This window comes from Eumetopias jubatus, unplaced genomic scaffold (assembly GCF_037043125.1).
Source record: "Eumetopias jubatus isolate StellerSeaLion01/CBP00866 unplaced genomic scaffold, mEumJub1_p1.0 scaffold_10, whole genome shotgun sequence".
In the NCBI taxonomy this organism is placed as follows: Eukaryota; Metazoa; Chordata; class Mammalia; order Carnivora; family Otariidae; genus Eumetopias; species Eumetopias jubatus.
The window spans coordinates 69,810,831-69,935,546 of NW_028274816.1; the positions used below are offsets into that span (position 1 = coordinate 69,810,831).

The window sequence follows — 124,716 nt, forward strand, 5'->3', positions numbered from 1 at the left end:
CCCACCTCGGGTGTAGAGATTACTAAAACAAATAAATAAACTTAGAAGAAGAGGAAGAAGAGGAAGAAGAAGAGGAAGAAGAAGAGGAAGAAGAAGAGGAAGAAGAAGAGGAAGAAGAGGAAGAAGAAGAGGAAGAAGAGGAAGAAGAGGAAGAAGAAGAGGAGGAAGAAGAGGAAGAAGAAGAGGAAGAAGAAGAAGAAGGAGGAGGAGGAGGAGGAGAAGGAGGAGAAGAAGAAGAAGAAGAAGAAGAAGAAGAAGAAGAAGAAGAAGAAGAAGAAGAAGAAGAAGAAGAAGAAGAAGAAGAAAAGAAGAAGAAAGAAAAAACATCAGGCTGCTAAGGTGGGCCCAGAAACTAAGCTTTGAAATTCTTGTGAATACTTAGTATGCCTCTCTAAGGCTGAGTATTGGTTCTCCGGCTGGTCTTCTTTCTTTCCAAATCCACCTGCCCACTGTCAATCAGCATGTAGCTTCTCCAGCCCCACCCACACCCACTCATCTTCCCTCTTCACCCAAGAGGCGCTGTGTTGGGAATCTGGCCTCATCACTCAGATAGTAACTTGGGCCCAAGGCGGGGGGTGCTGAACCAGGTCCCATTACCCCGAGACCAAGGACCCCAGGGCTCTTCATCCCCTGGTAGGAGCTGAACAGGGGAACGGGGCCGAGGGCAGGGATGGGGTAGCCAGCCCAGAGGACCACAACCCTCCAAAAAACTCCTACAAACAACTCTCAAAACAAGTAGCAAATGGAGGCACAAACCATTCCCAGGCGCACTCATTTCCTTCCCCCAGCAATGGGCCAGCCATCCTGCCCTAGATCCTCTTCCTTCATCGTCTGGGAGTCTGGATCAGAGGGGGCTTAGGCTGGAGGCAAACCCCACGTGTCCTAGCTATGACTTTCCTGTCCTCCATGCTGTCTCACCTGGCTCTCTGGTTGTCGGATGTATGGTGGCTCTGGCCCTGCCCTTTCTTTGGGTGATGTGGGAGGCCATCTCCCTCCGAGCAGCCCTCTCCACTCTGGAAGTGGCAGAACATGGTCTGCAGCTAGCTGCTGGCTCACCTGGAGCAGAATCCCATCCTCCTGAACACATCAAACCCATTGGTCATGAGCTGCCCCATAAGCTTCCACCTTATCCAGCTCCTGGTCCACCTCTGGTTGGTAGGTCAAGGTCCATATGGTGAGCCCTTTATTCACGGGAGAGCGCATTGCGGAAGAACTGCTCCATTGTACCCAAAGACACCTGGTCTTCTCCTGGCCGTAGTCCCTCTGAAGCCATTCTCCATAGCCACCTGCAAGACCAGCCGGGGACCCTTGGTGCGCTGGCACATCTCCCCCGGGCCTGCCATCATCCGGCTGCAGACCCCACATACAAGTATCTTAATCCTGTACTTACAGTGCAAAATTGCAGGCTTGGAAGATTGTTTACCGGTTCTTACGGATGATGTGGCACTAACAGGAATAGCATCTAAAATCAAATCATATATTGAATTTGATGGTCAGTGCTCTGGAAAAATGGTTTCAATGAGAAATATGCATGTGAGAACTTCATTGGATGTTGCATGCATGGTGCCAGTGTAATGCTAGGGAGAAAGTCTAACGTTTCAAAGTTTTCGGAAAACTTTCAGATGTTTTCATGTGACGCTTAGTCACTGTGTTCAGCCATCACTGGATGATGCAAGACATTTGCAAATCAAGTAACGCACTTTAAGCTTCCCTTGATAAATGTTGTTTTTACTACCCTGTGTCAAATAAACAGCAGGGAGAAGGAAACAAAATATTTGAGAGCAGGTATTGAAATAATGACAGCTGGATGAAGACTTGGCTCTTGATAGACAGCCTGTTATCCTAGGATGACAAAGCAGTTAAAAAATTATATCAATTGGAGCACCTGGCTCAGTCTATAGAACGCAGGACTCTTAATCACGGGGTTGTGAGTTTGAGCCCCAAGCTGGCGGTAGAGATTACTTAAAAAAAAAAAATTCTATCAATCCTGCTCTATGGAGTTTAATAAAAACTATAAAATGGGAGTGGCTAAATAAATAATAAATACATGGAGAAGTTTGAGTTTGGGTTTAATAAGCGATATTACATATTATCAACTATCTATTATAATAGAAGAGTCAGCACTTTACAAGATATTGTTGAAGCTGAAGGATCAATTCAATGGTCCTCAAAATGTGGATTCCTGAAAACTCTAGCCCCTTTCAGGGTTCCGTGAGGTCAGATCATGATGCCTTCCTTGTATTTCCATAAAAATATGACTTGCTCTTTACGTTGTATTAATATTGGTAGTAGTGGTGCAAAAGCCACTTTTCTCACTAAATTTGTTTTGGAAAATATAGTTATTTTTTATTACAATATGTTATTTGTGTTCACTTATAATGGGCTTATTATTGTTTTTAAATAAAGAATAAATTTATTTTGCATTTCTTAGTTTTAATTTTAATTTTAATTTTTTAAAGATTTTTTATTTATTTGACAGAGAGAGACACAGCAAGAGAGGGAACACAAGCAGGGGGAGTGGGAGAGGGAGAAGCGGGCTTCCCGCCGAGGAGGGAGCCCGATGCGGGACTCGATTCCAGGACCCTGGGATCATGACCCGAGCCGAAGGCAGACGCCCAACGACTGAGCCACCCAGGCGCACTCTTAGTTTTAATTTTTAATACAGTAAATATATTGGGTCTTGAAGCTAAACAGTTTGAGGACTGCTGGAGTAATTAAGCCCATGATAAATGTGATTAAACATGTAAACCTAAGGACGGGAAACTATGACAAAGGAGTGGGTGAAAGAGAAATAAAGAAATATGGTATGCTATTAGAAATAAAACAGGGGCACCTGGGTGGCTCAGTCGGTTAAGTGTGTGACTCTTGATTTCAGCTCAGGTCATGATCTCAGGGTCATGAGATCGAGCCCCACGTCAGGCTCCGTGCTGGGCATGGATTCTCTCTCTCTCCCCCTCTAAAAAGAAAGAGAGAAAGAAAGAGAGAAAGAAAGAGAGAAAGAAAGAGAGAAAGAAAGAGAGAAAGAAAGAAAGAAAGAAAGAAAGAAAGAAAGAAAGAAAGAAAGAAAGAAAGAAAGAAAGAAAACAAAGTGTCAACTCCAAGGGGAAATCTTGGTTATTTAATTACATAATGAGGAAGTTATTTAATGACACAAGTGACAATTACAGTAAACTTTTAAAACTTTCCATTTATTAAATGCTGAAACTTGTTCAAATGATGTTTTGGCCTCATGGATTGAGGACGAACAAAAAGTCATACAGTTACATCAATTGATTCAATAAGACATGCCAATAATCTTATATATACTTGATATATATAAGATTATATATATATAGTATATATATATAAAAATATATTTTTTAAATCTCTGAGATTATTACAAGGATTAAGAAAGGATTCAGAGTCATGAGCAACATGGTTTATATATTTTTAAAGATTTTATAAAGATACATTTTTAAAGGTTTTATTTATTTATTTGACCGAGAGAGAGAGGGAGAGGGAGCACAAACAGGCGGAGAGGCAAGCAGTGGCAGAGGGAGAGGGAGAAGCAGGCTCCCTGCTGAGCAGAGACCCTGATGCAGGGCTTGATCCCAGGACATGAGCCGAAGGCAGATGCTTAACGACCGAGCCACCCAGGTGCCCCAACAACATAGTTCATACTAAGAGATATTTGCTACTTATTAAAAATATTGAAATTATTCTCAAATTAAGAATACTGAAATACCTTATGACTTTCAATTCGATGGAGAATTCACAAGGAGGGTTTGCTGTATTCCCTATGGTTAAATCATGATCCAGACAGAGCCCTCATTTAAATAGTGACAGCCAGCCACATCAGAGAAACGATCACCCAACAATTTCAAAACATGAACAGATCATTCATGAATTATCGAAGTAATTTAATAAATTATTTATGCTACACCGTATATGCGCTGGGAAGAAGCTTTGTGGTGTGTTGTTTAGCTTACTCAGATAATAAAATGGAATGTCTGATTTATTATTATACTTGTATATTAGCATATAACATTCTTTATATTAAATACTGTTAGATATTTTTAAAATCACCCAGGATACAAAAAGGATTGGGTCCCTGTCCTCAGTAGCCTCTCAAGGATGAATAAAAACTGTTTCAGTAATCTATTGGCACATTGTAACACTTAGTTCCTTAAAACAAGAAACCTTTTTTTTAATTGCTCACCATTCATTCCGTGGGTCAGGAATTTGGATGGGGCCCATCAGGCATAGCTCATCTCTACCCCACACGGTATTGGCTGTGTGGCTTCATTGGGGCTGGAGAATCCAAGACAGCTTCTCCTGGGTCATGGCTTGATCAGCTGGGACCTGCTGGAAGCCCCGAGACTCTTCTTGTTGGGTGTGCCGGATTCTTTCAGAGACCCCCTCCAAACCCCCTCCAGTCACCACTATCCCAACACGTGGATTGAGTTTATCTGCTTTGTGTATGGCATCTTGTGCTCTGCGTTATGTATCCGAGAATCATCCAAGTTGTCATTCGTTCATTCTTGTTGCTTTTCAATACTGCACCGTATGAAGACACCCCAACCTGTGTATCCATTCTGCTATGGATCAGCACTTAAGTAACGTCCAGTTTATGTCTATTACAAATAGTGCTGCTATGAGCACTCTAGGACATGAATTTTGGTGAATATAGGTATACATTTCTGGTGGGCATATACCTAGCAGTGGAGTGCCTAGGTCATAGCGCACATACTCAATGCTGATAGATGCTAAGAAAGTATATTCCAAAGTATATTCCAATGTACACCCCACCGGCCAAGTATGAGAGTTCTGGTTGCGCTCATTCTCACCAGGACCTAGTAATGTCAGTCTTTCTATCATCTGGAGGCTCTGACTTGACAGCCTTAACCTCCTCCTCTTGGAAGGTTGTGAGCTGCATTATATGACCCGAGGAAATCCCACGGGGCTGCTGTCAGGTGCAGAAAGAGCAACCACCTCACCTCACCCAGAGGGATCCAAGTTTCCTGCCAACTGGTTGGACAGATGATGATCTGAAAACCAGTGGGAGTGAATTTGGGGATGTGGGTGATGGTTTTGTTCTCTTGGTTCCTTCAGAGTCTTGTGGCATCCCCAGACCCTGAATCAGGAGACCAGAATCCACATCCTGGTTCCTTCCTGCTCTGTTTGCCCTCACGCTTGTCATCACACACCCCAAATTCAGCTCCGGACGCTCTGCAGGCTAGTCACGTCCCAAACGCATCAGCCCCTTCACACCTCTGAGATGTGGTTGCTGTTGTAATCCTTCTGCCTACTGTGACTCTATTCTCCACCCAAACCTCTCTCCTTCTTAAAGGCCCAACTCAAGTGTCACCTTTCTGGAAAGTTCTCCCACATTCCCCAGTCCTTTCTGGATCTCCTCATGGCAAGTTATCTGTGTCCTGCATCAGGGTCTTTGCATCTGCTGTTCCCTTAGCCTGGAACTCTTTTCCTTTCACATTTCCCCCTCACCTCCTTTTTGTCTGTTTTACGCCTTTGTCTCCCTAGTGTCTGCCTGCTCCCACTAGAAAGGAGGCCCTGTGGGGGCAAGGATTTGTGTCTGTTTTGCTTACTGCTCCAGCCCCTGTGCCTGGAAATGTGCCCAACGAAGAGGAAAGGCTCAGTTTGTTGAATGAATAGATTTTGTCTTTTGATTTACTTGTCATGCAGTGGCAGGGGGCTCCCACAAGCCAGAGCAATCTGCTGAAAGTTGAACTAGAATTAGAATTAGAAGCAGCTAATCCTATCTAGAAGGAGTCCAGTGAGGCTAAAATGGAGTTCCGGGTGAATCTGGAAAATGAGTCAGGCGTCCATGAGGAAGGAAGGCTCCTCAGACAAAGTTAGCAGCTTGTGCCCAGATCCAGCAACCGCATAAAGCCTTGTAGGGCTGGGGTGTAGGGATTGAGTAAGGGATGAAGAAGATGAAGCCAGAAGGTAAAGAGCAACACAGCCTTTCTTCACTCAACAAACACTTGTTTAATACCTGGACAAGAGAGAGGTTTGGGAGTCATGAGCGAACATGTATGAGACAAAGCAGCGAGAGGGATTGAGACAAAGAGGAGAGAGGAAGTGGGAGCCATTAAAGCATCTGGTGGGAGGGTACTAAGAAATCTTCCCTGGTCTTCTTGTTTAAAATATTATCTTTACTTATAACAAAAGCAATAGCAGTTCATTGTAGAAAATTATGAAAAGACATCCAGTCTGGGCATAGATACCCATAATTTCTTGCCCTATCTGCGTACAACTTTAGAAAACAGGAGGGATGGTGGTAGTGTGTCTATCTTAAGCTATTTTAAAGTTTATTGATATATTCACTTATGTAGACTTCCCCCCCAAAAGTATAGAGTATTGCCCCACACGCGCCGGCATTTTGTTTTCCTACTCTTTTTTTAAGTTTTCTTCTAATTTTGCTCACCTCCCTCTCCTTCCTCTTTCACGAGACCCATGTCAGCAACCTACTATAGATTTTCCCCAGGCAAGTACAACCACATAGAAACTTATTTAAACAGATGCTCATAAATACATATGTGGATAACACTCTTCCTGTATACGTCGGAGTTTGACAAACATGGAATCACGCAAGAGACACTTTTCCTGCTTTTTGCTATTCTTAGGTTATGACCTGATAGAATTCCTTTCAAGTTAACCAGAGCCAATCTAGGTACCTCCTTTTTCATGGTTGCATAATATTCCACGGTGTGTGATGAGGACAACAAAGGCAGGAAGAATGTAACCAAAAAAGGATCATCTTACAACATGTGGCCCCCTGATGGACATCTGAGCCATGCAGGACACGACATTCCTACAGGGTCTCACAACTAATGTTTTACTAGATAGTAAAGGGTAATCTTGTCTTGACAATAGCCAGACCCCCAAGGTCCTGCAAACTTCACTTTCAATGCACACAAATTCCCCAGAGATTTTCTTATCCCCAACCCCCGAACTAACTGACTGGTCCCTCCTCACAATCACAAGTGCACTTCTTTCTGCCCTTGGGTCTTGTTCCCGTGCTTTAATAAAAGTACTTTTTTGCCCTGTGAAACTTTCTCAAGAATTCTCTCTTGACCGTCACGCTCAATGACCCCGCATCAGCTTGGATGCACCAGAAAATATTCAATCACCCTCTGCTGTTGGACATTCACTGTTCCCTGTCGTGTGTGTGTGTATTTGCCACTATAAATTATGCTACATTACATCCATACTTTATGTATCAAGGCTTTTACCTCTTGGAATAGATTGCCAGGAATGTGATTGCTAGGTCTAAGGACATATGAACTTTTTTCGTTTTTAAAGACTTTATTAGAGAGAGAGAGAGAGTGCTCATAAAGGGAGAGGGAGAAGCAGACTCCCCGTGAGCAGGGAGCCCGATGTGGGGCGATCCTAGGACCCTGAAGGCAGATGCTTAACCAGCTGAGCCACCCAGGCGCCCCAGATATATGAATCTTTAACTGTAATGGATTTTTCCAGACTGCTTTCCTAAAATGCTACCACAGTTTCCATTTCTACCTCTTTAGTGTTTTCCACTCTCACGGCAATAAAATGATGTTTTGTTTTTCTCTAATGTGATTTTTCCTAGAACCTAAGGAGCCCGCACAACTTTTCGTGCACTTGTAGACCATTTGGATTTGCTTTTTTGGTGATTTAATATCTGGCAATGTGTCAGAGCTCTTCATGGAACTATATCACACACACACACACACACACACACACACACACACACACACAGACTTTGTCATTTGCCTTGAAAATATTGTTTTTCCAAATCTATAATTTATGTATTGGCTTAGTTTACGGTGTTCCTCAAAACACATTTTTAATTTTCAAACATGTGTTTCTTCCCCTACCTGCCCCCACCATCCTCTGGGTTTCCACTGTGAGTAGGGAAGTGGGGTTTTTTTTTGTTTTGTTTTTTACATTTGATTTTTTAATCCATCTGAAATTTATCTTTTCCTAAGGTAAAAAACAAAAATTTAACAACTTGCTCTTATTAAATAAGGCACCTCTGTTTTGTGATATCTCCATCATTCCTTCTGCTTCTATCTGCTGTGTTGGGCCCTAGGATGACCATGACGGAGGCGTGCATAACTGATGTTTTGTAGCATGGCTACATGGATAGAGGGTTGGCTCTGAGAGTCAGAGTTCAAAACCAGCACAATGGCTCACAGCAGAGTTCATGCAAGATGTCTTAGGGGCACCTGGCTGGCTCAGTGGGTGGAGCATGCGACTTTTGATTTTGGGGTTGTGAGTTCGAGCCCCACGTTGGGTGTGGAGATTACTTAAAAAAATAAAGTCTTAAAAAAAATGTCTTAGGGAAAAAATATGACTCCCAAGACCATAAAGTTGAGCATATCTGAAGAAATCCCGTTCCAATCAGAAAGGGGCTCGGAACCTTAGAAGAATAAAAAGGTGGAATCAAGGAGACAGTGGAGGAAGAGGAGATATTGGTTGAGATTTTAGTCGCCTTGATGTGGGTGACTGTCTCCAATGCCATTGCCCTGGATCAGCAGATGACCTGGGTTCCAATTATAGCTCACTCAGTATCCCTGGAGATCTGGCTTCCTATGTGGCTTTGTGGTGGCGAGGCATGTCATGATCTTCAGACACAGCATTCTAGCCCACATATTCATTCATTCATTCAACAAGGATTTATGAGTGAACCAAACTGACAAGGTGTCTACCCTCAGGAAGCTTACTCTCTGGTTGGGGATGTAGACCATAAATAGGATCAATAAAAGATGTTAGCTAGTGATAGGTACAAAGGAGAAAACAAAATCTAGGAAGGGAGGTAGGAAATATGGAGAGAGAGATACAATTTTTAAAAAGACGACCAGGAATGGCTCCACTGAGAAGGTGACATTTGAGTGAAGACCTGAAGGGAAGGAAGGTGTGATCCATGCAGGTATTTAGAGGGAGAGCATCCCAAGTGCAGAAGCCCTGAGGCAGGAACATGCCTTTAGCCCAGAGTGGCTGGAGCTGGTGAACCAGGGGGAGGGTGATTGAAGATGATGCCACAGAGTCAACAGGCCAGATTCTATAAGGGTCTCAGAGGTCATTATAAGGACTCTGGCTTTTCCCCTGGTCAGATCGGAAGCCTTTGTAAGGTTTTAAACAAAAGACCAACACCACTGCAGCAAAACTGAGCAGAAGGTTGTCCCTACCCTTAGAAGAACGTGTAATTAATGGCATAATCACACTGTAATATAAATGTATCAGATCGACACGCTGTGCCCCTTAAACTTACACAATGTTATATGCCAACTATATCTCAATTTAAAAAATGGAGCCGAGGGTCATCTGGGTGGCTCAGTCGGTTAAGCGTCTGCCTTCCGCTCAGGTTGTGATCCTAGGGTCCCGGGATCAAACCCCGCATTTGGCTCTCTGATCAGCCGGGAGCCTGCTTCTCTCTCTGCCCCTCCCCTGCCCGGGTCGCGCGCTCTCTCTCTTTCTCTTCTCTCTGAAATAAATAAATAAAATGTTAAAAAAATGGACCAGGAAGTACAGAGATTTTGCACATATATCCCGTCCCCACATGTGCACATCCTCCCCAACTGTCCATATCCAGCACCAGAGTAGGACATTTGGTACAACTAATAGGCCTTCGTCGCACACCATTATTCCTCAGAGCCCATAGTTTACATTAGGGTTCACTCCTGGTGTGGCACACTCCGTGGGTTTGCACAAACGTCAAGGTTGAGAAAAGTTCCCCTCTATTCCTGGTTTGCATGAATGGGTGTTGGATTTTGCCAAATGCTCTTTCCAGTTTCCTTTTTGACAGTTGAGCATTTTGTAATAAATCAATAAATCAGTCCTCTGGTGTATATCTCTGGGAACTGGGTTGATGCCACCTGTTCTTGAGAGAATCTCTCAGCCTGACCTCTGGATGCTCATGAAATCAGGGTTGTGTGAATTCTCTGGAGGAGGCTCCCCTAGTACATCTTTAGGGAGGACAGCGGGGCTGCCGGCTTCTCCTGATGTCCCTGCTCCTCGTCAAAGCAGTGCTGAGGTTTAACCTCAGGCCCACAGCCTCCACGAGCTTCCTTCCCGAGAAGCCTGGAGTCGCAGGGCTGTGGCTGAAACCTCAGGCAACACAGAAGGAAGAGATTGCTTTGGGCCCTGCGGTCAGGACAGAATGTTCACTTCCTCCTGAGTTGGGGGAAGACACCAGATCAGCAGTTCTCACCACAGTGGGGAGAGGAGAAGGAAAACTCCTTTTTCCAGTGCTGGCAATCACACAACCCCAGTAAATCCTCACCATCAGAGATGCCTCGAACGAGGAACCAAGGGCCTGCGTGACCTGCTGGATCTACACTACGGCCGCAGCTTCGGAAGTAAGAGTTTTGGAGAGGGTCTTTCTTTGTAATAATCTAAAGAAAACCAACTCTTCACCCTCTTCTTCGTAATATACCATCAGGACCTTTTGACTGCATTACCAAAGGTTTCTCGAATCGGTGGACTTCTTTCTCCCTCTGCCACCACCAGCTGCTGAAGAATCATTATCTTCATTTCTGCAGATGATGCAGAGGCCGAGAGAGGTTAGGGAAATGCTGGAGATCCCACAGCAAGGATGCAGCACGATATGGGATAGAACCTGTTTTCATGCCAACATGTTGCACAGTGCGGATAAGGTCTGGCCTCCTTAGTGTGGCTTTTTCTACCAGCCTGAGGTTTGGACAAGTGGGGTAGTTCTCAGACTTCTTCATTTCGGCAACCCTTCATGCTCTATTGGTGGATCTTGCGCTTTGGAAATGACTCTCTTACCTATGTGTGGTTTGGTGCATCGTACCTTGGTCATTTGGGAAATGTTGGTTCATTGGGTTATGCGGATCCTCCAAATGTTGACACATTTCATCACACGGTATCCCCCCCCCAAAAAAAATAGCCAAAAAGAATCATATCTGTTAATCCGCTCGCAACAGAAATGCCATTTAAGCATGGGAAGCTCTCCAGCTCACGGTGGCAAAGACCGGTTCTCCAAAATTCTAAATTTTGCCTGAAAACTCACATTTTTATCCTTGGCAATAAATGCTGTCAGTGTTTTCTTCTCAAAGCCATAGGCTTGCTTCGCTCATCTTCGAGAAAACATCTTTTAAAGAGCCAGGTCTGAATACCCAGTTAGTCAGCTGTTTGTTCTGTAGCCGATTCGGCTAACAACCCAAACAACTGCGTAAGTGCTTTTCCTGGAGGCCACCGTCATATTCGCTGTGCAGAAGCGTTTTACCCGTACTTCCCATTTTGTCCCCCGTGATATTAAAAAACACGTACTCGAGGGTTGAGATTTAATAAAATTAATAATTGTTTCTGCTTCACCAACGACACTCTTATGGGAAACAGTTTTTTTTTTTTTTTTTTTTTTTTTTTAGGACAGGTGCATGATAGTGAAGAATACAGACTGCTGGTCCAATTTGATGTCACTGTCCAGATTCCTGGAATGGTGCCGTAAGTTTCACCCACCATTGTGTTTGCCTTGTCGGTGTAAATATTCACATGGTGGAAAAGGTACTTAATGTCTTAGTGTTATTATGATACATAATTTTAGCGTGCAGACCTCCTGAAACGGTCTTAGGGCCGTCAGGCACTTGTGAATCAGACCTTAGGAATTGCTGGACTAGTATAAGAGAGTGACATCTCAACATCAGCCTCTTGCCAGGAGCAGGTAGCAGGGACCCACCCCTTCAGGCTGTAAGGTATAGGACGACTTAGTCCTGATTCTGGGTAGATGGGTCTGGAAGACCATTAGCTGGGCCTCATTTAAAGCAAGTTTTTTTTTTTTTTTTTTTTCCTTTCCTCCAGCATCTCCTGGGCCATGCTCTGTGGATCAACCCCAGCTCCTCCCTGGGAAGAGCTCACTCATATCTGGTGAAGCCGACTGGCCCAGAACCAACCCTCCATGACATGATATTGGAAGCTGTGTGAGAATGTGCTCCAGGGAACTCAGACAGACTGGGCACCAGGGAAGGTTTTTGGACAGAGAGGCAGAGAAGGAAGTGAGCCAGCTTTTAGAAGCGAGAAGGACTTCTTTAGGCAGGGTGTCGGGGAGGACATTTTAAAACTGTAGGCATTGCTTGAGCAAAGGCACAGGCTCAGAGGTGTGAAAGCCCACTGAAGAAAGGGTGCAAAGAAGTATGGCTTAAAGTCTAGTGTTCCAAGATCTAGGCAGCTAGATCAGTCAGGGTGTTAAATGCTACATAAGGAACTTGGAATTTATTCAGCGGCAACAGGGAGCTCATTAATGATATAGGTGACCTTGTATTATAAGGCAAATCCCTATTTTCCTAATGAAAACATTTTTATTTTTATTTTTTTATTTTTTTATTTTTTTTTAAAGATTTTATTTATTTAATTGACAGAGAGAGAGAGAGAGAGAGAGAGACAGCGAGAGGGGACACAAGCAGGCGGAGTGGGAGAGGGAGAAGCAGGCTTCCCGCCGAGCAGGGAGCCCGATGCGGGGCTCGATCCCAGGACCCTGGGATCATGACCTGAGCTGAAGGCAGTCGCTTAACCAACTGAGCCACCCAGGCGCCCCAATGAAAACATTTTTAAAAATTAAGGGATCAATCCGGATAAATTTAAACTCTTAGGAATGTCGATGAAATAGTCAGATGTCGAATTATAATATTTAATTTATTTAGTTACACATGCATATTTAAAATAACATTATATACAATAATACCTTAATACAAAATATTGCTTTCCCCCCCATTCTTACATGTCAAGTAACAATTTTATTCCATCTCTACATGCATCTTGGACATCAATATCTTCATCATATCCAGAGCCTCTTTCTTCAAATATATATCTTTCAATTGCATCTAAGTTGTCTGAGATGCAGCATTTAAGAATACTTGTCTGACATTGTCATTGGAAAGTTTGATCCAAGTCACCACAATAGGACAGTTCTCCCCCCCACCCTCAACTTATCATGTAGGTGCAAGTTTATAATCCTTACAACAAAAGTATTCACTTATTGCTTTTGAAGTTGCTCTTTGAAAGGCTGGTTTACAAAACCTAACTCTTGTAATAGTGAGGCACACTCCTGGAATGATTACGAAGGTTCTTCCCACCTCTCTTTTCACCCATTCCAGTAGGAGTCTATGACGTTTCTTGCATCGTTGGTGGTTATGGTGGGCTAAAATGTGAGGAGAGACCAACCAGAGGTAGTAGAGCAGTTGCAGGAGATGACAAGACCTAGTTACGGGTGAGACTGAAGAGTAAAATACGTTCTTGAGAACGAAGAAGGCCAAAGAGCTCTAAGCTGGGTTGCCAGGTGGATCATTATCATGGACAGTCAAGTGTCTTGGGGGTGGGAATGAAGCAGTGATGCATCAAGGACTTGGAGAAACATAGCTGGGAGTGTCCTGGAGCCAGGTAGGGGCACCTCCCCACATGGCAATGGAGGATGTGGAGCAAGGATATGGGAACAGCACTGGCCAGCAGGGGGCAGTCATGCCAATATGCCAATATGGAGTCCGGGTCCAGTTGTGGGGGGAAGGGGGTGTGTCGGGACTGGGAAGAAAGGGTATCTTGAGGCAAGAGATACATGCAGAATGGACACGCTCTGGAGGAAGACTGTGATGATCAGGAAGTCTGTGAATCACAAAGAGGGGTCCACCTAGACTGCCCCCAACAGGTTTCTCATGCTCTCCCGTAACACTCATCGCATGCATAGTCATTGTTTTCTAGACTGCAAGGAGGACAGGCAGTATGTGTGTTCTGGGGACTGCTGTACCCCAAGTAAGTAGAAGAGGCATATAACAAGTGCCCAGGAAATATGTGCTGAAGAAACGGGGAGGGAGATGAAGAGGGGCAGAAAGGAAGAACAAGGTACCAGTGTCCTGTGGGAGGGACTTAAAAAGGAGGACAGCAAGGGAGATAGGTCAGGAAAGGCATGGTCAAGACCTTAGAGGGCAGCTGGCATCAAGGAGCTGGGGGACACAGTGGAAAGAAATGGACCAGACAGGGATTGCACCCAAGATTCCATTGGGGCCTTGGGTGTGATCCCAACAGCCCGAAGTCTCAGCCCTGGAGGAACATGTCAGGAGCACTGCGCCGGCAAAGGCACGGGGCACAGGGTGGGCAGAAAGTGGGGAAGGAGACCGTGGGGCTGAGACTAGACTGTGGCTTCTTCTAAGTCTTACCCCAGCCGGAGACACTTGCCTCGATGGTCTCAGACCTGCTCAGTGACTGAGACAGTGGGGTGGCGTTTGGGTGTTTGTTCCTGGCGTTAACATCTGAATGCTAATAAAGGATACATGTGCTTGTTTTAGCGACTCACGAGTAATAAGCCTCAAATTCCATTTCTGTGTAGCATGGGCATTTCCAATAAAAGCAAATTAAAATATTCAGTTCCCAATTTACAGGAACGATTGGAAGGCAGTGATTCTCAAAAGTCTGGTCTCTGATTCTCTGGTCTGGTCTCAAAAGCAGCAGTAGCATCACCTGGAAATGTGTTAAAAATGCTAATTCTCAGCCCTTACCCCAGACCGATTAAATCAGAACTGGGGTTAGGCCCAGAAATCCATGGTTTAACAAGTTTCTCCAGGGCATCCTGATGCACGTGAAAGTTTAAGAACTGCTGCTTTAAAGCGATGGATGGAATGTTTCAAAGCCACGGTCCCCTTTTCTGGAAACCTTCAGCATCTGCTATACTAGTCTTTTATGAGTACCAACAAGCAGCACAATGAGAGAAGAGCCAAAGGCGACTTACGACAGAGCAGGGTGGTGGGGAAGAGAGCAGGTTCACTGCCTGGATTGGCTTCCTTGGCCTCTGGAGCCTCAGCCTCCCTCATACGAGGGGAAGAGTAGGTACTTACCTTTCCAGGGCCTGGCACAGTGTTAAGTACTCAGTTCTGCTGCTTGTTGTCATTATCATGAAAGCAACTCAGAAAGAGCTGATCACCTCATGGAATCAGCTCAGTTGCTAGCTAGGTTCTTCCAAGGCTGGGATTTTGTCTCACGTGCAGGTAGTAATTTTACACTACTAGCCTTCTTGTTTCTAAGAATTCACATTTCCCCAAGCTCTGCAGAGAGCCCCCAGGGGGCTGAGACTGATCCTTTGGCCTCCTCTTCGCCTCCCCCACTCAGAACTTGCCTGATGGCCTCAGACATCAGGTGCCGCCCCTTGTCGTCAGCCAGGTGCTCAACACCTGAGTTCTCATTTTGCAGGGAGTAAATGGAACGGCGGGGCAGCCAGTCCTCGAGGGGTGGGTGCTCTTGGAAGAGCAACCCCACCTTAGGCCCCTTCTACCCTGTGGGTCTCCTTTATGGGTCAGGAAAGCTTAGTGACCCCCTGCAGGGCTCTGTAAGGAAAGGGTGTTAAATCATAGGCTCAAAAGGCTATCTTGAGTCAAAAAGTACCAGCAATTATAGATGGAGCTCCAACTTCTATCTCCTCCTCAGTAGGATGGAAGCTCCAGGCGGCCCAGAAGTTTGTCTTATTTCCCGTGTCCCTGCACTGTAAACAGAGCCTGGCATAGTAGACATTAAAAGACTTCGGAATGGGCAAACATTTGCTAAACCAGTGGCTCTGTCATTAGAAGGAACAAAAGGTTGCTCTCTGTCAAGAGGAGGAAACCCAAGGTGTGGGTGGAGCCCACTGGGTTCTGGTGAGCACACCAGGCCGGCCGGGTGCTCAGAGCTACACAGGGTGGAAGCCCATGGCGCTGTTTAGCTAGGGCCTTTCCACGAGTTGCATCGTGGGCAGGACTCTTACTGTGACTAGGCAGAGGCCATCTAGGGGGTGAGCCTGAAGAAACATTCAAGATGGGGGACTCAGATACCTGAAGTCGGGGAAATGCCGGTCACCACAATCCCATCTGCTCCTTGGCAATTCCCAGCTTTCTCTGAGCTGAACTTAAGCCGGCTTTTTCTAGGCACCTTGCCTGCCCACCAAAGGCCCAGAGGGCCCAGCTGCCCCAGCCTGTGCTCACGAACACAGGGTACAACTAAGCAGCAATGGTGTACGTGTCTCAGCAGTGCCTGGGGTTGGGGGAGTGGGTGCACTACCACCCTTGGGCAAGGGGCTTAATTTTCCAGGTGAGTTCAGACACCCTCACTGTACCAGAGCAGGCGGTTTGAGGGGAACATACTGAGGAAATAATTTGGTTGCATACAGTTACTAAGGCAGAAATACTCACTACCCTGACAGGCAAGCAGATGAACTTCTTCCTCCCTGAGCATGAAGGTCTGGCTTTTGCTTATATGGATTCCTCCAACACTCGCTACGCCATGGCCATTTCCACCTGCCCCAAACCCATAGAATACCATACTTTTTACTCCCAGCCATTCCCAACCCTGCCCCAGCAGAGAGGCCTTTTTAGTACCCACAGTGCTTATCTATGAGGGGCCTCATGAGGTAATTATTAGTGTGCATCTTTAAGTTTGGAACCTTGAGGGTTTCGCTGAGATTTACTCCCACTTACAGTTCCAGCCAAAGGACAGAAGTCTTGCCTAGTCCATAGAAGTGGTCAGCATGTACCTATTTCATAATAATCACTGCCCTCCATCATTTAAAGCTTATTATCAGTTACTCATTGATAGAAATGCCCTCTATTTCTGGGTTTATTATAGTTGCTAAAAGCAGGGATGGTGTTTATCCTTTGGAAGGATGTTGGGAAGCATGAAAAGGCCCTGGTCCAGAAGGCCTGAGTAATTCCTCACTATAGAAACGAGGGAGTGTCTTTTAGCTCCATTAGTTGAGGATTCCATTTTGAGGGAATTCACAAAATGACCAAAGGTTTGCTAAAGAAAAATTCTCCCGGATGTAGGGGTATTTTGCAAACATGCTGAGGACGCATGATCATGAGTTAATTAGAACAGTCTGGTAGTACTTTCGTCAAGGTCCTTTTGGTTCATGTCATAAAAAGTCACTTCAGACTGATTTTGTAGGAATGAGGGCGGGGTCAGTGTGAGTCAGGCTGGCACCCCCAAAGAGTATCAGCAGAGAGAGAGAGGTCAGCTGCTTCAGCAGGTGCTTAGGTGCTGGTACTTAAAACAAGGTCGTCTGTAATTGTCTACAATTCAGAGTGACTTTCCCTCCAAATTCCTACCGAACTCGTCACAGCTCCAGAAGTGTGCATTACTTACCTTTCATAAAGCTCTACCGAATACTGAAAAACCCAAGTTGAAAAAGTTACAAAAAGTTGCTCCCTGTTTTATTGCTCTTCGCTGGACTTGGTTGACATTTGCTTTTTACTTTCCTCAAATCTTACAGGAGTGAAGACATGGCAAGTTACAAAAGGTACCCCTTTTGCACTAACATCTTTTCCAACAGTTTGCGTTGAGATCAGCAACGTGATAAAAATAGATGCTCAACGGATTCCTCGAGCCTATGAAAATCCTGCCGAGGCCTCATATTTTGTGGGCGCACTGCATAGAGCCTGGAACTCAGTGGTGCTCAAAGTCAGGCTGAATCCAATTCCAATTTTAATGTAAGTACAAGGATCATACTTCTGATCAAATATTAAATTCGCATACAGTATTTATGTATAAATCTGCTTCTGTGTCCCACAGCAGGTGGGGCAGAAGAAAGTAACCAAGTCTTCAACTTGCTATTCTTCTCTTTATAAGAACCTTACGACTACGGACATATCTAGCTCAGAAGCACAAAACGTATACAAAGAAATTACTACATATTAACTGAAAGCACGAGTTTAAACAGCCTAGAGTCTTACAGAAATTGTTATTGCAAAACATGCTCAGGCAGTAAGAGTCACCCAAAACCACATTTTATTCTATGACCTTTATATTGCTTTTCTGTTAAAGGTTGAAGCAAAGTGAAAGAATGGAAATATTTTGTTAAAAGAACAAAATGCGTTAATCACAGCAAATACACCTAATAAAACCTCAGGTCTATGCCGAACACTCCAAACACAAGGCTAAGTCCAGGAGTGGCTCATGTCTGGGTTTTTGTAAAGCAAATGGAAATATTTGGAAGAATCAACACATTTCAGTAGAAGGACCGTAAGTGCCCTGAAAGCAGAAAGTTGACACAATTTTAAATATAATTCTCATATATATATATTTTTAAAATCAAACACAATTAAATAGAATATGGTTTAAGTACATGAATACTTCGCTTTAGAAGAATAACAGAGGTGGTACATAGTACCAAAAACTAATACACAGCCTTTTTGCTTCTTCTGTCGATGAAACAGTGTCCCTCTATACAATCATATATTGCAATGAAATAAATTCTCTATTCATTCAAGACTTTCTCAAGGACAGAGGTGATTAATAATTATATATTTATATAGAGATCTTTTTTTTTTTTTTTTTGCAAAGTCTGAGCAAAAGCAGTAACATCTAAGAGAACGTTCTTCTCCCTCAGTCATGTGCAGTGAAGAGGCACTGGCCTCGCCTGGCCGGTGGAGTGTGCTTGCCAGTGGGGTGGCCCTGCTGATGGCAGCGAGGTCCACACCCACTAGCTGACTGAGTGGGAGTGCAGTGAGGGAGTCTCCTACTCTCCTGAAGACAGAACGAAAAAAGGCCACCAGCTGCACACTTCCCAGCTCACAGCAAAGAAAGGGGAGGCGGTCAAGGCTGAGTATTTTTCCTGCCTCCTCCCACCCCAACCCTTGCTTGCCAATCTTAAAAAAAAAAAAAAAAGAAAAAAAAGAAAAAACAAAACAAAAACCATACAATCTAGGTATAGACATTTGTCCAAGATATCACAGGGGGAAACTGGAGTGATTGTTACTCTTCCTTCTTTTCCACATGTATTCTGAAGGAAAAGTTAAGTAACTTGGAGCAGAGTATTCCAGAAGAGCAAGTCTTCACGCTCAATGTAAAGGAGACTCATCTTTTTGTTTAGCAGGGGAGATGGTTTTCAGTATACTGCATCTCAGGAGCAATTAAAACGTGAAAATTGCATACTGTCACCAAAGGGAAGGACAATGTCACGGAGACTTGACCTGTCGGCTAGCTTCCTTCCACATTAATGCCTCTGTGAAGGAAGACCGCCAGGGAGCCCTGGCCCCGTTCTACTGAAGGAGAACAACCCACTAGCACCGCACCACCGCTCGGAGCTGCCTGGCTCTCGGAGGGGCTGACTCACCTGTGTGTTTAGGAGGCCAAAGCAAAGCACTTCTGGTACCTGCTTTAGGATACTTGGAGGGCTGGGCCACCACTACAGAATGTGCATCAAATATCAGCTCTACGCTCATCTACCTCCCACAGTATGTGGTCCCTGTCTATTCCAGTGGACTAAAACTCTTTCATAAATGGGTTATTGCCATTGGAAAGCTATTAATTTTCTAGTAATGTAAACAATACCACTTTGTCTCTTTATGACTTTCACTGTGAGAGCATCATGTGCAGCAAATATGTCTGCATGTCACTCTGCTTATGATGGAAGTCTAGGATTGTCTGCCATTCTTTCTTGGGAACAACAGTGATATATCAGTGAAAAGAAATACAGTGCTTTGTTTTCATTGGCTGTGTTGAAGAATCCAACCAAAGGAAAAAAGTTCTCTTATTTTTCAAAAGCAGATTTCCTTTATCTCAGGTCTTGAGTCATAGCTGAAAAAAAGAAAAAGAAAAGGGTAAGGCACATTTTTATAACCAGTAACATATTATCATTACAGATTAAGAAGGGAACCAACACTCAGTGTTTACTACATACCAGCACTTATGACAGCCAGGCTCTGACTACAATCTTGAGGTAAAACGCTAGAATTATCTTCATTTACATATGAATGAACAGAAGCTTAAAAAGGTCAAGCAACTCACCCTAAGGTTACGTAACAGTAACAACGACTGGCACCCAGATCTGCTTTTATCTTTCCCTTTTGGCAACAGATACTAGAACAAAATAGCTACTCTTTGATAGAGTAATTCTGTTTCTAGGAATTAACCATAGAGCATAGAGTTATACACACACATTCATTCAAGTATTGTTTGTAACAGGGAAAACCCCAAAACAACTTAAATGACAAATCCACAGGGGATTCATTAAATCAGGAGAGCCGTAATACAAAATACTCCAACATCTTTAGAAAGAAAAAAAGAACTTTGATTTCTAGCCACCTAACACCAGGGTCCTGAGGCGGAGACCCTTTATTCACAGCACTGGGGAGGAAACAAACATCCCAGGAGACAAGGTCCTTGGGACCTATACACATGAAACAATTCAGAAATGCTGTGAGGTAGTTTATGTTAAATGCCCAAGTACACTGGTAGTTTATGTTAAATGCCCAAGTACATTTCACAGACAAGCGTAAAGTAGGACGTTCAAAGCAGAGAGGTTTCAACATGGGCTAGAGAGGCTGGGTATTCTTTCGTGGAAATAGGATGTCTTACGTTCATATAATCATGGAAAGAGAATCAGAAGGGGATCTTATGAGACTATCTTGTCCAATTTCTCCAATCTACTGATGAGGAAAATAAGACTTGGAAAAGGAAAGTAACTTGCAAAAGGTCACATATGTGCACTACAAGTGGAATGAACAAGTTCTGTTTAGCCTAGCACTTTTTCCACACCAATATGCAGCGGATCCCTGAGGTTGCGCGGGACAGAGATCTTAGGCAGCCAAAGAGAAGGGCCAGCAAAGCTTAAAAACAAAATACAGCAAAATATATCTGTGTATCCTAAAAATAAAAAGCACAGGGTAATAAAATCTGAACAATGAAAAGCCTTAATTTTATTTTAATTTTTTTAAAGAATTTTTTATTTATTCATTTGAGACAGAGAGAGTAGGAGCAGTGGGGAGGGGCAGAGGAAGAGGGAGAAGCAGACTCCCTGCTGAGCAGGGAGCCTGATGCGGGGCTCGATCCTAGGACCTGGAGATCATGACCTAAGCCGAAGGCAGACACTTAACCATGTGAGTCACCCAGGTGCCCAAGCCTTAATTTTAAATATCTGCTTTCTAAAATGGTGCCTAAAAGGACATTTTCATATTGTTAAACATTTGATCCTCAAAGATAATGGGGAATCACAAATTCATACACCTTTACCTTGCTCTTTGCTACTTTAGGTTTGCCTGAGCCAGTGAAGATAATTATAGATAAAAATTATCACCCTTACACAGAAAAGAGGATAGAATCTGCACAAGTGAACAGAACTTTGGTGTGAATCAGCTCAGTGCAAAGTTCAAAATTAAACCAAGCTCTGGTAATGACAATTCTGAGAAACAGCTGGCAAAGAAAGGGGGATGCTGGGCCTCAATCTAAATGCAAGCCCTCCGAACTACTGTGGGTTATGTGGGATGTCATCTGAACATATTTAATTCTGATTCCCAATTTCTGCTGATGTAAATAAGATATGAGTAGTTTAATGCCTTCATAAGGAACATGAGTTAGAGAAAGTTAAAACTGCTGAGGAAACTGGGAATGTCTGGCTTGAAGAGAGGATCTGTAGTGATGCCCCCTCTTTCAATCCTGGTATTGGTAATTCATCTGATCTCTTCTCCCCCGCCTCCCCCCGCCCCCAGTTAGTTGTGTTAGAGGTTTATCAATTTGTCTTTTTAAAGAGCCAGATTTTGATTTTTCGCTATTATCTATGTAATTGATATTCACCCCCCCTTTTTTTTTAAAAGCCCGCCCAACATAGGGCTTGAACTCATGACCCTGAGATCAAGACCTGAGCTGAGATCAAGAGTTGGATGCTTAACTGACTAAGCCCCAAGTACTCCGGATATTCACTTTTATCTTTAATATTTCCTTCTTTCTTTGAATTTAATTTACTCATTTCCTAGTTTAAGATAGAAGACTGAAAACTATTTTTTGTCTATTTAATATAAACATTTAATGCTATAAATTTCCTTCTAAGGACTGCTTTAGCAGTATTCCACAAATACTGTTGTATTTTCATTTTAATTCAGTCCAAAGTATTTTCTAACTTCCATTTTGATTTCTTCTTTGACCAATGGAAGACTAAGAAGTATGCTGCTTAATTTCCAAATACTTGGGGGATTTTCCACATATCCTTCTGTAATTGACTTCTTGTTTAATTCCTTTGTGGTGAGAAAACAGACTGTATGATTTCAATCCTTATAATTTATTGAAACTTGTTTTATGGCCCAGAATATGGTATATCTTGATAAGTGTTCTATGTGTAGGCCAAAAGAATATGTACTCTGCTGCTCCTGAATGCACTGTTCTATAAAGGTCCCTTAGGTCAAGCTGGTTGACAGTGTTGTTCTATCCGTTACTGAGACAGGGCTGAGGAAATCTTCAACAGTCATTATGGATTTGTATATTTTCCTTGTCGGTCTATCAGTTTTTGCTTTGTGCGTTTTCAAGCTGTTCTTGGATGCATACACATTTAGGATTCTTGATGTCTTCTTGATGAACTGACCTTTCATATAAAACGTCCTGTTTGCCTGGTAATGTTCCTTGTTTTGAAGTGAACTCTGACTTGTAATATAGGCAGGCCAAATTACTTTGATAATGTCTGCATGCTATATCTTTCCCATCCTTTTGCTTTTAGCCTATGTCTTTATATTTAAAGTGGGCTTCCTACAGATAGCAACTAAGTAGCTTCTGCCATTAGCTATCTAAGCAGACAATCTCTGTTTTTAATTAGACTATTTAGACCACTTACATTTAATGTGGTGATTAATATGATTTCATTTAAACCTACTATCTGGCTATTTGTCTTTCATTTGTCCCACAGGATTCTTTCTCCTCTTTCCCCCCTTTTCTTGAGTTCTTTTGTATTCAGTATTTTTTTTAGGGTGTGGTTTCTATAGATGGCATTTTCTCCTGATTGTGGGTTAAGTTTTCCTGCTTCCTTGCATACCCAGTAATGCAGTGGATGGCAGACACTGTTATTTTTATACTGTTGAGTGCTGAACTTCATTGTGTTCCTTTAAAGAGGGTTGGCCTCTGTTCTGACATGCAGTTGTTACTTAAAGAGCAGTCTGATCCTTTCCAAAAGTTGCTTTTAAGCTTGGTTAAGGTGCTTTACTCTAGGGCCAATTTAGCTCCGGTGGTAAGGCATAATGTTTCTGAGGACACTACCCACTGTCTTGTACATTACAAGATCTATTCCATACTGGTCAGTAGGGATGTGACCTATTCTTAACCCCATGTTTCAGGAATTGCTCAGCCTACTAATTTCAAGTACGTTTTTTCCTCCCCATGGGCATTTTCACCCAAAACACGTATAGATCAGTATTTGGCCAAGGACTTCAAGGGACCTCCATAAGGAGATAAACTCTAGAGCTTTCTTTCTGTGAAGCTCCTTTTCTGGTATCCTGCTCTGACTTCTAGACACCTTGGGCTATCCAACTTTGATTTCTGACTCCTTAATTCAGCAACACTATGAACTCTGTTAGGCTCTCCCCACCCTGAACTTTGAAAACTGCTTCTAGGCAGTGAGGCAGGGATCATGTCAATGTTACCCTTCTTTCAAGGATTACAGACCTCTACTTGCCTGTTGTCCACTATCTGGAAATAGTTGTTTCATTTAGTTTGTTAGTTACCTAGTTGTTCATGATGAGAGGTCAGTTTCTAGAGCAGCTAATCCTTCAAAAGCAGAGGAATATCCCTTATGTTCTTTTTTATTTTTATATATCTGGAATCTAATTCTTCTCAGTTTTATGCAAGCTAGATCAGAACACAAGTCATCCTTACCTTTGTAGACTTCTCTAAAGGTTGATCATATTGTGCCTGTTGCATAACATCACTGACTATCATTTTAGCAATCTTCCAAGCTAGCTCTTCTTGGGCCTAAAACAAAACAAAACAAAACAAAAAACCCAATTCAACTGTTGTTAATGGTCATTCATTAGAAAAACCAAGACTTATATTATCAGTGCTCTAACACAACTATATATGCATATCATGTCTACTTCTTTGGATAAGAAGCACATTCCATGTATGAACGGACCTGGACCACCCTCTGGCTACATTAATATGCTGTTCATGCTCTGTCTTCTAGGGTCAGCTACTGGGTACCCAACATCATGACTATTTTCATGTTAGATGATCAAAACAAAAATTTTTCTTTTTCCACTCACATCTCTCAATGTACTTAACTAACTAGTCAAAAAGCAAGTCTCTTCTGAAAACTGACAGTGAGGAAGATTTGAGCTTTTTGTTTCTACTGATGCCTGCTGGTTGATGAAAACTTGAAGGCATGGATATTTTTCAGTGGCCAGAGTCTCTGAACTAAAGATCCTGCACTGCCCCCATGAGGCAATTGTTAGATGCTAAAAAGGGCCCGTCCTTTCTTGTTACATCCTGGATAAAGGAGCAATGTGCCACACCATTTAAACATGGGAACTAAAGAAAGAGAAAACCTGAAACCTTACTTACACAAGGTGCCACTTATAAACAGGAATTTCTTTACACTAAAAGTAGACTTTACCTCGTCAGTATTTCCTTGCACCCATTTCTTCATAGCTTGTGAGAACATGAATCCTAGTAAACAAAACCAAAACTGAATGTAGATTTCTTGCACAATTTTACATTTAAAAAGTGCTCTCATTCAAAAGCTACTTCCGAAATGGATATTCTTTCTTTGTACAATCTCATCTAAAACATTAAGGAATATTACCATTAATCAAAACTGATTATCTCCATTAACAAGTATTTAACTTGCAAACACCATGGTTCAAAAGACTGAAAGGTTGTTTCAGAGTTATGGACTTTTCTTTCTTTTATTCTCCTCTATCATCTAGTGTTAGATTTTCAGCAAACATTAAGCAAGCAAAAGAAAACTGTGACCAGGATTTGGTCTTAGATAAGAATCCAGCAATACATCAGGAGACATCAATCTACTTGCTATATATCCAAACTTTTCACATCAGCTCCTATACAAAAGGGCTTCCAGTAGAGATTACATTGTTAATGCTCAACCTCTGGTCTGTATAAATTAGCTGGGTAAGAGCAGAGTTTTAAATAGCCATGTTGTGCCTGAGCCACAGCACACCTCAATCTCCTAGGAGATACACCAAAACCTATCCACATCTGTACTCAGGTGCTGAGGAATCACCAGGACATAGGCTAGTCCCTTTTTCCATGAAGGAAATACACAGCTTATCCTTTCATTAACACAAACAGGCTCCTGTCCTAACTCTGCTTTAAATCAAATGGTTGGTAGATTATTTCTTAGGCAAGGTCCTGATTAATTCAACGGCTGGATTAGAAGTAAAAATAGCATTCATGAAAAGTACAAAACCTGGATCCATTCCCTTACTAATTTTCAGTATTAGCTAAAAGTCTGAATACTGGTCTAGTTAAACTTTATGGCCAAGCAGTCAGCAGGGGCCACAACATCACATGTTCCGCCTAAAGTTGCAAATCGCTGTTGAATTGCCCACTTGCTGCTTCCCCTTCAGGCTCACCCTAAGAGTCACACTGTTGACAGTCTCCTACTTGCTTAACACTCTTTCTCTCCTTTTCTTTTTAATCCCTACATGTTTGACTCCTGTCTGTGCATTCCTTCCTCCTTTAATAGAGAACTTCTCCAGGACCCCATTCCCCAGCCTTCTTTCCTCCTTCAACATATATTTTTTTGGGTATCTCATCCCCTCCTGTGACTTTAACTTCCTTCCAAATGTAGATAATCAAAAAACCTGTCCTTGGTGTTGAATTCATACTTACAAATTACCCTAAGGTGTCTCAAACTCAGTGTGTTCCAAACTGAGCTTGTCTGTTTCCTACCTACTCTTTTTCTTATATCCTCTATCTCAGAAATTTAATCCTTTATTAAAAATTCACATCATAAATTTTCACCCAGAGAACCCATGTTAAAAAACTCAATCCACCTTCTTCATTTACTCTCTATATGAAATCTGTCACCAAATTCCACCTTGAATGCAATCTCGAATTCCCCTTTCGAAGTCTTAGAAACCTGACCTTTCTAATTCCTGCTAGCACTACCTACCTTCAAATCCTCTTCTTCAATCTATATTACTAGCTAATTCTACTACCTGACTGGTTTCTCTGATACCAATTCATTCCTGTACCCACTGCCAGAAAAATGCGTCTAGTTAGTACTCTGCTAATGCTGGGGGGCACCTGGCTGGCTCAGTGGGTGGAGTGTGTGACTCTTGATCTCTGGGCTGTAAGCTTGAGCCCCACATTGGGTATAAAGATTACTTAAAAATAAAATCTAGGGGCACCTGGGTGGCTCAGTAGGTGAAGCATCTGCCTTTGGATCAGGTCATGATCCCAGGGTCCTGGGACGGAGCCCTGCATGGTGGCTCCCTGCTCAGCGGGAAGTCTGCTTCTCCCTCTCCCCATCTGCCTCCACCCCTCCCCCCCATGCTCTCACTTGCAGGTTCTCTCTGTCTCAATAAATAAATAAATAAATAAATAAATAAATAAATAATCTTAAAAAAGGAAAAAGAAAAAGAATCCCTGGGGCACCTGGGTGGCTCAGTCATTAAGCGTCTGCCTTTGGCTCAGGTCATGATCCCAGGGTCCTGGAATCGAGCCCTTCATTGGGCTCCCTGCTCCACGGGAGGCCTGTTTCTCCCTCTCCCACTCCCCCTGCTGTGTTCCCTCTCTCGCTGTCTGTCAAAATAAATAAAATCTAAAAAGAATCCCTGATGCTTACACGACAGGAACCCAGGCTTCTTACTACAACACGCCAGGGCTTTCACAACGTACGTGCAATTTCGTCTCCCACCACTGTATCCAAGCACTAGGACTAGCCACTACACATGCTCACAACATCTTTTACAATTCCATGTTAGACTTTCTCCTAGAGGATTAGAACGCAACTTTTTTGTTTGGAAAAGATTTATTTTAGAGAGTGAGAGCATGCATGCACGTGCACAAGAGCAGCGGGGAGGGGGGAGAGGGAGAGAGAGAATCTCTAGCAGACTCTCAGCTGAGCATGGAGCCAGACCCAGGGCTTGATCTCATGACCCTGAGATCATGGCCTGAGCCGAAATCAAGAGTTGGAAGCTTAACCAACTGAGCCACCCAGGCACCCCTGAATGTAACTTTTAAAATTACTTTGTTTGCCCTGAAAGCGAAGTTCTCATACTCTCAGAAGCCTCTGAGATACACAGTCTCAAAACTCAACCCTTTCCTCTGTGTGCTATCAGTATTTCAAAACCCAAACTGAAACTATAGGCTAGTAAATGATGAACATTCTTGCAGCTATCCTCAGCAAGGGAGGAGAATGGGGGCTGAACTGTCACAAGAGTATTCTGAGCCAAAGCCCCGAGATTGCTATTAATCTGCTCTGTGATCCCTAACAAGTTATAATTTCCCGGATCCTCAACTGCTTCATTTGCAGAATAAGGAGGTAGTGTCCACAGAGGTTGCTAAGAAATCTCCGTTTACTTGGGGTCTGAGAAGGCTTGGGAATAGGGTTCTGTGAGTATCCTCAGAATAGTAAAGTAATCTGGATAAGAAAACTGAGTGTGTCAGTTCAAAAAATAATACTTTTCTTAAATTAAATAAATATGATCCATGATCTTACTACCTAGATAATCTCTGCAGAAATTCCTCTAGATTAATTAAGTAAATCAACAAATAATTAATGCCTATCATGTGGCAGGCATAATTTCAGAACCAGGGAATACAGTGACAAATAAGATAGACAAAATCCCTGCTCTCAGAGAGGTGATATACTCATGGAAGAGAAATAGATGATAAATTAAGTATGCAAATAAATGAGTAAGATATCAGACCGTGCTAAGAAAATAAAGAAGTAGTATGTTAGTGGTACAGATGAGCTGAGATCATGTGGGCTGGGAAGTCCTCTCTGAACAGAGCATACTTGCCATGAGAACGAGCTCATGAAAGCCATGGCAGGGGGAACAGCAAATGAAGAGGCCCTAACAGAGAAGGAGATTCTAGTTAGACCCTAGTCTGTGAAGCAGAGAGTGGTGCAAGGCAAAGTTGTAGAGGAAGGCAGGGAACATTCACAGGTCACAGCAAAGAGGCATCCAAAGCTATGGGAGAAAAGATAGGGGGGTAATGAAGCAGTAAAGCATGTAGGATAAGAAAAGTCAAAAAGCAGAGGAAAAGGTATAATGAAAAGTCGAAGGCGTCTCCCTCTACTCAGCCTTAAACTATGTTACATGCTTTGTGTATCCTTTCAGGAAATATATATATAGTCTTCTACAAATATCATACACAAGATCACCGACGATGTAGTCTAACCAAAAGGTGTAACTCAAATCGACTTTAGGTACAAATCCCAGTTTATAAGAAACACAGGTAAGAAAGGAATAAGCTGAATAGTATAACCAGGAAAATCCAGAAGGTTGGGCATTTTATAGAATAACTAGCATGACAGGCTTGTGAAGCAGGGTTATAAAAGAGGGACTAAGCTAGATTAAAATAAACTCAGAGTACACCTTCTTATTTGTATCCTTATCATTTAGCATCATCTCTGGCCTTCTGAGTAATGAATCGAATCTGCTGGCTCCTGTATGAGGTCATTTACTTACCACAAAAATACACGACTTACAGACACGTCTGGACAGCTAAAGGAAGCACTGGGGTATGTGGATGCAATTACTCAAACTGCAGAAATTACTACTAATTACTTTATGTAGGCATGTCTCAATTACATTAATAATGCAAGTAACCTGATGGATGAGCCTGCTGGTAGATTTATAATCCTGTTGCCTCTACCTTCGAACACAACCCAAGTGTGACCATTCTTCCGTGACCTAAATCACAACCACCACCATCATCCTTTCCTTAGACCATGGCAAGAATGTTGTTTCCCTGCTTCTCCTTTTAACCCCTACATTCTATTTTCCAAACAGCTGCCAAAGCCACACCTTTAAAACCTGAATCACATCCTGGTACTCCCCTGCTCCAACTTCTAACACTTTCAACATCCTACCATGGTCTGTGAGAACCCTCCCAACCTTACCTGCCTCCTCCACTCATCCCTCTGCTCACTCGTCTTCTGCCACACTGGTCTTGCTGCTGCTTGATCATGCTGGACTCTTAAGCTTCTTGTTCTTCTTCCTTCTGCCAAGAACCCCTTCCTGCAGATCTTGCCAGGGCTTACTCCCCCATTTTGCTCAGGTCTCTACTCAAAATGCAACTTCCTCGGTGAGGCCTTTCTTGACAACCATTTCTTTTTTTTTTTAAGTAGGCTTCATGCTCAGTGTGGAGCCCAATGTGGGGCTTGAACTCATGACCCTGAGATCAAGAGTTGGACGCCTAACTGACTGAGCCACTCAGGCACTCCTCCAGACAACCACTTTTATTTTTTTCTTGTAAAGATTTTATGAGTTTATTTATTTTAGGGAGAGAGAACGTGAGCAGGGGGAGGGGGAGAGGGAGAGAGAGAATCCCAAGCAGACTCCACATTGGGCACAGAGCCCGATGTGGGGCTTGATCTTTCAACCCTGAGATCATGACCTGAGTCAAAATCAAGAGTCAGATGCTCGGGGCGCTTGGGTGGCTCAGTTGCTGGGCCTTTGGCTCAGGTCATGATCCTGGGGTCCTGGGATCGAGCCCCACATCGGGCTCCCTGCTCCATGGGAAGCCTGCTTCTCCTTCTCCCCCTGCTTGTGTTCCCTCTCTCACTGTCAAATAAATAAATAAATCTTACCAAAAAAAAAAAAAAAAGGGAGACGCTTAACCAAATGAGCCATCCAGGTGCCCTTGACAACCACTCTTAAAACAGAACTCCCTACTATTCTGGTATGTGCACCCCGATATTTATAGCAGCAATGTCCACAATAGCCAAACTGTGGAAAGAGCCAAGATGTCCATCAACAGATGAATGGATAAAGAAGATGTGATACACACACACACACACACACACACACACACACACACACACACACACACACACACTGGAATATTATGCAGCCATCAAAAGGAATGAAATCTTGCTATTTGCAACGATGTGGATGGAACTGGAGAGTGTTGTGCTGAGCAAAATAAGTCAATTAGAGAAAGACATGTATCATATGACCTCACTGATATGAGGAATTCTTAATCTCAGGAAACAAACTGAGGGTTGCTAGAGTGGTTGGGGGTGGGAGGGATGGGGTGGCTGGGTGATAGACATTGAGGAGGGTATGTGCTATGGTGAGCGTTGTGAATTGTACAAGACTGTTGAATCACAGATCTGTACCTCTGAAACAAATAAAACATTATGTGTAAAAAAAAAAAAAAAAGAAGGAGAAGATAGCAGGAGGGGAAGAATGAAGGGGGGGGAAATCGGAGGGGGAGATGAACCATGAGAGATGATGGACTCTAAAACAAACTGAGGGTTCTAGAGGGGAGGGGGTGGGGGGATGGGTTAGCCTGGTGATGGGTATTAAAGAGGGCACGTTCTGCATGGAGCCCTGGGTGTTGTACACAAACAATGAATCATGGAACACTACATCAAAAACTAATGATGTAATGTATGGTGATTAACATAATAAAAAAAAAGAACTCCCGACTATTCTTATGTTTTTATATATAAACACACACACACACACACACAGAGTATTTATCTGTTTACTGTCCCTTCCACTATAATGTGAGCTCCACAAGGGCTAGAAATTTCATTTTCTTCTCAGAATTTAGAACCGTAGATGGATAGAGCAAGCACTCATATTTTAGAATAAATGAATAATATGAAGAGACTGAATAAACAATAAGCAGAGATAGTGTTTGGGGAAACAAGTTTCTTGTTTATCTTTAGCTACTAACTACATATCTTAATTCCTATATGTAAAAAAAAACAAAACCCTGCAAGAACCCACACCTATACTCTAGAGCAGCAGCACTTCTTCATGAGATGTCAGAGGAATAAGACCAGCTTTTTAAAAAACTAATGAGCTCAGAGGTTCTCTTAATACTGGAGATGTCACTGTCCCGACAGAAGCTACCTGAGGACGATGTAGAGCCCTTCCTGGCCAATCCCCCACAGAGCTTGTCTAGCACTTCCTCTGCTCCAAGGCTACCAGTAACCTCTTCCTCCTATTCATGTTTTACGCAATAAAAGACGCTATTAGACTCTAAGTTTCTTAATGGCAGGATCTGTATCTTCTAATCCACCCAGTGAATATGAGTGCACAGAGGCACTAAGAAATTATTTACTGAATGAACTGTGTAGACTTCTTTCAGTCTTTAAACTTTCCTGACCATGTACTTCAGACTTCTTTGACAAAACAGGAAATAAAATCAATTACTTAAATAAACTAATAAGGTGAAGTAGGTAAAAGGCCCTTTTTTGGTCTAAATTATTTCAACAATTGTTGCACTTTTTGCTTACTCTGTCAATGTATATCTGACCCAAAAACAGACTGCTCATCAACATAAAGTGGTGTGATTCATTACTCAAACAATAGTTGCATTAAAAAAATAAAAATAATATGAGGCACCTGGCTGGCTCAGTCAGTAGAGGAGCATGCAACTCCTGATCCTGGGGTCGTGAGTTTGAGCCCACGTACAGTTTACTTAAAAAAAAAACAAACCTTAAAAATACACATAATAGGAATGCAGTCCTACTAAATTTAGTAGGAAGATTAACAATAGCTCTTAATTTTAAACACACTTATCAAAACAGAACATTTTTTTCTCTAAAAAATTTTTTTAAAGATTTCATTTATTTGAGAGAGAGCAAGGGTGCATGCAGACAAGTTGGGGGGGAGGGGCAGAAGAAGAGGGAGAAGCAGACTCCCTGCCGAGCAGGGAACCTAACGTGAGGGTTGATGCCAGGACCCTGAGATCATGACCTGAGCCAAAGGCAGATGCTTAACCGACTGAGCCACCCAGGTGCCCCTGGAGCATTTTCTTCTTACAAAAGTTAGTATCTTTTACTCAAGACAATACTGTCAATCCAATCACACCGAAAAATTTCTAGATCCCAAATGAATAGATCCGCATTGGTTTCCAAAATCTTCCTGTGTAGACCAATTGTTTGGAAGTTGAGATCAGTCACAAATAACGTTCTTGTCAAAAAAGACTTATATGTTTAACTTTTGCAGTTGACTGAGCACTCTCCTGCTGATTAAACAAAGGATTTGAATTTCAAACTATTAATATTTTCCACAAATATTTCATAATAACTTTTAGCAAATTAGAGGAAATTTAATGAACTAAAGGGTTTCAAAATAAATGCTAAGTCCAACCTGGACTGGGTATTCATCATCTTTAACAGAAAGGTGACAAACATTCTTTCATAAAGATGTGCTTTCTGTAATGGTAAAGCAAGTTCACTAACTTTCATTCAGACAGACTGTATACAGATGCAACTACAAGTAGCCCTCGGACTCAGTTATGATATAAACACAAGTGAGAGATAAGGCAGTTATTTCATAAAATAAACTGTTTAAATCTTAAATGATCCTTCACTTACAGTCAATGACTAATGTGAGTGAAGGCTTAACATGGAGTATAAAACACCACAAACCTTTTGATTTCTTTACATCAGGTTCAGGCTCAGATTCTCGGATGAACTGCCCCAAGTCACTTACTCTTCCAAATGTCATCTTCCTAAATAAGTACAAAAAGAACATAATTTCTAACAACCAATTTTAAATTAAGGAAAGAAAAATACCCCCCACAAACAAGGAAAGAAAAATTCCATTCTTAAGCATCTCATCTAAATCTAGAAGCTAGAAATACAATGTATAGCTAGCTCATGTTATTCAAAGCAAGGCTTATTTCAAATAGAACTGTCCCCCAAAGAAGCAAAATAATCTTTAATTCAATGTAATTCCATTCAAAATCCCAAAAAGGTTTATGAAACATGATGGGTGAAGAGACAGCTCACAGTTCTAAAATTTACACAGAAGAGAAAAGGCACAAAAATAGCCAAGATAATTTTATAAAAGAGATAAATGCCCTAGATCAAAATGTGTATTATAAAGCTATAGTAATTATATATAATAATTAAACATGCTATAAAGCTATAGCAATATAAAAAAGTTAAAAGGCAAAGAACACAGTGAAAGATCTTATTTAACAGATATTACTCATCAATAATAAATATTAAAAAACATACAGAATTCCAACAAGTCACTAAGAAATCATACAACAGAAAAACATAAATAGGAGATGAATAGTCAATTCATAAAGAAAAACCTGAACAACCAGCAAAATGCCAAAAGAAGCTTAATCTCATGAGCAGTAGTCCAGATTGGTAAAAAATCAAACATTTGAGGTTATTTAGTGTCAATAAAGATGTGGGGAAAATTAGTATCCTTATTAATGGGGGTAAGAATGCAAAATATACAGATACTTTTAAAGGTAAATCGGTAAGATCTTTAAAATTTAAAATCTGCTTCTTGGTATAAGTGAATAAAAGGAAGTCTTTTACTATTCTGTGTGTAACAGTGAAAAACTGCAAGCAACTTAAATACTCATCAATACCAAAGGGCCAAATAGTGGTCACAGTTATGAGCTATAATTAATATTATATATAGAATACTACAACATAGTTAAAATGATGTAAATCTGTACAGACTAACAAAGAAAAATCTCCAAAACTCATTGTGAATGAAAGCACAAGATACCGAATAAAGTATGGTATCAATTACACAAATATAAGCAAACAAAAATACATACTATAACGTAACAGTGATTATCCTGAGTAGGAAGGGGAGAGAATGAGCACTGGTGTGTGATCAAAGGGGACATTAGCCTTATCTACCAATTTAATTTTTATAAGAGATTAATGTATTTGTAATTAAAAGTTAGGTAGAAAAAGAAACTCTGTGATGCCTATGTATTATTTCACGTTGGGCACAGTGGATCTTATTTTAGGGCTATTGTTCCTAGTAAGTCATCATTTCACATGTGGTTGCAATACACCAATGGATACAAATTTGTCTGCCTTGAGAAAAATTTCAGGAAGATGCCAAAACCATAAAGCTAAAGCAAACACTGAAAACTATCTTTAACCATTATTTCTCTATTTCTGACCCATTTTATTTTCTTATTTTTTTAAAATATTTTATTTATTTATTTGAGAGAGAGAGTGAGAGAGAGAGCATGAGAGGAGAGAGGGTCAGAGGGAGAAGCAGACTCCCCGCTGAGCAGGAAGCCCGATGTGGGACTCGATCCCGGGACTCCAGGATCATGACCTGAGCCGAAGGCAGTCGCTTAACCAACTGAGCCACCCAGGCGCCCTTTCTGACCCATTTTATACATCATCTGTTACATTTATTTTACACACAAAAAAACCTTACAGAAGTAAAACATTTTGCAACTGACAGACTGTCTTAAGTAAGGTTTTAAGTAAATGAACCAACCATTCCCTAATAAATATAATCTTTGGTAATTAAATCGTAGGCTTACTGTCCACCATTTCCTAAAAGACGAGCTAAAGATTACAACACTGACTCAGCTGCAGTGTGCTTTTTGAAGACAACGTAGTCAAACAGCCCTATATTTACTTCTGAGTGCTTTCCAGGATTCCTCGGTCTCCCAAGTATCACTGTTACTTTCTGACAAAATCAATTAAACATGTTGAAATCCCTTTTTTATGGTGATGCCAGGACTGCGGTTGGGGTTGGGGTAGGGTAATCAAGAATTTACACAGATTTATAGGCTCATCAAGCCATCTTTAGGAAAGAGGAAGTGATTTTATGATTTGATCTGTGGTAAACATTGGCAAGTGGCATATGCTATGAACTGATGTCTTTTTGTTACAGGATAAAATAAACATCCAATCCTTAAATACAAAGAAATAATTTTATTCCATTTTCAAGTATTCGTTATACAGTCCATAATAAATGATGCTGGCATCTTTGTACTTTATTTTTATTTACGGTTTTAAGACAGACTTTGAAATAGCTAACAAATGAACCAAATGAAATATGGGAAGAGATATAACCTAAAACATACCACATACATACGATACTCATCAACCTTGTCTAGTGTGGTGGAATGATGATGGTAATGATATTTATGGAGTGTTTACTAGATACCCGGCATGGTTTTGAATGCTTTTCATGTACCTCATTTAATCCCCTAAACAACCCAATGAATGAAGTGGAGATGAAAACACCGAGACAGTCTGCCAGTAAGTGGCTGAGCCAAGATTAAAACCGAGGAAGTTGCTCCCAAGCCTCCACTCTCAACTGTGGTCTACTTGTATACTATATATAAAAGTGCTGGGTATGTAACAGTAGATTAGAAACAATTTTTAAATTTTAAATAAAAACATAAAAGATGCAAAATTCGGTAGACTTGTACAAATTCCAGACACTAGTTAAACTTACCCTGCGTATGTCCGCTGATACAAAGATTCTGGATCCAGACTTGCAGCATCCACAATTATCGCTTCATCAAAATTTTTCAGAATTTTAACACTGGTTTTTTTCGTACTGGACTGCAACAGAAATTGTAAAATTAACAGTATGTTATTCGGGAATCAAACAGTTCCAGGTTTGGATTATGACGGATTTGTACAAAATCTTCAGTATTTGAAATACATGTAATTCTCACTCAACCCCATCATTATGGAGATGCTGAACAGCAACGATTCTGAAATGTAACCTCAATATACAACTACAGGAGGAAAGCACAGTATTACAATGTACAACATATGCATTTAATGCCAAATCTGTTTGTTTTCTTTATGATCTAAGTTCCAACAAACGTGCTATCTTCACAGGCATTACATTCCCAAGTGTGCAAGACTCCCATCCACCCAGACATATATAGCTTAGCTACCTTTTACAAATAAACATGAATACTTTTGATTTTCAGTGAGGCTATGTGACAAAGGAGAAGCCAAAGAAATCTTCCTAAAATGACCAGCTAGATGAGTGTAGTAAGTTCCCCTCCAGCATGTCATCTCCCACTCCTCATCCCACAAAAAAAGCAAGTCAGAATTGGTATTTCTATGAAATACCGGAGCCACGGGTTTTCCCAGATATTCCACCTCTAAAAATTAAATTACAGACAGACTCAGTTCCACAAAATGATTAATATACAAGATTATTATTCACTGTAGCATTGTTTAAAATAACAAAAGTTGGGAACCGTCCTTAATATCCATGACTAAGGTATAGGTTAAATTAATAAAATAAAAATTGAATAGACACTTATAGAACATACTCTACAGTGGGTGGGGAGAGGGAGGGGTTCTCTTTATGTGCCAAGAAGGGTAGATAGTTAAAAAGAAAGAGGCAGGGGCACCTGGGTGGCTTAGTCGTTAAGCATCTGCCTTCGGCTCAGGTCATGATCCCAGGGTCCTGGGATCGAGCCCCACATCGGGCTCCCTGCTCGGCAGGAAGCCTGCTTCTCCCTCTCCCACTCCCCTACTTGTGTGCCCTCTGTTGCTGTGTCTCTCTCTGTCAAATAAATAAATAAAATCTTAAAAAAAAAAAAAAAAAAGACAGAACACTTCTTTGAGGCCACTGTTAACTCAGATACCAAAACTGGACATCATAAGAAAAGAAAACTAAAGGTCAATCTCTTCTAAGTACAGATCCTAATAAAATACCAGCAAACAAATCTAGCAACATATAAAAATAATTATATATCATGATCAAGTGAGATTTATCCCAGAAATGCAAGGTTGGTTTAACACCTGATAATCAAATAATGTAGTACAACCGTATCAATAAAGACCAAAACCCAGATGACCTCATCTTAATTGATACAGAAAGAACATTTGACAAAATCCAACACCCTTTCATGATCCAAAAAAAAAAAATCCAACAAATTAGAAATGGAAATTTCCTCAACTTGATAAAAAGCATTTATGAAAAACCTGTATGTAACATCATATTAAAAGATGAAAAACTGAAAGCTTTCCTCATGAGGTCAGGAATAAAACAAAGATGCCCACTTTCATCACTTCCATTCAACAATGTACTGCAAGTTTAAGCCAATTAGGCAAGACAAGGAAATAAAAGGTACGTACATACAAAGTGGACAGGTAGAAAGAAAACTATTTCTATTAACCGATGACACAATCTTATATATAGAAAATTCTAAAGAATCCACAAGAAAGGAGCGCCTGGGTGGCTCAGTTGGTTAAGCTTCTGCCTTTGGCTCAGGTCATGGTCCCAGGGTCCTGGGACTGGGTCCCACATTGGGCTCCCTGCTCAGCGGGGAGTCTGCTTCTCCCTCTGCCTCTCCCCCTTGGCTTGTGCTCTCTCTCTCTCACTCACTCTCTTTCTCTCAAATAAATTAAAATAAAAAAAAAAGTATCCACAAGAAAACTATTAGAGTTAACAAAAGAATTTTGTAAAGTTACAAGGTCAACACAAAAAGTTTATTTCTATGCATTACCAATGAATAAGAAAATGAAATTAAGAAAATTTTATTTATAATATCAAAAAGAATATTCAGGAAAAACATGACGCAAGGACATATAAGACTTGTACACTGTAAACCTACAAAACAGTGATGAAAGAAATTAAAGACAGCTTAAATAATGGGATGATATCCCGTGTCCATGGACTGGAAAAAGACTTAATATTGTTAAAATGGCAATACATTCCAAAGGAATCTACAGATTCAATGTAAACCCAATCCTAGAAATCTTATGGAATTGCAAGGGACCCAGAATAGCCAAAATAATCTTACAAATTGAAAAACACAAAGTTGGAGGACACACAGTTCCTGATTTCAAAATTTGCAAAGCTGTAGTAATCAAAACAATGTGGTACTGGCATAAGATACACGTAGATCAACACAAAACTGAGAGTCCAGAAATAAAACTGGTGTATCTAAGAGCAAATGATTTTTGACAAAGATGCCAAGATCATTCAATTTACGTAGAAGAATAGTTTTGTCCATAAATGGTCCTGGGACAACTAGATATCCACATGCAAAAAATAAAGTTGGCCCTTACCTCATACAACATGCAAAACTAAAAATGGATCAAAGGCCTAAAACTCTTAGAAGAAAACACAAGTGGGCATGGGGAGCGACTGCTTAATGTTCCATTTGCGAGGTTTCTACTTGGGGTGATGAAAAAGTCTGGAACCAGATAGTGGTAATGGCTGCACAACACTATGAATATACTAAATGTCACTGAATTAGACACTTATAACAGCTAACTTTATGTTAGGTGAATTTTACTGCAATTACAAAAAACTGTATTTCTATATGTTTACAATGAAAATATGAGCGTAAGAAAAAATTCCATTTATAATAGTATCAAAAAGAATAAAATACTTAGAACTTAAGAAATACAGAACTGATACCTGAAAACTACAAAATGTTACTGGAAGAAATTAAAGAAGATCTGAATAAATGAAAGGCATCATCTATGTTCATGGGTCAGAATATTTAATATTGTTAAGATGGCAATTTGTCCCAAATTGATCTATGGAACCAATGCACTCCCTATCAGAATAATGGCTGGAGTCTTCATAGAAGTTGACAAACTGATCCTTAAATGCATTTGAAAACTCAAGGGACCTCGAATAGTCAAAACAATCTTGAAAAAGAAGAACTAAGTTGGAAGACTCTCCCTTCCTTCCTGATTTCAAAACTTGTTACCCAAGCAAAGGTAATTAAGACAGAGTTAAACAGTTATCATCTGAGCTAACAATTCTACTTCTAGGTATATACACAAGGGAAATGAAAACATATATCCACACAAAAACTTGTACAGCAGCATTATTCATAATAACCAAAAGAGAGAAACAACCCAAATGTCCATCAACTGATGGATTAACAAAATGTGGTATGTACAATGGAATATTATTTGGCCATAAAAAGGAATAAAGTTGTGGGGTGCCTGGGTGGCTCAGTCAGTTGAGCATCAGACTTTTTTTTTTTAGACACAGTGAGAGAGGGAACACAAGCGGGGGGGTGGGAGAGGGAGAAGCAGGCTTCCAGTGGAGGAGGGAGCCTGAGGTGGGGCTTGATGCCAGCACCCTGGGATCATGACCTGAGCCGAAGGCAGATGCTTAACGACTGAGCCACCCAGGTGCCCCCTGAGTGTTGGACTCTTGATTTTGGCTCAGGTCATGATCTCAGGATCCTAGGACTGGGCCTAGCGTCAAGCTCCCTGCTTAGCAGGGAGTCTGCTTCTCCCTCTCCCTCTGCCCCTCCCCTGGCTCATGCTGTCTCTCTCTCTAAAATAAATAATTTTTTTTAAACCAACAACAAAAATAAAAAAGGAATAAAGTTCTGATACATGCTAAACATGGATGAACCTTGAAAATAGCATGCTAAGTTAAAGAAGCCTGTCTCGAAATCACACATCATATGGTTCCAATTATATGAAATGTGCAGAATAGGCAAATCTATGGAGACAGAAAGTAGATTAGTAGTAGCCTAGGGCTGGAAGAATTGGAGGATTTGGAGGGAATTAGTTAAAGGACACAGGGTTTCTTTCTTAGGTGAAAAACTTTTTAAATTGGCTGTGGTGACAGTTAAGGAACTCTATGAATATACTAAAACCACTAAATTATACAACATAAATGGGGGAATTGTATGGTATGTGAATTATATATCAATAAAGTTGTACCAAAAAGAAAGAAAGAAAGAAAAAAGAGCACATACAGAATGATTTCAATTATATAACTATTCCGAATAGGTAACACTAACCTATACCATCAAAAGTCAGGATGGTAGCTATCCTGGCCGGGAGGACAGTGACTAGAAGAGGGCACAAGAGGGTTTATGACATACTGGTAATGTTATGTTTTTGATCTGAATGCTGGATACACAGATCAAGTCTGTTTATGAAAATTCTTCAAGCTACATATATTGAGTTTTCCGTATATATATTAAACTTCAACCGAAAATGTAACAATATGGTTTAAGGTCAGCACCTAGACCTTTTAAGTGCTTAAATAACAACAAGACATTCTAGCCTATATCAAAAAACAAAATGGCAACCACATTCAGCAGGTCACCTGCTACATAAGCTATTTAAATAGGAGGAAAACGTACTAAGGAGAGTCTTGTTGATGGTAATAAATAGTACTGTTGTATAAATTAAGGAAATTTATCCAAGGCCCTGTGTCAAAAAATCTGAAGTATTATTTATGTGTCAACAGTACTTTGAGAAAATAATTATGCTACATTATGGTGAAGAACACTAGACAGGGAATATGTTCTGCCTCTACACTTTACTGTCTGATTTTTAATAAAATTAGTTAACTTCTTAATACCTTCCTAGATCTCTTCTCTCGGGGACAACCCATTTAAATGACCCAATTTGGGGGAGAATTAGATAAGGTTTGATACACGAAAGCACTCCAAAAAACCAAAAAAGATTAAGAAAATATACAAAATGTCACTACAGTTCAAAATGAGACCAAAAACTCTTTGGTGAACTACAATTATTAAGAAAGAATTATTAAGAATTATTCTAGGGGTTGGGCACCTGGGTGGCTCAGTTGGTTAAGCGACTGCCTTTGGCTCAGGTCATGATCCTGGAATCCCTGGATCGAGTCCCGCATCGGGCTCCCTGCTCGGCAGGGAGTCTGCTTCGCCCTCTGACCCTCCCCTCTCTCATGTGCTCTCTCTCTTTCTCTCTCAAATAAATAAATAAAATCTTAAAAAAAAAATTATTCTAGGGGCGCCTGGGTGGCACAGTCGGTTAAGCATCCGACTCTTGGTTTCAGCTCAGGTCATGACCTCAGGGAAGTGAGATCAAGCCTGCTGCGCTCAGTGTGGAGTCTGCTTGGGGTTCTCTCTCCCTTTCTGTCTCTGTCTCACTCTGTCCCTCCCACTCATGCTCAGGCGCTCTTTCTCTCTCTCTAAAATAAATCTTAAAAAAAGAAAAAGAATTATATAAAAAAGCGTCCCAGGGGCGCCTGGGTGGCTCAGTCGTTAAGCGTCTGCCTTCGGCTCAGGTCATGATCCCAGGGTCCTGGGATCGAGCCCCGCATAGGGCTCCCTGCTCGGCAGGAAGCCTGCTTCTCCCTCTCCCGCTCCCCCTGCTTGTGTTCCCTCTCTCACTGTCTCCCTGTCTCTCTCTCTGTCAAAATAAATAAATAAAATCTTTAAAAAAAAAAAAAAAAGCATCCCAAATGTAGTTACTAAAATTTCCCAAATAATTACACAAAGAGCTCTTCAGAGGCTATAAATGCATGTGGTATTATTGATGACTGATAGCAGTAGCTGGAGTGTCAGGCAGAAAAATGGCCTGAATGAAACAGTACAATACCTTACAGTATAATATACTGTTCACTACAGACATTTTTATTAAAACATATAGTAAGTAGGCTAATTGTATTTTCTTCTTTGTTTCTTCTACAACAAAAACTTCCAAACAGACTCTGCTATTGGTATTTGAAGGAAAGGATCTACTGTACACCTTTCTTCCAATTGGCAGAGGCTAACTGATTTATACCTGAGCAGCCGAGCTGTCGGAACCACCTGGGTGAGAGTCATCAGGAGGGCCAACAGAGCAATGAGCAGTCAGTGAAACATTTCCTCCCAGAAATTCATCTCCTCGAACCGAATGGATGAGATCATTCAAATACTTATAATAAAGATTGCTGGACAAGAAGCCAGGCAAAAAGACCTGAAAGAGAGGATAAGCATTATTTTAAAGGTGAGATCAAATACAATTAAAACTTTATTTGAAAACAAAATTTTACGCACAATTCTACCAGCTAGCACAAATGATTCTGCTTTTCCTTGTTATACTCCAAGTATTATCCCTTTGTGTACACACGTTGTGACTAAAATTATGAGTACAATTTAGAGGTGTGTCCCCCTCCCCCCCAATGCTTGCCATAAAACTATCACATAGACTTGATATTTAGACTTCTTAGTGACCAGAAAACACGCAGGGAGTGAATCTAATCTGAAATTAGATTTTTCTTGTTATAAATATTAAAGTCTTTGTGCATATATTGATTTTTTTACTTCTGAACTGATTTCCTTAAGATAAATTACCAGGTGTGTGATTATTGAGTTAAACGGTGTGAACATTTTAGCTTTGATATATATGGCCAATTTACTCTTCAGAAGGATGTTGTCAATTTGTATCATTTGCAGTATACTAAGGTAAATGTTTTGACACAGGCTTTCCAACACCAGAGTGTGTTTTTCCACATCATTGTTAAGTAAGTGCCTATTGGGGCGCCTGGGTGGCTCAGCTGGTTAAGTGACTGCCTTTGGCTCAGGTCATGATCCTGGAATCCCTGGATTACGTTCTGCATCGGGCTCCCTGCTTGGCGGGGAGTCTGCTTCTCCCTCTGATCCTCTCCTCTGTCATGCTCTCTTTCTCTCTCATTCTCTCTCTCTCTCAAATAAAATCTTTTTTAAAAAGAGCCTAATGATATATGGATGTTTTTATTTCCATTTAAAAATTACTAATGATGCTGAATAAGTTCCCATGTTTATTACTGGCATTTCCTATTACCAACTTCTCCTTCACAGCAGTTAGTACATGACTGTAAATAGTATGTGTTGTTAAACATGTTCCTTCTTTATAGACAGAGCTCCAGGAGGGCAGAAACCACGTTTCTCCTGTTTACCACTACAACACCAATACCTAGCACAGAAATTCTCAAAGTACTGATCATCCATGTCTTTTTCTCATTTATCTACTTGATACTATTAAAATTACTAAGTTCTTTACATATACACATTTTATAAGAAATATTTACATTCTGTTTATCTCTGTATTTTCATTTTCTTTTTTATCCAGAAAGTTTACATTCTTTATATGATACAGATTTGGAACTTCTCTTAATTTAAGATCAGAAAGATTTTAATTTTAATCATGAAAAAATTTTTATCCCTGGGCAATAGCTGATACTCTATTCAGCTTACCATGAGCTTTTTAATGATTTGATTTTTATATGTAACTCTTCCATGTTCCTGAAATTCAGTTATGTGGAATATTATTTAATAGTGCTTACTTAACCCTTTTCCACCTAGAAACACATGACATATATAAACGACATAACCTCATGGACTTATCCTGCGCTCTGTGCAATTCCTGGTCAAATTTGCTCTAGTTCATTAGAGGAATAAATCATTCACAAATTCTAACACATTATTATTAATAAGCTATTAGTGATACCCCAGAAGTTATGATACACAAAACCAGTGTTCTAACCCCACTGATAGATACTGATGAAGTGTTTGGGTCATTTTAAGCTAACTTTGCCCAATACTGCTATCTAATTATTTTTTGAAAATTATTAGTTATAGTGGTAAAAACAGCCGTTAAAATTTTTTAATGCTTACTATGTGATGGATGCAATGCTAATAATAAGAACTTTATACATCTTACCTCATTTTTATCTTTAAAATAACTTTTAGGTAAGTATCCATATTATCTCCATTTTACAGATGTGGAAAATGGCATTAAAGAATTTCAGTAAGTGCCTGAGGTCATTCAGTCTATAAAGGCTAAATTAATACATACCAAGTCAGACTGAAAGCCTCTGTTCTTAATCACTATGCTCCAACGCTTCAATTTTCCAGTTTTGTTACATTTTTCCCCCGTGTTATGTTTTCTGGGTTTCACCAGTAAAGACTTCTTGCAGTTTAATATTTTTGAAGTTCTTGGTTACCTTCTCCATGGTCGTCCAGGCCTGACGTAATGGAGTTGTGAAACAGTTAGGGAGTGGCCCACCTTCCCTGCAGATATTGGATTCAATTTCTAATCGCACAACATCATCAAATCCAAGAGGATGTGTGGCTTGGAGGGAGAAGTACCTATGGTAACAAGACAGCCAAAGTCAAACCAAACCTCCTAGCCAGTATAAGCAACTTTTGGCACCTACTCTTCTACGAGGCTACTTGATTCAGCCTGCAGATCTAGGACTCGAGAGCCGGTTCCTAGAGGCCGTGCTGCAACCTTTATTCCCATAGCCCCAAAGGTATCTGAGTCAACTTGCTACCTTCCTATCTCCTTCCATCTTCCTTAGTTCTTAAGATTGCTGAGGGTCAGGCTACAGCTGAGACAAATCAATTAATCACACAAATTTAATGGGCACCTATTCTCTGTTCAGCACTTGGGAGACAGAAATGGACTTAAAAGCGGGTAAGACACAGTTCTTTCCCCTGGAAAGGGAACAGAAAAGATCCCTGTATCAGACACAATGAGAACAAATAGCTGTAACTATGAGGTACAGGTAATACACATGCAGGAACTTAAAATACAATAGCACCGAGGGTGAAGTAGATGGATTTCATGTATTTGGATAGAATAATAGGACTTGATGAAGATTGGGTGCAGAAAGGAAAAGGAGTAATCAATGCTACCTCAGATTTCTAACTTCATAAGCTATAATGCAAGACCAGTGTTTTGGTAAGCTGATTATAAAGTGGATAACAAAGAAAGGAGGATTAAAAGCAAAAAATATATGTATGTTCTCTTCCAAGCATTTAGGGACTTCTAAATCTTGTCTATGATACAAATACAGAAAGACTGATTAGGTATGATTGTGATGATACATACATAACATACATAAGATATAAAAACAAACAGGGATGGAGGGGCCTGGGTGGCTCAGTCAGTTGAGCGTCCAACTCTTGATTTCAGCTCAGGTCCTGATCTTAGGGTCATGAGATAGAACCCTGTGTCGGGCTCCATGTTCAGCGGGGAATCTGCTTGAGAGTCTCGATTCTCTCCCTCTCTCTCTGCCCCTCCCCTGCCTCATGCGCTCACTCTCTCTCAAATAAATAAATAAATAAATCTTTTAAAACCCCCCCCAAACTGGCATCAGTGAAGTCAAATTTGGCACAATGAACTTGACAAAATGACAGTGCTAGTGGGATGCCATACAGTGATCTTCATCTAAAAATGGCTCCCAATGTGAAAATGGGATCCATTGGGACAACAGGGTCTCTGCTCTGTGTGGCAACTGAGCTCCAGCCAGGACCTTACTACTAGTGCCACTCTTCTGTTCCAGCATTAAAATAAAAAAAATATTTTTTTGTTATTAGACGAAGTTTTCTTAACAAATAGTCTCCCATCTTGTAACAAATAAGTTGGTAAATACTCCTCCATGATTGGAATTTTGGGGCATCCCACACCAAATTTCTAAATGTAAACACTTGCTATTTCAACATTCATGTAACAATGTTTCTTATATAATATTTTCCACAAATATATTATACTAAAATAAACACTGGGCAAACATTGAGAATTGCATTCCAGCTCAAGTTCTGCCACTAACTTGCCCTGTGACTTTGAGAGAATGGGTCTTTGTTTTCTTATCTGCAAAATGGGAAAATCAGACTAGATCCTGAATCTGGCTACCCATCAGCATCATTTGGGGTATCTTCTAAAAATAAAGATTCCTGGGTCATGCCTCAAATGTGCTGAATCAGAATCTCTTAGAGTGGAATGCTGGAAACCTATTTTTAACAAGCACCCAGCTGGTTCTTACACAGACAGCCCAGCACGGACCTGCAGAGCAATGCTCAGGAACCACCGACCCAGACGCACTCAGCTCTCTTGCAACCCTAACTAACATCCCATGGATTTTCCTCTACTGTCAAGTTATCTTCACAGCGGTTGCTTGTGGATACAAATAGCACATTACTTTTCTTTACAGAATAAGAAAAATTAAATGAAAATTAAAAGAGAGGCACAGCTGGCCATGGGCTTATCACTCAACTGACCAGATGTTTTCAGTTCTGTTCACTGTAAGATTTTGCCGTCCTCTCATTTTCAATGAAGACCAATGAAAAACTATTATTCATTGAGGACTGGCCATGCAGATCTGCACCAGAAATATGATACACCCATACACAGATATCTAAGACCCTTTTCAATATATTCCCTTTAGTTTCATCTTCCTCTTACATACCCTACCCAAGTTTTACTTACCCAAACTCAAGTTTCCTGAAAGTGCCACATTCCCCTGAGTTTCTCTGACTTTGCTTGTGTCAATTGCCTCTGCCTAGAATGTTCTTTCCCGCCTTCTCTGGCTAGCAAAATTCATTATTCAGGATCCAATTCAAATCTTTCTTCTGTGAAATCCTCCTTGAACTCCACCACCGTCATCCTTCTTGCCACACACAAATCTCCCGTTCCCCCAGAAGAAATGTTTGTTCTAAGAATCCTAAAACCTTATACACACCGTATAAAAAGCGGCTTTTCTGCTACTCCCTGTGAGCTCCTTGACAGCAGACTGGATTTGTTCATCTTTATTTCCGAAATACATATCAAATACTCAATTAATATTTGCCAGATGTTGAATACATCAATAAAACTCACTTGTCATACAAAATCATGGCATCGTTCTGTGCCTCCTGTCCATCATACTGGCCCTTTTTGGCAGCAAGTTGCGACTGGAAGTTATCTGCTGCCAACCAGAACTGTAAGATATTCACTGCATCCTCTTTTTCCATGTACTAGGAAGGAAAAATACAAAAAAAAAAAAAAAAGGAAAAAAGACTATAAACATATTTCTCTAACCATCTCTAATCCATAAGCCCAATCATTAAAAATATAAGACATACACAAAAAACAAAAACAAAAACAGATCCACTTGTTCAGTTCATGCCAGGTAGCAACTCACAGTTGTTTTTGAGACTGAAACGTTGAAAGCCATTCTTGTAGGGGAAAAAAACCAAAAAACTAACAAAAACCCCACCACATTGCTGGATACAAACTTAAGTGAACTGGAATAAGAATCACAGTAAAGATGATTAGTGGTCCCTCAGTAGCTAACATACAAAAAGTAAACTAACCAGACCCAATCTTTTATACCTGATCATTTCCATCACTCCATGCAGCCTCAGTAACCTGAATAAATGCGGACTTACACGTAGGTAGGGCAAAGAGAGGGAGTGAGAAAGCAAATCAACGGAAAGCTCTATTCTTGGGAGAGGCAGAGTGCAAGTGTGTATCTAAGTTAGTGCTTTGTGAGCCTGGAAATCCTCCCCTCTCTACTTAATAGTCATTTGCTTTGCAACAAAAGAATTTCATTTGCCAAAACCTCTCTACTTAATAGTCATTTGCTTTGCAACAAAAGGATTTCATTTGCCGAAACCTAACAAATACCATTATATAGTACACCTCAAAGAGATTAATCTACTCACTGCTTGAGAAATCCTATCAAGTGGCTAAAGTAAAAGTGAGGATAGTAGGAAAAAATTTACTCCTTTTCTTTCTCTCTTCTGAAGTCTGGTCTGCAAATATGTGTGCACTGGAATCAAGGATCAAATCTGTGGTTTTAAAATGGCTCTAGATAATTAAAAATATGCAGTCTCTTATAAGCAGAAGTTTGATTTTTTCAAAATTAGAGTTATTTTACACTGAATTTTCATGTTCTCTTTAATCTAATATGCCATTAAAGTACTCTTGCCATTAGATGTACAACTTAACATAAAAAAATTACTTCATTCCAACTGATCTTTTTGGAAATGATTTGGCTCTTCCATGTTATTTTCTATAGAGGGGGCCCCAGCATTTCTAGTTTAGAGGCTGGAATGCTCTAACAGAGTGTGAAAGGAAATGCAGACTTTACCTCAGAGAAATAAAAGAGGGCTGACTCACAGAAGAGAATGTCAGCCAGGTAAACAGTTCCACTGGTCAGCACTTCAATCTGGTATTTACAGAAATGGTGACTTCGCAGAAACTCACTAAAGTGCCTGCACATGGACAAAAAGGGAAAATTTGAGGGAATGACCAAGGAAAGAGCTTAACTGGGAAAAATATACTCTTTCCATTCTGTGCCTACTGTATCTTAAAAGCCTAGGTCCACACTACCTTCCTTCCCATGCTGTCCTTCCTGGTTCCTACACATGGAAGTAATCTCTCCCGTCTCTTAGAAACTTTGTAGCTTTCCTCTGAGATGTGACACATGCTACCTCATATTACATGTAACCAAAGAACATAACCCTATTTCTCTTAATAGGCTGTAACTTCCTTCAAAGCAGGTACTATATCTAACTATGCCCTTTTCATAAATACTAAATGAATCAATATGTAGATTTTTTCCCTTAAAGGGCATGCAGCAGTAATTAATCTAAAAAAAAAAAAAAACACACACACACAAAAAAAACACCACAACTTTGGAGACAGTTTCAACAGATCTATGTGGATTTAGTAATACAGCATCCATTAAGCTTAAAGTGCGCACTAACAAATTAGGATCTCTACCTGAACACATGCATTGCTTAAATAAATAAATTCTAATAGTCAAACTGTAGTTACAATCACCCCCAAATGACTTCAGAATTTTAAAAAATTCTTTTAACTTAGGAAATATTAACATTAAAAACAAATGTTTTATTTTTAAGAGTTCACATAATTTCTATTTAAAAGATACTATGAACCAAGGTAGTCTTAGATATGCCTATAAGATGTAAACATTCAAAATACTTAAAAGTCCTGAAAAATTGTTTGTAGTTGAGTGAACCCAAATCCCAAAACCCAAAATGTGAAAGTCTGAAATTAACTTACTCTTGCTCCATGGCACTAAAGACTATGGACTGTGCCAGAACAAAACAGTTGGGATCCACCTGTCCATCTTCTCCACAAATCTTTGCTATAAAAGAAATGGTAAATAAATTCCTACCAAATCCAAACCACACATCTTTGTGAATCAGAGTAGGAAATAACTGGAGAGGTATAGAAATCAGAAAGTTTTAAATGGAGCTAAGAAAAATACAGGTGAACATATAATCTTGAGGTAGGAAAAGTCTTTCTGAGGACATACATAAAAGGAGAAATCAAAAGATTCAACAGCATAAAATTAATTTCTACACATTAACATACCCACAAAACAAAATTAAAAAGGCAGACTGGGGGAAAAATTTGCAGCACCAATGACAGTTTACCCTGTATGTGATAGATTATTATCATTCATATATCAAGAGCTCCTACAAACTAGTAAGAAATGTCCCCAGAGAAAAATGAGCAAAGGACATGAATGGATAGTTTGCAAAAGAACAAATATAGGGGTGCCTGGCTGGCTCAGTCAGAAGAGGATGCTCACTCGGGGTTGTGAGTTTGAGCCCCATGCTGGGTGTAGAGATTACTTAAAAAAATTAAACTTAAAAACGAATAAATATAAAATGGCCAATATGAAAAGATATACATGCTCACTAGCAATCAAATAAATAGAACCACAAGTTAGAATAAGGAGACACCCTACCTTTTGCCTAGTAAATTGGCACAAATTGTTATAACAATGCATATGTTTGTTTAACACCGCACTGCTTTGCTTGGGCAAGGACATGGGAAAACTGACACTAGTGTTAGTGAGAATATACTGGTATATTCTTTTCTGGAGAGCATTTTGGTAGTTTATAGCATAAGCTTTAAAAATAAACATGCCCGTTCAATCAGCAATTCTATTTCTAAGATTGCAACCTAAAGAGTTATGGATTTGTAAAAGGCTTGTCTGTAAAAAAGTTTACCAAAATGTTATTTGGTAGAAACATGAAATGTGCAAAAATTAGGAATTACCTAAGGAAACTGCTGCAAATTAGTAAGCTGTTTAGCCAGCTATTAAATACGGCTGGAAAAAACCATTCACCCACGATGGCTGGTTTCACTTTAAGCCCACGACCTTTGTGGGACCTTAATAAAACCCAAGGATCTTACTATAGTTTCTTGGTCCATTTACTCTCGTACTCTGCCAGACAACACACAACGCAACATTTCCTCTCTTTGAACACCTTAACGCCTCTTCTACTCTCTCTGCTGATGACTTTGCTTCCTACTTCATTAAGAAAATAGAAGCAATCAGAAACTTATTTCCATCACTTCCCACCACGTCTGCCTCATGCTCACCAGCTACATAGTCTGTGCTATACATATATACTTGTTTGTATGTTATACCTTATATGCTTATAACACATCACCACAAAAACAAAACAAAAACCATGGTCCCTTGATTTAACATCCCCTTCCAGCCCATCTTTAGAGCAAAATGCCTCATAAGAGTTGCTCATACTTGCTGTCTCCACTCCGCCTCCCACTCTAAGACTCCTCTGGTTAAGTTTCTGTCTCCAGAGGTCCAATGAAATTAAGATAACCGATGGACCAGTTGTCCACAAGGTTGGCAAGTCCATTCCATTCCGAGTATTCATCTTACTTAACCTCTCAGCAGGATTTAACACACCTCTGATCACTCCCTGACTCCCAGAAACACTTTTTCACTTGGCTTCCAGAAAGCACTACCCTCCTAAGACATAGTTCATATAGCAGAGCCAACTTTATGGGCTGCAACTCTGGAGTCTCGTTTGCTGGTTCTCCCTGTCCCACCCACCAGACTTGTGAATGTTAGGCCTGCCCCAAGACACAGTCCTTAGACCTCTTGTCTTCACTCACCATACTCACTCTGAGGATAATGGCTCTAAACCCATCTATAGGCTGATAACTTCCAAACATATCTCCAACCTAAGCCTCTCTCATCAACTCCTAGCACATGGCTCTAAACCCATCTATATGCTGATAACTTCCAAACATATCTCCAACCTAAGCCTCTCTCATCAACTCCTAGCACAGATAACCAACTGCATACTTGACATTCACCATTTGGGTGCCTATAAACCCAAACTCCTGATTTTTCCCTTAAGCTATTACTCCTATAATCTTCTTGATCTTATAAATGGCAATTTCACTCTCCCAGTTATTCAGGTTTTCAAAAAAATGAAGTCATGCTTGATTCCTTTTTCCCTCTCACACCACTCACTTTCAAACCATCAGCAAATACTATCAGCTGTACCTCTGAAATATTTTTAAAATTCTACCACTTCAAGGATTTGCAGAAGATGAAGGAGGCAGTGGGAGCATAGTTTTGGGGTTATTCTGAATCTCCATATAAAAAGGAAGTAATTAGACAGCAACACCTGAAACCCATGGATAACATTTACAACAAAACTAGGCAGGTGGGATACACAGTAACAGCTCAAGTGAAGACTTCTTCCAACTGTAACGTATTTGAAGTACAGCTGTATTAGAATATTCCAACTGAAAGGAAGGATATGCGGTAGGATTAAGAAGAATGAGGCTCAAAGAGGAGAAATGACTGGTCTAAAAACATACAGGTAATTAACATTTTAACTTTCTCAGATCCCTTAATCACTAAATGTTATCAACTTATACTTTCAAAGATTTTTTTCCCCTCATGGGATTATACCATTAATTTGATAAAGTTTAAGAAAAGGAAAAAAAGAACTGAAGTGATATTTCTTTTTTTTTTTTTTTTAGATTTTATTTATTTATTTGTCAGAGAGAGAAAAAGATACAGAGAGAGAGAGAGCACAAGCAGGGGGACGCTGAGCAGGGAGCCCAATGTGGGACTCAATCCCAGGACCCCAGGATCATGACCTGAGCTGAAGGCAGACGCTTAACTGACTGAGCCACCCCGGCGCCCCTGATATTTCATTTTAAATATAATTTATTTGGCTCAAAAATCCCCCTTTCTCCCCTACCCCAGACAGTTTGGTTATTCACTGGTACAAACAAATCCTCAAAGGAATCACTAGCTAACCAATTCCTCAAATAGTCAAACTGTAATCAGTTAGGACACCCTAGTATTATTATACAGGAAATGTTGGTCTAGAGAAGTCTGGAAGATGGCAGCAACGAATTCCCACATAAAAATAGAGGAACTACATAGAAAAGCCAAAATCCAATGACAACATTTGCAACAAAACAGGGTGAAAACCCAAAATACAAGCAAATGGGGACAAACCACCACCAGCCACAAGACCTACATGTTATAGGCGTCTGTGTGGAAGAAAGAAAAGGAGAACAATGGGGCCAGCATCTGATGGGCCCCAAAATAGCCAACAGTTGTTCACTGGAAAGTATGGTGGGCCAAATTAAGAACCACAGCTCAGACAGGTTTTACTGTGTCCAGTGATGAGCGAGTCAAAGTATCTATGGTAAAGATTTAAAGAGCCCCATGCTGGGAAGAATCAGTGAGGAGCAGAAAAACATGCAGAATAACATGATTTATTTCATAAATCAAAAATACAAAGTCCCTGTAATAAAAATACAAAACTCAGTCCTAGGACTTGATGGGAATATAATAAATATTTATTTAATCAACAAACCACTGTCATCTGTAATTACAGGTGCACCTAAGGTCCTGATACAACACAGCAAAAACTTTCAATTTTTTTCTTACTATGACCTACGTATATGAAAACAATGTTCTGAAATGATGTTTGCCCTTATTACTGAGCACTTCAATTTTTCTGTTCTTTTTTTTTTTTTGGCAGGAAGCTGAGGTCTAAGAGGAGACTGGTCTGAATTTAGTTTGAAAAACACTGCCAAGTAACATACTAGTTAATGTGTAGGCGTCTATTTTCAAATCCTGACTCTGCGTGTCTGAGTTGTGTTACTTTGGGCAAATTATTTACCCTCTTTGTGCTTCCGAGGCCTCATTTAAAAAACAGTAACTATATTTATGTTACAACGTTCTTTAGAAAATTAGAGTTTATCCATGGAAAGCGCCTACAATGCTGTCTGAGCCACAGTGAGCACTCAATGAATGTGTGCTATTATTGTTTCCTTGCCGCTGTTGTTATCTGAGTCAAAGTCTAAGAATTCAGGTCCAACATATAAGACAGGAAAATTTCAAGTGAGATACAGTTCATATAATAAAGTGCTCTGAAAACAGAGTAGGAAGGGATATGTTGAATTCCATGTTCATAAAAAATCTCTTAGCTAATAACCAAAAACATGCATTCTTATTATTTTTTTTTGCCATAGCTTCAAGCACTGCTTACCTATGATGTCATTTCTCATTGCTTCTGTAATTGGTATTGGTTTAGCAGCATCTGGAGATATGTATTTGGTAAAAGTATTCACTGCATCTTGTTCTATACCTGCAAGGGAAGAAGGGAACAACTTCAAAATTTAAAGAGCAACTTGGACGAGTAATGGACTAGAATCATGAAAAGCAGAGCTGTTTGTGGTACGACCAAGCACACACACACAAATACATATACGTGTATTACAGATATAAATATATATAACAACGTATTTAGGACAAAACAGCCTCCAGCATGTTACATTTTCACTGTTTGGTTTGTGGAACAGAGTTCTATGTGAATCCCCCCCTGCCACTCCCCATCTAAACTAATGAGCTTCGTAATAGCAATTACTTCTGCATGTTCTCTTTCCACGTCTCTTCTCCAAAGTCTCAACTTGAGGGACTTGCACAGCAATGTAACAGCAAGGGCGGTTAAAAATAAAAAAATATTGGGGTGCTTCAGTGTGGCTCAGTTGGTTAAGCAACTGCCTTCGGCTCAGGTCATGATCCCAGGGTCCTGGGATTGAGCCCCGCATCGGGCTCCCTGCTCGGTGGGAAGCCTGCTTCTCCCTCTCCCACTCCCCCTGCTTGTGTTCCCTCTCTCGCTGTCTCTCCCTCTCTGTCAATTAAATAAATAAAATCTTTTTTTTTTTTAAAGATTTTATTTATTTATTTGAGAGAGAGAGAGAGAATGAGAGATAGAGAGCACGAGAGAGAAGAGGGTCAGAGGGAGAAGCGGACTCCCTGCCGAGCAGGGAGCCCGATGTGGGACTCGATCCCGGGACTCCAGGATCATGACCTGAGCCGAAGGCAGTCGCTTAACCAACTGAGCCACCCAGGCGCCCAATAAATAAAATCTTTTTAAAAAAATATTTATAAACCTACACTGAAAATATTTTACAAAACTATTTCACGTTTATGAATACATCTGTTTAACTTTCAACAACCTTAGATGGTTAAAACAATGAATCTCAAACTTTTTAGTTTCAGGACTTCTTTGCAACCCTAAATTACTGAGGAACCTAAAGAACTTTTGTCAAACAGTAAATTCAGACCAGTCTCCTCTTAGACCTCAGCTTCCTGCCAGGGAGTTTTATCTATAGATATTAAGGTATTAGAAATAAAGAAACAAGAAAAATTACTGACTCAGTTAAAGTTAACAGTAAATCTTATATATGTTAAATACATTTTTTATGGAAAAAAACTATTTTCCAAACTGAAAAAAATTACTGAGAAGAGGGCATTATTTTCCATTTTTGCAACACTCTGTCTTGATACGAAACTGCTCTGATTTCATATCTGCTTTGGCATTCAATCTGCTGTGCTATTTTGTGTTGGCTGAAGTCTATTTTGATAGTGATATAATCAATATATGTATATATATATTTACACACATACATACATATAGTCTTCATCCTTGCTGCTGGCAGAGAGCTTTTCTAAAACCCCTGGAACTTCCTGAGTGGTAGGGGTGAGAGAAGCATATTTTGTTATTCATAATAAGCCTCTTTCAACCATAGGGAAGTTTATGGTTGAGGTGACTTGCAGAATGGGGCTGGATGCCAGAGGAACCAACCATGTGATTACAGCAATGGAACTTTCAGCCCCATTTCCCATCCTCCAGGGAGGGTAGAAGGGCTGGGGATCATTAAGTTAATCACCAATGGCCAATAATTTAACTAATCACGCCCACGTTATAGAACCATAAAACCCCTGAATGAAGTGGTTCAGAGAACTTCTGGGTTGGTGAATGCATCCATTTGCTGGAAGGGTGGCACACCCCAACCCCACAAAGACAGGGGCTCCTTGGGATCCTTCTTTTTTTTTAAATCCATGTTTTTTTTTTAAATGTTATTTCAGCTTTTTTTTTTAAAGATTTTATTTATTTATTTGACAGAGACACAGCGAGAGAGGGAACACAAGCAGGGGGAGTGGTAGAGGGAGAAGCAGGCTTCCCGCGGAGCGGGGAGCCCGATGTGGGGCTCGATCCCAGGAGCCTGGGATCATGACCTGAGCCGAAGGCAGATGCTTAACAACTGAGCCACCCAGGTGCCCTTGGGATCCTTCTTGACCTTGCCCTCTGCACCTCTTCACTTGGTGGTTCATCTGTATGCTTTATAATGTACTTTATAATAAGCCAGTAAAGGGTTCCCTAGATTCTGTGAGCTATTATAAAAGATTACTGAACATGAGGAGAGGTTGTGGAAACCCCAGATTTATATAGCTGGTTGGCCAGAAGTACAGGTGGTAACTTGAAACTTGCAGCTGGCATCTGAAATGGGGCGGGGGGGCAATCTTGTGGGACTGAGCCCTTAACCTGTGAGGTCAGCACTAACTCTGGGTAGTTAGTGCCAGAATGAACTAAACTGTAGGACCCCACCGAGAACTGGAGAATTGCTTGGTGTGGAAAACCCACACATGTCAGAAGTGTTGTGAATGGAGAAATGATTTTCTTTTATCTATATTAAGAAAATCTGGCCTCAGACATGCAGAGATGGGAAAAGGAGTATTTTAACAGCTTTTTGAAATCACTGTGAAGATATTCTTCTTTGATACTACACCAAAACTTGACAAGTGGTAGTTTCTTTTTTTTTTTTAAGATTTTATTTATTTATTTGAGAGAGAGAGAGAATGAGAGATAGAAAGCACGAGAAGGAAGAGGGTCAGAGGGAGAAGCAGACTCCCTGCTGAGCAGGGAGCCCGATGCGGGACTCGATCCCGGGACTCCAGGATCATGACCTGAGCCGAAGGCAGTCGCTTAACCAACTGAGCCACCCAGGTGCCCGACAAGTGGTAGTTTCTTAAAGGTTAGTTAGAATGTGGAAGGGCAAACCAGATCAGTGAACTTGTCTGTTACATTAAAATCCAATGGTCTATCTCCCATGGTAAGTAGATCTTTTTACTCATGATTTTATGACATCATATATTTTTTAATATTTTGGAAAATGCTGGTTCACTGGCTTATGCAGACCTTCCAAATGTTGATACACTGCATCATATAATGTAAAAAAAGAAATCACATTAATATCACCAATCACCTTATCAGAACACTCTTTAAAGCTGCCAAAGCACAGGGTGGTGAATACAAGTTTCCCCAAATTCTAATTTTCACTTGAAAAGCTTACATTTTACCATGGGCAATAAATACTGTCGGCTGTTTTCCATGAAATGACAAGCTCACTTCATTCATTTCCAAGAAAACACCTGGCAAATACCCATGTCTGTGTAACCACAGTCATTCTTTGGAGTAAAATGGTATTTCATTTAAAAAGCAGCTAACCACACCTGGGTGGTTCAGTCAGCTGAGTGTCTGACTCTTGGTTTCAGTTCAGATCATGATCTCAGGGTTGTGAGATCAAACCCCATGTCAGACTCTTCGCTCAGCATGGAATCTGCTTCAGATCCTCTCTCCCTCTCCCTCCTGTTCGTGCTCTCTTTCTCAAATAAATAAATAAAATCTTCAAAAAAAAAGCAGCTAATTGAGTTCACAAAAGCAGTCAAATACATGTACTTTTCCTTAAAACAAGTAGTATACTTGAGTATGCAGAACTGCTTCTGCATACTTCCCATTTCATCACGCATCTTAAAAAAACACATACTCATGCTATGAGCACTCGGTGTTATATGGAAGTGTTGATCACCATATTGTACATCTGAAAATAATATTACATTGTATGTTAACTAACTGGATTTTATTATTACTTTTTAAATATTTTATTCATTTATTTGACAGAGAGTACAAGCAGGGGGAGTGGCAGGGAGAGGGAGAAATAGGCTCCCGCTGAGCAGAGAGCCCGACATGGGGCTCGATCCCAGGACCCTGGGATCATGACCCGAGCCTAAGGCAGACACTTAACTGAATGAGCCACCCATGTGCCCAACAAACTGTGGACTTTAAATAAGAAAATTAAAAATAAAATAAAATAAAATTTGTATCTTAAAAAAAACCAACCCATATACCCAAGGGTTTAGATTTAACAAAATTAATTATCTACTTCCCCAAAGACAGCTTTAAGTAAAACTGGCACTTAGTTTCACTGGAAGTATGTAGCAGCACAAAATGACCATTAGTACAATTTGGCCCAGCGCCAGCAGGTTTTCCCAGTTGCCTTTGCCCCATCATTACAAATGTCAACATGGTGAAAAAGACAAATACCATCTCAGAATTATTATGGAAACAGTTTTGACTAAATGGACCCTGTTGAAAAAAATCTCTAGAGACCCTCTATGGGCGTGCAAACCATACTTTGAGAACCCCTGGGTTAACAGAACAGATTTTTTAAAAGAATAGATTATCCCTATTTTTACAGGGGAAAAAAAAACCCTTATGTATAAAAAACTAAAATGATCTATTTGAGTTCAAGTGCTGGGGTGAGGGTGGGACCAGGGAGAAGCAAAAACATAGTTTTTGTATGTGACTGAAGTTGTTATCAGCCTAACATAGATCGCTCTAAGATCTTTTATGGAAGTCCCATGGTGACCACAATAAAAATACCTATGGAAGATATGCAAAAGAATGAGAAAGAAATCAAAGCATGTCACTATATAAAAACAAGGGAACACAAAGGAAGACAGCAAGAGAGGAAAAGAATGAAAAAGACCGAAAAATCACTCAGAAAAACAATGAACAAGATGGCAACGGTAAATCCTACCCTATCAATAAGTACTTTAAATGTAAATGGATTCAATTCCCTAAAAGACATAGAGAAGCTGAATGTATTTAAAAAAAATAATAACAACCAAGGTCCCACTACATGCTGTTACAAGAGACTCAATTTAGATTTAAGGACACACAAAGGCTGAAAGTGAAGGAATGGAAAAAGATATTCCAGGTAAATAGTAACCAAAAGAGAGCAGGGGGAAGGGGACTAACCTTGTATCAGACAAAACAGACTTTACATCAAAAACTGTCACAAGAGACAATGATAAAAGGGTCAATACACCAAGAATTATATATAACAATGATAAATATATATGTATCCAACATCAGAGCATCTAAATATATAAAGCAACCACTGACAGAAGTGAAGGAAGAAATAAACAGCAATACAATGACTTCAATACTTCATTTTCAACAATGAATACAGAACATCCAGACAGAAAATCTGGAAGGAAAGTTAACACCACAGACCAAATGGATCTAACAGATATATACAGAACGTTCCACCCTATAGCAGCAGAACAGAATACACATTCTTCTCAACACATTCAGATCACTCTCTAAGACCGATCATGTTAGGTCACAAAACACGTCTTAAATTTAAGAAGACAGAAATCGTATCAAGTATCTTTCCCAGCCACAATGGAATTAACCCAGAAATCAAAAGCAAAACAAAAACTAGAACATTCAGAAATATATGGAAATTAAACAATATACTCTTGAACAACAAATGAGTTGAAAAAGAAATTGAAAAGGAAATTTAAAAAATATCTTGAGACAAATGAAGACACAAAATACCAAAATTTTATGGGATACAGTAAAACCAGTATCAAGGGGGACATTTATAGCTATAAATGCTTACATTAAGAAAGTAGATCTCAAAGAACCTAACTTTACACCAGATGCTAGAAATAACAAATTAAGCAATTAAGCACAAAGTTAGAAGGAAGGAATAACAATTAGAGAACAAATAAAATACAGAATAGAAAAACAGTGGAAAAAAATCAATGAAAAAGTTGGTTTTTTAAGATCAACAAAATTGACCAACTTTTAGCTAGACTAAAATAAAAAGACAACTCAAACAAAATAAAAAATGAAAGGAGATATTACAATTGATGCCACAGAGCTAGAAGTATCATAAGACACTTATGAACAATATGCCAAAAATTAGACATACGCCAACCACTTAGAAGAAACAAATTCCTAGAAACATACAACCTACTAAGACTGAATCACCAAGAAACAGAGAAATTGAACACATCTATAATTTGTAAGGAGACTGATTCAGTAATCAAAAACCTTCCAACAAAGAAAAGCCCAGGAACAGATGGCTTCACTGGTGAATTCTACCACATTTAAAGAATTAACAATAATCCTCGAACTCTTTCCAAAAAAATGAAAAAGAAAGAACACTTTCAAACAAACTCATTTTATGAGGCCACATTACCCTAATACCAAAGCCAGACAAAGACACTACAAGAAAACTAGAGAACAATATTCCTGATGAACATAGATATAAAAATCCTCAACAAAATACTAGCAAACAGAATTCAACAGTACATTAAAAGCATCACACACTATGACCAAGTGGATAGCCCAACATATGAAAATCAATTATAGTGATATACCACAAGTCAACAGATGCAGAAAACGCATTTAACAAAATTCCCCACTCTTTCATTATTTAAAACTCTCAACACACTAGGAACAAAAGGAAATTACCTCAACATAATAAAGGCCATATATGGAACTCACAGCTAACATCCTACTCAATCGTGAAAAACTGAAAGCCTTTCCTCTAATATTAAGGAATAAGACAAGAATGCCCACTTTTAACCCCTCTATTCAACACGGTACTAGAAGTCTAGCCAAAGCTATTAGGATGGTGGGGGGGGAGGAGAGTACCCAAATTGGAAAGGAAGAAGTTACATTATTTCTATTTGCAGATGACTTTATCTTATATGTAGAAAACCCTGATGACTCCACAAAAAACTGATAGTTGGATTCAGAGTTACAGGATACAAAATCAACATATAAAAATTAGGTGCATTTCTATATACTAACAACGAACTATCCTAATCAAAAAGGGAAATTAAGCAAGCAATTCCATTTACAATAGCATCACAAAGAATAAAATACTTAGGAATAGACTTAACCAAGGAAGTGAAGAATTTGTACACTTAAAACTGTAACACACTGCTGAAAAAAATTAAAGAGGGCACAAATAAATGGAAAAACATCCTGTGTTCGTGAAATGGAAGACTTAATTTTGTTGTCACTTCCCAAAGCGATCTACAGACTCAACACAACCCCAATCAAAATGTCAGTGTATTTTTTTACAGAAATAGAAAAAACAATCCTAAAATTTGTAAGGAACCACAAAGGACATGAATAGCCAAAACAACCTTGAGAAAGAAGAACAGAGTTGGAGGCATACACCTCCTGATTTCAAAATACATTATAAAACTACAAGAATGAAAACAGTATGGTACTAGCATACAGACAGACATACAGGCCAAAAGAACAGAACCACAACGAGATATCATCTCATACCTGTTAGGATGACCATTACAAAAAAAAAAAAAAAGTTAACAAGTGTTAGTGAGATGTGGAGAAACTGGAGCCCTCATACACTGTTGGTGGGAATGTAAAGTGCTGTGACTACTATGGAAAACAGTATGGAGATGCCTCAAAAAAAAACCCCAAAAAACAAAAACCTCTTATACCATCCAGCAATGTCACTTCTGGGTACTTATTTAAAAAAAAAAAATTGAAATCAGGATCTTCAAGAGATATTTGTACTCCCATTTCATTGCAGCATTATTCACAATTGCCAAGATATAGAAACAACCAAACGTCCATGGATAGGTACATGGATCAACAAAATGTGGTATATACATACAATGGAATATTGTTAAGCCATAAAAAGGAAATCCTGCCATATGTGGCAACACGAATGAACCTTGAGGATATCATGCTAAATAAAATAAGCTAGTCACAGAAGGACAAATACTGCAGGATTCCACGTATATGAGGTATCTAAGACAGTCAAACTCATAGAAGCAGAAAATAGAATAGTAGCTGTTAGGGGAAGGAGGAAGAAACAGAGAGCCACCGTTAACAGGTATAAAGTTTCACTACCCAAGATGAGTAAGTTCTAGAGATCTGCTATACAACACTGTATGTATAGTTAACAATGTTGTACCGTATACTTAAAAATTTGTTAAGAAGGTAGAGTTCATATATCTTTTCTTACCACATCAAAAAAAAGAAAAAAGAATTCAAAGAAAAAAAGGGAAAGTCCAAGAGTTAGGACAAAAGCTCAGGTCTGACATCAGCACCAGTACTTAATCTTAAAAAAAAAAAAAGAATAAAAGGACATTAATATATGTTAAACATTTTAATAAATTAATAAATGAAGCAGTTTTAACTCAAGAAATACTGGGCTAGGGGTGCCTGGGTGGTTCAGTCCTTACGCATCTGCCTTCAGCTCAGGTCATGATCCCACGGTCCTGGGATTGAGCCCCGCCTCGCATCGGGCTCCCTGCTCAGCAGAGAGTCTCTTTCTCCCTCTGCCTGCTCCCCCTACTTGTGCTCTCTCTCTCTCTCACTGTCAAATAAATAAATAAAATCTTTAAAAAAAAAAAAAGAAAGAAAAAGAAAAAAAAATACTGGGCTAAGCTAAGGTAAATGCTTTGGTCCAATTTCTAAAATACTAAAATACTCTTTTAATAAAAGAACAAAGGAACATAGAAATGCTTAAAACATCTGCTTTGTTTTTTTAAAAACATTACCTTTTAGGAACCTGTGAGGCCAGATTACTGGAAATAAAGAACTTTCCTTCAATAATTTGAGTGATCTCAAAATTCCATCTACTCAGTTTAGTATTTCACTAGGAAGTTTTAAAATTTTTAAATGGCTAGTACTTTTCTTTTAATTGAAACTAATCCTTAACCACAACAAACCCCAAAACACAAAACACCAACGACTCCATGAGTTGATACAAATATAAACAGAACCTTACCAAGACTTTTGTGTAACCAAGGTACAACAGTATTTCATTAAAATGGATCTATTTTAATCCCTGATTTTAAAGACAAAGCTGTGATTAACAGATTTAAACATGAACAATAAAGTACAAAAGATAAAAATTTATTTACTTATTTATTTAACAGAGAGAGAGACACAGCCAGAGAGGGAACACAAGCAGGGGGGAGTGGGAGAGGGAGAAGCAGGCTTCCTGCAGAGCAAGGAGCCCGATGCGGGGCTCAATCCCAGGACCCTGGGATCATGATCTGAGCCGAAGGCAGACGCTTAACGACTGAACCACCCAGGTGCCCCCAAAAGATAAGAATTTAAATAAAGAAATCCTTGGGGCCCCTGGGTGGCTCCATCAGGTAAGTGATCAACTCTTAATTTTCGGCACAAGTCACGATCTCAGGATCATGAGATCAAGCCCCGATTCAGGCTCCATGCTCAGTGGGAAGTCCGCTTGAGAGTCTCTCTCTCCCTCTCCCTTTGCCACTCCCCCATGTTCTTGCTCTCTCTCTCTCTAAAATAAATAAATCTTAAAAAAAGAAAGAAAAGAAATTCTTCAGACTATAAACTTCATGCAATGGACAAAAATTTTCCTGAATGCCCAGTCTGTGACTATTTATTTCTGCCTCCTTGGTGTCCAGTACAGTACCTGGCATTACATAATAAGTGCATAATAAATATCCATTGAAAGAATAAACTTAGCACAAATATTGAGTGAAAGAATTAATTTACTTGACACAGTAACACATTTTTTTCTATTATTTTAAATTAGCAGCATCTTTACGAAAAAATTTGAAGTCAAAAATTCTTTTTAGTCAGAGGGAAGAGGTCTTGTGATAAAATGGCTTAAAGCAGAGAAGAAAATCAAGGGAAGTGGGCTTTAGCACAAGTAACATGCAAGCCTATTCCTAAAAGACTCTGCATTAGTCACTCAAAGTGGCTATTAAGGAGAACATGTTTTAACCAAATGAGAAATTAACACACTTATTAACGTCAGCTCAGAAGAATGTATTTTGTTAACCTCCACCTCTTAGCACAAAGATCCTAAAACCAACTTAGTATCTATTTAAATGGAAGTACAAAACACCACTATATCCTAAAGAAGTTACTCAGAAGAAATTACACATCAATTCTGAATTCTTAATCTCAATCTTTAGTTACAAAACCAACAGGCCATTACAAATTCCTTTTTTGGTAAAAGGAGTTATAAGGACCTATTAAGAAAACCTTAGGCCACCTGAGAGTGATATAGGCAAATACAAAAAAGTTTTTACAAGAAAGAGAGTTTCCACCCTATGAAAAATGAAACCTGGAACCAGAAAGAGAAGAGTAGGCATTTCTATGCTCCAGAAAAGTTCTAAACACAAATATAAGAGGTGCTGACACATGGCCACCTTCTGTAGCTTAAGAGGCTTTAATACAATGAAAATAATTATAATAGGAACCACAGAGGCAGATATTAAACCCACTATCTTCCTAATGTATTTGCTTTTAAAAGGAAAATAGAAAATCCATATCCTGTGACTTGATTTGAAATCCTAAGGAGTGCACATGAAATAAGCACACTCCACCCTATCTCTCCCACAGAATGCAACTAAAAACACTGGACAAATTTATCTGAGGACCTAGAAAAGTAAATCGTAGCAGGCAGATAGAGAAAGGAAACCAGAACTCGAAGTACCACCATATCAGGGGCAAGTTTCCGACTTTCTGTTCCTCCAGAATCTCCTAGCCTGGACTCAAAACCGGACACCGCACATCAGATGCACAAAGGAAGAGCTCCAGAGAAGCCCCCTATTTCTGGTCTAAGGAGCAGGAAGGGAACTCCTATGGATAACAGAGTGAGGGAAATCTCCGGGGCTTTTCTGTTTTATCCCTTTCACGCTAGTGTTGGTCCCCACGGAATACCAGGTTAGCAATGGGGGCAAAGGCAGCAGCACTCAGGCAGGCTCCGAAAGCTCCAAAACCCCTGTTCGTTGACAGAGAAACTGCAGTCCCAGTAGGAAGAGGAGAATCCCTATTTCTTTTATCCTCTGTCTTCTTGCTGCTTGGCCACAGAGGCTGACATAGTCATGGAAAGTAAAGCCCCAACTTTTCAGCCAAACAACCAGGAAGGTGGGCTCCCCTATGCTCCAGAAGCTGTTAGGGAGACTGCAGAAAGGGAGGTTCGTGAAAAGCTTATCAAGTTGTGTGTGTGCTCCTGGCCTCACACCTGAGCTGGGCATGCATGGACGTGACTGTAAGAGCATACGAAATGGTCTGAGAACTAACTACGACCTTTCCAGACTGGATACAAGGAGGCATATATCCAAGTAAAATCCAAAAAATGAACGGACTCTGGAACCACAGCCTACAGAATGCTAGTTGGAACTTGTAGCCTGAACTTAACAAGGTGAATTTCTTGCTAAAGCAAAAAATTTTGCTTTTCTACAGAATTTAAACATGACCCAGAATCACAGAAGTCAAACTGTCCATAATACAATCCAAAATTAACTACCATTCAAAACCCCAGAAAATCCCATTATCTCACAAGGGAAAAGACAAGCAAGATGATACAGATGGTGGAATTATAGAATAAAGTTGTTGTTTTTTAAGAAGCTATTATAGGGGTGCCAGGGTGGCTCAATCAGTTAGGCATCCAGCTTTTAATTTCGGCTCAGGTCATGATCTTCGGCAAGTGGGACTGACCCCGCATCAGGTTCTCTGCTGAGTGTGGAGCCTGCCTGAGATTTTCTCTCTCTCACTCTCTCCCTCTGCCCCTGCCCTTCCCCCACTTGTATGCTCGTGTGCACGCTCTTAAAAAAAAAAGGTATTATAACCATTTCCCAAAAAGGTCAAATACTCTTGAAACAAATGGAAAGACTGCCTCCACAGAGAAAGATTTTAAAAAAAGAAACAAATGGAAACTTTAAAACAAACAAACAAAATAATAACCCAAATTAAAAATTCACTGGAAAGACGCAAAGCATGATGAACTGAGAGGAAAGAATCAGTGAATCCACAGATAATACGAACAGAAATTTTCCAAGCAGAACAATAGAAAAAAAATTAGAAAAAAGTACAGAGCCTCAAGGACCTGAAGCACAATGACAAAGATACAACATTTGGATCATTAAAGTTCCAGAAAAAAGGGAAGAAAGTACAGTGCCCCAAGAATGTGAAAAACAATGGCTGCAAACTCACCCCCAAGACAGTAAAAACCAAACTTTTAAAATCAAGAAACTCAGTGAACCTCAAATAGGAAAAATCTCAAAGAAATCCATACCCAAACACTATAACCAAACTGCTGAACATTAAAGATAGGGAAAATATCTCAAAAGCAGCTATAAAAAAGATGTTAAATATAGAATAATAATGATCCCAAGACTGCAGATTTCTACCAGAAACCATGGAGGCCAGAGGCAGTGAATCCCCACTTTCAAAGTGGTAAAAGAAAAGAACTATTAACCCAGAGTTATCTATCAAGCAAAAATTCCTTCAAAATATGGAGATTCTCAGATGGAAAATAACTGAGAAAATTCTCCAACAGCAGACTTTCTCTAAAAGAAATGCTAAAGCAATTCTTGAGACACTGGTAATATGATAACAGAAATAATAACTCAATTTCAGGAATGAAGGAACAGTAACAGCTACAGCAAATATCTGGTTTAAATGTAACTGACAATTTTTCTTCTTTTAAGTTCTTTAAATTGTGTACAACAGTTGAAAGCCAAAGTCCTAACATTGTATGATGGGGTTTTCAACAAAAATAGATGACAAACCACACCACGTGAGTGGGAAGGAAAATGGACCTAGGTGGTGCACTCTACATTCCACTTAATGTGATAAAATGCTAATTTTAAGTAGACTGTGTAGGTATATATATGTATATCGTAATCCCTAGAGAAACCACTAAAAACGTATAGAAAGTGATATAATCAAGAACTCATAGGGGGTGCCTGGGTGTCTCAGTCAGTTGGGTGTCTGCCCCGGCTCGGGTCATGATCTCAGGGTTCTGGGATTGAGCCCAATGTTGGGCTCCCTCTGCTCAGCGGAGAGTCTGCTTCTCCCCCACAGCTTTTGTTCTCTCTCCTCTCAAAAGAAAAAAAAAAAATCTTTTAAAAAAATTCATAATTTCTTAAAAAAAGAAAAAAATCAAACAATCCAAAAGAAGAGAACAGAAAATCAAAGGATGGGAGCCAGAGGGAATAAAGGAAAAAATAAAATGGGAGACCTAAATCCAAACACATTAATAATTACACTTAATATTTAACAAGTAGGAATAATTATATTTATATATTACAATGTAAATAATCATGTTGTAATTTATACACTTAATACAAATAACTACACTAAAAGAAATTTATCAACAAAAAACCAGACTGTCAGAATGGATTAAAAAACATGACCCAACTACATGCTATCAAAAGAAACTCATTAAAGGGACAGAAAAAGATATACCATGTAAACACCAATCAGATTAAACTGGAGTGGCTAGATAAATCAGACAGCAGATTATTTCTGACCTTAGAACAAGTGACGTTACCACAGACAAAGAAGAACATTACATAATGATAAAAGATTTGATTCACCAAGAAGATATAATGACCCTAAATATGTACACACCTAACAAAAGAACCTCAAAATACATGCAAAAATGAATAGAACTGAAAGTATAATTGGAAAAATCCACAATTATGGTTGGAGACTTCAACACTCCCCTCTCAGTAATGGATATAAAAAGCATACAAAGTATCAGCAAGGATACAGAAAAACTGAACTCAATCTAATTGACATTTATAGAAAACTACAGAACAGCAGAATATACATTCTTTCCATTGTATGTGAGATAGTCACCAAGACAAACCAAATTTGTTAAAATTTAAAAGAACTGAATTAGTGTGCTTTTTTTCCCCAAAGTATGTTTTCTGACCATAATATAATTAAACGAGAAATCAACAACGGAAAGATAACAGGGCAAAAATTCTCTAAACACCTGAAAATTCAACATTTCTAAATGATCATGAGCAAAAGAGTAAGATGCAAGGGAAATCAGACATTTAATTTTTGCTCAAAGTACCAGAATGTGCAGGGTATAGCTAAAACAGTGATTAGAAGAAAATTTGTAGCATTACATGCTTATCTTAAAAAAGAATGATCTCAAATAAACAATCTAAGTTTCTACCTTAAGAAATGAGAAAGAGAGTAAAATCAATTCAAAACAAGCAGGAGGAAAGAAGTAAAATAGCAGAGAATCCATAAAATTGAAAACGGGGGGAAAAGCCAATTAAATCAAAAGCCGGTTCTTTGAAAAAGACAGATTAAACCCCTATACATACTAACAAAGAAAAAAGATGACACAATTACCAACATCAGAAATGAAAAAGGGATAGCACTACAAACTCAAGATTAAAAAGACAGTAAGGGCATGATAGATAATTACCTGCCCATTAATTCAACAATTCAATGAAATAAACAATTCCTTGAAAAGCACAAACTACTAACATTCGCTTAAGAAGAAATAGATAACCTGAATAGTCCCATGCCTATTAAAGAACTTGAATTCATAGTTTGAAACTTCTGAAAACAAAACAACAAACAAATCCAGGCCCATGCAAAATTCTACCAAACATTTAAAGAAGAAATAAAAACAATTCTCCATAATCTCTTCCAGAAAACAGAAGAGGTGGGAAAACTTTCCAACTCATTTTTGGGGGCCAACATTACACTGATACTAAAACCAGACAAAAGCAGTCCAAAAAAACTACAGACCAAATTCATCGTAAACATAAATGCAAAAATGCTCAACAAAATTTAGGAAATCAAATCTAGCAACATATAAAAAGAATAATACACCACAACCAAATGGGGCTTACCCTTGAAATGCAAGCTTATTCAAACTTTTAAAAAGTCAATCAATATGATCCATCATATTAACAGACAAAAAAAAAAAAAAAAGGAAAACCATTTGGTCATATCAAACAACAGAAAAAACATGACAAAATTCAACATCATTCATGATTCAAACAACTCTCAGGAAACCATTAAGAGAAGCAAACTTCATCAACCTGATACAGGGCATTGACAAAAAAAACCCATGGCCATCTTCATAGGGAGTGAAAGACTGAATGCTTTCCCTCTGAGATCAAGAACAAGACAAGAATATTCATTCTCACCACTCCTAACCAACATGATACAAGAAGTCCTAGCTAGTGCAATAAGGCAAGGGGGAAAAAAAAGATTGGAAAGGAAGAAATAACACTGTCCCTATTCACAAACAACATCAATGTCTACATAGAAAATTTCAAGCAATCTACAGAAAAGCTGCTAGAATAAGTGAGTTTCATAAGGTCACAGAATAGAAGGTTAACATATAAAAGGCAATCATATTTCTAAATACTGGCAATAAAAAAATTAGAAACAAAAAATTTAAAAAATACCACTCACAATAGCACCAAAAAGAAATACTTGGGTATAAGTTTAACAAAACATATGAAGGATCTGTATGCTGGAAACTACACAATGCTGATGAAAGAAATCAAAGACTTAAGTAAATAAAGACATACCAGGTCCATGGATTTTAAGACCTGATACAGTTAAGATATAAGTTCTTCCCAAACTGACCTATGGATTGAATGCAATTACAATTAAAATTCCAGCAGGATTTCCTTGTGGATATAGACAAAATTATGCTAAAAAAATATGAAGAAGAAAAAACCTACAAGAGACAAAACAATTTGGAAAAAGAAGTACTATCCAATTTTAAGACTTACTGTAAAGCTACAGTAATCAAGACAGTGGGTATTGGTGAAGGAATAAACATATGTATCAATGGAACAGAGCCGACAGTCCACAGATAGACCTACACGAATATGGCTAAGGTACAAAGACAACTCAATGGAGTAAGAGTAGTCTTTTCAATTAGTGGTGTTGCAACAACTGGGTATCCGTTTGTAAAAATAAAAACCAATATAAAAAAAAAAAACTTGACCTAACCCTTACATCTTATACAATATTAACTCAAAATAGACCATATAGCTAAATATGAAGTATAAAACCATAAAACTTTTAGAAGAACACACAGGAGAAAATCTTCATGAACTTAAATTAGGCAAAGAGTTCTTAGGGTATGATTCCAAAAGCATAAGCCGTAAAAGAAAAAAGTTGGTAAATTAGACTTAATCAAAAAAGTCCTCTTGTTCTGTGAAAGACACTATTAAGAGAATGAAAAACCAAGCTATAAACTAGGAGAAAACATTTGCAGATCACATAGCCAATAAAGGTTTAAACCCAGAACACAAAAAGAACTCTCAAAATTCAACAATAATAAAACATAATCCAATAAAGTATGGGACTATGTCGCTGGTGAAAATGCAAAATGGTACAGCCACTCTACAAAACAGTCTGGCAGTTTCTTAGCATTTTAAACACACACCACATAATCCAACAAACCTATTATTGGGTATTTATCCTAGAGAAATAAAAAATTTTGTCCACACAAAAACCCGTACACAAATGTTTATAGCAGCTTTATTCATAATCATCAACAGGTGCAAACAACCCAAATGTCACTCAGCAGGTGAATGGATGGTACATCCATACAATGGACTATTACTTAGCAATTAAAAGCAATGAACTACTAAGAGATATGGATAAATTTCAAGCCATTACACTGAAAGAAGCCAGTCTCAGAGGCTACATATTATATAAAATCACTTGTACGGCACTTCAGATAAGGCAAAACTACAGAGTCAGAGAACAGATCAGTGGTTGCCAAGTGCTGGGATAGAGGAGGGTTTAACTACAAAGGTGACAGAACTGTTTTTATCCTGACTGTGATGACAGTTACAGGAATCTATGCAAGTGTTAAAATTCATGCAAGTATACATCAGAAAAGACAGTTACAGGAATCTCTGCAAGTGTTAAAATTCATGCAAGTATACATCAGAAAAGGTCAAATCTGCATAAAATTTTTAAAACTGAAAAAAACTAGTACTCTTTAATGACTCCTTTTATTTCTACTTTTTATTGAAATAAACTATCACCAAAACAAAAGTTCCCCAAAACAATAAACTGTATTACAATGAAAGAAACAGACCTCCATTTCCAGAAACAGGCCAGACTAGACGTTCAAAGAAATTCTTCCCCATACTGAATTCTCCCAAAAAGCTTTTTAAAAGTATATCAGAGTTGGTTTTTTTTTAAGATTTTATTTATTTATTAGAGAGAGAATGAGAGAGAGAGAGAGAGAGAGAGAGAGAGCACATGAGAGGGGGGAGGGTCAGAGGGAGAAGCAGACTCCCTGCTGAGCAGGCAGCCCAATACGGGACTTGATCCTGGGACTCCAGGATCATGACCTAAGCTGAAGGCAGTCGCTTAACCAACTGAGCCACCCAGGTGCCCCAGAGTTTTTGGTAAAGTAAGGGAAACAGTAATATTTCAGAATTCAGAATCTGGGTTTTTTTGTTTCTTTTTACAGAGGGAACGCACTATGTTTATATATACCATGTTAATACTCCAGCAGCTTGTGGGACACCACCATATAATCAAACACAGTCACATTTCTGCAGTAAGTTCATACCAGTTCAGGTCAAGTTTTGTTCATCTAAAAAATAACTCGTGATAGTCAAAGCTTTCTGGGTATCTAAATTGCAGATAAAGAAATCATGGACCTGCAGGAGCCAGTGCAAATCAAGATGGGCAAAGCGTGACACAAGCAGCGTGTTCACCTGGGAAAACCAGCAATGCCAAGAGACTTGCAGTGTGCACTTTCAAGGGCAATTGCCCAGGGCCCAAACAGGATAGAAGATTAGACCAAAATCATGCCAAAGGCCCTAAGAGTTTGCCTGAAAAACCCAAAACAAAAATGTATTTTAAGTGGTACCAGGAAGATAATGAAGCTGGCCCCAGACGCAAGGCAAAGGCACATGCCAATATACTCTGGAAGAAGCCAATTTATTTATTTTTATTTTTTTCTGGAATAACCCAATTTAAATAGCGTTCTCAAAGAATTCCCACCGAAAAAAAATCCAAAAACCTATGTTCAGACAGCCAAAAACCACTAAAATCACAAGCTACTAAGAGTGTGAATCTGAAGAAACAAATGCTGAATCACGTACATAAAACCTATAGATATTAGAATTATCAGATGATGAATATGTTTAATAAACTTAAAGAAATAAAAAACGGGCTCAAAGTGGGATGAAGGGATAAAGGAACAAGAAACTAAAAACTGACCAGGCAAATCTGAATTTTAAAAAATCTAGAAATACAAAGTTCAGTAACTTTTAAATAAAAATAACATTTTAGATAATTGATTCAACAGCAGATTAGACCCATCTTAAGAGACAATAAATGAACTAAAACACAGATCTGAAGAAACTACCATCAAGGTAAAAAAAACTACACACTATATGGTTTCAACTATACGACATTCTGGAAAAGGCAAAAACATGGAGACAGTAAAAAGATTAATGGCTGTCAGGGACTACCAGGTAGGAGGAGATGAAAAGGCAGAGTATGGACAGTTTTTAGGGCAGTGAAAATACTCTAATACCATAATGATGGACACATGTCATTGTACATTTGTCCAAAGACATAGAATGCACAACACCAAAAGTGAACCCTAATGTATGTAAACTATGGACTGTGGGTGACTATAAAGTATCCAGGTAGGTTCAACAATTGCAACAAATGTCCTGGTCTGGTGGGGGACGTGGATGATGGAGGTGGCAGGCTTTATACATGTGCGGGGGCCAAGGGTATATGGGAAATCGAGGTACCCTCCCCTCAATTTTGCTGTGAACCTTAAACTGCTCTGAAAAGGGGCGCCTGGGTGGCTCAGTCGGTTAAGCATCTGCCTTGGGCTCAGATCATGATCTTAGGGTCCTGGGATTGAGCCCCGGGTGGGTGGAGGGCTCCCTGCTCAGTGGGGTGCCTGCTTCTCTCTCTCCTCCTTGCTCATGCACTCTATCTGTCGCTGTCTCTGTTTCTGTCTCAAATAAGTAAAATCTTTTTTTTTTAAAGATTTTATTTATTTGACAGAGCACAAGCAGAAGGAGAGAGAGGGAGAAGCAGGCTCCCTGCTGAGCAAGGAGCCCGATGTGGGACTCGATCCCAGGACCCTGGGATCATGACCTGGGCTGAAGGCAGCCGCTTAACCGACTGAGCCACCCAGGTGTCCCTCAAATAAGTAAAATCTTAAAAAAAAAAAAAAAAAAACTGCTCTGAAAAAATAAAGTCTTACCAGGAGAAAAAAAAGAAAAGAAAAAGCAAACAAAGAAAAACCAAGAAACAAAGAACAGATAAGATGAAAGAGAGGAGAAACATGGAGGCTGTCTAATCAGAATTCCAGAAGGTGACAACTGAAAAATTAAGAGTGTAACTTCCAAATGAAGAGAGAAGAAATAAAGAGGTGATACTGTTGAAATGCTGATTTTAACTCTAGCTCCCTGCTCACTCTATAACCTGAGGCAAGTTACTTAACTTTCCTAAACCATGATGTTCTCATTTGTAAAATGGGGCAACAATGCTGACCTCGTAGAGGTGGTGTGACCATTAGGTGAAATCCAAGTACAGCACTTAGCACAGAACCCAATAAATGTCAACTGTTGGCAATTAAAAAATAATTCTATCTACAAAGTTCATTAAAACAGTAGTAAATTAAGAATGAGATGAGGAGAGGAGCAAGATGGCGGAGGAGTAGGAGACCAGGCTTTCCTCTGGTCCCAGGAATTCAGCTGGATAGGGATCAAACCATTCTGAACACCTATAAACTCAACAGGAGATCGAAGAAAAGAATAGCAGCAACTCTCTGAACAGAAAAGTGACCACTTTCTGGAAGGTAGGATGTGCGGAGAAGGGAATCCGAGGCGATATTTAGGAGGATAGACGGCAGGGGAGGGGGCCTCCGCCCGCCGCTTCTGGCAAGTGCTAGAAACGCGGAGCACAAAATCGGAACTTTCAGAAGTCGGCTCCGCTGAGGGACGTCGCTCCAGTGGCTAAGCGGAGGGCGGAACCCTCGCGGGACAGTGTGGTCTCAGGACCCTCGGGGTCACAGAAAGACCGGGGGTGCCTGAGTGCGGCAGAGCTCCCAGGGATCGGAGCGGGGAAGCCGGCTGCAGAGACGGAGCTGAGGCGCGGGCTCTCAGCTCGGGGTTGCCATAAACTGTGATCCGCGGCCCAGTCGGGCCACTGCTCCTCCAGCACAGACCCAACAAGCGGCAAATCCGGGGAGACTCCCCTTCCTCCCCGGGGAGGAGCGGCGCGGGAGCGCACCGCAGGGATCTGCTGGGTCTGGAGACTCCACATGGGGTCGGGTGTCAGAGATAGAAACGCTCGGTCACAGGCCGGGTGAGCACGGAGTGCGGCCAGAGACCGGGGACACGGGAGTGACTGACTGCTGTTCTCTGGGGGTGCACTGAGGAATGGGGCCCCGAGTTCTCAGCTCCTCCGGGGCAGAGATTGGGAGGCCGCCATTTTCACTCTTGTCCTCCAAAGCTGTACCAAGAGCTTGCAGGGAACAAGAGCTCCCGAGAGCAAACCCGAGAGGATTACTTAGCCCGGACTGGCAAGGGCGGGGCGATTCCGCCTCCGCAAAGACATTTGGGAACCACGGCAACAGGCCCCGCCCCCAGAAGATCAGCAAGAACAACGAGCCAACACCAAGTCTACCGATCAATGAGAATGGCAGATACTGCACATAGAATTCATGTGTTTACCATGATTCTTTAGTCTTTCAAAGTTAATTTTTTTAACTTTTTAAAAAAATTTTTCTTTTTCCCCTTTTCAACCAACATCTTATCAATCCCTTTTTTAAAAAACATTTTTATTTTTCATTTTTAGAGTCATATTCTATCCCTTCATAGTAGTTACCCTTGTTTTTGGCATATATATATGTTGTTCTCTGTTTAAAATTTTGAGATAGTTTCTTCTAACAAATCAAAATATACGCTAAATCTCTAGTGTATGGCTTTGTTCTAGTCTCCTGCCTGATCACATTCACTCCTTTTTCCTTTTTTTTTTAAATCCTCTTCTTTCTTTTTTCAAACAACTTATAAATTCCTTTTACAAAATCTTTTATAATTTTCATCTTTACACTCAAATTCCATCCCTTCATCATATTAACCCTTATTTTTGTACATATACAAGTTTTTCTTTAAAATTTTGGGAGGCACTTTCTTCTAACAGACCAAAATACCCCAAAATCTAGTGTGTGGCACTGATCTATGCACCAGCCTGATCGTATTTGATCATATTCTGTTTTTGTTTTGTTCTGTTTTTGTTTATCTTTATCTTTCTTCTTTTTCTTTTTTCTCTCTTTCCCATTCTTTTCCCCTGGTTTCAGGTCTTTTCTGATTTGTTTATAGAGTGTATTTTCTGGGGACGTAGTTACCCTGTTAGCATTTTGTTCTCTCATTCATCTGTTCTCCTCCAGACAAAATGACAAGATGGAAAAAATCACCTCAACAAAAAGAACAAGAGGCAGTACCGACTGCCAGGGACCTACTCAATACGGACATTAGTACGATGTCGGAACTAGAGTCCAGAATGACGATTTTAAAGATACTAGCTAGGCTTGAAAAAAGCATGGAAGTTACTAGAGAAACCCTTTCTGGAGAAATAAAAGAACTAAAATCTAACCAAGTTGAAATCAAAAAGGCTATTAATGAGGTGCAATAAAAAATGGGGGCACTAACTGCTAGGATAAATGAGGCAGAAGAGAGAATTGGCGATACAGAAGACCAAATGATGGAAAATAAAGAAGCTGAGAAAAAGAGAGATAAACAACCACTGGATCATGAGGGCTGAATTCGAGAGATAAGCGATACCATAAGATGAAACAACATTAGGATAATTGGGATCCCAGAAGAAGAAGAAAGAGAGGGGCAGAAAGTATACTGGAGCAAATTATAGTAGAGAACTTCCCTAATTTGGGGAAGGAAACAGGCATCAAAATCCAGGAGGCACAGAGAACGCCTCTCAAAATCAATAAAAATAGGTCAACACCCCGACATCTAATAGTAAAACTTACGAGTCTCAGAGACAAAGAGAAAATCCTGAAAGCAGTTGGGGAGAAGAGATATGTAACCTACAATGGTAGAAACATTAGACTGGCAACAGACCTATCCACAGAGACCTGGCAGGCCAGAAAGGACTGGCATGAGATCTTCAGAGCACTAAATGAGAAAAATATGCAGCCAAGAATACTATATCCAGCTAGGCTGTCATTGAAAATAGAAGGAGAGAGAAAAAGCTTCCAGGACAAACAAAAACTAAAGGAATTTGCAAACACAAAACCAGCCCTACAAGAAATATTGAAAGGGGTCCTCTAAGCAAAGAGAGCGCCTAAAAGCAACATAGACCAGAAAGGAACGAAGACAATATACAGTAACAGTCACCTTATAGGCAATACAATGGCACTAAATTCGTATCTTTCAATAGTTACCCTGAATGTAAATGGGCTAAATGCCCCAATCAAAAGACACAGGGTATCAGATTGGATTAAAAAACAAGACCCATCGATATACTGTCTGCAAGAGACTCATTTTAGACCCAAAGACACCCCCAGATTGAAAGTGAGGGGATGGAAAACCATTTACCATGCTAATGGACACCAAAAGAAAGCTGGGGTGGCAATCCTTATATCAGACAAATTAGATTTAAATCAAAGACTGTAATAAGAGATGAGGAAGGACACTATATCCTACTTAAAGGGTCTATCCAACAAAAAGATCTAACAATTGCAAATATCAATGCCCCTAACATGGGAGCAGCCAGAAACACATCGACAATACAATAACAGTGGGGGACTTTAACACCCCCCTCACTGAACTGGACAGATTATCTAAGCAAAAGATCAACAAGGAAATAAAGACTTTAAATGACACACTAGACCAAATGGACTTCACAGATATATTCAGAACATTGCACCCCAAAGCAAGAGAATACACATTCTTCTCTAGTGCCCATGGAACATTCTCCAGAATAGATCACATCCTAGGTCACAAATCAGGTCTCAACCGGTACCAAAAGATTGGGATCATTCCCTGCATATTTTCAGACCACAATGCTTTGAAACTAGAACTCAATCATAAGAGGAAAGCCAGAAAGAACTCAAATACATGGAGGCTAAAGAGCATCCTACTAAAGAATGAATGGGTCAACCAGGAAATTAAAGAAGAATTAAAAAAATTCATGGAAACAAATGAAAATGAAAACACAACTATTGAAAATCTTTGGGATACAGCAAAGGCAGTCCTAAGAGGAAAGTATATAGTTTTCTGAGTACAGATCCTTTGCCTCTTTGGTTAGATTTATTCCTAGGTATCTTATGGTTTTGGGTGCAATTGTAAATGGGATCAACTCCTTAATTTCTCTTTCTCAAGAAACAAGAAAGGTCTCAAATACACAACCTAACCCTACACCTAAAGGAGCTGGAGAAAGAACAGCAAATAAAGCCTAAACCCAGCAGAAGAAGAGAAATAATCAAGATCAGAGCAGAAATCAATGAAACAGAAACCAAAAGAACAGTAGAACAGATCAATGAAAGTAGGAGCTGGTTCTTTGAAAGAATTAACAAGATTGATAAACCCCTGGCCAGACTTATCAAAAAGAAAAGAGAAATGACTCAAATCAACAAAATCCTGAATGAAAGAGGAGAGATCACAACCAACAACAAAGAAATACAATTACAAGAACATACTATGAGCAACTGTGTGCCAGCAAATTAGATAACCTGGGAGAAATAAATGCATTCCTAGAGATGTATCAACTACCAAAACTGAACCAGGAAGAAACAGAAAACCTGAACAGACCTATAACCACTAAGGAAATGGAAGCAGTCATCAAAAATCTCCCAACAAACAAAAGCCCAGGGCCAGATGGCTTCCCAGTAGAATTCTACCAAACATTTAAAGAAAAATTAATACCTATTCTTCTGAAACTGTTCCAAAAAATAGAAATGGAAGGAAAACTTCCAAACTTGTTTTATGAGGCCACCATTACCTTGATCCCCAAACCAGACAAAGACCCCATCAAAAAGGATTACAGACCAATATCCTTGATGAACCTGGATGCAAAAATTCTCACCAAAATACTAGCCAATAGGATACAACAGTACATTAAAAGGATTATTCACCACGACCAAGTGGGATTTATCCCTGGGATGCACGGTTGGTTCAACATCCGCAAATCATTCAACGTGATACAATACATTAATAAAAGAAGGAACAAGAATCATATGATCCTCTCAATAGATGCAGAAAAAGCATTTGACAAAGTACAGCATCCTTTCTTGATCAAAACTCTTCAGAGTTTAGGGACATACCTCAATATCATAAAAGCCATCTATGAAAAACGCACAGCGAATATCATTCTCAATGGGGAAAAACTGAGAGCTTTCCCCCTAAGGTCAGGAACATGGCAGGGATGTCCACTCTCACCACTGCTATTCAACATAGTATTAGAAGTCCTAGCCACAGCAATCAGACAACAAAAAGAAATCAAAGGCATCCAAATCGGCAAAGAAGTCAAACTCTCAATCTTTGCAGATGATATGATACTTTATGTGGAAAACCCAAAAGACTCCACACCAAAACTGCTAGAACTCATACAGGAATTCAGTAAAGTGGCAGGATATAAAATTAATGCACAGAAACCAGTGGCATTCCTATACACCAACAACAAGACAGAAGAAAGAGAAATTAAGGAGTCGATCCCATTTACAATTGCACCCAAAACCATAAGATACCTAGGAATAAATCTAACCAAAGACGCAAAGGATCTGTACTCAGAAAACTATAAAATACTCATGAAAGAAATTGAGGAAGACACAAAGAAATGGAAAAACGTTCCATGCTCATGGATTGGAAGAACATTGTGAAGATGTCAATGCTACCTAGAGCAATCTACACATTCAATGCAATCCCCATCAAACTACCATCTACTTTTTTCAAAGAAATGGAACAAATAATCCTAAAATTTGTATGGAACCAGAAGAGACCCCGAATAGCCAGAGGAATGTTGAAAAAGAAAAGTAAAGCTGGCGGCATCACAATTCCGGACTTCCAGCTCTTATTACAAAGCTGTCATCACCAAGACAGTATGGTACTGGCACAAAAACAGACACATAGATCAATGGAACAGAATAGAGAGCCCAGAAATGGACCCTCAACTCTACTCATCTTTGACGAAGCAGGAAAGAATGTCCAATGGAAAAAAGACAGTCTCTTCAACAAATGGTGTTGGGAAAATTGGACAGCCACCTGCAGAAGAATGAAACTGGACCATTTCCTTACACCACACACAAAAATAGACTCCAAATGGTTGAAAGACCTAAATGTGAGACAGGAGTCCATCAAAATCCTAAAGGAGAACACAGGCAGCAACCTCTTTGACCTCAGCCACAGCAACTTCTTCCTAGAAACATCGCCCAAGGCAAGGGAAGCAAGGGCAAAAATGAACTATTGGGACTTCATCAAGATAAAAAGCTTTTGCACAGCAAAAGAAACAGTCAACAAAACCAAAAGATAACCAACAGAATGGGAGAAGATATTTGCAAATGACATATCAGATAAAGGGCTAGTATCCAAAAAAAATTTTTTTTAAAAGATTTTATTTATTTGACAGAGAGACACAGCGAGAGAGGGAACACAAGCAGGGGGAGTGGGAGAGGGAGAAGCAGGCTTCCCGCTGAGCAGGGAGCCCTATGTGGGGCTCGATCCCAGGACCCTGGGATCATGACCTGAGCTGAAGGCAGACGTTCAACGACTGAGCCACCCAGGTGCCCCAAGTATCCAAAATCTATAAAGAACTTCTTATACTCAACACCCAAAGAACAAATGATCCAATCAAGAAATGGGCAGAAGACATGAACAGACATTTTTCCAAAGAAGACATCCAAATGGCCAACAGACACATGAAAAAGTGCTCAACATCGCTCGGCATCAGGGAAATCTAAATCAAAACCTCAATGAGATACCACCTCACACCCGTCAGAATGGCTAAAATTAACAAGTCAGGAAACGACAGATATTGGCGGGGACGCGGAGAAAGCGGAACCCTCCTACACTGTTGGTGGGAATGCAAGCTGGTGCAGCCACTCTGGAAAACAGTATGGAAGTTCCTCAAACAGTTGAAAATAGAGCTACCCTACGATCCAGCAATTGCACTACTGGGTATTTACCCCAAAGATACAAATGTAGGGATCCGAAGGGGTACGTGCACCCCGGTGTTTATAGCAGCAATGTCCACAACAGCCAAACTGTGGAAAGAGCCAAGATGTCCATCGACAGATGAATGGGTAAAGAAGATGTGGTATATATACACAATGGAATATTATGCAGCCATCAAAAGGAATGAGATCTTGCCATTTGCAATGACGTGGATGGAACTGGAGGGTGTTATGCTGAGTGAAATAAGTCAATCAGAGAAAGACATGTATCATATGACCTTGCTGATATGAGGAATTTTTAACCTCAGGAAACAAACTGAGGGTTGCTGGGGTGGTGGGGGGTGGGAGGGAGGGGGTGGCTGGGTGACAGACATTGGGTAGGGTATGTGCTGTGGTGAGCACTGTGAATTGTGCAAGACGGTTGAATCACAGATCTGTACTTCTGAAACAAATAATTCAAGATATGTTAAGAAAAAAGAAGAAGAAGAAGATAGCAGAAGGGGAAGAATGAAGGGGAGTAAGTTGGAGGGGGAGACGAACCATGAGAGACGATGGACTCTGAAAACCAAACTGAGGGTTCTAGAGGGGAGGGGGTGGGGGGATGGGTTAGCCTGGTGATGGGTATTAAAGAGGGCACGTTCTGCGTGGAGCACCAGGTGTTATGCACAATGAATCATGGAACGCTACATCAAAAACTAATGATGTAATGTATGGTGATCAACATAACAATAAAAAAAGAAAAAAAAAAAGGATGAGATGAGGATGAAGCAGGATCTCTGGATAATGACTGTATTTCAAAATCTCTGGAAGGCAAAGGCAGGATGACAGCTGACCCTCGTTCATTTGTTACTTCTGTTAATACCCCTCTGAGAGGATCCAATCACTGCAGGTACGTATCCCTGCTGTTCCTTTTTCATACACCAATGCTCCTCCAGGACACTCTCCAAATCCTTCAAGATTTGCAGTGGGTGTGACAGAAAGGAAAACCATTCCAATCGTTTTATTCCCCACCGCAAGTTCCACTTTGTAAACTGATTAAACAAACAGGATAAAGAGACAAGAAAACCACATACTTACTTTTCATTAATTTTCCTGATAATTCCTTTAGTGGTGAAGAGGGACTATTTCTACTGGCTACTAGAAGTCTGGAGGAGGAGTCTTGGGTTTCCATGGAAACTTGATGTGTTCCTGTTCTGGCCATTTCAAGATGGAGAGAATGGGCATGGTCACATTCCCGGGAAAGCAGCAAGTGATTCTGAACGTTGCTAGTTCTATTGTTCAGGTCAATTCCTTCAGATTGGGTCATAAGCAATTGGGCTGGGCTAGAATCCTCCAATCTCTTGTCAAGAGACTCAGTTACAAAAGATGTTGCAGTTTCATGCTTTATAGATGGAGAGACAGGCTCAGCCAATGAGCTCTGCTTCACGGTGTTCAGACTGTGTGCTCTTATTCGGGACCAAGTTGTAGAGTGAAAACTTTCAGCTTCTAACCAAAATTTAACCAAATGCTCCATTCTCCGAAGTTCCATGAATTGAATGAAATAAGGGAGGACAACAGTGTCGCGCAAGACTTGTTCAAGGGTCTTTGAAAGACTTGATTTGGTCTCTTGAGTCTGGTAGTCCAGACAAGATCTGCCTGAAAGAAGCAAAGATTAGCAGTTCAGTAACAATTTAAGATTAACGGATTTGTCAGCCAGCTTTAGCATCAGTGGTACCAGAATTCTTGAATAAAGTTTACTTCCCTAGCAATTTAAATGAATAAAGAGCTAGAAATACTATCATTGTGGCTTCTAAACAGGCAAAGAAACAAGTCTCCAAAACTTAATCAATCTATTGAAAAGCTCTAGCTCAATTATTTTTACCTAACTTTTAATGGCAGTTCAGACCATGTAAATTCTTGAGAAAAAAATCTTACGATACGAGTCCCAAAGAAAGAAGGCCAATAAAAATATGAAAATAGATTCAATCTAATTAAAAATGCAGAAAAGCAAATTAATACAAGATAACATTTTAGTCAAACTGGAAGATGTTTTTTCAAAAAATAACAAAAACAAAGGCACAACAGAACAGGAAACACTGGCACCCACTGATGATGAAAATGGCAAAACCTCTTTGGAGGAGCTTTCATAACAGCAGAGCTCTAATAATCTGCATGATCTGCAATCCAGTAACTCCACCTCCAGGAACTTTTCCTGAGCAAAATGGTCCATGTGTGGATACAGCCAGAAAGATGTTACCAGCTCTCAGCATTTGTTACAACAGAATAAAGAGTAGCTCTGGGATTTTATCTTGAAAAATAAAACGAAACTTACCAAAATTTAATAAAAATAAGTTCATTTTATATGTAACTAAATTTAGGTTACGATTATAACCACAGTTATTTTTTTTGTTTATATTTACGGCATTGACATATTGAAGTTCATCTTCATAAAATTAACAGGGTTTCATCAATTTTTCAAAAGGGCTTTTCTTAAACCTTTGATATTCAAATCATTTTCTTTTGAAGCATTTCATGTGTCATCCTTGCTGGCTGTCTCATTTTCTTTTTCTTTTTTTGAGAGAGAGGGCACACTTGAGCAAGCACTGCCCAACACGAGGCTCCATCTCATGACCCTGAGATCATGACCTGAGCCAAAATCAAGAGTGGGGCGCTTAACCAACTGTGCCACCCAGGCACCCCCTGGCGGTCTCATTTTCAATGTTAACCAGTGCATCTTTGTCAACATCACTTCCTTGAACTTCAGGAAATCCTGATCCTTTGCAAGATTCACAATTTTTTAAATTAAATTTTTAATTTTGAGATAACGGTAAATTCAGATACACTGGTAAGACAATATAGAGAGATCCCATGTACCCTTTACCCAGCTTCCCCATGGTGTATCTTACAATACTATAGTACAGTATCACATCAAGGTACCGACATTCACAATCTTACAAGGTATGACCCACCAATCTTACTCAGATTTCCCCATTTACCTGTACTCACCTGTAGACTTCATTTTATGCAATGGAATCTATGCAATTTTATCATATGTAACCGCCAAGATACTGAACAGTTCCAATGCCACATGGATCCCTCACGTGGCCTTACATAACTAACTCCTCCGTTCCTAACCTCTGGCAAACCGGTCTTCATTTCTCTAATTTTGTCATTTCAAGAATATTATACAAATGGAATCATACTGCATATAACCTTTTGGGATTGGCTTTTAACGCACAGCATAATTCCCTTGGGATTCATGCAAGTTGTTAGGTATATCAATAGTCTGCTCTTTTTTATTGCTGACTAGTATTCTCTGGCATGCATGTACCAGTTTGTTTAACCATTTACTTGCCTGCTGAAAGACAGTCACTTTTTTACTTTTAAGCTGCTATGGAGATTGGAGTATAGGTTTTTGCGTGAATATAAGTTTCCATTTCTCTGGGATAAAGGCCGAAGAGTGCAATTGCAGGGTCATATGACAACTGCATGTTTAGTTCTATAAGAAACTGCCAAACTGTTTTCCAGAGTGGCTGTACCGTTTCACATTCCCACCAGCAACAAAGGAGTAATCCAGTAAAACTTACGATTTTACTTTGGGATCAACAAATGCTGTTTGCAATGTACTGCTGAGCGTGACCCATAAACACTTTGACACCTCTGAATATACACAAATGTTAAGCAAATATGTCAAAAGAGGAACTAATTTTATTAGACATCAATTTATTCACTTTTTTTTTCAATTTATGATACCACGACATGCAATTTTTATAAGTTCAGAACTGTGGGTAATTAAAATTAATTAATAGATATTTGCATGCTGTTCATTTTTTTGCTTTCACAAACAATACTGCAATAAATAGCTTTCTACATACTTGTATATACATCTTTTTGCATATATGTGAATACAACTGAGGGCTAAATCTTCTATTTTATATTTTGATAAATGTTTCCAAACTGCCTTCCAAAAAATCTTCATCAGTTTATACTTCCACTAAATAGGAATGGCCGTTACTCTTCATCTCCATTACCATTCAAGTGATCAAACTTTAGTATTTGCTGATGTGTTGGGGGAACATTATCTCATTACTAAAATTTGCATTTCCCTGAGTATGAGTGAAATGAGGCATCTTTTTCATATAATTAGTGGCCAAATGTATTTCTTCTCCTGGACATGGCCCATTTTTTTTTAAATTGAGAATGCTTTATATTTTACGCTTATGGGGACACAATAGAGTGTCATACTTATAGCTGTTATTTTATTTACTTTTTTAAGTAGGCTCCATGCCCCATGTGGGGATCGAACTCACAACCCTCAGATCAAGAGTCACATGCTCTACTGACTGAGCCAGCCAGCCAGGCCCCCCTATAGCTGTTATTTTAAATACATTTTTTCAAAGCCCATTCCCATTATACAGTTCTAGTATCCTCTAGCAAGAGTTTCACATAATACAATCAAATCCTTCTTCCTGCTGGACGTGAACAAAAAGTGAGTCACTTACCCAGGTCACCAAAATGAGCAGCCTCCATGTGGCTTGGCTGCTTCTTAAGTGTCGCTGTCCTGCTACTTGAAAAGGAGTCCATGTTGGCAGAAATGGCATTGATTGCAACATGACTTGGTCCTGCCGCCTCCAGCAAGGCATGATTTTTAGTGCTTTTTTGTGGGGAATGTTCAGATATTGAAGCTATAATTTTTCAAAAAAAAAAAGGTTAAAAATTTAGCACAATTTGATAGCCTAAAAATGTCTCATAAAGGGCTTTAAGAGAACTTTAAAAATTAAATTTTGTAAACACCTCTCTTAAGTATGCACACTCAACAAAAAATACTTAGGGGAAAGGCAATCAAGCAGCAGAAAACTGGAAAGAAATGTCCCATTATTATTTATAACTCTCAAAATACTGTGCCAAAAATGGAACTTAAAACAGATGTTTCTTTGAGAACTTCTACTGATGACAGAAAGTACCAAAGCCAGAAAACATTCTAATATATGGACCTTTTCTGTTTTTTTAATTTTTATTTTATTTTTTAAGATTTTATTTATTCATTTGACAGACAGACAGACTGTGAGAGAGGGAACACAAGCAGGGGGAGTGGGAGAGGGAGAAGCACGCTTCCTGCCAAGCAGGAGCCCGACGTGGGGCTCAATCCCAGGACCCTGGGATCATGACCTGAGCCGAAGGCAGATGCTTAACAACTGAGCCACCCAGGCGCCCCTATGGACCCTTTTCAATTCCTTAATCCTTTTTTGTCCAAGGAAGAAAACTAAACTTGTGGAATGGGGTAAAAATGAGAAAAATACCTTCAGAATACTTATTTTACTTCTTTTTTTAAGATTTTATTTATCTGCCAGAGAGAGAGCGAGCTCACAAGCAGGGGGGGAGCGGCAGGCAGAGAGAGAAGCAGGCTCCCCGCTGAGCAAGGAGCCCAATGAGGGACTCAGTCCCAGGACCCTGGGATCATGACCTGAGCCGAAGCCAGACGCTTAACCAACTGAGCCACTCAGGAGTTCCCTTATTTTACTTTTTAATTGGGTAACAAAATTTCTCTAATGAAAAACTTTTATGATCAAAGTTCAAGCTGCTTAAAGATAAAGCACACTTAAAAAATTCACAAAATACATTTCCTTTAGTAGTCTGAAGAAATACCCTATTGACATCAGAATGAAGAGGTTACCCATTAACATGTTAATAGGATATAAGCAACTCAGTATCACAATATTGTCAAAGTAGTCCTGTGACCTTGTTGCTACAGCTGGATCAACATTCCACCTCTATTTATTCCACACAAATATTAATGACTCTTATTAAAGGTTTTTAAGAAGTGTCGGCCTAGTACAATGCTATAGCAATGTGGCTATATTGCTAAATATAAAATTTATATTTTACGCTTATGGGGGTGGCTGGGTGGCTCAGCCGGTTAAGTGTCTGTCTTCAGCTCAGGTCGTGATCCCAGGATCCTGGGATCGAGTCCTGCATCAGGGCAGGGAGGCTGCTTCTCCCTCTGCACCTCCCCCTGCTTGTGCACTCTCTCTCTCTGACAAATAAATAAATAAAATCTTAAAAAAAAAAAAAGACAGAAATGATACAGGTCAGCCTCAAGATAAATACTCTCAGAGAACCAAACTTGAAGCTACTAGCACCATTTTTGTATTACATTGTCAACACATAAATGCTCTCATCTCAGCAAACAGTTCCCAAACAGAATCTGAGTAATACCAGGCAATATTTCTTATGAAGAATACACAGTAATGTAATTCAGTCTATTACTCTTTGAGATGCTTTTATAAATATAAAGCGGGTAAGAACGTGAATGTCCATACCTGTCTGCCAGGTTATCTATATTTACTAGTCATTCAATGAGAGGTGGGAGAATGATGCTATTGAGTTGTCTTCAAGAGATTTTTAATTTTATTTATTTATTTATTTTAAAGATTTTATTTATTTATTAGGGAGAGAGAAAGAAAGCACAAGCATGGGGAGTGGCAGACAGAGGGAGAAGCAGGCTCCCCGCTGAGCAGGGAGCCCGATGTGGGACTTGATTCTAGGACCCTGGGATCATGACCTGAGCCGAAGGCAGACGCTCAACCACTGAGCCACCCAGGCGTCCCGAAATTTTTAATTTTAGAAGAAAGTCTTTGTTTTAAATTTTCATGATAAACTGAAGAAAGCAAAATCAGTTCAGCAAGTTTATAAACAGTAATAGCTAGTTTTTTTCTATAGACAACAAGCTACAAATATCATTCTATAAGAATGATAAGACTTTCTAATCGTTTCCTAATTAGGTATGTATGATGATACAAGATGCCATTAATTTATTTGTGCAAGGCTTTTTTTTGCCTCCTCTTTCTGAACTTCTCTGTTAGAACTATTAACTTATTTTAGATGTTGCTTCCAGATAATCTATCTTCCTTTGGTCTCCATGGTACTACCTGCTCCTTAGTTTCCTTTCCTATCTGAGCCTGTCTCTCAAGCCCTTAGGACACAGTGATTAAATGCCCACTAGGGGCGCCTGGGTGGTTCAGTCCGTTAAGTGTCTGCCTTCGGCTCAGGTTATGATCCCAGAGTCCTGGGATCGAGTCCCACATCGGGCTCCCTGCTCAGTGGGGAGCCTGCTTCTCCCTCTGCCTGCCAGTCCCCCTGCTTGTGCGCTCTCTGACAAATAAATAAATAAAATCTTAAAAAGAAATTAAAAAAAAAAAGGCCCACTATGTCAGATATGGTCTCTTTCCATGACTCCTCTTCCTGAGGTTCTCTGTTCTTTTATTCTTTGTGCTAGAAACATTTATTCTGAAACCTTTAATTATTACTAGAGCCATCTTTTCCAAACATATTATTCAAACCGGTAAGCACTCCTCTTTTTCCCCCAAATAAACTTAAGTGAGACCCTAACACATCTGTAAAATAGATAAAACTCTAGAAAATATAGGTACCTAAATCTAAATAGATATCTAAAGGAGATTAAAAAAACGATTTAGTAACTCTGGCTGATTCAAGGGGAAAGTCTCACTCGCACTCTGGCCTGGACCTCTCGGCAACAGCTTGTAGGGTACACCTCTATGGTACTGGAACCCCAGTGGAGAAGCCCTGACCTGTATCTGAGACCTGTCCTTTGATCTGCGCTTGGGGCCTGTATTTCTAATTCCTTACTGCTAGCTATTCTCACTATGACTTTACCATATCAAGACCAACTTGTCCAAATATCAAACTTATCACGTTAATTCTCCTACTCAATTTCCCCAGCCTGTGTTCAATCTGCCAGTCTCCAAAGCTCAAAATCTTGTACCCATTCTTTTTCAGTCTACATGTTTACCTGCCAAGATCGGTTAATTTTTCCTTAAAGATATTTAAACATCTACTTACCTGCTTATTACCAACACCACACCTTTAATACAGGCCTTTCTGTATTACAGCAAAAGAACTTCTAGGGTCTCCATTCTATAGAACTCTTCCAGACTAACCTTTCATAAATACCACATGTAAAGCATCAACATCCTGTTCAAAAGCCTACAGGCTCCCTATTTTCTCTGTCTCAACTCTCTGTTCTGGTCTCTAAGGCCCTTATAATTGGCTATCAATCTTCTGTAAAAATATCCCTTTACTTGTCTGAAGTACTTGTCCCTTTGCCCAATATATACTCAAATAAATAAGAAGCTGGGCTGGTAGGGAAAAGAGAAAGAACTGCCTCTTTCATTCAGATCCTTATTATTCAACTTTTATATAGATTAAGTCCCATTTCTACAAAATCTTCCCTACACTTCAGAAACCATTTGCTGATCTCAAATTCCTCTAAACTCCTCACAATACTTCATTTAACGAAGTCAACATATTGAGGGCCTCTTCTGCTACAACTAGAAAACAAGAGCTACCAAGGTAGTACCTCCTACATACCAGGCATTGTACTGGTTGCTTGATACACATTTTTTGTTGGTATGTTATTTCATTATCTCCCACAACAATTTTGCAAGACCAGTATTTTCCTCATTTTGGAGATGTGGATACAGACAGACAAAAGTTAAATACTTTGCTATAAGTCAATGAGCTGGTAAAGAGTCGTATCAACAGGCAGGATTTCAACTTTGGTCTGCCAGACTCTAGGAAATCACTCTTTTACCTTTGGTTGGAAACGCAGACCCTAGAATTATTGTGTGGGTAGAATAATATATGTAAATGTCTCCAAGTACCTCCCACCCAACATGCCAAAACTGAACATATAATTTCCCAACTTGGTTCTCCACCAGTCGCACTGTTAGGCAAGCCAGAAAAGTAGGTGTTAATCTGAAACTTCCCTGTCCCTTATACCTCATATTTAATCAATAACAAAGTTCTATCCATTTTAGCTCTAAATTGATCAATCCAGATCTCTTTATTTTCATCATTATAGATCTAGCCCATGCCATCTGTGGAATCACTTGATAAATGTTCCTCTCCCTTACCAATCTGTAAATTCAGTGAGTGCAGGATCAAGTCTTTTTTTGTTTAGCCGCAGTTCTGGGCTAATGCCTAAGATAGAACAGGTGTTCAAGAAATGGTTGTTATTAGTATCTTGGTATATTTGCTTTTATTCCGTGTCTAAGTTCTAATCAGACTGCAAACTTCTCGAGGGCTTGTTTCCTACACTTTTTCTGTATGATTCTAAGGTAAGCCAGTAATGCTAAGCACAGATTATGTACTGTCACAGGGTAGGAAAATGGAATTTTTTAGCCGGGTACAGATTTAGAAGTTAGGCAGGCCAATCCTCTCACTCCACAAATGAAGAATCTGAGGAAGGTTACATGACTTCCCAAGGTCATACTGTTAGTAGCAGAGTTTAGGGTAGAAATCTAAATGCCTGAGACATCAAATCTAAATGCCTGAGACATCAAATCCTTTCCTTCTTACATTCAGATCTAGTCTTTACACATGCTGCTTGCTAAGGGCTTGAAGTCTTTATGAAAGCCAATCAAATTTTGCTTAAGGAAGGCAGTATGAACCAACATGGAATCCAACTGGCTTTAAATTATCAGAAGTAAGCAGAAAATAAGACTGTCAGGTACCCTAGTTCTTCCCTAATGTTACAAATCTCGTAAGTTATAATTAGTCTCTCCCCAGCAAACTGAGCATATATGGTTAATACTCAATGCTAGCCACACAAGATAACAAACATGTGAAAGAAAAAAAATCTAAGCAGCAATCTACAGATCTCAGGTAAATAAATTTTATTTATGAAATTTATATGTAATGGCTATATAATTAATTTCCATTATGATTTTCCATTCCAATCTTTGTAATTAACATAATGAAATCAGTCAAAACTATAATAGAGATTACAACCTAAAGAAGCATGCTCCAACCTATAAAAAAGGACAATATACAGATTACGATAAGGTACTCTGAATATATTTTAAGACCATTCATCCAAAGTAACAGAGAAGTAAGAACTGTTATCATCCACATTTCTGGATAAACAACAGAAAACCAATCTTATAAGTGGCAGTTCTTTACTCCAGAACGGTCAGCTCATTTCAGAGTATTTTTCACTTTTTGTTTCGTTTTTAAAGACTTATTTATGGGGTACCTAGGTGGCTCAGTCAGGTAAGTGTCCACCTTCAGCTCAGGTCATGATCCAGGGTCCTGGGATCGAGCCCCACATCGGGCTCCTTCCTCGGCAGGGAGTCTGCTTCTCCCTCTCTCTGCCCCTCCCCCCCATTCATGCTCTCTCTCTAATAAAATACACTTAAAAAATAAAAAAGATGTATTTATTTATTTTAGAGAGAGAGAGTGCGCACAGTAGGGAGGGGCATAGGAAGAGAGAGTCTGAAGCAGACTCCACACCAAGCGGAGAACCCAACACAAAGCCTGGCGCAGAACTTGATTTCACGACCCTGAGATCACGACCTGAGACAAAACCAAGAGTCAGACGCTCAACCCACCCAGGTGCCCCTCACTTTTTGTTTTTTAAAATAAAGTCAACTACAAAGCGTAAGAGACTCTCAACTATAGGAAACAAACTAAGGGTTGCTGAAGGGGAGGAGAGTGGGGGGATGGAACTGGGTGATGGGCATTAAGGAGGGCACCTCATCTAATGAGCATTGCATGTTATATGCAACTGATGAATCACTAAACTCTACCTCTGAAACTAATAATACACTATATGTTAATTCGTTGATTTTAAGTTAAAAAAATAATGAAGTCAACTCATTGATTTTAAGGGAACAAACATGATTAATAGGAGGGCACTGGTTTACTGTATCACTAGAACAGCCAACAAGTGCTTAGTAAAAGCCTATTATATGCAAGGTGTTAAAGAATATACAGGTTGAACAAGGAAATACGTCACAATCATAAATAATTATAAAAGAAGGAAGAGATGATTAATGGCAAAAGAAGGGGGAAGATAACAGGATTAAACAGCCTGTAAATGCAAAGCACATCACTTTTTAATATAATGGAATGCCACTGAACTCACCTTTAATTGACTTGACATCTGAGGTCTTCTCTTGTTCTTTGCCTTTCACTGGAAGATAAAAGAGCATCATGACCAACTTCTACAGTCAAAAAGATCCCATCTATATGATGTAAAAATTAGACAAGCTTTATTCTAACAGATGCATATTCAAAGTTGTACAACGGAATAACAGCCTTGGAGGGAGACAGGGCGAGACAGTTGTCAGCGGAAGTTTCGCTGAGGAAGTGACCTTTGACCATCATTCAGTCGAGAGCACTGAGTGTTCTTATGGGTAGACAATGTCAGAATACCTGGGTTCAGATTCTAGCTTGCCACTTATGACACAGCCATGTGATCACAGACAAGTTACTTCTCTGGGTCTCAATTTCCTTGATTTATAAAATTAGAACAGTAATAACAACACCTACCTTAGAGGGTTAGGAGTGAAAAAACTAAAAAGTTGTAAAGGGCTTAGAAGAGCAACAGGCACACCGTTAGTTTAGGATGTTAACTAGTATTATTAAAATATGCCTATTACTAGACGCATCTTGAAGAAAAAGAGTTCTTTGTGTATCATCTGACTTCTTGTGTATTCCTCTCACAACATCAAATACATTCTAAACTTATATTCTAAATAATATTCAAGGCTTAACCATTTCTCTCAAAAAGCAATACAGTCTCTTCTCTATTATACAGAACAGTAGAAATTCTACTGCAAATATGCTAATAATGTAATATCCAAGAAAGGAAGGTACATGGCAGCTTAAGCAAAGCGTGAACTCTTACAGAATCTGACATAAGACTATTTTTAACCTTCCTTACTTTTCTTGTATTTTTTTCAACATTAAATTTTCTTTAACTCTACCATGAAAAGCCTATCAAAATAAGAAATCCCAAAATGTGACCATCTCTCTACTCGTGCTCTTAAACATTCAACACTGAGAGGCTAGTAGCAGGAAATTACTAGCTCTCAGAGTATCTGATAAATTAATCCATCAACAAATATTTGAGTGCCTCGTATGTGCTAGACACTCTCCCGGCTCAGAAAAGAACAGTCCTGTCTTCAAGAAGTCTATATACAAGAATGTGGAGACAAACATGGACAAAAATAAGATCATTTCAGGTACTGATCACTGCTGTTGGGAAAAAAGAAATTAGGGAAATGTGGTAGAAGTAACTGGGTTGCAGCCCTCGCCGCAGCATCTGCCAACTGACTACATCTCCCATTTGAAACATGAACTTGTCTTGACTTCCAAGACACGCGACTCCCCTGGTTTTCTAGCTGCTCCTTCTCAGTTTTACTGCCTGGCTAACTTCTCCTCTACCTGCCGGGAGTTTCTCAGAGAAAGGGTTTTAAGCACCTTTGCTTTTCACTACGTACACATATGTATTTCCTGGCTGAACTTACCCATTCTGCAGGTTTTCAATACCATGGATAAGCTATGAATCCTGAATTTCTATTTCTAGTCTAAATTCTTTTTGACCTTAAATTCATTTAGTTAACCATCTACCCATCCTCTTCTATAATTACACTGGTCCAAAAATGGAACATACCATCTCTTCCCAAACCTGGTTTACCTTATTTTTCATTCTCTCTCATGAATGACACTCCCACCCCAGTTTCTCAGGCCAAAAATCTCAGGAGTCATTCTTAACATGTCTCTCCCTTACTTCCCACACCCAAACCACTTCTAAGACCAATTGATTCTACCACTAAAACATACCCCCACAGTTCTACTTTGTCACTCTCAATACATTCTCATCAATCAGATCTAGTCAATATTTCAAACAGAAAAGTAACACACAATCCAACTTCACTACATATTAGTGTTTTGCCTTACTTCCCTTTTCCCCCTAAATATTATATAAAGGGTCCTATGACTCACTCACTACCTGATCCCATTGCTCTTCTACCCTTCCCAGAGATAAATATTGCCCTAAATTGGATGTGTTTACTATCAAACAAACCATGTATGTTTTTAGACTATTACTACATGAATGTAAAACATGCAATTATTCTGTACATTTTTAAAATTGACATGAATAGTACTCTTCTACACATATCTGAAACTTGTATTCATCCCATAATTTGACTTGTCTATATTGATGCATTCATGTAGCTCTAGTTCATTCATTTTAGCTGTTTAATTCCTAAAGTACACCTTTATTTATTCATTCTCCTTTTAATGAACATTTCGGTTTCCTAGTTTTTACTATCACAGACAATGATGTGATCAACAGGGGCACCTGGGTGGCTCAGTTGTTAAGCTTCTGCCTTCGGCTCAGGTCATGATCCCAGGGTCCTGGGATCGAGCCTGCTTCTCAGTCTCCCACTTCCCCTGCTTGTGTTCCCTCTCTTGCTGTGTCTCTGTCAAATAAATAAAATCTTAAAAAAAAAAATAATGGGATCAACATTCTAGTACATGTCTTCCTATGCAGTCTACATGTAAGAATCTCTCTAGGAGGGGCGCCTGGGTGACTCAGATGGTTGAGCGTCTGCCTTCGGCTCAGGTCATGACTGGCGTCGGGCTCCCAGCTCAGCCAGGAGTCTGCTTCTCCTTCTCCCTCTGCCCCTCTCCCTGCTTGTGCTCTTTCTCTCTCTCAAATGAATAAACAAATCTTAAAAAAAAAAATTTCTCTAGGATAGAACACTATAAATGCAACTGATAGGTAACCAATGATGGGCATTTTTAATGAAAGTGGCTATTTAATGAATATTTTTCAAACGGTATTTGATGGTATTTTTCATTCATTTCCTTGATTTCCTTTGAGGGGCTATCCTTTTGTATTTACTGGGTATTTAGGTATCTTCTTTTATGGGCTGGCTATTCAATTCCTTTGTCCTTTACTTATTTGTAGAAATTCCATACATAGTCTGTATACTAATCCTTTGTGTTGCAAATACCGTACGTGTATTTTATTGTATGGAAGCTTTAAATTTTAATGTGGCCAAATTTACATTATGTGGATTGTATTTTCCTACCTTATTGTTTAAGATATCCTTTCCTAGCCCCAAGATCAGATTTTTTCCCCTGTATTTTCTTCCATATGATTTCAAATTTTGTTTTTTAAAATTCTGGGCTCTTATCTACCTGTATTTATTTCTATTTGTCAGATATCAGGAAACTACAGCCCATGGGCCAAATTAAGTTTTTATAAATAAAGTTTTAGTTTAACACAGCCATCTCCATTTGTTAACATACTATCTACGGCTACAAGGACACCATCTTGTCTTTTACAGAAAGTTAGCTGACCCCTGATGTATATGATAGGAGATAGAAAAACCAGAATTGTTTTTTTTGCCAGAGGGATAGCAAACATCATTCACTGATTAGTCCAACCTTTCCCAACTGAACAGGAACTCTTTATATACCAAGTTCCCATATATACATAGGTCTGTTTCTGGGCATTTAATTCTACTGTCTTAATTACCTAACCATATAATCAGCCTTTGGCAGGGCCAAGTCCTCTACCTTACTCTCTTTTGAAACTATCTGCCCTATTAATTATAGGATCAACTTGTCCCGATCCTAAAACCCCGATGGGAATTTTTAAAGTAGCACTAACTGAATGATTAATTTGGGGGAGAGTTCACATCTTTCTGGTATTGAGTCTTTCTATCTATGAACATAGTATACCTCTCCATTTATTTGGGTGTCCTTTCATGTCAAACTAGGTTTTGTAAACTCCATAAAGATTTTAGTCTTTTGTTTTTACTAGCATACAGCAGTACAACTGAGTTTTAAATACTTTCATATAAATGCATTTATTTTAAAAACCCATTTGAACTCTTAGGAGTTCTAATAGTATGTGTGTAGATTTCCTTCAGTTTTTTATATATGCAATCATGTTATCTGGTACTAATGATTCCTTTGTTCCCCTTCCCTCCCAAAACTTAAATTTCCCTTCTTTTTTGTTTTGTGTGTGTGCTATTGTGAAGACTATATTAGCTTTCTTTTTGTCTAATATCCCTGATATGTTTTCCCATCCTTTTGCTTTTAACTTTCTCATGATCCTTTTTATACCAAACAGTATACAGGAGGAATCTAGTCTTTTCACTGAGACAGCCCATTTCTGTTTATTGTGATTACTGCTCTTGATTTCTAAAGATCATTCTTAAAACTTTAACTATGACTATGAATTTGTTGATTTCTCCTGGTAATTCTGTACATTTTGCTTTGTGTATTTTGAGACTGATATTGGTGCAAAGCAGTTCAGAGTTTTATCTTCCTACTACCCTGTTCATCTTTTCATAATGTAGTGACCTTTTTAGTCCTGATAATGTTTTGTGCTTTAAATATGTCATCTGCCACACAGCTTTCTTCTGGTTAACATTTGTCTGCTATATTCTTCCATCCAGTTATTTTCAATTTCTCTATGTCCTTATGTTTTAGTTGTGTTCCCAGTAGTTTATGGCTGGATCTTATCCAGCCTGACTTTTTGTTCTTTAGCTATACAATCTTCTGCTAGAATTTAGTCTATTTACATTTATTGTGACTACTGATCTATTTAGGTTTATTTCAGCCACCTTATTTTGTTCTGCTGACTACACTTTTTCTTGTTTCTCTTTTTATTATGAAACATCTGAAACAAAGACAATACTAGAATATAATTTGAGTAACACTCAGGCTTATCAAATCTTAACATTATGCTATATTTGCTTCTGAAAATTTTTCAAAAGAAGTAAGACATGCATGTGCAACTTAAGTCTCTCCCTGATCTCATTCCTCCTTCTACCTAGAGAAATAATTTCATAAATTATCTCCACTCATATTTTTATTCTTTAATATATTTCTGTATCTATAAACAACACATAGTACTGATTGAAGGTTTTTAAACTTTATACAAGTGGTCCTACCAACTGCCATTCCCAACAGCAGCATACCCTAACTAAATCTTGGTATAGTCAGGCTTTAATCCCATCCCTCAGGACTTAACACCTCTCTCTTCTGTACCATTTTCTCCCTCTCTACCAGATCATTCCTATCAGCATCCAAACATGTTCTAGCATCTTTTATCTTAAAAAAAAAAAAAATCCCTTAACCCAAGAGCACCTTTCAGTTCCTTTTCACTGTAGTTTCCTGAAAAGGGTGTTTTTACTCTTGCTACTTTCCACACTTCACATTCTCCCTCCAACCCATTCCACTGATACCCTTCTCAAAGTCATCATTTACTGCCACATTATCAAACTGAGTAGTTTTTTCTATCTTGATCTTGCAAGTGACATTCAACACAATACTCCTTTCTTTTTGAAACATTATCTTCTCTTAGCTTCCATGATATCACACTCTCATTAACTGGCATTTTATTTTTGATTCTCCGTTGCCAATGGTTCATGTTCCTCGCTTTAACTTTTTTTAAAAATTTTTTTAAAAAGATTTTATTTATTCATCTGAGAGAGAGACAGAGAGAGCACAAGCAAAGGGAGAGGCAGAGGAAGAGGGAAAAGCAGACCCCCTGCCAAGCCAGGAGCCTGACATGGGGCTTGCCTCCTGGCCCTGGAGATCATGACCTGAGCGGAAGGCAGACACCCAACCATTTGAGCCACCCAGGTGCCCCTCAACTTAACTTCTAAAAGCTCTTAACTCCAGAGCTTTCACCTAGGCTCCGTTCTTGTGTATAGTATGGCAGGAAATGCTACCCGGCCCACAGAACTCATTTTCCTCTTTCTAGCAAGAAGGTTGTAGCCTAGTAGGTAGTTACTAGTTGGCTAATTACTCTACATTTCCCAGAAGGTTTTGCAGTTATCTATGCCCATATGACTAACTTCTCACCAACAGAATATGAATAGAAATGATTATGTGCCAATTTCTGGCCAAAGCTTCTCTTTCCTCCTTACCATGGGTCAGAGGACTGAGGACAGACAGAAAGGGCTATGACCCAGCTTTGACAAAACAGACCATACCCTAAGGGAAAGAGGTGTAACAAGATGGGAGGAAAGTGATCCCTGAATGACTGTGAAGCAAAGCCACCCAATGAACTTGGACCGTTACACTCAAGAGAGTAATAAAAAAATCTATCTTGTTTGAGCCATTACACTTCAGTGTATCTTTGTTACAACAGCCTTAGCCTTTCAACATAACTAATTCACACATTTTATGTATTCTCTAGGTGATGTGATCTAGTCCCATGTCATTAATCATCAGTTATGCAAAATATTTTTTTTTAAAGATTTTATTTATATATTTGACAGAGAGAGAGAGAGCACAAGCAGGGGGAGTGGCAGACAGAGGGGAAGGGAGAAGCAGGCTCCCTGCTGAGCAAGGAGCCTGATGCAGGGCTCAATCCCAGAATCCTGGGATCATGACCTGAGCCGAAGGCAGCGGCTTAACTGACTGAGCCACCCAGGCACCCCTGCAAAATATTTTTTTAAATTTTTTATTGTTATGTTAATCACCATACATTACATCATTAGTTCTTGATGTAGTGTTCCATGATTCATTGTTTGTGCATAACACCCAGTGCTCCACGCAGAATGTGCCCTCTTTAATACCCATCACCAGGCTAACCCATCCCCCCACCCTCCTGCAAAATATTTTTAAAACCAGAACCAGATCTCACGTTCCAACTTCTTTCCAGAACTACAGACTCATACATCCCACTGCCTCCTCGACGTATCCGCATGGATGTGTATCACAAACTCACAATTGCCAAAAGACAGTTTTTAATTCTTCCCGCCCCAAGCTTTCCCAATTTTTTTTCACCCCAATCACTTATTCAAGTTATGCTATTTCTATCTCCAAAACATATCCCATACCCAGTAAGTTCCAGCCTTCTTCAGGTTCCTTAAACACACCCAGCTATTGCTGCCTCAGGACATTTGTACTTCTAGTTCTCTCTGGCTAAATTGCAGTTCCTTTGATCTTTTGTGAGGCTGGCTCTCTCCCCTCATTCAGATGTCAAACTAAATACCATCTTCTCAGACAAGCCTTCCCTTATTATCTGAACAAATATTATCATCCTGTGACCTAATCCCACATCAGTTTAAATTCCCTGCTCAGCACTTTTTACTAGTGGATATTTTTTCTTGTTTTTATTTACTTATTCAACAAATATTTACTAAATTCCTAACTATACCCAGGCACTGACCTAGACATGGGGATATAGCTGTGAACAAAATCAGCTTCCACCTTAATAAAATACAGAGAAAAGTAGATGGTGATAAATGCTGTAGAGAAAGTAGGCAAGATAGGAGTGCAGGGGCTACGGACTGCAATGTTAAAAGTAAGATAGACAGAGAAAGCCTCACCAAGATGCCAAATGATCAAAAACCTGAAGGAAATGAGAGAGCAAAATAGTGGGTGTCTGTGGGAAGAGGTTTCCAGGTAGAGAGAAAAAATAAGTGCAAAGGCCCTGAGGCGGGAATGTATTTGACAACAAAGAGGCGAATATAAATGGAACAGTGATGGAAAAGGAGAGGAGATGAACACAGAGAGGAAATGGGAACTAGATTAAGGAGGGCCATGTATAAGAAGCTACTGGAGGAATTTGAACAGAGATGTGGCATAATGCATTTTGAAAATATACCATAGGGGTCAAGGATGGAAGAAGGAAAACCAAATTGAAGCCTACAGCAACATAACTCTGCTTTTTCTATTTCCTTTTTGTCTTTAAAAGATTTTATTTATGTATTTGACAGAGCGAGCGAGTAAGCAAGCGTGCCCTGGGGTGGAGGGGGAGGAACAGAAGGAAAGAGAGAGAGAATACCAAGCAGGCTCCAAGCTCAGCGCAGAGCTCAATGCAGGGCTCAATCTCACGACCCTGAGATCATGACCTGAGCCAAAATCAAGAGTCGGACACTCAACCGACTGAGCCACCCAGACACCCTTGCTTCCTCTACTTTCATAAAACCAGCTTCCTCTTAACATTTAAGCTGAGATTTGAATGACATCCTCTCAGAGGACTTCCTTAACTGTCCAATCTAAACAGAGATGACCACCTAGACCAGGAGTTAATAGTCAGGGATGGTGAGAAAAGGTTGAATTTGGTTACATTCTGGGGTAGACTTAGCAGATTTGCTTATGTAGATATAGAGTAGGAGAGAAAGAGAGGTTCAAGAAGGTACTAAAGTTTTAGCCTGAGCAATTAAAAGACCAGAAATGCAATTTACTGAGGTGACAAAAAATCTGGAGTTAGATTTTAGATATAGTAAGTAAAAGATCCATCTGTTAGTCTATTATTTCTATTAATAGATATAACTGTATCTATCAGGTAGAGGTATAAAGTGGACCAATAGTTGGATATACCATTCCTAATTCAGGGGAGAGAATTCAAGCTGGAGATGTAAACTCGGGAGTCATCAGCATATAGGTGGTATTTAAAAATGGTATTTAAAGACTGGATGGGATCCCTAAACAGAAGTGTCTCCAGCTTCTACTCTTGCCACATTCAGTCTGCAAAAAGCATCTACAATGATCTTTTTATAACATAAGATCAAATCATTCCTCTTTAAAAAATTTTAAGGGGTGCCTGGGTAGCTCAGTGGGTTAAGTGTCTGACTCCTGATTTCAGCTCAGGTCATGATCTCAGGGTCATGAGATCCAGCCCCAAAGCGGATGTAGCCTGCTTAAGATTCTCTCCCTCTCCTCTCCCTCTCCCCTGCTCCTCTTGTGTTCTCTCTTTAAAAAAATTTTTTTTATTTTTTATTTTTTTTTTAAAGATTTTATTTATTTATTGGACAGAGAGAGACAGCGAGAGCAGGAACACAAGCAGGGGGAGTGGGAGAGGGAGAAGCAGGCTTTCCCGCTGAGCAGGGAGCCCGATGCGGGACTCGATCCCAGGACCCTGGGATCACGACCTGAGCCAAAGGCAGACGCCCAATGACTGAGCCACCCAGGCGCCCTAAAAAAAATTTTTTTTTAAATAGTGTCCCTGCATTTGGAATAAAACCTAACTTTGGCCTACAAAGCTCTGAATCTTGTCTACCTCTCTAAGCCCAAATCACAGTGGCCTGCCTTCCTTTCTTGAAGGGCACCAAACTCTTTCTTGACTCACAACCTTTGAACATGCTCTTTCCTAGCCTCGTTACCTCCTACTGATCCCTCAGCTCTAAGTTTCAAGGTCACCTGCTGAGGCTTTCCTCTAACAGCAAACCAAAATATGCTTCTCCTCTCACCTTATCTGTGTTATAACATGTTATCAATTTGTAAATACACAAAGGTACTGAAAGAGAGATTTATTGTCTGTTTGCCCCAGCAGACAATAAGCTCCATAGGTGCAGGGACTTTTTCTTGTTCAGTGCTTAATAATGAGCGCCTAACACAGTGCCTGCCGAGCAGCATTCATAAGTATTTGTTGAACAGATACAAAGGTCTATTACGCAACATGCAATCTGCCTCATTATACACAGAATACTTTCTTTCCCCTTAAAAAAAACAAAAAACAAAAAACCCACAAAACCTACTTTAACACTGTCAAACAAATTAGAGCTATAAACTACACCAAGGTACCTTAACAACAAAGCTTCCTTGTACCATTTTACAGGTTTCCTTCATTCAGCAGTGCTTTCATTCATTCATCACAGTTTCATTCACTCACCCCATGACATCAGTTACTGAAACTCTACTTGTTCTTAAAAGGAATTCTTGAATTCATATCTGAATGGGGCCTTTAGGAATCATCTAATTCTCGGTTGAGAGAGGAGAAAAAAGTGGGTTAACGCTTTTCTGTCCCAGGTGACAGAAAGTAGCAGAGCAGTCATGTGAACCCAAGTCCCTGATACCGTTTGGTGTTTTGTTTTGTTTTGTTTTTCTCTGGTACCTTTTCTCTTAAATAACAAGAATTGAAAGAACCACTATCATCCAAAAAGACCTCCACTTGTTCATTTTAGATACATATTTTGAGTGCAACACAACAATTTTATCCAGATCAAAATTAAGCTGCCTCTACTTAAAAACCGGGCAGCTATTACAATTGAAAATCAGAAATACAAGTAGTTTACAAAGTGAGCGTTCCAATAGTTTAGTCGACTTGCTAAGTCATCAAAAGAAATAATCTTCTTCATTAGGGAACATTTGGCAGTAAGTGATGTTATTTTAGGAACTGCAGGATCCCCCGCCCCACACCCCCCAAAAAGGGAAATTGGAAAATAGCACTAGTTGAAGAAAACAGCTTTTTCACATGTTGCTTTTAGACATAAAACCCTCAATATTCTGAAAAGTCAGAAACTTCCGTAACACGGTACTAAAGGAATTTCTTTTCTGGATCCACAGTTAGACACACACGCACACAAACGCGAAAACTGTTTTTGCGCCAACAGGCATTAACTCGTATGCGCTTCGGCAAATACTTTTGGACCAGCGAGACAATTCCCCTCTGACCTCGCGCGAGGAGGCCACCTTCTCCCTCCCTGCAGAGTCCCGGAGCAAAGCAAGGCACGCAGGGGGCGTCTGCGCGGAGGCCGAGGGCCTCGCTGCCACCCGCGAGGAAGCCCGTGCAGGCCCCCCTGCCCCACCGCCGCCCCTGAGGCCCGGCCTGACTCCCCGCCGGAGCCCCCTCTGCTACCTTTCCGCCGGAAGAAGGACATGGCGGGGCCCGGGTCGGGGCGGAGGGCGCGGGGGGACTGTCGCGGGGAGGGCCCGGCTCCCCTCATTCAGCAACCGGCCCGGACTTCCGGGTCCGCAGCGGCCGCCGCACTAGCCTGAAAAGTAACCCTTCTTCCGGGTGTGGGCCCCACCGCCTCCTCGAGAAGCCCAGGCAGCTCCTGCCGCCATATTATCAACAAGCCACCCGCCCGGAGTTCCGGTCCTTCCCCGCGCGAGGCTTCACGGGAGGCCGCGCCGCCGGCCCCGCCCCCCATCCCCGCCTCCTCTCGTGGGTGCGGGGGCACGCGCCCGGCCCGCCCATGTGACCCTGCGCGCGTGCGGCCTGTGCCCTTTCCCAGGTTCCGCGTCGCTGCCGCGGGTGTAGAGATGCGCGATAGTGACCGTCCCGGAGCCGGAGCCCCTCCCCCCACCCCCCCACCCCCGACCTTGGAGCTGGATGGCGCGGTGTCTCAGGTCTGGGGCGGCCGGCCGTGGGAACTCACAGCGTGCCCTTGTACACAAGGCGAGGCCAGCACTGCCCCGCTCCGGCTTAGCCCCTTCTGTTTCTCCGTTCCAGTTAGCTGGCCGGCCAGAGCAGCTTTCCCCTGCACCGCCGGGCCCTGCTCTCCTCCCAGGCGACCGGAGCCGCCCCGGGTCGCGCGGGTGCTAGGAGGTCACGGTGCCTCGAAGAGGGAAGAGGAGGCATAACCTGCTTTATGCGGCTCCACTGGCTTCTCAATCACAGTGACCTCGGCAATAAAAAGGAGAAGTGGGCTTATTTTCAGAACCAAATTCCTGCACCAGTGCTCAAGTTTGAAAGGGACGGTAACATAAAAGCATCGCCAGTTATTACAAGGCAAACTCGTGAATGGATCCTTCAAGCTTTGTTCAATTTCCTTTTCCCCAGTAAATCTGGCCCTCCAAACATCCCTAAAGCAGAGGGAAACAAGTCTGCCCCCCCCACCAACCCCCACCAGTGTCCCTCACCACCTGGTGAGTGCGCTGATTGGCTAATAATTGTAGCCTTGGGGGATACTCCTTTGGGGAAGGAGTCTGGAAGTTAGCACTCAATAAACGTTCACTGAGGTTTTTTGTTTTTTTTTTTAAATCAGTGAAGTCCGTCACGTGACGGTCGGTCGGGGGCAACAGGATCAAAAAGAATCCCAACTTGTCCAAGGTCATTAAGTGTCAGTGTTGGGACGATAACTAGAACCCGGGGTCTTTTCACTATATAATTAGAGCAACTTAATAGATTTGTCTGCTTTGGTCCCGGGCCTGTGAGGTAGTCACAGCTGGTATTTACTGGAAGTTTTCTATGCAGTTACTGTGCCGGACCCTCCAGATTAACGGTCCTTGGGTCAGTCTCGGTGTGGGGAAAACTAGACACAGAAAAATATCTTGCCGAAGGTCACAAGCTAACTAGGGATGAACCCTGGATTTCAAACTTAGAGAGTCACCTCCAAAGCTAAAGATCGAACCTCTTGCTGCCTGGGTAAAGAGAGTGTGGCCAGGCAGAAGCGAGAGAGACTGGCCGAGTCTCTGGATGCCTGAGTGTATCCTCGGCCTGAGTTGGTGCTGAGAATGGATGTCTGTTCAACTCCTGTGGGCCTCAGCAGAGGCTGCAAGGGAATTTGGGCAGTGTCTGTCCTCCAGCGATCAGAGGGGCTGTTGGAAACCAGGTTGCACTCAGGAGGACCACTTTGCTGCCTGTGGCCAATAAAACCAAAGGTCTTGCCCTTCGCTCCCGGGACATGGAGATTGGCTGAAGTCAAGGAAGAGTGCGGCCGAGGTGCAGTTGATATAAGGGAGTAAGTGGGATTTAGCAGAAGTGTAAGGACAGGAGGTCCACACACTTGGCAAGAAAGCACAGTGCCCTTCTCTCTTCCCTTGTGTCCCGGAGTCCAATCCCTTGGCAGTGCCTTTTTGTATTTATTGACTGGTTAGTTGCCTGGGACAGAAGAGGGAGTGCAAGAAATCCCCTGAATATCATCACTGAACGGGAGCAGTGCCAAGGAATATGGGGGGAATGTTCTAATACCTATAAGTTGTAAACACTTCCTCGTTTTCTCTTCTAATCAGCATAGAATCAATGTAGAAGCAGCGCCCACCCTGCGTTCCTTTGTGATTACTGCTCTTGAGCCCCTCCTAGCAGAAATTCTGGAGCTGTCTTTACTCCTCCAGGCAGCAGAATATGTACTCTCAGCGAGGTAGTAATACCTGCCATTATTTCTTAAGTACTTCTGTGCTCTCAGTATACTAAGTGCTTTATAATCACAATCTCAGTGTATCCTTTACATTCTCCCCCCGCCAAAAAAGACCCCGTGAGATGGCTTAATGTCATTACCCCCAATTTACAGATGATGACCTTGAGGCTCAGAGTTATTTACCCAGGGAGCACAAGGCTGGAAAGGGGTAGAGACAAGATTTGGACCACTGTCAGTCTGACTCCGAGCTATTTGCTTATTCTACTTGCTCCTGTCTTTTTCTCTACCTCCAGCTAATACCTATGCAGCTTCCAGCATGGGGTGTCTATTTATTGGGCAAATACAAGGCAATGAGTGATAGCTAGCAGAGCCGATGCCTTCTGAATCATCACCCATTAAAGTGTTTATACGCTTAGGGAAGCTTTAAGTGTACGGTACTACCATTTAATCTGTAGGAATTTGATGATCCACAGATGAATAAAGTTAAAATAAAACAAGAATATAAAAATAAACAAGAGTATTCCATTCGCCTGAATACCCCGTTGTGGCAAACTGGATATTCTGCATTGTATTTCTAAATTAATTTGTTAAAGCCACTTTACACGTAAAACAACATAAATTTTCACCAGAAGTAATTCCCTTTAATTATATTCCTAATTTTTTTAAAGATTTTATTTGCTTTTGAGAGAGAGAGATCAAGCATGCACACGCACAAGCCAGGATAGGGGGAGGGGCAGAGGATGAGGCCGACTTCCCCCTGAGCAGGGAGCCCAATGCAGGACTCGGTTCCAGGACGCTGAGATCATGACCTGAGCCGAAGGCAGACGCTTTAACCAACTGAGTCACCCAGGCGCCCATTATATTCCAAATTTTAAGGGAATCCTCAGTCTTTTTTTTTTAAGCTTAATTTATTAATTTTGGGGGGGAGGGGCAAAGGGAGAGACGGAGTGAGTCTCAAGCAGACTCCACACTGAGCGCTGAGCCAAACATGGGGCTCAATCTCACGATCCACGAGATCATGACCTGCGCAAAACCAGGAGTCAGACGCTTAACTGATTATGCCACCCAGGCGGGCCCCTCACAGTCTTTTTATACCAGTTGTATCAATCACAACAAATCAGTGAGGTAAAATCAGCAAGGTAATTATCACAAAGCCAGTGAATAAAATTAATTTCCTATGACAAACACTTTTTACAAATTTAATGAAGAATTCTATAACTAACTTTTTTTTTTAACTCTAGGGATATAACAAACATTTCAACAAATGTAGTTGTCTATGTCAAACATTCATAACCTGAAGGAAATTATTCAAAAAAATATTTTGACACTGTAGGAAAAAAAAAGTTCCCCATACCAGATAAAAACAAACTCAGATTTATGACAAGTCTCAGAATGTGCATTGCTGTAACTTACAATTCTCATCAACTCTCAAAGGTTAATTCTTAAACCAGTGTTTTACATTCTCAAAAGCATTTGCATCCATAGCTTTGTAAAATTTATCTCTAAGAAAAATCGTGGCCTCTGAGTTTAGTTTTAATCAAAGCTAAATCAAAGCAATTTGGGCTTAATGTAATTTATTTCTTCTATAGTTTCTAATCATGCCAGGTAAATGGGAGTTTAGTGCACATTTTTCCCATCAAAGGAACCTGAAACAAGTAGGAGATATGACAATAATCTCTTAAATATGCATAACAGAGACTTCCTTACATACACCCCAGGGCATAACATCCTTGATCTGCTCTGGAGGTAAGACTATGACAGAGAACTATTCTCAAATATTTCCTCCCAGGTGGTCTACAAGCATGTACTTCCCAGCCTCTAGAACTATAAAAGCAGTTCTCACTGGAGGTGGGGTTGTGTAAACCCACTTTCTTACAGCTACCCAAGACACACTTCTGTCCATAAGTCCCCTTAATAAACCATTTCTTGTTTCCAAATCAAAACCTCAGTGAGATACCACCTCACACCCGTCAGAATGGCTAAAATTAACAAGTCAGGAAACAACAGATGTTGGCGGGGATGTGGAGAAAGGGGAACCCTCCTACACTGTTGGTGGGAATGCAAGCTGGTGCAACCACTCTGGAAAACAGTATGGAGGTTCCTCAAACAGTTGAAAATAGAGCTACCATACGATCCAGCAATTGCACTACTGGGTATTTACACAAAGATACAAATGTAGGGATCCGAAGGGGTACGTGCACCCCAATGTGTATAGCAGCAATGTCCACAATAACCAAACTGTGGAAAGAGCCAAGATGTCCATCGACAGATGAATGGATAAAGAAGATGAGGTATATATACACAATGGAATATTATGCAGCCATCAAAAGGAATGAGATCTTGCCATTTGCAATGACGTGGATGGAACTGGAGGGTGTTATGCTGAGTGAAATAAGTCAATCAGAGAAAGACATGTATCATATGACCTCACTGATATGAGGAATTCTTGATCTCAGGAAACAAACTGAGGGTTGCTGGAGTGGTGGGGGGTGGGAGGGAGGGGGTGGCTGGGTGACAGACATTGGGTAGGGTATGTGCTGTGGTGAGCACTGTGAATTGTGCAAGACTGTTGTATCACAGATCTGTACTTCTGAAACAAATCATGCAACATATGGTAAGAAAAAAGAAAAAGAAGAAGATAGCAGGAGGGGAAGAATGAAGGGGAGTAAGTCGGGGGTGAGATGAACCATGAGAGACAATGGACTCTGAAAAACAAACTGAGGGTTCTAGAGGGGAGGGGGTGGGGGGATGGGTTAGCCTGGTGATGGGTATTAAAGAGGGCACATTCTGCGTGGAGCACTGGGTGTTATGCACAAACAATGAATCATGGAACACTACATCAAAAACTAATGATGTAATGTATGGTGATAAACATAACAATAAAAAATAAAAAAAAACATTTCTTGTCAAGCTGAAGTTGTTGGCCTTTTCCTTCAGTCTTTCCTTTGGCATTTGGAGGTCCCCTTGCGTATACCTCCCTCTCATGAAATAACTTCTAATAACAGTAAAGCAGGTCATTTGGACTAGTCACCTGCTGTGGAAAACTAAAAAAGGAAAACTAAACCCAAAAACTGCAAGACATTGAGGCAATAAGAAGATAATGAAGAATTATCAGATGAAGAGAGAGCAGAAAAACAAAATCCAGTGAATTAAGTTCCACATTTGGGGCCTCTTTTCTGGGAGCGTCCCTGTTCAGGGAAAAGAGACTGAGAAGCTAGCTGAGTGATGCTTTTGATAATGTCACAGACATTAGGACAAAATTTGGAGCCCCAGGCTTGCTTTGGGTCAGGATTCTGAAAAAGCTACATCAGAAGTAAACCAGCCCTTTCCAGGGATGGCAACCCAGCTTTAAGTCATCTGTGTGACTCAGGAAATCTTAACCCCCAGCAATTCACCAAGAAAATCCCGATTCCTGGTGCCCTGGGTGCCTGGTGGAAGCAAATGAAAATCCACATGGAATAAGATAATACCTCCCAAGGTCTCAAATTATTTCCACGAATGATTGTTCAAACATAATGTCTGGCACACAATCACAGATACCAGGTGCATGAGGAGATAAGACGCTGGGAACAAGAGCCAAGAAAAATGATAAACAATAGAAATAGTGACACGGGAGCTCCAGGTATGGAATTATTGGTCATAGATTGGAACATACTTATGCTTATTATGATCAAGGATATAAAAAAGAACATTGGAAATTTGGGCAGAGAACTGGAAATTATAAAAACTGACAGAATATAGATGAAAAAGAAGCAACTAGAAATTCTAGAACTGAAAAAACAGAATAATTGAAAGTAAGAACTAAATCGATGGATCTGTAGGCAGAGTTATAATAGAGAGAATTTGTAAAATGGAAGACAGGTCAGAAGAAAATATCCAGAATGAGGCATGTAGTGAAGGTGAGAGACATAGAGAAGAATACAGTGAGAAGGTCTACCATATGCTTGATGAGAGTCCCAGAAGGGGAGAAGAGAGAGAATATAGCAGAGGAGATATTTGAAACATTAATGGCTGACAATTTTCCTGAAGTGAAGACAGAAACCAGCCTACCAGTTCAGGAATCACTATGAGGGGCTCCTGGGTGGCTCAGTCGGTTAACTGTCCTACTCTTGATTTCAGCTCAGGTTATGATCTCAGGGTCGTGAGATCAAGGCCCTCGTTGGGTTTCACACTGGGCATAGAGCCTGCTTAAGATTCTCTCTCTCCCTCTGCTTCTCCCCCACCACCCCTGCTAGCACACTCTCTCTATGGCGGGGGTTGGGAGGGACGGGGTGGCTGGGTGATAGACATTGGGGAGGGTATGTGCTATGGTGAGCGCTGTGAATTGTGTAAGACTGTTGAATCACAGACCTGTACCTCTGAAACAAATAATACATTATATGTTAAAAAAAAGAAGAAGAAGAAGATAGCAGGAGGGGAAGAATGAAGGGGGGAGGAAATCAGAGAGAGACGAACCATGAGAGACTATGGACTCTGAAAAACACACTGAGGGCTCTAGAGGGGAGGAGGTGGAGGGATGGGTTAGCCTGGTGATGGGTATTAAAGAGGGCACGTCCTGCATGGAGCACTGGGTGTTATATGCAAACAATGAATCATGGAACACTGCATTAAAAACTAATGATGTAATGTATGGTGATTAACATAACATAATAAAAAAATTAAAAAAAAATCACTATGAACTCCAAACATAAAGAAATACACACCTAGACTATTATAATGAAAATTCAGGAAATAAAAAAACAAAAAATATTATTTTTAAAAGATTTTATTTATTTACTAGAGAGAGAGTGTGTGCGTGAGTGGGCAGGGGAGGGGCAGAGGGAGAGGGAGAAGCAGACTCCATGTTGAGCAGGGAGCCTGATGTGGGACTCGATTCCAGGACCCTGGGATCATGACCTGAGCCAAAGGCAGATACTTAACCTACTGAGCCAACCAGGTGCCCAACAAATATTATTAAAAATAGCTGGGGGTTCAGGGCACCTGTGTGGCTCAGTCAGTGGTTCACTGACAGTTGTTACCTTCACAGGTATAGTTTCTAGCTGCTAAAAGATACAGGTTAGAGTCAGCCAAGGGAAGGAATGCATAGGGCAGAATCCAGGCAAGTACAAAACACAGAGCTTCCAATTGTTCTCTCCCCATGGAGTCAGGAGAGTATTATTCTCCTGGCATTGATATATGACAATATGATGGAGTATTTGCAACCAGGAAGCTTACCCAAGTGTAGAGTTCAAAGTCTCTATTGGGACTCCATCACACAAGCATGGTTGATTGCCTTTGCAACTGATCTCAGTCTGCAGCACCTTCAGAGGTCACCACGTGACACAAAGGCCCCACCCCAAATCACATTGTTACAATATGGCTGGCTCAAGTTATAACAAAACACTTCTATCAGATATGACATTACAACAGTCTAGAAATGACTGCCTACTAGCCAAGAGCTGAGGCCAGACCTCTCTTTGGGCATGTTAAATTATTTTCTACATAAATATCTAACAGTTTTAAAAATTTCACCAATGTGGCAGGCCCCTGAATCTTTGTAGGGCTTATATTCCACCTTCTGGCATGTATGTGTCTTACCAGGGCATTTCTTACCATCTCCATTTCTTGTTCACAGGGTCTAGTTAGCATGATGTCATCAATATCGTGTCCTAGAGTGATATTCTGCAGAATGTCCAGACAATGAAGGGTTCTTTAGACCTGCAGTGTCCAATATGGTAGCCACTAGCTCCATGTAGCTATTCAGCACTTGAAATGTGGCTAATTAAGATGTGTTATAAACCATAAAAAATACACTAGGTTTTGAAGATTTGGTATGAAAAGATAATGTAAAATATCTCATTAATATCGTTATATCAATTACATATCATAATTGATAATATTTTAGGTATGTTTGGTAAGTCAATACATACATTATTAATTTCACTTGTTGCTTTTTGACTTTTTTCAGTGTGGTTACTAAAATTACACGTGACTTACATTATATTTCTGTTGGACCGCATTGCTTCGACTATTTTGATACTGAGTGTGATGGTTAGTTTTATGGGTCAACTTGACTGGCCACGAGGTGCCCATAGTAAGCGTTCTTTCTGGGTGTGTCTGCGAGAGTGTTTCTGGATGAGTTAGTGTTTGAATTGGTAGACTCAGCAAAGTAGATTGCCTGCTCCAGTGCGGGTGGGCATCATACAGTTGCTGAGGGTATGAACAGAACAAAAGTTGGGGGAAGGAGGAATTTTTACCCCCTTTTTTCTGCTTCACAGCTCAAGCTTGGACATCTCATCTCATGGTCTCCCTCTCTCAGACTGGGATTTGTACTATCAGTTCTGGTTCTCAAGTCTTTGGACTCAGACTGAATCACACCTTGGCTTTCCTGGGTCTCTAGCTTGCCGATGGCATATTATTATAGAACTTTTCAGCCTCCTAAATCACATGAGCCAACCCTTTATAAAAAAATCTCTCTCTCTGTCTCTCTGAGTTCTGTATTACTGGGGAACTGTGGTTAATCCACTGACAGCAATGGAATTAACAAGGACTGGACAAGACTGAGTTTGTGCTGTTCTCCATCCTGGATGAATGCAAACTGTTTTTGAGCCTCCTTCTTAATGGAATTCGAAAACAATGCATTTGCTAAATCTATAGTCACATACCAGTTGTCAGAGGCTGTGTTAATCCGAAGGGCAACTATAATTAGGGCTACATCTTAGTTAAATTTATAGTAGTCCACCATCATCCAACATGATCCATCTGGGTTTTGCAGGGCCATATGCCAATGAATGAAATGGAAAGTACAATGAGAACCACTACTCATTCTTTAAATCTCTGAGGGAGGCAGTGATCTGTCATTCCACCCAAGATGTAGTAGGGCTTGATTTATTTTCTTGGCCAGGGGTTGGGAGTAGTTTCAGAAGCTTCCAGTTGGCCTTTCTTTCTCCTTTTTAAAAAAATTTAATGACTGGGCGCCTGGGTGGCTCAGATGGTTAAGCGTCTGCCTTCGGCTCAGGTCATGATCCCAGGGTCCTGGGATCGAGTCCCGCATCGGGCTCCCTGCTCCTTGGGAGCCTGCTTCTCCCTCTGCTTCTCTCTCTCTCTCTCTGTCTCTCATGAATAAATAAATAAATCTTAAAAAAAAAAGATTAAAAAAAATTTAATGACTCTTACTCAACAGGTCAGGGAGCCAATGTGAAGGTTCTGCCAAATTCTAGGGAAATCCATATTGATTATACCTCCATAAATGACTAAAGGCCCTATTTGAAGAAAGGATTGGGAGACTAGCCACTATATGTATTTGTTGTGGTATTTCAGGGTTTCTCAAGATTTGGCCTCCTTTTCTATTGCTAGGCTCAGATCTTAGAACTCTCTCAGGTTTGGAAACTGATGAAAGATCATGACTTTTCCATCATGGTAGTGACATCAGCTTTCTGATACCTGGTCTTGATCTTTTGATTTTGTGAGTCAAATAATACCCTGTTTGCTGCCTGTCTTAGTCCCTTCAGGCTGCTCTAACAAAAATACCATAGTCTTGATGCCTTGAACAAAAATCTTTTATCTCTCACAGTTCTGGAGACTGGAGAGTTCAAGATCAGGGGTGCTGGCAGAGTCTGTGTCTGCTTAGGGCCTAATTCCTGGTCCATAGATGGCCACATTCTCTCTGTGTCTACACAAGGCAGAAGGGGCAAGAGTGTTCTCTGGGGTCTCTTTTATAAGGGCATTAGTCCCACTGATGAGGGCTCTCTGATGACCGAATCACCTCCCAAAAGCCCTACTTCATAATAACATCATACTGGGGGGTTGGGATTCCAACATATGAATTTGGGGCAGACATAAGCATTCAGTCCATAACACTGCCCATCTGCTCACTCCAAGAACATAATCATCATTAGCCATTCCCACATATCCCTGTGGGTCCAGGCACTCTTGGTACTTTTCCCACCAATGTGGTAATTATATCTCTGACAATTTAGGGCTGTCATGTGGGCTCTGCTATTCTGGAATCCTTTTATCATCATTAACACTAGGGAGCCCAATTCCATAACAGCTTCTCCTACCATAAATCCTGGGCCACTGTTCAAGTTCTCAATAATCCAGTGGACTTCTCACTAATTCGTTCTTTGTTTTACAGAGGGGTGACTCCTGGGACCTCTTAGGAAACATAGTCAGCTGAGAGATCCTCTGGCATGACATAATACATTCTGACATTCCCATCTCTCTGACCTGGAATTATCTCTCTGGCAAACCCAACCTTCTCCATGCATAGGCTAGCTGCTAAAGAGAGACCATAGGCAAAGACTCACTGATGTTTGCTGTAGGAAGCTATCTGGTTATGGTGCACAGAACTAGTGAGTGGTGTGGGACAGGTATCTACAGTATCTGCTGCATTATCACAATCCCCACTTTGTGGCTGAGGAAATAATCACAGGGCTCATCATCAGCTAGATTTGAGCCTGGACTTGATTATCATTTGGCCTCCATAAGCCTTCATTCTAGGCAGAGGAGGATGTCATGTCCTCTGGTTTCCCTTGTCAAAATCCTTGGAAATTCTGGGTCTTTCTTTTATCCTAGTGCATAGTTACCCTGGAATATGATCTCAGGTCTACCTGGAGGAAAGATTGGGGAAAAATTTACTATGTAGACTTAGGGTGGTGTTGCAAGGTCCTTCCTTAAGGGGACTTGACTTCCCTTTCAAACAATGAGCTCTGGGCCTGTGAACTGGCTTTCCCCTGGGAACTTGAGAAGGAACGTGGTTTCCATGATGACAGTTGACATTAGCCTTCTACTCATGAGCTCTTGATTTCTTTTTTAATTATATAAATAAGCATGCCCAGCTCAGTTGTCCCCATCTTTTCCCCACTAGTAACACTATGATCCATTAGCCATCTCGCCAGATAGACCCCTGTGGGTCAAGGAACCTTGATGGCTGGTTCAGCCTTGCTTCCCAACACAATAATTACACTCACCTTCCTTTGATATTTAAATGCAGATGCTGGCCTCTGCTGAATCCTGTCATTGATAATAGCACCTCTCTCACTGTCCACACCAGGCTGACAGAGGTCTGCCACCATTGAGTGTTTCAGAGATGCTTGTGGCCTTCATAAAGGCAGTGTCTCCTCTCCTCTGACCGGTTCTCAGGTCTTACATAGTAAATCAGTTCCAACCTCCATACTTATCCTTCTGACCTTTCCTTGATACTGTGTCCAGGAAGTTCTGCTAATATTCTTTTCATTTCTCTAGGCTAATTTCCAACTCAGTAGTTGATTAAGACCAGCTGTGGGTATTGTGGCCATAGCACTGCGTCTTGATTTGTGGATGAAGGCCCCCAAATGGGGAAAAGTCTCCTTTACCCGGGCTTATCTTTCACCCCTCCCCCAAGCCAACAGTTTCAAAATCCACTCTCCCACATGCCCTCACCCCCGGGTTCTTCCCATCACAGTAGCCAGGGCCCACAAGTCCTACGATATGTGTGCTATTTTCTCCCAGAGCAGCGACTGACTTTCTTGTCCAGGGTATGCAGGCACCTGACTTTGGTTATTTACTTTAAAATAGTCAAGAGTGGAAGGGTGGATCTTCAGTAGAGAAAGAACATTCTGAGAAAGAACATTCTGCAAGGTTTCTGCTTCAGCAGAAGTCATGGTACAGTCTCCTCTGGGGAGAAGGGGGCTCAAGAAGTCTCCCGGGTCAAGCTTCTCAGGCTTATCTACTCAAACGTCCCCATTTCACAGCTCAGATTCCACTCTTCTCTGTCATGCTGACCTTGACGAGGATGCCTGTCAAGACGATGCATTCTCTTTTTCAACTCTGCCATTTTTTGTTTGTTTGTTTTTAATTAACATATGATGTATTATTTTGTTTCCGGGGTACAGGTCTGTGATTCATCAGTCTTACACAACACCCAGTGCTCACCACAACACATACCCTCCCCAATGTCCATCACCCAGCCACCCCGTCCTCCCCACCCCCCGCCCCTCCAGCAATCCTGTTTCCATCAACTCTGCCATTTTTGCAGTTAGATACTAGGCTGCTCTTCAGCAAAGTGTGTTCTACAGTTGCTTCTTGAAAGCTGCCAGAGGGGCCCTATGGCTTTTCACAGTGTGGCTGGAATTGGCGATAGGCTACCCTGAGCCTGCTATTTTGTTTTTAGCCAGAAGCCAGACCTATCACCAAACTTCATTTCAATGACTCATAGCTGAAAGCCTCAGTAATTGTGACGCATAGGGTTCCCCTCTGTTTGCACGCGGCTATTTGCATCTCCACCCACCACAATTCATCATGTTTTTATGTCTATCATACTGATGAATAATCTGACTCCCAAATCTCAATCACCCAGTTAGGCTTAGCCTGGGTTCTGCTGAAAGTTCAGAAAGCAGAGCACATAGCAGAGGGCTCATGGCAGGGCTATGTCCAGGAGCACATTCCCAGGGAGCAGGAGCGAAGAACAAGGGGAGGAAAGCAGGACGGAGTGGAGCCAACATGAGATGGTGTTATTGAGTGGGCTGCTACCAAGTGGGAAGGCTTGCCGGTCTGTAGGGTCGTGCCCCCAATAACCTGTATAAATGCACCCCCCCAGCTCTTATCTCCCATTGATCAACAATTCACCCCACAGGGTTTTAACTCTCTTGCACCTCAGACTGTGCATACAAATCCCAGGGTGTTGTCAATATGGAAGCCCCAGAGCAGGGGAGAGGCACAGTTGGGACAGGAAGTGAGGTACCCGGTATGAATTTGTCCAGAGCCCCTGCAGAGCTGGAATCAGAGCCACAGGAGACCAAGAGGGTCTGGAGTAGCCCAAGAGATCTGTAGGGCCCAAGTTTTGACTGCCCATATCCTTAATGTGCTGCTGGAACTGAGGGCTGTAAAGAAACTAGATAAATGGATAGTTAGAATAACCAATTTGGGTTTTGGTTTTGGTTGCCATTGTTTTGTGTGTACAAGGACAGTTGAATCGTGTCCAATGTGTCAGGAGTGGCTGAGCCTCCAGAGTCAGTTAAGCCACCACAAGTCCTGTGTGGTCCTTTATCCAGGGTGTCTCAAATGTATTTCACAGAGCACCCTACTATCAGGAATGGTCAAAGCTAGAAGGGATCTTGGCAATGGCCTCCCATTGCCAAGTCCCCACGCTCTGTGGATCAGAAAACTAAAGTCTCTCACTGTGTAAGAACAACAATCATTACCACCATGGTGATAATTTTAGCTAGCATTTTTGAGAACCTACTAGACATACTTTCTGGAAAACTTAATCCCCACAGAGGCACTCATTTTGCAGATGAAAAAGTCTCACATAGGCTCTGAGGTAACACCAGCCCGCACGATTCTAAAGAAGAGAATGTAGAGACTGATGTTTAACTTAAAATTGCTTGATCTCCCCCACCCTCCCCAAAAGGAGACTAGTGAGCCTGAACCTTTAAAATCATTCTTCTTGCCCCCCTCCTTCGATTGCTTATGTGCCCACAATCATCGAATAAATTTGGATTATGTCTTCCCCATCTTCTATTATGAGCATCTATTCCTACATGCTCAGTATCTAGGTAAAAGGATAGAGATAAAAGACTCACATCTGTTGAGTGTATGCTGTATGCCAGGTATCGTCCAAGGGACTTTTCATTTGCTTAAGTAACGTAGCATTTAAGTTTCACAACAGCCTGGGATGTTGGGTATTATCATTTGCCTCATTTTGCAAATGAGGAAATGAGCCATTGGAGAGATGAAATGAATCGCCTAAGATATTTAAGCTAATAAAAGGCAGAGCCGAGGATTGGAACATGGTTCTGTGTGCGTCTAAAGCCCCATTTCTTGATACCATGCTGCATAATGGTTGGGTTTGGTAAATTTAATGGTTCATTTCATTTGGAAAATGATAACCACATTTCATGTGGAAGTGACTGAGAGGTTTTCAGCTCCAGGTTTTCTGACTTAAACTCTCTGTCTCTTGGTCCTGACTTAGGAAAGTCAAAAACCAAGTGTGAGACATGGGTCTGCACGCAGAAGTGCAGGACACCTCCAGAGAGCTTGCGTTTTCAAGTCAAGTGAAGCCACAGAAGAGCCACAGGCAGAGGCTAGACCCCACCTGAAGTGGGGTTTGTCAAACCAAGATGCTCAAGGATGAACTTTCTATCCAGGAGTCTATCCAAGCCTATAATTGCTTTTTGGTACAAATGTTTGTAAGACTTCTTTTTGGTAACAGCTGAGAGTTCAGAGAAATGGAGCCTTGCCCTCCCTGCACCAGGCAACAGCCAACTATGGAGACAGGCAGATATAACATAACTAGTACCCCAGACTTGTGCAACCCCACTTTTCACAGGCTGCTGGAACCAGACCAGCTGGCTGATTGGGGGCTTCCACCAGGGGGGCTGGAAAGACCAGAGCCGTACCACTCTTGCGGCAAGATGAGAAGAGAGATGGTGAAGCCCACATTCTAGAAAGAGAAAGGTCTTATTTGGGGTGGGGGTGGGGGTCTCTGTGTATAAAGGGATCAAAAGGGATTTCTTGTCTGGTCTTTCCTCACTGGTAACTGCAGAGCAAGGTGAGTCCATCTCTTTCTCTCTCTCTTTTTTAAATGTATTTATTTATTTGGGGGGGGCAGAAGGAGAGGGAGAGGGTCCCAAGCAGACTCCGCCCTGAGCGTGGAGCCCTCGGTGGGGCTTGATCTCACGACCCCGAGATCACAACCCCAAGATCACGACCCCGAGATGACAATCTGAGCAGAAACCAAGAGTCAGATGCTCAACTGACTGCACCACCCGGGCACCCCAGGTGAGTCCACCTCTTTATAGTGACAACCTTTCGACTGGCAGGGAAGATGGAATCCAGTCACCATTCCTTAAACATTTTCTGAGTTCCTGTTACATGTGTCTGCTCTTAAAAGATGGTGTCTCATACAAGGAAGAATGTAGGTTTGAGAACATTAGTGATCTGGATACCTATCCCGACCCAGTCTTTGTCCTTGGATAAAGGGCAGGTGGTTTTTCATTTCTATAAAATGAAAATATCACCTATCTCATAGGGTGGTTGTACATTTAAAAATAATATAATTGAAGTGTGTAGAACAGAGTCAGGCCTATTCAATACTGAAGTCATTCAGTATTGGGCGCCTGGGTGGCTCAGTTGGTTAAGCGACTGCCTTCGGCTCAGGTCATGATCCTGGAGTCCCGGGATCGAGTCCCGCATCGGGCTCCCTGCTCAGCAGGGAGTCTGCTTCTCCCTCTGACCCTCCCCCCCATGCTCTCTCTCTCTCTCTCTCTCTCATTCTTTCTCTCAAATAAATAAATAAATAAGATATTTTTAAAAAAAGAAGTCATTCAGGATTGCTGCCGTTGTTCCATTGACTTTGTTGTTCATTTATGTTGAAGGTCTAGCCCCTGTTCTAGGCCCTGGGGCAGGTGCATGGAAGATTAGACCCTCTTGTTGCCCTTGAGAAGGGCACTGTAGCAGAGAAGCCGAAGACCTGAGACTCTGTGTTCATAGAGTCAGAGGAAGAGGGGCGGTAAGTTTGCCTGGGCCACCACTTGCACTAATAATAATCCTAGAGTGCTTTCCGGCTCTTCTATCCATCTCCTACCTTTTCTTCAGGACTCAGCTCCAGATCCACCTCCTGCAGGAAGTCCTCCCTGACTGATCTAGCTCTTGCAGACTTAATCACTTCTAAACTGTCATATTTGCAGTAATACATCTACCTATTATTGAATAGCTATTATGGGCAAGACATCTTTTAGGCATTATCTCACAACATTTTAGAACCTTTGAGGGAAAGGGATCATCATTCTAATTTTACAGATGGGGCAGTTAGGGCTTAGGAAAGCCTTGCCAGCACTCTATAGATAATCTGCAGTAGAGCCAGAATTCAAATTCAGATCTGAGTGATTCCAAAGGTGGAGTTGGCAAACTAGGGATCCTGGGCCAAATCCAATCCATCCATCATCTATTTTTGTAAATAAAGTTTTATTGGGACACAACCATGCTCATTATTTGCATATTCGCTATGGCTGCTTTCACATTGCAAGAGCAAAGTTGAGTAGTTTGCAAAAAGACTACTTTTGTCGGGGTGCCTGGTAAGCACCTGCCTTCGGCTCAGGTCGTAATCCCCGGGGTCCTGGGATTGAGTGCCGCATCAGGCTCCCTGCTCCGCGGGAAGCCTGCTTCTCCCTCTCCCACTCCCCCTGCTTGTGTTCCCTCTCTTGCTCTGTCTCTCTCTATCAAATAAATAAATAAAATATTAAAAAAAAGACTACTCTTGTCTTATGTTCTGCTCTCTGTGCCGCATAAGAAGCCAAGTCAATCACGTGATGAAATGTCATTGAGTTTGGACCCCTGAACCTACTTGATAATTATGAGAACCCCACTTTAACACTGAACAAAGCTGACACGAGAAGCCCGAGTTAACTGACTTCTGAAGGTCTTTCTATTCCTTGGTTTCCTTTGAAATCTCAAGTCTGAGAGTGGGCTCCTCCAACCGTCATCCCCCCTCAAAAGTTTCTGTCTCTGGTGGTTCAGGACCACTGTGTTGTTCATCACAATGGAAAGGACCCCACTTTTGCAGCAATGGGTTACTTCTTCCAACTCAACATGGAGACCCAGTGTTGAACTCCGGTGGCTTCTCTTCAATCTGTGGAAATAGTACAGCACATGGAGGCGAAGGCTGTTACTCTTTTTTGTGTGTGGTAAAATATACATAACATACATAAAATACATAAAATTTACCATCTTAACCACTTTTCAGTGTACAATTCAGTGGCATTTAATATGTTCACGCTGTTGTGCAACCAATACCACCATCCATCTCTAGAATTTTCTCATCTTCGCAAACTGACACTCTATATCCATTCAACTCTACCTCCCCAGTCCTCCTCCCTCTCACCCTTGGCAACCACCATTCCATTTTCTGTCTCTCTGAATTTGACTATTTTAGGTATTTCATATAAATGAAATTACACAATATTTGTCCTTTTTTGACTGGCTTATTTCACTTAGCGATTCATTCATGTTGTAGCATGCCAGAATTTTATTCCTTTTTAAGGCTGAATAATAATAATAATAATAATAATAATAATAATAATAAAATCCACATTTTGTTCATCCATTCATCTGTTGATGGACATTTGGATTGTTTCTCCCTTTTGGCTGTTGGTAATAATACTGCTGTGAACATTGGCATATAACTGTTTTCCACAGTGGCTCCAGCAATTTACATTCCCACCAGCAATGCACAAGGGTTCCAATTTCTTATCAACACGTCATTTTCTGGCTTTGGTCTTATTTTATTCTTTCTTAAAACAGTAGCCATCCTAATGGCTATGAGAAGTGGTTTCTTTTTTTTTTTAAAGATTTTATTTATTTATTTGACAGAGAGAGAGAGAGAGAGAATAAGCAGGCAGAGCGGCAGGCAGAGGGAGAGGAAGAAGCAGACTCCCCGCTGAGCAGGGAGCCCAATGCAGGATTTGAGCCCAGGACCCTGGGATCATGACCTTAGCCAAAGGCAGACGCTTAACCGACTGAGTCATCCAGGTGCCCTGAGAAGTGGTTTTGATTTGCCCGTTTTCTCATGGCTAGTGTTGCTGAGCACCTTTTCAGGTGCTAATTGGCCTTTTGTATATCTTTGGAGAAATGTCTATTCAAGTCCTTTCTTTTTTAAAGATTTTATTTGTTTTTGTGAGAGAGAGAAAATGAGTGGGGGGGAGGGGCAAAGGGAGAAGAAGACTCCCTGCTGAGTAGGGAGCCCAATGTGGGACTTGATCCCAGGACACCGAGATCATGACCTGAGCTGAAGGCAGACACTTAGCCAACTGAGCCACCCAGGAGCCCTATTCAAGTCCTCTCTTACTCATAAGAGCTGATTCTGTACTTTCTCTAGACCGGCTGTATCAGTCAGTATAGGCTAGGTTATGCTGCAGTAACAAACAACTCTAATATCCAGGAGCTGAAACAACAAAGTTTATTCTTCACTCATCTTACATGTCTCACACAGGTGCAAGGGGGCCTCTGCTTTACTGTGGTGCTCAGGGACACAAATGACAGTGACTTCATCACCATGTATTCTTCCACTGTTATGGTATCAGTGCGAAGGGGGGCATGCTAAAGTGTGTGCTTGGTCTCAGAGCCTCTGCTCACATTACATTTACCAAAGCAAATCATATGGCTATGCCTAACTCTAAAGGAAACTCCAAAAGTACATTTTAAATAAGCAGGGAACTGTCATCCTACCATGATCCTGGAAAAAGAAGAAACAGTATGTTTGTGAACAGGTGTAATGACCACCACCTCTGCCCACATACTTCTTAGGCAGTTCATCTTCCAGCCGCACTGGGGGTCGGGTTGGAGTTGGGAATCTTGCCTGATGCAGAACCACAATCTCTGGTTTCTTCCCTGGCTGCCACTCTTCGATATTTATTGCTTAATATTCTATCCCTTTTGCTTGGTTGCCCCTGTGAATTTTTGACTGTTTTCTCCCTATATTTTGTTACTTTTATTATATTTCAGATAAGGGAGATTCTGGAGCCCTGCTTCAGTTGATCATCTTCAGCTGGAACTCTTCTCTTACGCAAATATTAAAGGTGCACTGCAAAGGCAAGAGCTTTGTGTAATGTCCTACCAAGGCCTGACCAGGAGACCTATCTATAGGTATGAACCATTAACATTCATTAAACGTTTATTCTATATCACACACTGCAAGTACCCTTTATAGGCATGATCTCATTTAAACCTCACCCCAGCCCTTTGAGATCAATACCATTATACCCATTTTCTATCTGGGAAACTGAGGCTGAGATACAAAGTTACACTCCTAGTAAAGGATATAGCCAGTGTTCTAACAGGATCTGCCCACAGCCCGCCATTACCCACTGCTCTGGAACAAGCGGAGGGGTCCTTCAAAGTTGTACCAGAGATCAAGGAAGATTTGGCTTGGCCCATCTGACGCTCGGCTCCGAATTTCCTACTTTCTCACACTATGAGTGTCTCTCTGTGGGACAACATCTCACTGGGAAGTAAAACAAGAAGTCCAGGGCTAAGTTGTAAATAGATGCATTTTTGAGCCTGTCTTTGAATTGTATTTGTATTTGAAATTGAATTGAATTTGAATTCTGAGGTTTTAGTTAATTCCCATATAAAACAGAGGTTCTTAACTGGGTTCTAAATTTGTGTATGATCTTCAGCATCTCGGGATCCCTGGAAATGTGTTGGATTGGTGCATTTCTCCAAGAGAGTGTCCACTGTTTTATCCCATCTTCAAATGAGTCCATGACCCAAAGTGTTATTAATTCCTGCCATAAAACATCTAAAAGTTCTTGTTTGGGGCACCTCTGTGCCCCAGTTGGTTGGGTGTCTGACTCTTGGGTTCGGCTCATGTCATGATCTCGTGGCTGTGGGGACTCCCCCCCCCCCCCCGCCCCACGAACGGGCTCTGTGCTCAGCTGGGTGTCTGCTTCTCTCCTTCTCCGTCTCCCTCTACTCCCTCACACCCCGCGCACAAGCGCTCTCTTTCTAAAATAAATAAATAAATATTTAAAAAATTAAAGTTCTTGTTCAAAATGCAAATAGTTCTTTGATAAAGGATTTTTTTATGTCTTTATCTTAACTTTATTCAGTTAAAAGCAGTCCAGTTGGGGCTCTGAATTTTGGCGCACACAGTTCAGTACTAGACAAGTCCTCTAGATGGCAGCAAAACCCTCGATATAAACATATTCCCTCTGGTCTGAATTTTCTTGCCACATTTTTTTATACAGAGCATGGAACCCAGACCCAGAGCTTCTTACAGCTCTTTAAATGGTTTACCTTAGCATGAGCTAATATGCCAAGGTGCTTACTGCTGTGATTGTCGGTTCCAGGTTTTGACTACTAGACTGATTTCAGTAAGGGCTCAGGTAGTACAGATTGGAAGATCGGAAGTACAGATTTTCCCCCAAGTAAACTAGAAGAACACTGATGATACTTTTAACATTGTTGTATTCTCAGTCCCTGGAATAGAGTTGGTTGAACAAATGAATGAGTGGATTACCACAAGGAATGCACTACATTAGGCACCACCTGTGTTAGTGGGTTAACCCATTAGTTTGAGGTTTCAATATGTGGAAACCCCAGTGTACCAGCCAATGTTATTTTTTTTAAGATTTTATTTATTTATTTGAGAGAGAGAGAGAGAAAGGGTACACATGTGTGTGAGCATAAGCGGGGAGAGGGGCAGAGGGAGAAGCAAGCTCCCCGCTGAGCAGGGAGTCCAATGCAGGGCTCAATCCCAGGACCCTGGCATCATGATCTGAGCCCAAGGTGGATGCTTAACCGACTGAGCCACCCAGGCACCCCAAAATATCTCATTTAAAGCTGATTTTAAAAATCAGGTCGTAGAAGTATGTGTAAACCTATTTAATTTTAAGAAAAAAGTGAACACTAAAGAAAGATAAAATCGTTTGACATTGGGTGTGGAGAAGGAGAAGGAATAAAGAAAAAGGAGACGTACTGTGTTGTCGTTGTTCAGGAAGGAGTAACAGAAAGAGTCTGAATGAGTAGAGGACTGAGGGTATTATGTACTGTCATGGTTATAAAGGCACCCCCTCAAATACAACTTAAACCTTCCACAAGAGCAGGAGAAACACACCTAAAACAGCAAAGCAAACACAAAAGCACATAATAAAAGGGTAAAGAAGAACTTGAAAGGCTAGGAAAACACAGCATAAAATAACACAACCATCCACGAGAATAGGGCTAAACCCATCTATTCCAAGAAAAAAAACTTTCAGATTAAATCAGAAAACAAAACTTGGTGTTCTATTCTCTTTCTTTCTTTCTTCTTTGTGGGCAGCAAAGCAAAGTTTATTGAGCGATAGTACAAAGATCCCGCAGAAGGAGGGGACCCTAGAGGGTTACCCTTGCTGTTCTATTCAAGGGATTTGCCTAAAACAAAGGCTTCAGAAAACATAAAAACAGAAGGGCAAAGCTGTATTGGGCTAATGTAAACAAAATTTAGCAGGCTTGTCAAAATATCAGAGAAGGTTACATTCAGGACAAAGGTCAAAAACAGCAAGTGAGGCAAAGGTCATTTTATAATTAAGAGGGACAAGTTACAAGATTAAAAAGCTATTTGTGCACAGATAACATAGTGTCATCATTTATAAAGCAGGACTCCAGAGAAATAAGGAGAAATAAAAACACAATAGTAGTTAAGGTTTTAATTTTACTTCTCTCCGATTATATCAGATCAAACTACATGTAAGGATACGGAAGCCTACACAACATGATAAGTTATATCTCATTGCTATGTATCAAAATCTCTATGCCAAAAACAGGGAATATGCATTCCTCTCCACGGCCCTGAAAACATTCACAAAAATCGACCCTCGTTTAGACCACATAGAAAACTCAAGTATTTCAAAGCTACAAAGTAGTACAGACAATATTGATCTCCCATCTCTGATCACAGTGAGATAAAACTGAACATTAATGACTCAATCAGAAACAAAAGACTCTAATCCCTGGAAGTTTTAAAACTCTACCACTCTCTCTCTTGAAATTTAAAAACTCTATATCAAAGGCAAGTCAAACACCAAAATTTTAGAATCCCCACAAAATAACAATAACAGAGATACGATACATCAGAAATTTTGGGATATATCTAAAGTAATACCTATTTTTTTCTAAAGGCCTCTTACTCTTAAATACTTGCATTTACAAGTAAAAATTGAAAAATTAAACATCCAACTCAAGAAGTCGGAGAGTGACAAAAATACCCATAAAGAAAGCAGAGAAAAAGAAATTTATAAAGATAGAAGCAGAAATGAATAAATTAGGAAACAAAAACATGAATGGTAGAACTAAAAAATATATCTATGAGCTGAAATGAAAAATACAATTTTAAAGGGTAACATAATCAAGAAAGTAAACATGTGCAAAACAAGAAATTAGGGGGAAATGAACAGGTTTGCAAAAGATTGCTTTGCTCCACTTGATGCAAATACACTTGAAAACCTGGATGAATTGGATAATTTGTTGTAAGGAAAATATGATTTTCCAAAATGGACTCTAAAAGAGTTTTAAAAATCTAAATTGTGAAATTACCGCAGAAGGAATTAAACAGATTGTCAAAGGTGTACTCTCCCCAGTGAAAGCATCAGGCCCAGAAATGTTCAACCATGCAATGATCAAACCACAAAGAACAGAACATTTTAAAGCTACTTAAATTGTTCCAGAGTAAAAAAAAAAAAAGAACAAAAGCTTCGAAATGTTTTTTATGTTGTGAGCCTAACATTGATTCTGAAAACCAACATCATTAGACATTCAAGAAGAAAATGATAGCTCAGGCTTGCTTTTGAATATCAATGTAGGAATCCTAAGTAAAGTATAAGCAGACAGAATCAGCCATGTACTAAAAAAAAAAAAAAAAAAGCAGGATATGTAAGCTTATTCTAGAAATAAATTAAAAATTTTATTGGGGGGGGTGCCTGGGTGGCTCAGTTGGTTAAACTTCTGACTCTTGGTCTCAGCTCAGGTCATGATCTCAGGGTTGTGAGATCGAGCCCAGCATTGGGCTCCCTCTGCCCCTCCCCCAGCTCACCTCTCTCTCTCTCTCTCTCTCAAATAAATAAATAAATCTTTAAAAAATTTATATTAGAAACTTATTATAACTAAGACTTATTATTTCCATATTAGGAAACTGTTGTCACAAGTCTCTTGGAGAATGCAACGGGCAAGGGCGGATGTCTCCTCAGCCCCCACCCTGTGCAGTGAGGCAGATTGTCTGGTCTTGAGGCTCAGTCTTCATGTTTCATCCCTGTTTTCACCAGTCAACTTTCAAGATGTAAGATGCTATCCCACCTCTATGCCCCACCATGCCCTGCTCCCCCTCACTGCTACCTCGTCCTTCTGTGAACCTACCTCCTAAGCCCTTCCCATACTGACCTAGAATCTTCTGGAACTTCTGCCCCACACCCTGCATATTCTGCTGTATCCACAAACACTGTCTCCAGCTCTGTCTTCACTGAAACAGAGACCTCCCTGAGAACTCCTGAGAATCCCTGAGCCTGTTGTTCTCTAAGCCCCTGCTCCCCTGAACTCTTGTCCAAAGTCCTGCTTCTTTAAGATTTCAGTCACGTGACGTTACCACCCTCTCCCCTTGCTGATATCTCTCCACTTTCTTATTCACTGAAGACATCATTTGCAGTGATGCAAAAAGTGTTCTGCCACGTGTAGGGGTATTTCCACACCCATGTGCATGACCTTAGCTCTTCTGTTCACCCCACTGCTCCTGCTGGGGCTGCCCTGCTCACTGCACAAAGTACATAAAGATACTCAGTGGTCCTGCCTCCACTCCACGTTAGCCATCCATCCTCACATCCTGACCTGGTCATCAGCAACCATCCCTATTCTCTTACCAGAAGCTCCTCTCCAGCTTGCTTCTTTAATTCCTCCAATAAGACAACTAAATCTCTGACCCCCATCAAAACTCTCAGTCTGTTGAACCCACTGCTTCTTCCCCACCATTCAATGATCTCCCTCCTCTACTTCTCTTATTACTCTGCTTAGATCCCATGATTCAGCATTTCACACACTTCAACACTATTGACATTTGAGGCTGGAACATTCTTGGTTGTGGGGGGCTGTCCTGCGCATTGCAGAATTTTTAACAGCATTCCTGACCTCGACCCATTAGATGCCCATACCACCCCTAGTCATGACAACCAAAAATATCTCCAGACATCACCGTATTTTCCTGGGTCAGGGTGGGGGGCGTGAGAACCACTAGTCTAGATTCATCCCTCTGACTTATGCCTGGGACTCTACCTCCCTCCTCACATATATACAATCTTTTCAGGAATCATACCGTAGGAAATACCTTTTCCTCTCCTGTAGAGTCGGAAGCTTTCTCTCAACCAGATTCCTTTTTTTTTTTTTAAAGATTTTATTTATTTGTTTGACAGAGAGAGACACAGTGAGAGAGGGAACACAAGCAGGGGGAGTAGGAGAGGGAGAAGCAGGCTTCCCGCTGAGCAGGGAGCCCGATGCGGGGCTCGATCCCAGGACCCTGGGATCATGACCTGAGCCAAAGGCAGATGCTTAACAACTGAGCCACCCAGGCAGCCCTCAACCAGATTCTTTTCATAAATACTCAAACATCTTTAAAAAAAAAATCCTCAGTCACACTTCCATCCCCAACCACTGGTACCTCTCCTTCCCCTCCCCACCACATCTTGCAAGAGTTGGCTATTCTTCCTGCCTCCATTATTTGATTCTCTCTCCTTCAAATATGACTCAGGGTTCTTGGCATTCCACCCCTGTAACTCTCACTACAGTTCTAAGTGACTTCCATGTTTATAAACGCAGTGGACAGTTTTCAGCCTGTGGTCATAGGCACAATGGAGGAGAACCAGATGGAGGGAAGTAAAGATCCTGAATTTGGTCTTGACCCTGCTGGATTTCAGGTGTCTCAGAGGCATCCTAGAGGAGATGTCATGTGGACACTGAGACAATGAGGGCTGGAGTCAGGGGAGAGGTCGAGGCTGGGACATAAACTGCCTGGGTATCCCGCAGTGTACCTAGGGACGTGCGGATATGTGTGTATGTGTGTGGATAACTGATGCCATAGTTGTAATGTTAACAACCTTGGCAAGGGGCAGTGGTGTGTACAGCAATTAGAATCACTTGAAGACTTTGCAAAATGCAGATTCCTGGGTCCCACCCTAGTTTTTAATACAGTAAAAACTGAATAACCTCCTTGTAATGGAGAATTTGCATTTCTACCAAGTTCCCAAATGATCCATG

At 40.5% G+C, this 124,716-nt stretch overlaps 1 protein-coding gene across 1 annotated transcript; it reads right to left on the reverse strand.

Annotated features, from left to right (window-relative positions):
* Window positions 1-12,614: 12,614 nt before the first annotated feature.
* AKAP10 (A-kinase anchoring protein 10) lies at window positions 12,615-99,981 on the reverse strand. Its single transcript, XM_028089510.2, has 15 exons — window positions 99,762-99,981; window positions 89,280-89,327; window positions 82,837-83,019; window positions 79,433-79,990; window positions 52,480-52,578; window positions 48,194-48,278; window positions 47,256-47,379; window positions 46,001-46,137; window positions 43,344-43,488; window positions 41,162-41,335; window positions 35,109-35,218; window positions 32,294-32,376; window positions 24,320-24,372; window positions 23,584-23,679; window positions 12,615-19,527 (listed from the first exon to the last, which is right to left on the reverse strand). The coding sequence occupies exons 1-15, from the start codon at window positions 99,847-99,849 to the stop codon at window positions 19,522-19,524; spliced, it is 1,989 nt and encodes a 662-aa protein (XP_027945311.1). The 5' UTR covers window positions 99,850-99,981; the 3' UTR covers window positions 12,615-19,521.
* Window positions 99,982-124,716: the final 24,735 nt, after the last annotated feature.

What these genes read in the sequence shown, in the direction of transcription:
- AKAP10 (XM_028089510.2), bottom strand. Translation starts at nt 99,849, where the DNA reads ATGAGGGGAGCCGGGCCCTCCCCGCGACAGTCCCCCCGCGCCCTCCGC. An exon ending in TTTAGTGCCATGGAGCAAGA is followed by an intron (nt 47,380 to 48,193) that starts GTAAGTTAATTT and finishes GTCCATGTGCAG; the next exon opens with GCACTTTAGTGAGTTTCTGC. An exon ending in TGCAAGGAAATACTGACGAG is followed by an intron (nt 23,680 to 24,319) that starts GTAAAGTCTACT and finishes GTTTTGTTTTAG; the next exon opens with GCCCAAGAAGAGCTAGCTTG.